At 31.1% G+C, this 138,245-nt stretch overlaps 19 protein-coding genes and 1 non-coding gene across 22 annotated transcripts in view; 9 read left to right on the top strand and 11 right to left on the bottom strand.

Moving 5' to 3' along the window:
• The window catches only part of LOC124914299 (T-complex protein 1 subunit gamma), a 5,349-nt gene extending 570 nt beyond the window's left edge, over positions 1 to 4,779 (bottom strand). Inside the window, exons 1-11 of the mRNA XM_047454813.1 lie at positions 4,633 to 4,779; positions 4,236 to 4,297; positions 3,717 to 3,789; positions 3,210 to 3,277; positions 3,051 to 3,120; positions 2,644 to 2,712; positions 2,485 to 2,556; positions 1,572 to 1,645; positions 634 to 1,296; positions 273 to 398; positions 77 to 181 (exon numbers count right to left, since the gene is read on the bottom strand). Of these exons, the coding sequence (XP_047310769.1) occupies positions 77 to 181; positions 273 to 398; positions 634 to 1,296; positions 1,572 to 1,645; positions 2,485 to 2,556; positions 2,644 to 2,712; positions 3,051 to 3,120; positions 3,210 to 3,277; positions 3,717 to 3,789; positions 4,236 to 4,297; positions 4,633 to 4,657 (1,407 nt within the window). The 5' untranslated portion in view covers positions 4,658 to 4,779. The remainder of the gene's footprint in view (positions 1 to 76; positions 182 to 272; positions 399 to 633; positions 1,297 to 1,571; positions 1,646 to 2,484; positions 2,557 to 2,643; positions 2,713 to 3,050; positions 3,121 to 3,209; positions 3,278 to 3,716; positions 3,790 to 4,235; positions 4,298 to 4,632) is intronic.
• Positions 4,780 to 7,421: 2,642 nt separating this feature from the next.
• On the bottom strand, positions 7,422 to 20,887 carry LOC124914256. The gene is made up of 22 exons (XM_047454762.1): positions 20,574 to 20,887; positions 19,000 to 19,329; positions 18,848 to 18,910; positions 17,212 to 17,453; positions 16,993 to 17,086; positions 16,485 to 16,562; positions 16,345 to 16,404; positions 16,132 to 16,236; positions 14,944 to 15,054; positions 14,311 to 14,352; positions 14,062 to 14,169; positions 13,797 to 13,984; positions 12,412 to 12,698; positions 12,185 to 12,306; positions 12,007 to 12,049; positions 11,833 to 11,924; positions 10,646 to 10,694; positions 9,433 to 9,503; positions 9,190 to 9,309; positions 8,511 to 8,611; positions 7,807 to 7,852; positions 7,422 to 7,676 (listed from the first exon to the last, which is right to left on the bottom strand). The coding sequence occupies exons 2-22, from the start codon at positions 19,138 to 19,140 to the stop codon at positions 7,626 to 7,628; spliced, it is 2,214 nt and encodes a 737-aa protein (XP_047310718.1). The 5' UTR covers positions 19,141 to 19,329; positions 20,574 to 20,887; the 3' UTR covers positions 7,422 to 7,625.
• Positions 20,888 to 22,860: 1,973 nt separating this feature from the next.
• Positions 22,861 to 26,454, bottom strand: LOC124916761 (uncharacterized protein At5g08430). Of its 2 annotated transcripts, XM_047457524.1 has the most exons (9): positions 26,308 to 26,454; positions 25,395 to 26,064; positions 25,172 to 25,284; positions 24,951 to 25,010; positions 24,818 to 24,868; positions 24,678 to 24,748; positions 24,185 to 24,411; positions 23,763 to 23,941; positions 22,861 to 23,468 (listed from the first exon to the last, which is right to left on the bottom strand). In XM_047457524.1, exons 2-9 carry the CDS (start codon positions 26,041 to 26,043, stop codon positions 23,034 to 23,036), a joined length of 1,785 nt encoding a protein of 594 aa, XP_047313480.1. In that variant the 5' UTR covers positions 26,044 to 26,064; positions 26,308 to 26,454; the 3' UTR covers positions 22,861 to 23,033. The 2 variants fall into 2 exon arrangements, with proteins under 2 accessions (XP_047313480.1, XP_047313479.1); XM_047457523.1 differs by having other exon boundaries at positions 22,861 to 23,941.
• A 4,206-nt stretch (positions 26,455 to 30,660) lies between these two features.
• Positions 30,661 to 32,510, top strand: LOC124916632 (NAC domain-containing protein 87-like). The gene is made up of 3 exons (XM_047457375.1): positions 30,661 to 31,054; positions 31,147 to 31,436; positions 31,816 to 32,510. Exons 1-3 carry the CDS (start codon positions 30,706 to 30,708, stop codon positions 32,332 to 32,334), a joined length of 1,158 nt encoding a protein of 385 aa, XP_047313331.1. The 5' UTR covers positions 30,661 to 30,705; the 3' UTR covers positions 32,335 to 32,510.
• A 786-nt stretch (positions 32,511 to 33,296) lies between these two features.
• Positions 33,297 to 38,869, top strand: LOC124916631 (TBC1 domain family member 15). Its single transcript, XM_047457374.1, has 12 exons — positions 33,297 to 33,454; positions 33,799 to 33,899; positions 34,084 to 34,179; positions 35,430 to 35,533; positions 36,183 to 36,397; positions 36,864 to 36,986; positions 37,082 to 37,170; positions 37,831 to 37,936; positions 38,070 to 38,167; positions 38,245 to 38,487; positions 38,569 to 38,652; positions 38,730 to 38,869. The coding sequence occupies exons 1-12, from the start codon at positions 33,436 to 33,438 to the stop codon at positions 38,745 to 38,747; spliced, it is 1,296 nt and encodes a 431-aa protein (XP_047313330.1). The 5' UTR covers positions 33,297 to 33,435; the 3' UTR covers positions 38,748 to 38,869.
• A 95-nt stretch (positions 38,870 to 38,964) lies between these two features.
• On the bottom strand, positions 38,965 to 40,329 carry LOC124916308 (piriformospora indica-insensitive protein 2). The gene has a single exon (XM_047457033.1). The coding sequence runs from the start codon at positions 40,327 to 40,329 to the stop codon at positions 38,965 to 38,967; it is 1,365 nt and encodes a 454-aa protein (XP_047312989.1).
• Positions 40,330 to 41,877: 1,548 nt separating this feature from the next.
• On the bottom strand, positions 41,878 to 45,960 carry LOC124914492 (succinate--CoA ligase [ADP-forming] subunit beta, mitochondrial-like). Its single transcript, XM_047455051.1, has 12 exons — positions 45,758 to 45,960; positions 45,443 to 45,553; positions 45,077 to 45,188; positions 44,639 to 44,703; positions 44,078 to 44,155; positions 43,412 to 43,486; positions 43,148 to 43,300; positions 42,923 to 43,057; positions 42,645 to 42,809; positions 42,348 to 42,470; positions 42,184 to 42,255; positions 41,878 to 42,120 (listed from the first exon to the last, which is right to left on the bottom strand). The coding sequence occupies exons 1-12, from the start codon at positions 45,857 to 45,859 to the stop codon at positions 42,040 to 42,042; spliced, it is 1,272 nt and encodes a 423-aa protein (XP_047311007.1). The 5' UTR covers positions 45,860 to 45,960; the 3' UTR covers positions 41,878 to 42,039.
• A 937-nt stretch (positions 45,961 to 46,897) lies between these two features.
• LOC124916467 lies at positions 46,898 to 47,715 on the bottom strand. The gene has a single exon (XM_047457180.1). The coding sequence runs from the start codon at positions 47,501 to 47,503 to the stop codon at positions 47,108 to 47,110; it is 396 nt and encodes a 131-aa protein (XP_047313136.1). The 5' UTR covers positions 47,504 to 47,715; the 3' UTR covers positions 46,898 to 47,107.
• Positions 47,716 to 51,098: 3,383 nt separating this feature from the next.
• On the bottom strand, positions 51,099 to 53,171 carry LOC124914271 (O-fucosyltransferase 23). The gene has a single exon (XM_047454780.1). The coding sequence runs from the start codon at positions 52,556 to 52,558 to the stop codon at positions 51,272 to 51,274; it is 1,287 nt and encodes a 428-aa protein (XP_047310736.1). The 5' UTR covers positions 52,559 to 53,171; the 3' UTR covers positions 51,099 to 51,271.
• A 2,514-nt stretch (positions 53,172 to 55,685) lies between these two features.
• Positions 55,686 to 57,421, top strand: LOC124914626 (glutathionyl-hydroquinone reductase PcpF). Its single transcript, XM_047455217.1, has 3 exons — positions 55,686 to 56,551; positions 56,630 to 56,879; positions 56,970 to 57,421. Exons 1-3 carry the CDS (start codon positions 55,752 to 55,754, stop codon positions 57,171 to 57,173), a joined length of 1,254 nt encoding a protein of 417 aa, XP_047311173.1. The 5' UTR covers positions 55,686 to 55,751; the 3' UTR covers positions 57,174 to 57,421.
• LOC124916307 (xyloglucan galactosyltransferase MUR3-like) lies at positions 57,352 to 59,432 on the bottom strand. Its single transcript, XM_047457032.1, has 2 exons — positions 59,417 to 59,432; positions 57,352 to 59,255 (listed from the first exon to the last, which is right to left on the bottom strand). The coding sequence occupies exons 1-2, from the start codon at positions 59,430 to 59,432 to the stop codon at positions 57,415 to 57,417; spliced, it is 1,857 nt and encodes a 618-aa protein (XP_047312988.1). The 3' UTR covers positions 57,352 to 57,414.
• A 1,197-nt stretch (positions 59,433 to 60,629) lies between these two features.
• On the bottom strand, positions 60,630 to 65,110 carry LOC124914148 (NADH dehydrogenase [ubiquinone] 1 alpha subcomplex subunit 9, mitochondrial). The gene is made up of 12 exons (XM_047454638.1): positions 64,917 to 65,110; positions 64,662 to 64,758; positions 64,351 to 64,415; positions 63,485 to 63,570; positions 63,251 to 63,335; positions 63,097 to 63,167; positions 62,064 to 62,195; positions 61,760 to 61,875; positions 61,555 to 61,678; positions 61,409 to 61,477; positions 61,020 to 61,140; positions 60,630 to 60,937 (listed from the first exon to the last, which is right to left on the bottom strand). Exons 1-12 carry the CDS (start codon positions 65,011 to 65,013, stop codon positions 60,801 to 60,803), a joined length of 1,200 nt encoding a protein of 399 aa, XP_047310594.1. The 5' UTR covers positions 65,014 to 65,110; the 3' UTR covers positions 60,630 to 60,800.
• Positions 65,111 to 66,081: 971 nt separating this feature from the next.
• LOC124914010 (ABC transporter C family member 5) lies at positions 66,082 to 72,325 on the bottom strand. The gene is made up of 10 exons (XM_047454467.1): positions 69,936 to 72,325; positions 69,418 to 69,738; positions 69,265 to 69,351; positions 68,493 to 69,188; positions 68,236 to 68,400; positions 67,865 to 68,159; positions 67,263 to 67,783; positions 67,109 to 67,172; positions 66,788 to 67,027; positions 66,082 to 66,706 (listed from the first exon to the last, which is right to left on the bottom strand). The coding sequence occupies exons 1-10, from the start codon at positions 72,045 to 72,047 to the stop codon at positions 66,591 to 66,593; spliced, it is 4,617 nt and encodes a 1,538-aa protein (XP_047310423.1). The 5' UTR covers positions 72,048 to 72,325; the 3' UTR covers positions 66,082 to 66,590.
• Positions 72,326 to 86,855: 14,530 nt separating this feature from the next.
• On the top strand, positions 86,856 to 94,629 carry LOC124914491 (receptor-like serine/threonine-protein kinase ALE2). Its single transcript, XM_047455050.1, has 9 exons — positions 86,856 to 87,403; positions 88,066 to 88,155; positions 90,411 to 90,515; positions 90,646 to 90,747; positions 91,396 to 91,764; positions 91,842 to 92,105; positions 92,664 to 93,053; positions 93,183 to 93,423; positions 93,736 to 94,629. Exons 1-9 carry the CDS (start codon positions 87,340 to 87,342, stop codon positions 94,370 to 94,372), a joined length of 2,262 nt encoding a protein of 753 aa, XP_047311006.1. The 5' UTR covers positions 86,856 to 87,339; the 3' UTR covers positions 94,373 to 94,629.
• Positions 94,630 to 95,560: 931 nt separating this feature from the next.
• Positions 95,561 to 100,516, top strand: LOC124915398 (ribokinase-like). 2 transcript variants are annotated; one of them, XM_047456105.1, is made up of 13 exons: positions 95,561 to 95,766; positions 95,867 to 95,933; positions 96,026 to 96,115; positions 96,273 to 96,350; positions 96,815 to 96,889; positions 97,165 to 97,217; positions 97,801 to 97,951; positions 98,460 to 98,570; positions 99,410 to 99,536; positions 99,666 to 99,763; positions 99,974 to 100,112; positions 100,191 to 100,243; positions 100,333 to 100,516. In XM_047456105.1, exons 1-13 carry the CDS (start codon positions 95,648 to 95,650, stop codon positions 100,411 to 100,413), a joined length of 1,242 nt encoding a protein of 413 aa, XP_047312061.1. In that variant the 5' UTR covers positions 95,561 to 95,647; the 3' UTR covers positions 100,414 to 100,516. The 2 variants fall into 2 exon arrangements, with proteins under 2 accessions (XP_047312061.1, XP_047312062.1); XM_047456106.1 differs by lacking the exon at positions 100,191 to 100,243.
• An 11,278-nt stretch (positions 100,517 to 111,794) lies between these two features.
• LOC124915150 (probable indole-3-pyruvate monooxygenase YUCCA9) lies at positions 111,795 to 113,415 on the top strand. The gene has a single exon (XM_047455815.1). The coding sequence runs from the start codon at positions 111,884 to 111,886 to the stop codon at positions 113,138 to 113,140; it is 1,257 nt and encodes a 418-aa protein (XP_047311771.1). The 5' UTR covers positions 111,795 to 111,883; the 3' UTR covers positions 113,141 to 113,415.
• A 6,017-nt stretch (positions 113,416 to 119,432) lies between these two features.
• LOC124915241 (probable indole-3-pyruvate monooxygenase YUCCA9) lies at positions 119,433 to 120,841 on the top strand. The gene has a single exon (XM_047455923.1). It carries the CDS (start codon positions 119,490 to 119,492, stop codon positions 120,744 to 120,746), a length of 1,257 nt encoding a protein of 418 aa, XP_047311879.1. The 5' UTR covers positions 119,433 to 119,489; the 3' UTR covers positions 120,747 to 120,841.
• Positions 120,842 to 121,368: 527 nt separating this feature from the next.
• Positions 121,369 to 121,442, bottom strand: TRNAV-AAC. Its single transcript has one exon. It is a non-coding gene; the product is annotated as a tRNA-Val (tRNA).
• Positions 121,443 to 122,880: 1,438 nt separating this feature from the next.
• Positions 122,881 to 124,531, top strand: LOC124915048 (monothiol glutaredoxin-S10-like). Its single transcript, XM_047455697.1, has 5 exons — positions 122,881 to 123,299; positions 123,405 to 123,478; positions 123,995 to 124,069; positions 124,212 to 124,238; positions 124,325 to 124,531. The coding sequence occupies exons 1-5, from the start codon at positions 122,986 to 122,988 to the stop codon at positions 124,402 to 124,404; spliced, it is 570 nt and encodes a 189-aa protein (XP_047311653.1). The 5' UTR covers positions 122,881 to 122,985; the 3' UTR covers positions 124,405 to 124,531.
• A 3,940-nt stretch (positions 124,532 to 128,471) lies between these two features.
• Positions 128,472 to 129,737, top strand: LOC124915487 (probable indole-3-pyruvate monooxygenase YUCCA9). The gene has a single exon (XM_047456209.1). The coding sequence runs from the start codon at positions 128,472 to 128,474 to the stop codon at positions 129,735 to 129,737; it is 1,266 nt and encodes a 421-aa protein (XP_047312165.1).
• The last annotated feature ends 8,508 nt before the right edge of the window (positions 129,738 to 138,245 follow it).

The following is a 138,245-nucleotide window of genomic DNA, read 5'->3' as shown; positions in this document are numbered from 1 at the left end:
GAATCGCTATTTTATTAAACAACCATCTTATATACCTAGTTAAACAACACATCAACCGTCTTATTTGTTCTGTTACCTTCCCTTGAAGGGCAGTCATTGTTCGGATGACATTAACTCCACAGTTTTGAGTTAAGGTCCGTGGTATCGCCTCAAAAGCAATCGCTGCTGCTTCATATGGCCACTGTTTAAGACATAAAAAAAACATCATTACCAATTGAGAAAAGTGAAGGAAACTATATTGTACAACATAATAGAATAGATAAACACTTTACTTTTTCTATTCCTTCAACAGATGAGCTTTTTTGTTTCAAGGTAGCAGAAACGGTTAATTCTGTAGCACCACCACCCGGAACAAGTTTTGGGTTTTTTATGATGTTTCTAGCCACACACAAGGCATCCTGTCCAAATCATAGCATTATTAGAAAAGAATAATACCCAAAATAATAATTTGGAGTGAGAAAAAATAATACAAATAACACACACAAGGGGTTATGTCATTTCTAGGACCAAACTGGATGACAAAGACATATACAATTATCTCATTTCTAAAAAAAGTGAATTATGTGTAGGGTCACTAAGATATTTATATAAAACCAAAATCTCCATTTAATTTAAGGACAAGACATATCATACCTGCAAGTTTCTTTCCACCTCATTCAAGAGGTCCTTGCTTGCACCTCTCAATAACACAGTGCATGCTTTTGGATCTTTGCAATCAACAATATAAGCAAAAAATTCATCTGCAATCTTTTTAATCTCAAACAAACCCGCACCAGTACCAACATCAGATTCTTGCAACTCTTCAGGACGGTTAACAATAGTAGCCCCAGATGCCTTGGCAATTCTGTTATTGTCAGTTTTCCTTAGTCTTCGGATTGCGCTGACACCTGCCTTGCTTAGGTAATGGCATGCAAGATCACTAAGACCCTTTTCTGTGATGACTAAATCAGGCTTAAATTTCAGTATCTGCATGCACAGATTCTCAATGTATTCTTCTTCCAACTTTAATAGAACACCCCAATCTTCTTCTTTAAGCAACTCGGCATTTGTTTGATTCTCACCCTTCTTGTACTCTAACGGGCAGTCGAGAAGAATAATTCGTGGATTTACAATCTTTCTTCTCATCTTACCAGGGGCAACCACATCTTTATTAAACATTACTCCCTTTAGAACCCTTGAGTCTTCCAGTTGACCCCCAGGGATTTTCTCTACCTTAATATATTTCTTAATGTCCACTTCACGCAACCCCTGACCAAGGTCCACTCCAACAATTTCTGTGGCATCAATTGCTAAATCCTGTTTTTTAGTAAAAGACAGATTCATAAACCAATAGTGTTTAAGAATATGAATGAACAAGCGATTAAAAAAATGCTAATCTATTGCCAATCCTAAATGATAAAGATAGCAAAATGGATTGAAAATATGTGATGCACTAAATTATTTTTGATGGTCAGTGTATATCAGATCATTGATTATTAAACTTGGTAAAGTTGTACAAATAAATCACTCCTAAAAAAAGATATAGATTATTTCTTTACAGGATCTTAATCAGTGGAATAGTCAATGCTTACCGAAATAAGATCACCAAACTGACTAGTGAATTTTGTGCCAATAGAGCTTTTAACCAGTCCCAATAATGCCGTTCCTGAAGAATGAATTAAAACATTAACGCAAGAAAAATGCATTAAGCAGAAAAACAAATCAACTTTCCAACATAGACGATGAAATTCAGAAAAAAGAAATTAAAACGTTTTTCTACCTTAGAAGATGACTACAGTAGTCTTTGTGATCTATCACATCAACATGTTCCTTACAAAATTACTGCTAGCTTCATAACTCATATTCACTCACATTATAACTAAACACAAAGAACACTAAAGAGATGACAAAAAAATGTATGTCATTAGAATAAGAATCTCTGTGATGATAACCACAATACATGTTTTAACTATTATATCCTATAAAAGGACATGACAGAAGTTACAACCATGGATTAATCCATATGCTGTATGGAATAGTTCACTTCCCTTTTATGCATACAGAATGAGTAGTGCTCTAGAAAAATGATTGTCCGCAGGAGAAAAAATGAGACAATACTAATGAGTCATTCTCAGTCCAAAGAAATGTCCATAATTAATAACACATCAATTAGATTAACATCAAGATTCAGAAGTATGCCAATAAACAAATGTAAGCACGTAAAACTGGATTAATACAATGTTCAAATACAATATCTGGAGAGAGGTGATGATAATTAATCTAGCTATTTATTCATACACAATTTTGGAAGCAAATGTTATAGGTAATCCCTAGGAGACGTAGTGGTGCAAGATAGCAAAGATCTTTTATTGCTTGTTCTAAGATTTGGTGTGCTATTATTTGAGATGACCAAACATGGTTATGTTAAAATAAATACTTGTTACCATACACCTTCCACAGAATTTTCAAAAAAATAAAAGAATTAAGAGATCAAGAAGAACTCACTGTCTTTCACGTCAATAGGCATAGCAATTGTGTCAAGAACAGCTAAAGCGTCTTCAAGAGCTTTATTGTAAGCTATCCAAAGTAGAAAACAACATTAGCATAAAAGCATAACATAGTTTAACATTTAAAACCTTGAATTGACCACTAACAAATCATTACCTCGGCAAATGACTGTAGGATGATAATTTTTGTCAATGAAGGCCTCGGCAACATGGAGCATTTCACCAGCTTGAAAAATGTCAAAAATTAGAAAATACAGTAAAGAAAAGTAATAAAAAACTTTATAGAAACCATAGTGGATGAGTCTAGCTCATGGGATGAAGAAAGGTCATGGTTTAAAACAGGAATCCCTTGGAGGACTCCTCACTATTAGTATTAGATCAATCAGTCATGATAAGGTCTATGCACAAAATGTTTTATGGAAAAGCAACTCCAAGATGCTTCAATTAAGAACCTTTCTAGAAGAACCTAAGACATGATACCATGCCACTAATTGTGTTGCATTAACCATGATGAATTTGAGCAGATTTTCTACAAAAAAATTGATTATGACTAAGTTTTCCTACCAAGTACAATGACTGATGTGGTTCCATCTCCAACTTCTTCATCTTGTGTTCGGCTAAGTTCGATCATTGACTGCAAAATCAACAAAAATGTCAATAACTACAACAAAAAGATTTTAATAATAGATATGATCCATTGTATAAGAATTAAATATTCCGTACCTTAGCTGCTGGGTGCGCAAGATCTAGTTCACGCAAAATTGCATTCCCATCATTAGTAACCACAATGCCTGTGCAGAAATCAGAAGACATGCCTCAACACACATACATCATAAAGTTGGAACAATACTGATGATAATAAAACTGTTATAAATGCAATAAATACACATAGAAAAAAACCCATCATATTAAGTGAAGAAGCAATAGGCTTCTTCATTCCATCTCTCTTGCATTTATGTCCAAAAAAAGTCTAGGGACGAAGTAAGAATACCAATTAAACAAATGCACTCCATTTCATTCTCATATCCAGCAAGGATAACAAATCTAAAACTGCAGGTTAACCTTGGCGGATAAGAAGACAAAGGCAAGTTTCTCATTGAAATAGGGAAACAAAGCTATGACATATCCATAAGTGGACAAAATAATTGTTCTGGCTACTCTTAGAAAAAAATAGAGTTCGAGTTTCACTACTCTACATGTTCATATGCATGAATTTAAGCAGAAAATTACCACCGGAAGCATCAAGTAGCATCTTCAACATAGATCTTGGGCCCAATGTAGTGCGGATTATATCTGCAACAGCCTACCAAGCAGATTCATATAAAAAAAATGAATCTCACAGATAAAAGGCATATGAAACAAAGTAATAACAGAGAAAGCCTATATATAAATTGTATGGCCTACACTACATAGCTTATAACTCCAACCAAACAAGGGAATAATATACTTATAAAGTTGGTAAACTTTGTCTTTGATAACCTCACATATAATTCTGAATGCACAAAATCAATTTCTCAATACAAGATATTTGAATAATATTACTCCATTGAACTCAATCTTAACCATTCCCCTTAATAACTAAAAGACAACAACACAAATAGACATCAATATGAAGAAGACGATCATGACAATGAATAAATCAATAATATAAACTGCTAAAGGATTTTAAAACAAAATATAAATACTCCAAACATACTGTATACTAATAAACAATACAAGGATAAACGAATGCTAATGATTTGAGCTTACCTTGGATGCCTGAATATTTGCATGATGGACCTTCCGTCCAGACTCACGTTTCAACGAATCCTCTGCTCATTTAATAATATCAAAATGATTAATTCACTATACCAGTACTAAATAGTTAAGAGTATGGGATCTATAGTTATAGCATTAGGAACCTTTCCAACTTAAGCTCTAACCTAAAGGCTTGTTTAGAATCAACTAAATGACCATTTTCACTTGAAAAAATTGAATCGGATCCAGAAAATGCATCATTTTATGGTTCTTGCCTAACATTTCTAAGCAGGACGCATCAAAGTGGTGATCATTCAAAGACAGTTAATATGAAAAAATGGAAGATTCAAAATGGAAGCAATGAGATTTACGGAAAGCATTGTCTGAATGAGGAAAAAAAGGCACTTACTGAGGACGAGGACTGGAGCTTGCATTTTTAGTGTGTTTGAGTGATGAAATCAAAGGTCTAGAGAGAATTGTAGAGAAAGAAAGTGATGAAAGTGAAGATGGATCGTAAAGAGTAGCTCTGGTTCTTCGAACCTGAAGGAGTTAGGTCTTGTATTATGATTCCGCTTATTTAAGCCCGCTTTGGGCCTGGGGTTTGTATGTTCAAAAAAGCCCTTTTGTTTCCCTTCAATAAAACTACCCACTGTATAATATTTTTAATACTTTTCATTTTATAAGAATTGAAAATTAATTTTTGACTATCCTTAAAAAAAAAATATTTTATATTTTATATTTATTTTTAAAAAATAAGACAATACATACTTTAATAAATAATTGGACCAATTCATTAATTTAAATAAATAAAAATATAAGTAAAATATAAATTATCCTTTTATATAATTTGAAATATTTGAATTGTAATTTTAATCTAACAATGACTTTAAACAACAAATTGCTTATCAAAAATGAAAAGAATTTTAATTTTTTTTTGTTAAAACAATATTTACGAAAATTCTTAATCATTTTAAGTATTAGTCATGATTAAAATTAATTAAGTGATGTATTTTGAAACTATAAACTTATAATTAGTTATATACAAACAATAATAATAATACTTAAAAATTATTTAAATACAAAATCTCTCTAAATAATAATGTTTGACAAATAGTAAGTAACCCTAAAAAGTAATTCAAAATTTATAAGCTTTTTAAATTCAGAGTTTAATTTTAAATAATTTCTAAAACATTTTTTTTCATTATATGCTTTTGCTTCCTATCAAGCAAATCAACAGGTTGTTTTAGAGAAAAAAAAATATAAACCTCTTGTGTTAAGTTTGCATGTTCATTCATCCTATAGAATAATCAACTAGATGTTTCTGTGTGTTAGTGAATTTTAAAATAATATTAATGTTATAATATAAATATTAAAATAATCAAAAAATTAATATTAATAAAAAGTTTTAATTATAACAGTATGTGAATTTATTTCAAAATTAATAAAGAAGATTAATTTAAAAATATAAATTAACTTTATTTATAAAATTGTTATAAAATTAAAAAAAATTAAACTTATAAGATTGTAAATTTAAAATAGTAAAAATTTAAATATTTTAAGAGTTTATTTGTTTAAAATAGATTTATTAAAATTATATTAGTAAAATCATAATATTTTCAAAATAAACTCTTTATTGTAATAACATTAAAACTAATATATTTAGTTTGGTTATATATTAAGATTAAAACTTTATATTTGGGCAATCACGTTATGATCGAATAATTCGTGTCGTGTATATTATTTATGTTTACATTTTGTAGCACGGGTTATCTTGTGTATATTATTTATGTTTATATTTTATAGCACAGACTATCTTGGGTATATTATTTACGTTTATATTTTGTAACATGGTCTTTAAAGTTAATTTTAGTTTTTTTAAAAATATTATTTGTTTTATACATTTTATATAATTATTTAATAATTTTTAAATACCCTAAAATATATAAAGTTAAATATATTTTAACTTTATTATTTTAAATATTTTATCATTAGTATATTTTAAATTAAATAATTAATTTAAAAAATATATTAAGTCCGACCAAAGTATGTCTTAAGTGTACAGAGTCAAAATACAATCATAATCTTTATAATCTTCTCCTTAATCTACCCGCATTTGTTGTATACCTGAAATAGTAGAAAAATGCAAGCTACCATTCTTTAGTGTCTGAACATTTTCTCATTTTGGTTTACTAAAAAAATTTCATTTTAGTTTTTTTAATTTAATCAAATTTGGAAATTAATTTTTAAGTTTATGAAGATTTGAATCCCGACAATAGTTCCCCTAAACATCATTACTTTTTTCTTTTTTTTTTCAATTTTCTTTTGTATATTTATAAAAATTAAAAAAAAACAATTTTTTAACTATTTTTTTAATGTTTATTACTTAAATGTTAACAAGTTTCCTTGGTTAAATGGAATTTTAAGAAAATTTTATACACTTCCTGTTTGGAGATGTTAGAAAAAAAAACACAAAATGATATGTCACACAAATCGTGCTTGAAAGACACAAAAAAAACTCAAGTGCCACTTTATTTAAAAAAAAATATACTCTTAAGTTATTTTTGAATTCGAGTTATTTATTTAAATAACCTATAAATAACTCGATTATTTAAATAACTAGTAAAGATTTTGAGATGTATATATCTTTTTGTAAAGACTTATATTATTATAAAATGATAATAGTAAAAATAATAACTTAAAATATAAAATATTTTAGATAATAAATAGAATGATCGGAAGGAAAAGAAAGAGATAAACAAGACCTTATAATTGAAAATAAATTGTAACACCTTTTACAAGTTTAAAAGTTAAATTTAAGTGCAATTTGTAATAGTAATGAAATATTTAATATCTAAATACCATGTAAAGTTTATATACAATTGTGCAGCTTTACATTAATTATTTTCCCCACAATCCTTTTAATCATAACAAAAAAAAGCAGTTAAATTTTTTTGAAAAACCTAAAATCAAATTTTAAATATTAAATGTTTTGAATTAGAATAAAAATATCGATTTCAATACTAGTAAAGTGAATAAAATATTGTCATAGCAAAATAATGAAATTTCATGTTCAATTTCTACTTCAAAATGTCTTTAAGACTTTGAGAATCAAGCTATCACAAAAAAATATTTATAAGAAGAAGAAAATGTTACTATTTTTATATGAATTGGTATAATTATATATTTGTTCAGGAGATTCCCAACAATCAAATAATTTGGATACTATACAATAAAACAACATTTTCTCCCTCATTCAATATGTTTATCAAACAAATAAATACACAAGATAGAGAGAAAACAAAAAATTGTGATGAACAAGAAGAAGACAACAATTTCTTTAACTCATTCAACCAGAAGTAACATCATTCATCAAATAGTTGCTCAAAACACGACCAAGAAACCTCATCTTTTGAAAAACAAACTCTTCTTTTTTCCTTTCTTTTTCTCATTTGCCTGCACAAGTGAGAACCAAAATATCATCAAATTAAAGTTTTTCTCCGAATTCTACTTGTTGACTATGGTCATCAATTAGTTTCTTCATGAAGAAGATCAACAAAGTCTTATACAAATTTTAAATCCTTACCCTCATGATGAATAATCTCAATGTGATAACAATTGTATCTCTGGAACTGCAGAATACGGAGGAAAAAAATATTCAAAACAAGTGAGACTTCAACAGTTTATGCAATTTGCAATTAGCCGGCCATTCTCAAGCTACTAATTAATAATCGAGCAAGATAAGACCCTACAACATATAAGATCTATTTCATTACAGAAGGATACATTTATTTATTTTCCAAAAGATGCTATACAACTGTTTGGTGATAAAAGAAAAAACACTTTACAACAGACAAATATTAATTTTAAAATGCTTAACAGTTACGTTCCATGTCTAATTAAAATGTGTCCAATTTTACGCATCCCATAATTTTGAAATGATAAGAAGAGTAAATTAGGCATTGCCGCTCTTTTACAAAATTCACAAAAGCAAGTTTCGTCACCCACAAAACTGAAATATGGAAACCATTTCAAGTGGTTACACAAAATGGAACAGTTTCAGAAAATTATTTGTTGTATGAAAGGAATTTTTCAAAATATTTGGCAATATTTTGCCATCATTACCATGGTGGTGGTCATAGAAAGAGCAAGGATGTTGCTAGCTACTGTAACAACAGGTTGAAGAACAATTTTCAGTTAAATAAACTAGCACACACGTGCATAGAAAATCAAAGGCAATACAAATGCTACAAATTGTAAGTTGACATTTTATCTCTAAAATTAACTCACCAGCTGATATCGGATGAGTTATTGTCTGCCCGTAAAACATGCTCTACCCCGCTAGAACATACAATAGAAAATTCTATAGGATGCCCACATGGAATAATAATCTGTGATGCAACAAGAGAAAATGATGGAAACCCACAAGACAGCTAAATAAAACGCAACTGCTTGTGTAAAATTAACAAACACATCAGAGCATTGGTGATGAACATAAAAGAAAAAAAATCTACAAAAAAAATCTACAAAAAAAAAACATGTGTTGGAATATTAGAATAATTATGTCATATATTCCAAGATTTATGATATTAAATTCATATTTCCATTATGATTGGGAATATTACCTTATATCCTACAAATATATAAGAGGTTCTTAATTCTGCTTACTCAACACAATGGAAACATTAGTTCATCAATTCAAGTTTTCTGTTTTCTCTCTTTAATGTTGTACTTGAAAATCATGAATACATTGGTTTTGACAAAACACTTGGGTTTACTTGTTATGTGCAGAGGCCCAAATGTGATGCTCCCAACTCACACACATTGCCTCAAAAAGTGTTATACTTTATCAAATGTAGTGTTCAATATTTGTTCAACCACAACCACTTTTGAGTCTAATTAAAAAATGCAGACATGTAAACAGTTCCAAAACTAGGAAAATAAATGACCAGGGATCAAGAAATCATACATCGGTGATTGATGAAAACTTCTCAGAAACAGAAATACTCCCAGAGCCACTACTCTTAATACTATAACCATCCTTCTTGATGGTCAGAATAACTTGCTCCCAAATATCAAGATAAACAGTCTGCCAACATAATGACGAGGGAAAAACCAAAACCATTCATCCAAGGATTGTGAAGGAAGTAATACGGATCAGATGCAATTAGGAACAAGGAAAAAAATAAGTCCATAAAGTAAATTCCCGTACCGACAAAGACACCCTATATGAAGCACCCCCTGTATAAAGTGTCTTCTCAATGTGTCGTAGCATCTCACGATCTGCGGCAGCAAGGGAACTCATATATAAGCCGGGTTCTAATAAAGGACTATAAAATAAGATAAGATTACTAACATATTGATGATGTGGTGATTAAGACATATAGCATCTGGATTTCAGGAGCAATTACAGTATATCTTGATTCAAACTAGGGTAGAATGGTATAGTAGTAAATAGTAACAAGGGTATATTTTGTAATTATTTGCATGAACCACCAGATAGAATGAGCGATGAATCCAATTTATTTTTATCTATATACGACACAACTCAAAAGCTCTTATCACTCTCTTTGAAAAATAAAGGTAAACTTTGTTAGACAGTGAAAGCGGATCCAGATAGACTCCTTTAGTCTAATTTTGGTTTATTTGATTTGGGAGAAATCGAACTACTTTTAACAATCCTAAACTATCTTAATTAAATGTCCACAGATCTCTTATGGTTCCACTTCTTAAGTCAGACGTAGTTGGGAACATTTCCATCTATAAATTAGTTCATCCTTGATCCCTTTTATCTGACCTTTAGATTCAAAACATTCAAGAACTTTTACACTGAATTTTTACAAAGGTTTGTGTACCTTGACCGCAAATATAGGAAAATGGAAGACTCTAGCTTCTAAACATGTTAACCTTTTATTTGTCTCCCAGAAAGAATAAATCAAACAATTTTACAAGGTCGTTTCACAGGGGAAGAGAACAAATTCCAGGGCACAAAAGAAATCGATATTGGCATACACATTCTTAGATGCCAAAATCAACACTTGCGCCGCATATTACAAACACCAGCCTTGGTTTTGTTCCGAAATGCAACAATTTGTTTCATAAAAAAATACTTGCACAGCTCATCCATAGCAAAAAGGGAATCATGTAGACAAACACCAACAATCCCTATTTGTAATTTAGATTTTATAAGTAAATATAAACCCAGCAATTGCAAGGTTTAACGTTTAAATGATGAGATACACCAACCTAAATCTAGAACAGTCAACAGCCTAAATTGCTATGATGTCATTTGCTTGATATGTTTAAAAGATTGAGAGAGAATATATGAGTTGCGATATATCAATAGCAGTTCATGTGGAAAGCAATACATATAAACAAGTGTCGGTTTCTCCTAGTATCTACAAGAAATGAGAAGAAAAACATACCACATGTGATTTTTCTATGCTCATTGGCAAAGACCCTTACAAGTTCCCCCTGCAATAGTCATTGAATAATCTTTATTAACCATGCATTCCAGGGCATTGAATTCATTTACACCCAAATTAACAAGAAACCACTTGATCTGTGTATGAACTGATATGGGAAAAAACAGAAATATTTTTCAGTGACGACTACATCTAGAAATCAATATGTTTGGCATATACTACATTTATAATTCAGAAATCCCTTGCAAGCTAGTAGTTAAATGCTCAAATAGTTTGAAAAAAAAAAACACACTAACAAATATGCCAATAATCATGTCATTGAGTATTCTCACTGCGTTTGGGAAACTTTTGTACTTGTGATGACTTTCATTCAAGAGTCCTGGATTAGGAAAATTAGAGGCTAAGACAATGCACATGGGAAACAATACAATTACATAAAACAACAGAAACTTTCCATTGTACATCTACTGGAGTGATCCATTGATAAGCCAGGTCATCAATTTCCAAATATGTTTCTTCATTTCCTATTATCTATCATGAAGGTTCTCTTCAAAATTTTAATGACAGTTATAACTAAGAAACAATATTGTGCAAATTCTCAACTAACTCAACAGAGCTTATAATAGGAAAGAAGGGAATGACAAAAGGAGGCAAGCTCCACCAATGTATTTATAATATAAACATCAAAACAACATATCTAAAGGGAAAGGACAAATTAATAAATGAACTTTTCAATTGACCAAAAACACTCATGTCCTAATAGAGCAAAATTACACTTGAATGGTGCAAAATTGACTATCCATTAAATTAAGTGAGATTTTTTCACATAGACAAGCATCCGTTTCCCAAAATATTGTTACCTCAACTCAAATGTCCCTCTTCTTCATAGAGTTTGGTATATGGAACCATCAACTTTTTTTGAAGGGTAAACTTTTCATTATAAACGATAATTTTTGTGAACCATTAATAACGTTAATAAATCACATTTAATTTAAAAGATAGTTGACTTTGCGCCTTATTAATAAAGTTTGTGTATAATTTTGTTCCTTTATTACTACATGGATATTTGTGTGCAGATTAAAAATGTGTGTGCATATACATGCCCTTCTTCTAAAAAGACAAGCTTTGTATTAGACATATAAATTGAACTCGTAGCTTAATGTGTCTGTCACAGGAAAAAAAAGTACCTTTCTTTTCCTATCATCTAGAGGTTGCACTTCAATTGCAAGGTATGTACCAACATCATCCGCATTAACAAGATAGTTAGGTTGTTTTGCCCCTGACAGTGAAACCATCTTAGTATCCAGTTGAAACAGGAAAGAGATTCATTCAAATCGATTCATTCTACAGATAACCAGTACCATCAATGTAGTTCACAGATCCATCTTCCAAATGCCGCACCCACTGTCAGTAATTATAGTATTAATCAGAGATCAGACAGGTTGCCCTAAACTATGCATTACAATATCACCCCAAAAGACAAGCAAGTAGTAGTCTGAGTAATTACAAGGTATTCAAGGTCTGAATTGTAAGAATCACCTCAAAGTTACAAGTAGTAGTTCCATTGATCGAGTATCCACTTGCTTGAAGTTCTTGTCCTGGAAATGCTTCACCTGAAATTTGGAGGTCTTGTATAGCAGGTAATGGATCATCATCCCCAGCTGCATAGTAGGATGAGTTTAAGCATGTCATTGACTACTATCATAACAGTGAAATAAATTTTCCTTTGTTAAACAGTCTCTACAACAACTTAAAGATGTTTTTACCCTCTGATAAAGATGTCGAGTGCTCTTCAAGTACTGGTGGTAAATAAGGAGAATAAGAGGAGTTGGGTTCCTCAAGTGAAGTTGTGTAAGGAGAGTTATGTGAACTCCATTTGGCAGAATCTTTCACATTTTGTGGCACGTTCGCATCAACATCGTCCAACTCATTGATGCCAGCAGGATCGTTAAATGTAACCTGATTGGTTGTAGTTTGGTCAAAGTTATGAACAGGTCGTGGGTTTCTGTGGTTGACAGTGAACTGCACCGGTAAATCTTTTGGCCTGATGTTCCTAAGCATGGCATAAATGCATAACCAGTATTACATTTAGCACACCAATGCACAATTTTTTGCAAATAGCACTAAAAATTCATAAACAAGTTAACTTGCATAATAGAGATCATCTATTTAGAGGACACCACAAAGTAATAGTATCCTATTCAGATCCATATCACATATGATTATTCCCAATGATATTATAATATTATGAGATATTATTGTAATCTCTTAGTAACAGGAAATTTCACATCTAATATTTCAAAATTTTCACTCAAACGAGTTGATAAAGTTTATGATTGACTTGAATTTGTAGCATAATTAAGCATTAACAATAGTATTAGTTTCATTTTCAGGTCTTAGGCCTCATCTCCTACTCTCTAGGCTTAGCCTCAACCATCTTGAGCCAAAGTCACATGAAAAACCTACATGATCTCATACTCTTACTATTTTTAATAAAAACAAATAGTGTACAACAAACTTAAGATAGTACGAGGTATCTCATCTTTCTTTCACATACAACGGGATATGTCTTATCGTTCCAAAGCGCAACCTACAAAATATTTCTCTAATATGTGTGACTAATGTTGCTTCAATGAACTCATCTTTTTTACTGAACATGTCTTTAACATCATACAACCCTTATCCACATCTTCTTGCTACAGCTGTTAAGAGAACCCATTACAATTAGAAACACAATTTAATAGATTCTCCAATATATTATGGGTCTAATAACCCAAGTTTTCCCACTTCAGATCCCAGCACAATGGAAAATGAACTAGCATTTTTACCATAGTAGTTCCACACTTTGGCAAATGAAAAAAAGTAACAATACTAAGACGGAAACAAAAACATCTTAACATAAGAACCAATGAACCGGAGGCCTGTTATTCTTTCAAAACTTAAGGGAAAGCAATAAATATGAAGCAACAGCGTAATACATAGTCCTATTCAATTAACTAAAGAATATCAAAGAGCATGCATGTTCAAAAAGTATTTTGGACATTTATGACCACTGAGCAGGAGAAACTATAACAAACAGTGCACATAAACCACCTATGAGTTGTAACTCAAGATTCATACCACACTACCAGCCTCCCTTAACCATGCTCACCTGCTTGCATGTGGAGAATATTTCACTAGGTCATCATCAGGCTCAAGATGTCTCAATAAATCACTATCACTTCTGCCAATTTGATGTTCTCTTGCCTCCCAGTCTCCCATTGTCTGAGTTTCACTAGTATTTAGCATGTTTCCTGAAGAATATGCTGGCTGAGGAACCAGTTCAAGTCTGTTTCTACCCTGCATGAAACGATAAGGATTTATTGAACATCATTATACAAAGTGGAAAAACATGTCACTAAGATAAGTGAACATACAGGGGTCAGCACCAACCCTACATGGTTGGATGGTGATTGTGAAGCAGAGTTTGATATCATATCAAAACCCCAAGGTGCAAGCTGATATTGTGATTCCTTAAGCTTTTCCTGTGATCACCAGAAAGATTGGGCATGTTATGATGTTGAACATCGTATTTCATTATTTGCTGCACTCTTAATGTTCCAATGTTTTCAGAAGTTTCTGGTAGATCAAAAAATGCAGAAACTCGAAAGAGTACAAAAACTTACATCTGTAATAATGAGCTTCTCGTGCAAATGTTTGAAGAGAACCTGTAATGAGTGAGTTTATATGAATTAAGTATAAAGTAAATGATGAATAGAAGAAGCAGTTTCAAATAAAGAGATCCTTTAGATAATGTTAAGCAAACATATTCAGACTCCATCAAGTGTAATTTGCATCTAAAGCATAGAACCTAAGACTTGGTAAAGTGAAAGGAGACCTGATTTCCAAATAAATGTTAAAAGGTTCTAGACTTAAAAAAATAATCATTTGTTAATAAATAGTGTCCTCATTCTAGGGCATAGAACTGGTTGAAGGCATTTTTTATTTTTATTTTGAACTAAGGAGAACTAGCATGACACCCCACAGTCATGGCCCTCCGCTTCCATTCAAAGCTTTTCTGGTGGGAATCAGAACTGGTTGAAGGCATATTATTCAAGTTATGTGTATAGAGTTAATAAGCATTTATATCAATTATGTTTTAGATCTTATATTAAGGCATTGTAAATGTCATTTGTATATAGAGTTGATAAAATCTTCTCTTGAGTTTTAAAAGATGATTTGATGAGAATTATCAAGATATTCTATATTTTTCACTTAATGCGCAAACAGAGTTGAAGTGATCAAGCAGATCTACAAACCTTGACGTTGCTGACTATGGATTGTGCATCGAGAACTTGTGGATGCAAGGAATATTCTGCAAGTAGGGGTACGAAAGAGGAAACAAATGTTGATCTTTCTTGCTGTGCCCTCTGAAAAACAAATTTTATATTTGTTACTCATATTCTTTCTACATCACATTTATAGGAGATTTTTTAGGAAACTATTTGTTCCTAAGAAAGTGTTTATCTAATAATACTCTTTCCATCCCATAGGGAGAGACTTTTATACAGACCAGAGAAAAAAAAAATATCATTCCAAACTGTGCAGCTTGAGAAAGAAAAACATTCAATGATGTTTTTATATAAACTAACCATGTCACACAATAAAAATAGGCTCATTTGCTCAAAATCAGGTTTAGATTTGACAAAAAAAACTCATATATCAATGTGGTTTTAAGCAAGAGAGAAGTTGATATAATTTAACTGAATGACTGTCATTTTACATCAAGAACGTGGGGATATATAAATTACATTGAGATAAATAATAGAAACTATGGTGAGTAAATAGGATGAGTCTCAATGGGATTTGAAGACAAAAAAGACAGAATTTTGGCTGGGATGTGAGCGCAGCAGGCTGGAGGAGAGAAAAACAACAAGCGGAAAAGATAATAATTCTACAATCAACATCAACAAGTTAAATGATGCAGAGGACAAGAAAAAAAGACATTTGAAACAGTTGTTTTTGTAGAACTTGATACAAACATTATCATATAATTGCATCATTTTTGTTTGTGAAATTTCAAGGCCGAATAACATACAAGATTAGCACACTAAATCATATTACTCTTATACTAATTTACCTCCAAAATGAACACTAACAATCAACCTTAAAATTTTAAATGGCTCTGTATATCCATGCACAAGAAATGTTAGTACTATCATGTCAATGGGGAATAACGCATTAATGATTGAGTACTATAACTAAAAGAAGCTTGAATTTCACCGAACAGTAAACTCCTTTCCATATCTGCACTCTAAACAAAAGTATCCTATAAGAGCTCACATTTGTTGAAAACTAATACCTGTTCTAGTACAAAAAAATTAACCAACAGGTTCATAGGCAACAGAAAATGAAAACAGAAAAGCACAAATCTTAATACATTATGGCTAAAGTGAATGCATGTTTTGATTCAGTGATTCGGGCAGCATGTGGTATGACCATTTTACCTGTAATGCATAAGTAAGGCGTATGTTCTCCTCAATTATATCTTGCCTATACGATATGGCCTTAGATGCCGCATCAACTAAGTCCTGTTGCTGCTGATCAAAGGCCTGGAAAAAAATCATGTTGGAACAATTTCATTTTATTTTCCAAGAAGAGAAGAGTGAAAGGGAAGATAGTAGCAGGAGATGGAAAGTTGTGAGATGAAACCTACTTACCGCTCGCATGTATGCAATCCGCTTTTCTAAAACATTTTTTTCATTATGTACTTGTGCTTCCTATCAAGTAAATCAACCGATTTTTTCAGCAATAAAAAGAAAACAAACCTCTCATGTTAAGTTTGCATGTTCATTCTTACCTTAATAGAATAATCAGCAAGATGTTTCTGCAACTGTAAAATTTCTTCTTCATGTTCGTGAATCTTAATATAGAGATCCTGTACAATTTTTTAACAAACACATTGCCAAGACAAATGGGTCAAATTAAGCATCATAAGCACTAAATGAAAACATAGGTTTCATACAAAATGCATTTTTGTTTAACTAATAGATCCATCTTAGCTGGACATAAAAGTTATGGAGTAAACAATCATTTTATTTGCAGTATTTGATATCCCTCTTTCAATCAGAATCATCACTAATTTCATTATATACTTGTCAAATAGATGATCAGATAAAATCACTGATTGATTTGAATAAACAATTTATGAACTACAGATGAAGCTACATATTTCCAGTTTTCCAAATGCATATTTGTATCATCCCAGCAAAAAGAACAGTCAACATTTAAGATAGCATTTATGAATTGATTATTTTAACCCATATTCAGGAGAGAGACATAGAAGTGGGTTTAAAGACACAATTTACCTGTTTCAATATGCTAGAACTACTTTCAGTCACGGGCATGAGCACATTCAGGGTTGAACTCAGATGTTGATTATAGCCTCCATCAATTTGATACCTAATAAAAGAACCATCATGTCATCTGCAATTTTGCATATCAATCACTATGGTAACCAAGCAATCAATACAGAAAAGAAAAATACACTCCTCATTTAGGTCTGATTAACATCATATCAAAAGTACCTGTTGAGAGGAAAAGATGTTGATGGTGTCTGATTTGCAGAAGGTTGTTTCAAGATCCCGTTAAGCTTGTTGCTCTCATAGTGGATTCCAGGATGGCTTGGGGTGGCAACATCTCCAATATCAGGCCTTACATTTGAGGGAATTACAACAACAGATGGTTCACTTATAATTGCGTTTCTTTTAACCACATCACCTTCATTCCCAACAACGGAGGAGTCTATGTGACGATCTCCAACCTGTTCCTGAGCAAGATGGTCACAGTGATTAGCTGAATATATATATTTTGGGCACTTAAGTCAGCTGATTTCAGAAAAAGAGTGTGAGTTAGGCATGAACAATATTTCCCACCATTTCATGGAAAACAATTATAAAGAATGTGGAATAATGACATTAACATCCCATAGTGGAAACTTTATACACATGTAACAAAGTAACACAGGTAAAGCCCTCACCAAAGCACATATATTTACATACATAAAACAACCACCGTAATCAGAGAACTGACAGATGAATCATAGCATGTAGTAGGAAGATGATAAGTAACTCCTAAAACATGAAAAATATCCTCTAACAAGTTACAACAAATGGATGAAGTCACTTATGTTCATACTTTAAATCTAATAATGTATGGTCAACCTCGAGAAATATTATTATGTACAGAGGAAAGTAACAACAAATACTAGACAAAAGCAAGAAAACACTTTTAAGGGGAATTATAACAAGTTATTCAAACTCTAGCCAAAGGAATATGTACATGGAACCAAAACAAGACAGTCAAGTAATTGAGTGACAGTTAAGAGGAGTGATAGGATGCTAACAGAGATAAAATTTTCCTAGCATTATTCAAAAGAAACTTAATAAGATTATCCCATAAAATATTTCGTATGCAGTGGGTTCTTGATGATGACCCATATGAATTACATGTGCAATTTAGCTCACTCACAAACACGGAATGAATTGTGTGAGTCAAGATTCACCACTCACCATGTAGAATACAGGTGACATATGGTCTTTATCTAGCTCCAGCATTGAAGCTTGCAATCAATTTATATCATGCAAAAAGTAGTAATATTCCAAAGGTAGGTAAATGAAAATATATATATATATATATATATATATATATATATGCTACAAGACTCAAAGGTGATAATTGCTTTTGAATCATGTTTCATGAATAACATAATCATTATGAAAGAAAATATTGACCTTATTTTTCAATACTTTAAAAACATTACCACGATTCTCTTGAAAATTTTGAAATACTACAAAAACCAGCCTTTGAAATTTGAATTATATTCATTGGCTCACAATGATTACAAGTAATAAGAAAAATCGTTATAAAGAATACTAAACTCACTGAAGAAGGTGTAGACATGTCTGCAACTACTTTATGCCAACCTATTACATGTCCCGTAAATGAAAAGTTCAACCTGGGTGAGGCTAAAATATTGATGTCCAACTAAAGACTAGTTAATTTCTAGCAGTACACAATAACACACTGGTGAAGCTAAGTAGATAATTCAATGTTGTGGTTTTAGTTTTCTTCCGAAGAAACAGTAATACTAGTGTATGCCTACATTTTAACCTTTAAAATGTTGAACAGAGAAAAATTGATGACTCATTATGCCAGACTTACATATTTATGGAGCTCCTGTATCTTTTTATGCAGCTCATTCCTGAGACGGGTGTTCTCATCGGCCTGAAATCATTGACATAAAAAAACAGCTCACAATCATCTCAAACATCTGCAGCTAGGACATCAATATTCCAATACAAAAGATGGAAAACCTGTTGTTTAATAGTGATCTCCGCAGCTTCAACCGCCTTCATGACCTGAAACAAACCGTCGTCGTTGTGATTTGCATCACTTACAGTTAAACTAGCGAACATGCTCGCCAAATTATCGTCAGCACAACCATTATCCTTCATCTCATAGAGGGTTTCACGATGACTTGGGGTAATAACACCAGATGATTTACTTAAGAAGATGTTGTTTTTCACCACATCACCTTGATTCCCAATAAAGGAATTTATGCGACGAGCTCCATCATGTTCCTGCGCAAGATGGTCCCAGTTATTAGCTGAATATATATATTGAGCACTTGGGTCATCTGATTTCTGCAAAAGCGTACGAGTTAGGCATAAACAACATGTCCCACCATTCCATGGGAAACAATGATAAAAGATGAGGAGGAATGATATGCATATCCTATAGTGGAAACAACTTCATACACATGTAACAAAACTTATAAATGCAAATAACTCACCACAAGAACATATATTTGCATAAATAACAAACACCGAAATTACAGAACTAGCATACAGTGGTAAGATGATAAGTAACTCCTAAAATATGAAAAATATTCCCTAAACAAGTTACAATAATTGGATGAAGTCACTAATGTTCATACTTTATATCTAATATAGGTTGAAACTCGAGGAATATTACTATTGTCGAGAGGAAGTCGCAACTAAGAATAGACAAAATCATGAAAATACTTGGAAGGAGAATTGTAATGATCCGTTCAAACTCTAGATAAATGAATATGTACTTATAACCAAAACAGGACCACCAAACTTGAGTGACAGTAAAAAGGAGTAATAAGATGTTGACTGAGACATCATTTTGCTTCATGAACATTGGCACTATTCAAAATAAACTTTAAAGATTATCCGATAATATAAATAATTTTTTATTTTGTAGGTTCCTCAAGATGACCCATATGAATTTCATGTGAAATCTAGTTGACTCGCAAGCACACAATGAGTCATGTGAGTTCATTATGTACCACTTGAACATGTTGAATATAGCTTAACATATGATGTACTTTATGTACATACTCATGTTTAACTAATCTTCTGTTCATTCTATAATACTAAAATGATCAATCATTCATTATGTAACTTCAGAATAATCCACAGGGCCACTACTAAAAAGTTAGACGGAGGGATCTATAGTTATAGTATTAGGAACCTTGCTTTTAAGAAAAAAAATACATATAAGCTCTATCCTAAAGCTCACTCAGGACAAACAAAATAGTCATTTTAACTGAATCAGATTCAAAAATTCTATCAATCTATGATTCTTGTGTGACATACACACAGGAAATCAGCAGAATTTTGTAAATCACATGTACCACGTAGTGGTTACCATTCAAACATAAAAAAAGATATGTAATTTGCTAGATTTGCATGCACATAAAAAATATATATGTAAAATTTGGAAGCAATGAGTACTACAAGAAGCATTGTTAGAATGAAGATAGTTAAAGACATCAAAACAACTTCAAAATCGAATCAAACGAATAATTACTAAAGTAAAAAATGTCAGTGATCAAAAATGAGAAAAGATCGGCGCTTACTGAAGATCAGAACGGGAGCTTGCATTCTTCTACTGTTTCAGTGATCGAACCAAATTTGTATCGAACGGAGAATGATCGCAAGCAGTAACTCTGGTTGTTCAAAACGTCCCTAAAGTGCTAGGTTTTGTATTATGAATCCTCCACTTGAACCCACTTTTCACCTGTGATTTTACACCGTTTGGAAAATCCCTCCGAGGATTTCTTCATTGCTATAGAAATAACAAAGCAGGTCAACAACTAAAATCTGTGAGCACTAACAAAAGTCTTGTGAAATATGTTGTCCAAACCCCCCCAAACCCTCAAACCCTAGAATGAGAAAATTCTGGGAAGAAATGGGGAAGAAGCTGGGGATGCTTGTTAACATAATAAAATATACTAGTGATCATCATATTTTTGAAGTTTAAGTGGAGTCAAGAATTATAAAAAATATATATATATATTTATCATGTGAAATAAATTTTAAAATGTGATTAATGAACTAATAGTATAAAATATGTTAGAAAAATAGTCTAACTTTAAAAAAATAATAAAAATAATAGTTGTTCGTGTATATTTATATTCGTTTTGGAAAAATGGAAGTGAATAAAAAAATAATAATAATTTTACTTGAATGAATTTTATAATTTGTTATTATATTTAAATGATTTTTTTATTATTTTTAATATAAATATCTTCTTCAAAAATAAAAATAAGTTTAGGAATCAGAATGAATTGTTTTATTGTTACTTTACAATTGTCAATTAATATTTTTTTTAATGACTTTTTCTTTTACTGTGTTTTCTTGCCGTACAAGTGAAGTGAGGGCAATATAATCTATTTGTTTCCAATAATAAATATTATAAAATAAAATTTGACATCATAGAGTAAAGACCGACCGAGTCATATGATGAGATCATACATCTCTCATATTTATCTAAAATAATAATATAATAAAATTAATCATCCATTTCTATTATGTTAAAGTTAAAGAATAAATATTATTAAATTTATTAATGGATAAAAAAAATAATTTAAAACATTATTTTATTTAAATTTAACACTTTAATAAAATATTATATAAAAATATATTTTTTAAATAAATCAAAACAAACTATATTTCTTAAATAAATAAAAAGAGAACAACAAATAATCTTGAGAATATAAACGAAGATCTTTAATATTTTAGCCCCACAAAAATCACTAGACTAGTCATGTTAATAATTTTGATTAAAAAAAATCAAGATTTTAATAAAAAAAATATTTTAAGCTAAAATTAGGGTGAGATTGAGTATCATAATATCTTACTATATTAAAAAAAAAATTAAATGTTATCATAGTTTTAATATACTACTTTTATTGATATTGTTAAATTTTAAAATTATTTTAATTGAATATAAAATAAATAATTTAAATAACTACTATGTTAGAGTAATTATAATTTGCTTTTAACTTATAGCGTTTTAAAAAAATATATAAAATATAATTTGTAAGATGCTAGCATGATTCAGTCATGAAAGTGTAAATCAAAATTAAAGTTATCAAATAAAAGAAAAAAAAAAGTATTTTAGTACAACAATTCTCAGATTTAATTATATTTGGAAAAAAATCTTTAGTGTTTAAATATGTTTGTTTTAGTTATCAGAAAGGACTTCATAAATGTTTGATACATGGATGAATAAGGATTTGTATTGTTGACAATATAAATGATCATTAAAAAATCATCTTGTTTATGGATGCTAATTGACTTATTTAGTATTTATTCATTAAAAAAATGTAATATATATAATTTTCAAATTAAAATGTTAATGAGTTTTAAATTAAAATGTTAATAATTTTGAACTATCAATAATTTGAAATACAAATTATCAATATTTGTCATGGTAATCATTTTCTTTTAAAAGAGATAAAAATCACAATTTTCTTATTCACCAAAGAGTTTATAATAAATGTTCTGGTTATTCTATTTACATAAAAGATAAATGTTTATTAATGTTATAGCTATCATGTTTACATAGAAGGGTTAATGTTCATTTAAAACTAATAAAATTGTACTTTTTTTCTAACGGGGCTTTACTAGTAATAATGAAAAATGATTGAGAGCACTACTTTGGGGGAGCGACTCGTACAGCGAAAGTGATCTCGCTGTTATACAAAAGAGACCTCGTTGTTATACAAAAGGGACGAGATCTTTTTTGTATAACATCGAGGTCACTTTCGTATAACAACGAGGTCACTTTCGCTGTACGAGTCGTTCCCCCAAAGTAGTGCTCCCTATCATTCCTCTAAAAAAAAACTAATGGAGTCTTCATCACTTATATTTTCATCTAAATCATTCCAATAAACATAAGCCTACCAACAATTAAAAGATAGCAATGAAGAAATCTTCTGCTTACAAAATCTTTGCAAATAAAAAACCAAAATTAACCATCTAAAAATGGTATGACATTGTTAAAATCTTGTGTGCAAATAGTAGGGGGAAAGCTATTTCGAGGTAAATATCATTCGAATCATGTCGCCCAATAAGACAGCTTGACCTAGGTTTTCGCCTGTTTTCCAGATCTTGAAATTCGAAGGGAAGTAGTTGTAATCATACCAACGCTTTAGGGACACCAGTGGGAAAGGCCCCTGTACAACTCCTTGAGGGTCAAGGTAATGCCACATCACAAGTTCAGGGGTCTCAACCAATTTCACAACCCTTCTATAAGATTCTTCAGGCCTTCTGTTCACTTCAATATCACGAGCATAATCATCATCATCATCATCATCACTCAGCTCAACCAGTTCTCTTGTCATGGTGTCTACAGAATTATGGCGTTCTGTTTTCAATTCTCCATTTCCTTCATTCCTAGAAGTAGTTTGATTATCATTACTGTCAGGGAGAATCGGGGGAACTCCTTCAGTAGTTTGATTCTCAACCTTATTCTTGTCCTTGCTAGTTTCAGCATTCACTTCTCCATTTCCTTCATTCCCAGAAGTAATTAGATTATCATTTATGTCAGGGAGAATCGGGGGAACTCTTTCAGTAGTTTGATTCTCAACTGTATTCTTGTCCTTGCTAGTTTCAGCATTCACTTCTCCATTTCCTTCATTCCTAGAAGTAGTTTGATTATCATTACTGTCAGGGAGAATCGGGGGAACTCCTTCAGTAGTTTGATTATCATTACTGTCAGGGAGAATCGGGGTAACTCCTTCAGTAGTTTGATTCTCAACCGTATTCTTGTCCTCACTAGTTTCAGCATTCGGATGAGAATCTTCGTAATATAGGAAATCCGCCATATCTTCATCAGAATATGCATCCTCCTCCCATGTATTAGCATGCCTGTCTAGAACTTGATTGTCTTGCCTATGAGAAGACTCTCCGTTAGCATGTTGTTCCTTGTTATTTTGTACTGTACCAAAAATAATAATTCTACAATGTTAATGCAGAAAATCTACCATAAAAGTAATTCATATACAACATTTAAAAGGCTTGGCATATTTTCAAAGATTTGAATCCCACAAATCACATAAATATCGTTATTAACTATTTTTGCATTTTTGTTTTTAGCAAAAGGGGTTGTTCATTTTGTACACAAAGGTATCAACAATATGCATAAATAAAATATTAAAATTCTGATGTATAAATGACGCACCTGCACCATCGTCGTGATTAGAAACTGCCTGATTTACATCCAGATATTGAACCAATTTGTTTGACGGTTCAGGAAGACTTGGTCTTGGTGAAATTCCGTCACTTCCCTCCTGTGGAGGCGTTTCTAGCTCTAGTTCTTCAGCAATTACTTTAGGAATTTCAGTTAGTAATCTTTCCTGTTCAGACTTTTTATCAAGAAGATCCCTTCTATCCAGGTATTCAAAGAGCGTAATGGATGAATCATCGAGTTAAGGATAAAAAAATGATGCTTATATTTTATTCAATCAAATATGCCATTAAACTAATGGGGTATATAAATATTCAAAAAAGAACAACATGAAGACAGTTTGCGCAGAAAGGTTAGCCAAGGAAGTTTTCAAGAAAGTTTAGGGTTTAACTCTTTCGAAATATTGGCTACAAGATCAATCATTATTTTCAGCTAACTGTACCATTTTAAATATTTTGAACTGAAATCATACACTTCTAGAGGATATTCTTTGCGCCAACCCTTCTCATTGGCTTGATCTATGAGGTTTTGCAATACTTCGAGTTCTCTTTTGATCCACTGTACCAACACAATCAAGATGCATAAATCAAAATTAGATTTCTTACAGAAACCAGATAGAGTTCTTACATGTTTTGTTATATCCTCGTGCAACTGTTGAACTTTTTCCTGAAGTTCCACCTACCATGAAAATCATTGAAGAATAAATAAATATAAAAATTGAAAAAATAAAGCACTTCAGAAAGCATGTTTAGATACTTACAACAGTAGGTTTCTTGATGGATCCTTTTTTCACTCTTTCTCGCAAATCATTGCATTCTTCCTGAGAAAAAGTACAATGAAACTAAATAACCCAAAATACCTACATTTTAATTGATAACATTTAACTGCAAGTTCAATTTAGTACTCTTTTTTGTAAAGAAAAAAGGTATCCACATTTCCCATAACGACAAATTTATTTATTACAAATTTTGTTATCAATACCTCAGTAAAGTTGTCTGTTGATAGCATAGAAAGGTTAATTTCTTTCCTATCAGTAGGGACTTCAAGGAGAGTCTCTGTAACTGCGTCACCTAATCCAGATCCCATCTTCACACCTGGAAAAAAGCAAATTAGGTAACATTGTAAAGATCAGAATAGAAAATCAAAACTTCCAGATTTATTAAAGAACCAAATCAGCGCGAATGTAAAGCAAAGGGATTTATACCAATAACTGGTTGAAGCTGGTAAGAGTACTTGGCGAATGTATCCATTGGATCCGCTTTGACTTTGACGAAACTTCCTACTACTTTAGCTTCAAAAGTTTCCGGATTCTCCAGAAGTTGCACAATTAAATTCTTTTTCAAGTATACGAGTTTAATGTTTGAAGGAACTATGGAGGCAAAACAGCTCTTTGGAGTTTCATCACATTTCCACTTTGAGCTTGAGGATTTATATCTTTTCACAGCATCAGCATCTTCCTCTCCTTTCTCATCCGAGTCCGAGAAAAAATTGTCCCAATCCTCTTCATTTTCAGCATAGTGTGGCTCAAGCAAGTCATAAACCTTAATGCGTGCCACAGTCTTCTTTCCAAATAGAGAATGAAGCTTCTCATCACACAGGATTTTCTTCTTCTTCTGTGGATGGTAAAGGCTGTTGTTGTTTACATACTCGTTAATGACTGAAGTTGCTTCATACTGAGACATCTGTTGGCTTGTGTCTTTACCCAATGAAATCAGAAATTCAATCAGCTGCCGCGATCCCCACCCAATGAATTCCGTTTTCTTGGCCCTGTACTTTCTTTTTTCTCCCACTGGTGAATAGCTTACATCATTGGGATCATCCACAACCCATTCATTATCTTCTCTTGAATCCATCACTCTAAGATTTATGATAACCTATTCATAAACAAAATACAGAAACTAAATAAATCTAGTTTCCCCATCTCTATAAATCTGAATTTGATAAGAAACATAATCTGTGATTAGGGAAACCCTATCAAGTTCGCAATCATAAATTGATGATAAGTTAACATTGTTTGTGGGAATTGAATGTATTGTAGAACTAGACTATCGTTTAGTTTGAAGGATTTCATCTGAAACAAAAGAACCAGATAAAAAAACATGGGTAAGGGACATAACCTTATAGAATGAATACTCCGTTAAACTTCCAGCCGCCGGCCGGCAAAGAAGCGACTGACGAATTCCCTCCCTCAAGGCCAAGCAACCAGGTAAGAGAGATTGTCTTTGTCGATTTATGCCGAATCAATTTATGAACAAGTGAATAATGACTGAAGAGTGTTTGTAAACGATTTTAAGAGTTTACAATAACAAAAATATTAATTAAATAATTTATCTTTTTTTGGTAAAACTTACAAAGTTATACTCCCTCTTTATTCTAATATGATGAGATTTGATTTCAGAATAAAATCATTAATTTTAAAAAAATTATTATAATATGTCCAATTAGATTTTTTTTTAATAATAAGTTAAATAAAAATATGTTAATAAATTTGTATATATACATTTTTTCTTTGATAGGTAACACATTTGATTCTCCAAATCTGATAATGGATTGAGATTATATTACACTTGAAAAGTAAATTTGTCTTTATGTTCATATGCATATAATAATTTTGAATGAGATTAATAAATTACAATTATTTTGAACTTAAATAATTAAGTTTTGTGATTATGGCTAGTTTGATGAAAGTTTTTACTTTTTATTTCAAAACCCAAACATCTTATCAACCATCAAATTAAATAATTTTATCATTTAAATACCAAAATTATCCTATAATTTTATCATCTCTCTCTAAACCATCATTCTCTCATCTATACCATATTCTCTAAAGTCAAAAGGGCAAATTAGTCTTCAAATTTTAAAAACCAATTTTTTCCTATTTTTTATCAAACAAGGGTTTTTTAAATAAAAATCCGAACAAAACTCAAAAAATCCTTTCCTCAAACAAGGCCATAATTTATGTAGACACTCATTCTTCAAGCTATTTTTATTTTTTTTGGTAAAGTTCTTATGGCCGAAATATCTCATCGCTTTACGTCTATTTCTGTTTTCAGGAAAAAAAACTTCTTTTTCGGGGTTCGGTCTGTCACAGTATATTCGGACCTTTAGTTAGTGGAGCCCTCCCTCCCTGTGATTAAATATAATGATTTAAACCCAAGCCCATTCTAACCACAAACAAGCCTTTTTTTTAAAAAAAAATTATCCTACAACTTTAAAAGATAGACTACTAATTTCTAATTATTTAATTACATATAATGATTTAGGCAAGCTGATTAAAATAATAATAATTGGATTAAGGCAGCTTAGTAATAATGCAAGGGTGAAGATATAAATAAAATAATTTCATCAAAAAATAATATTAAATGTGTATAAATTACAAATAAATATGAGTAAAATTGACCAAAAACTTATATATATATATATTCACTTAAATTTATAATATTGAATGATGAGCTAGATCATATATTTAATTCTTTTATAATAAAATTGTCTAGTAATAATTATTTATTATATAAAAATAAATTTTATAAATAATTATATACTTGATATATTATTATTATACACAATTATTTAAATAATAAAATATTAAGCACTTGTTTTATGTTAGTCCACCATTCTTCTAGTTCAATTCACCACCTTCATTTTTTTTTTTAACTTTATTTGCTCTAGATAAATTCCATTTTTTTCTCTTTATGTATTTATAGTCTTTTTTTTTCCTTCAAGTTTTACCAAAGTGATGATATAAGAATATATATTTCTGATTACTTACTTATATTTGGGGTCATATCATATTCTAATAAATTGGATCATGTGGAGCTTGTTGATAAATAATCTAATTCAAATTTGAATTTGAATACATAAGAAATTAAATGATGACACTTTTATGTGCATAAATGAGTAATGAATTTATGAATAGATATTATATCTCATAAATTTATATGATATAAGTTCATATCCACTTCACTTTATATTTTATATGTCATCTAATCAAGACTGACACATGGATAAGAAATTAATCTAGATAAAATGTATATTTTAAATAAAATTTATAATTAATATTTTATACTAGTTAATTGACTGTAACCTATATTTGAAAATACTCCCTTTAAATGAAAACTGTCTCAATAAAACTTGTTTATGAGAATACATAACTATGACATTTGTTGATAGTAGAATTTGAGAATTCATTCTTGGATTAAACCCTAATTTGAACAATAGTTAAAAAAATATATATGGTAAAAGCATACAGTTAATAATGTAAACAAATAATAAACCATTTTTTTTTTGCTTGGTGGGATCAAACAATCTTTGAGTTGTGAAGACTAGATAAAAAATAAAGATAGATTTAGTTTTTTTTTTTTTAAAGGGATTTATACGAAACTTAATAAGTTGTTGAACTCTTTCATTAACTAAAAAAATAAATAATAAATAGGTATGTATACATGTATATGGTCAAGAATTGGCACCGGTAAGGCGTGCGACTATTTATAACCCGAAAAAAAAAATTATTTTTTTTAAAGTAAAAATATGACATTACTTCCTAATTTATTATTGTTTTTATTTAATTCTTAAAAATAATCATAAAACTTATCTTTATTTTTTAGTTTTATTCATAATTTTATAGTTATTATTTTTTGAAGTCTATTTAATTTTTTTCTTTGAAACTCACCCTAACTCAAATCAATGAATCTGTTTGGGCATGTAACTGACACGATGTCTCCGTTTTCGGGTAACTGACCCGATGTCTCCTTTTTCATGCCTATACTCGAATTCGAACCCAAACCCGAATTGTCAGTCATTCCTAAGGAAGAATAAATAATTATTAATAAATTATACAACAACAATTATCTATTTATTTAAAAATATATATACATCCTCTCCCTTTGTGAGCTAGGGAGAAATTAGAAAAAAATTGGATTAATTGCGTGGACAGCTGGATGACGATAGCATGAGAGACTCTATTATGCCAACTCTCTCACCCAAAATTTGCGCCGAATAACCGTTTTTTTTCTCTCTCTAAAAAGTCTCTTATTAAGTTTCGTGGTTACCAAGAAAAAACAGTAAAGCCAAATCATACATTTGTTTGTGTATATTATTTCAAAGTCATATACAATAATACTTACAATGCTGATTTTGTAATTAAATTAAAAATTAAGTTACTAAATATTTAAAAGAATAGTGTTATAATTTTTATTAATTAAAATTATAATATTATTTATTTTATTGATTCGATTAACCTAAACAAAAACAAAATATTATCCAGGGTCAACTTTTTCCCAATATGCCTGCCCCTTGTCAATTGCATTAATTTCCGGGCTTATTCTCAACTTGTTTCTTCATGTTTATTCAACAATCTACACTATACCTGCCGGCCTACGTAATTGTTTGCTATCATGACGTCACATTGTATTTCTTTTTTATTTTTTAAATATAAAATTATTAAACGCTCAATTTTTTACTTTAAAACGAGTTAAAATAAATGTAGATACGACTTTAGAACTCTTGTAAGAGTTTGTTTGATTTTTTGGTATTGAGATAAAATTAAGTTTTTATTTAAAAATTCAATCTATTAATTATTTAATTAATTATTTTATAAATTTAAATATCAAAACTATTCTTTACTAAATATTTTATTTTATATTAATAAAATTTAATAATATATATATATATATATATTTAATACTTATTTTATTATATTAAAAAAATCAAATTAATATAAATTAAATTATAAAATTATTTCATTTAAAAAAAATTCTGCTAACAGGACTTTATATTTTAAATTCAACATTAAATTTGATAAACTCGAAAACTTTTAATAATATAAATTTAACTATTTAACTAACTAATATATATATATATATATATATATGTGAGAATAATATATATTTGGGTCGGAATGTGGGTTGACTCGCCCATAAAATTAAAATGATTAAAAATAAAATTAAAAATAATATATATGTTTCGAACTTAACATAATAAAATAAATACAATTTTTTAACAAACTAAACTAAGTTAATAAAATTTTATATTTTAAATTTAACATCAAATTAATTTGAAGAACGCGGGACATTCTTACAAGTTTAATTTTTTAACTAACTAATTTATATATATAATGATACTTAATTTTCAAAATATCCGGATTGTCAGGTTGAGAGTTGTGATTAATTTAGATATATATGTGAGAGTAGTTTATATTTGGGTCGAATTATGGGTTGACTTACCCATAAACTTAAAAATGATATACTTATGTTTTTAACTTACAACCTAACCAAAAAATCTTTGACTAAATGTGATAATTTAGGATTGATTATATTAATTTAAAATAACCAGCTTATGTAATTTTAACGTCATAATAATGAAATGACGTCTGACAGCGACGAAGCTATGGCAAAATAAAAAGAAAGAAAACAAAAGAAAAGGGTTTAAAATGAATGACTTCACACAAGGAGGAAGAAGAAGACCCGTTGCCGTCAAGGAATTTGCTGTATATTCCTTCCTCCGTGTATCGTGTATTTATGGTTTTCTTTTCTACTTATATATATTTATACACCAATAAGTCGCCACATTTCCTGGTTTCTCTCTTCCTTAACCGCGTACGTAATCTTCAAAACTCCTCCAAAACCCACCTCCTTCCTTCCTTCCTTCTTTCCCACATCACCGCCATGGAAGGATCATCTTCCAATATCATTGAAGAATTAGAAGAAGATGATTTCGTTAATCACCTTCCTCCAGGATACAGATTCCATCCAACCGACGATGAAATCATCAACTATTATCTCACTCACAAAATCACCAACCCTTCTTTCATCGCAAGAGCTATAGCTGAAGTTGATCTCAACAAGTGCGAGCCTTGGGATTTGCCCGGTATCTATTTTCATAATATAGATTATGGGTTTTTGTTTTTTTAAATTATTTTTCACTCTTGATCTTGATTTATTAATTATGAATATTTTCAGAAAAAGCCAAGATGGGTGAGAAGGAATGGTATTTCTTTTGCCAAAGGGATAGAAAATATCCGACTGGGATGAGGACTAATAGAGCGACCGAAGCTGGTTATTGGAAGGCCACCGGCAAAGATAAGGAGATTTATAATGAAAACAAAGAGGGCAATAGTAATATTGGAATGAAGAAAACCCTTGTTTTCTATCAAGGAAGAGCTCCCAAAGGAGCAAAGACCAATTGGGTCATGCATGAGTATAGACTTGAGACCAAATTATATCATCATGATCATCACAAGCCCCACAAGGTACCTATTTTATGTCATTTTTATCCTTTTTTATCAATAATTATATTACATTCATGTGATGATTTGCCATAATTGAAACAAATTTATTAACATGTGTGATCATATATATATATATATATATTTTTATTTTCTTCAAAACCAAATTAAATGTGCCATGTTTATTTAAAAACACATTGTCGTCATGTTATATTACGTTTAAAAAACAAATTTATTGAATGTGAAGAGGGTATAGATTAATCTATTTTTTGTATGTTTCTATAACCGTTTTCTATAAAACGTTAATATCGTTACTTGATGTAAAAGAAACAAATTACATAAGATATCATGTATATCAATATTAACCAACTTCTTATTTACAATTTTTTGTTTTGTGAATCAGGAGGAATGGGTGATTTGTAGGGTCTTCTACAAGAGAACATTAATAGGTAAAAGCCCTTACTTAACTTCTAGTCAAGACGAAGATGATCATAAAGTCAATTTTAACGATGTATTATTGGATTTTCCAACCCTACCTCCTCTTGTTAATCCTAACAAGGAGTCGACAAACAACGAAAACCTTAATATCTTCGGCAATACATCTAGCTTCGCAGGCATCGATCATTCTCCTCTTTCCATGGACCACTTAATGTTCAATCAACACCAATTGAACCAATATCAGCTACCAATTACACCCGATCCAGTACTGTTTCACGATGCCTATGAATCATCACGATTAACGATACGATCGGGTCATCTAGCAGCAGCTCGATCTAGCTTGACTTATGTAGGTGACATTAACGTCAAGAGAGAAAGTACATCATTGTATAATGGTATTAACTACAACAACGATTCATTGGCGGTCAGTGGTACGATTTCAGATTTAGAGTTGGACATGTTATGGAACTCATCCAATTATTAGCTAGTACCAAAAGATGAATTTCTAGCTAGTGGTTTGAGTGGGTTATGAAATATTAATGGTTGATAATTAGATTAATATAATTAGAATACCATATTGTAGATACATTGTAATAACTATCATTCATTTTTAGTTGTAATATTGATACAATTATTATGCAAACCTAATGTGTTTAAGATGTTTAGGGTGTACATAATATTTTTTAAAGTTTAAGAATTTATTTAATTGTAGCATATTTGAGCTATTTAGTTTATTAAGTTAGAAAGTTGATGATTAATGTTTACGAGGTTTAAAATAAAGTTTTTTTTAGTTTAACATTGTCTCACTATTTTATCATCACATCATTTAATTCAATAATTAAAATATTATATATTATTATTTTTATTTTTTTTAATATATATCAATATCTTTAAAATTTTTTTTTATTAAAAATAATTATCAATTTTTCAAAATTATTAATAATCATTATTTTTTTTTCTTCCTCTATATTATTAAAACCTATATCCGAACACAACACGCTCTAAATGTGAAAATATAGCAGTTTGGACAATTTTATTTTTAAACAATTTTAGTTATTTTTTTAAAACGTAAAAATATTCAAAATATGCTATTACCTATTGACGAGCTTGAGAAAATAAATATTAATAAAAAAAAATGAGTTATAAAATTTCAAACCGGTCAATATTTCATAAAATTTCAAACTGTAAACAAAAAAAATAAAAAGAAAGAGCTCTAAAATAATCCTAAAACTTATTTTTACATTTAAATGGATCTTGTCTCTATACAAATTATTTTAGTCTAATTTTTATCGATTTGACTGGCACAGTATTTCAAACAAAAAGCATCCTCGTTAATTACTATGTTTTTTTTAATGAATTTTTAAATATTAAATATGTTACTAATGACTAAAATGTGAAATAAATACATTTTAATTTATAAAGTTTTGGAGGGAATGGTTAAACAAATTTATTTATATATAGAGAAGAGATGAATACAAACCCATGAAGAAGAGTCAAAGAATCAAATATTGATATCTTCTTGTTCGTCAATCAGAGCACCAAACCCTAAATTCGATCTGATTCCTTCAGGCACACACACACCTTCATGTTCTATAAGTGCACAAGTACGTATATAATCACTTTTATTTTCTCTCTCTTTTTCATTCTCTTTTATTTGTATCTGTAATTGTTTGAATTGCTTGATTCCATCTCCATTTCATAGACCCGCTTTACATGAATAGAGTTAATTCATTCTGAATCTATCACGGCGAGCAGATTTAAATTATTTGTTATTGAATATTGTGTTAATCTGATTAAGGATAATTTTCTTTTTGCATAATGATTAATTGATGATTCTGTGAATAAAACTGTGACTATTTTCTTTGCAATACCAAAGCTTCTTGATGGAGTAATGATGATAGGGATCCCTTGAGATGAATAACTAGCCAATTGTGTTCATGTTGTACAGGGATATTTATGCCAAGATCGGAGGTAGGAGAGGTGAAATCTCACTATCCAATTAGACCAGAATGCCAAGCGGATGCTCCGAAAACCAGATTCAAACCTAGAGTGAGCATGCATTTTTTCTTTCTTCAATCATTTTCTGGTCCTTTTGGTTAATTTCTCGTTTTATCTTTCAGAATGGGTAGAGAGTGCATATGATGTCATTTATGTGTGTGCCATAGTGATTTGCTGTTTATCACCAATGGTGCTAGGTTACTTTACGTGCTTAAATTTACATCTTTGGTCACAGGCAAGGAAAACTCTTAGCCCAAGAAGATGGCAGGCAGCATTCACTGAAGATGGTCACCTAGACATTGCAGGTGTGCTGAAGAGGATTCAAAGAGGGGTAACGATCAAATCTTTTTCTGTTATGTGTGTAGTTTTTATACAGTATTCACATAAAAGTTCGATTTATGTGAATATAATTTTACTCTCTTCCTTCTTAAGTTTCTATTTGTAAGATTCATTAAGTAAATATTTTGATACTAATCCTAATACAGAAGATGACTATAAAAGATAATGGGAATGCATAGTGAGCCATTAGCCATATTATAGAACAAAAGCAATAAGTGAATGACTGACATTCCATAATATGCTAATTAGTTAGCATGTTATGTGCTCCTTGTTTACTGAGCATGTCCTTCCTCTGAACTGCTACAGGAGGAACAAACCCCAAGAATCTCCTTTCTTTATAACTGAAGTTTCTTCAAAATAATCTCAAGATATAAAGTATGCATTGGTATAGTCAACGTATACACCATTACACAGAAGAGATTGCTTCAAGCATTCAAGAGGCCTTCAAGAGACTGCTTCAAGCATTTAGTTATATTCTCAAATAATTATTGAAGCATCAAATGCTTCAATGAATTGAGTGCCATCAATCATATACCATTAATTATTTAACGTTCCAGTCTTGATGGGGTTGGATTTCTGAACCTGAGTATTTTTTTAATAAATTCTGACATGTGGAGACAAACTTTATACATAGCCCGGTCCTTCCCACCCTACACACAAAAAACTACCGCATTGGAAATATTTGTTATGTAAGGGTATTTGGTTCTTACATTTATTTGCTTATCTTCAAGCTGGAATTTTACATCAGCATAATCTTCCACTCTTTATACTGATGAAAGTGTAAGGATAAACTAGTTATTTTCCCTTTCTTAGTAGCAACAGTGCCACCTTGATGGATTTATTTTATTCCCAGGATAATTGGTGTATGATCCAAGTAAATTGATGTTCCCATATGTTTGCATTGATAGAGATAATAATGACTGCTAAAAGATGCATATTTTGTTTGCTCTTTATTTAGGAAACTCTATGTCCAGAAGTCCCATCTGAGGCTATTGTCCTTAGTTGATAGAATATAGCTAATTATGGCTAACAATATTTTGTTTTCTTGGCTTCTATTCGACTCGTCAATTAATTGTTAGAGCCCGGTTTCCGCAATCTGAAAGTACAAACATGATATCAATGACTAATGGTGATTGTTTTTAGTGTGCCTATAACCTATTTGTACCACCCGTGAAACTTATTTAGTTGGAACTATTGAAACCTTAAAATTCATATCCTTGTTGGTGCTAATTGTTTTTACAGGGTATCCATCCATCAATCAGAGGAGAGGTCTGGGAGTTCCTGCTAGGTTGCTATGATCCTAACAGCACTTCCAATGAGCGAAAGGAACTTAGGCAACATAGGAGGTAATATTTATCTCTTTAATAAATTTGAGGGGTTGAGTGTTGCTCAGGTGTGTCAGCAGAAGATCAATGAGTGGGAATGCATTAACCGTGAGAAATGTTGTAGGTTATTGGAGTATAAAGCCTATATGTTCCAATAGCAGATATGTTACGCATTTTTGTATGTTTTTGGTATTGGGCTTTAACTTGGTCTTGATTATTCTAGGTATAGTGTTTGTTGTACCTTGAGGCTGGAAAGTGTGGGTTATCAGGTCAAACTGTGGAATAAGGAAGTCAGGAACTTGGCATAGGAATGATCATTAGTAGGTTCTAGTTGATTTGGTCAGTTCCCTCTTCCACATTCTTGTGAATGAGGCTGTTTTATTAACGTCATCCTTGGGAAAACAGAAATACATAAGAGTACTAGGGACCTTAAAGTATAATTCATGATTGAGAGCTTTTAGGCATGTTTTACAACAAGATATCTTATTTATTCGATGCATCACTTTGATGCCTTTGGAGGTATGCGAAATGAAGTGCGAATAGATATCTCCTATTGTTGAGGTGTAACATTGTTTTATCTACAATTTCTGCATCGTTAAAAATAGACAAGATGCAATGTCTCTGGTGCAAAGCGACCTTACTAACTTCTTACACATCTTTCACTAATTAGGGAGCAGTATGCTGCTTGGAAATCTGAGTGTCAAAAGATGGTTCCTGTTATTGGAAGCGGGAAGATTATTATGGTACCTATAGTTACTGAAGATGGGCAACCTATCAAAGATCCTTCAATAAACGGTGGTTTAGCAATCAATGGTGGAGTCATCCCAAGTAGTGCAGCCTTAGACAAGAAAATGACTCGGTGGAAGCTGAGCTTGCCTCAAATTGGTTTGTCATTGGTGCATAATCATTCTCTAACGAAATAGCTCAGTTTCTTCTGGAACTTTCTTATTACAATGATTAATCCGCATTTTGTGTGTTATTATTTTGCTTCTCCTCTTGCTTCTTTAGTTCCATTATTTAACAATTCAAGTTAATGATGGGTCTAAAGGCAAATTGCATATAATCATGTATTTGAAACTATCTATCCAAAGTATCCACTGCAATGCATAATTTATTTAACCTGTTAAACTGGCGTTAAACTGTAAACAATGAATCTTCAACATAAATACATCCACCTAATCATTTCATCTGCTTCAATGACTACATATATCTGGTTTAAACTGTGGAGAACTAATACTCAAATCTTTGCAGCATATCTCAAATGGAGAATAAAATGGCTTCGGTTTCTCTTTCTTTTGTATGGATATGATTTCTGTGCATCTAAAGTATTTCCTTAACTTCTAATATGTAGGACTGGATGTTGTACGCACTGATGGTGTTCTTGTGTTCTACGAATCTGAAGCTAACCAAGCAAAACTCTGGGATGTTCTTGCTATTTATGCTTGGACTGATAATGATATAGGCTATGTCCAAGGTGGTAAATCTGTTGGACTTTTAACTGCAACTAAAAATCATTTTTTTATGATTGATTGATTGACTCTTTGATATTATCTCTTCTTCTGGAAACAGGAATGAATGATATTTGTTCTGCAATGATCATTCTTTTAGAAAATGAAGCAGATGCTTTTTGGTGCTTTCAACGAGCTATGCGGAAATTGGTAATTTTCCCATTTCTTGCTCTTTGTTTGTATAAGACTTATCTAGAAAAAGTGTCTACTCACCAGGCCTGCTGAAATTTTTTACATGTTTGTACTTGTGTAAGTCAGTTTGATAAGCAACATTTTAATTTCTTTTTTCATCTTTTCATTGCCTGTACTGTGAATTCACAAGCTACAACTTCAGTTGCTGAGAGTGTCCTATTCTTTTCTGATTCCACCCTGTTTACTTTCATCTTTTTGGTCTCGAATTATGTGCTAGTGCACTACCTTGTTGGCTGTTTGTTGTTTAAAATCTCAATCTATTTTTTAAAATTGGTCTGACTTGAACCCATGATCTTACGGATACGAGTTTTTGCAGTCTAGCACTAAGCTAAATGAATCTTCATAACTCAATCTACTTCTTAAAAGAAATGTTTCTAGAATGTATTCGATGCTCTTGATTGGCATGGATCAGGTACTCTTGCTTGTTACATGGGACAATTCATTTTGCTTCAAATGGTTTTACAGTAAAAAGAAATAATGAGCATAACTGTCCACTTTAACTTTTTGAAATAAGGGGAATCTATACTTCAACTATTTAAAGAATCAGTTTCAAAATTTCTTAAATTGGGATATATCTTTTAGATTTGAGACTCATTAACTTTCTTGTCTTTGAGAAAGAGAGAGAATTTCAGGTCTGATGCGAACTCTATGGGAGTGCAAACTCAGTTGCGTGCCCTTTCAGGAATTGTTAGAGTAATTGATCCAAAGCTTCATCAACACCTTGGTATGACACAATTATGTTTTAAATACAGCCTATCCATATATATTGTTTGTGATGATGGCAACATTAGTATATAGAGTTTTTTAGATCATTGTGAGTTTTGACAAACGTAACAACTCTATCACCAATTTGGCAGAGGCACTGGATGCCGGGGAATATCTTTTTGCACTCCGTATGCTGATGGTACTCTTCCGAAGAGAATTCTCATTTGCAGATTCCTTGTACCTTTGGGAAGTAAGAATAACTACTTGTATTCTATTAAATAGGAGGCCTTGAGAGATGCAAGCATTCATGGTTAGGCATTATTATAGGTAATGTGGGCTATGGAGTATAATCCGCAGCTTTTCGCAACATATGAAGGATCAAATGCCGTGGATATTAACACTGCAGACAAGAAGCTGATGAAGCAGTTTGGAAAATTCGAGAGGAACAACCTGAAAACTGGCAAATCGGATCAAAAGAATGCACTCGCTGTTTTTCTTGCTGCAAGTTATCTTGAAAAAAAGCACAAGCAATTACTGAAAAAAGCAAAGGGCCTTGATGACATTGTCACGGTTATCTGCTGAACCCTTTCTTTTGTCTCTATAAGTTATGTTTTGAATCATCATCATCATCATCGTCGATATCCTTACCAGATACTGGCGAATTCAACTTCCAATTCCGACGCGAGAAAGGAACTGAAAAAAGCCCTCAACATCCAGCAGAAATACTTGAAAAAGGTTAGCAATCCGAGTTTATGTTACTGTCTGTTATGCCATATTCAACTATTTAAAATGCTTCAATTCCTTCTGTGCAGACGAAGGCTACTGCCTAGCTCCCCAGTTTGATTGATTCATTTCAAACAGTTTGATTCATTTGTTTTCAATTTGTATCACTTTATGTGTTATTTTTCCAATTATGATCACCTGTTGTATAATATCAGAAACATGAAATTTGTTGAAACCCATTAACAAACTTGAAAAGATATTTCAAAAAATTACAAAATATTCCTGTTAATTTTCTATCCAATTCAAAATAGACAATCACACACACTATAATAAGAACATAAGAAAAACAGACCAAATGAAAAACATTAAGAAGCAAGGCCATTCTTGAATTGCAGCAGATGAAGATGTTCTTAACAAAGTGGAGACAAGAGGAGATTCAAACGTTGTAGGCTTCTTTCTGCATAACCTTAAGTTCATCAAGCTTCCATTAATGGCTCTCTTTTCAACACAGAGCTCTGGGTTTCCCGCCAATTTCAGCTTCTTCCCCATTTTGTTAACAAATTGGGCTCCAAATGGTAAACTCCCACTAAGCCTGTTATTCTCCAGATTGATCTCGTACACATTTTCCAAGGCCCCAAATTCTTCAGGTATTGGGCCTTCCAAATTATTATTATCCAGCCCAATATAACTCACCTTCTTTAAAGCCAAGCCCATCGAAGGAGGAATATTCCCAATAAGCCCATTACCGGAAAGTCCTATTCCGATTATACCCTTCAGATTTTCCCAAATTTCCGGAATATGTCCTCCGAGTAAGTTTCCATTCAGATAAACCTCTCTCAGGCTGGTCATGCCGGAAAAGAACGCCGGAATACCGGAGTTGGTGAATACGTTATAACTCAAATCTAGAAACTCCAAATCCTTCATTGCTTTTAGGGTTTCTGGTATTTCACCGGAAAAACGATTGTAACTCAGGTCAAGTTTTAGAAGACCCGTCAATCCTCCCGTTGATTTTGGAAGATTTCCCTCCAACCCGTTTTGACTGAGATCAAGAATCTTCAACTTGTTCATATTTCCAAATATCTCCGGCGGCAGTTCACCGGTGAATTGGTTTCTCGATAAGGTGATCTCTTCAGCGTTATCCAAATCGCCAAACGCAGATTTGATCTCGCCGGAGACATTACTCCCGGTCAATATGAACCTTATTAAGTTCATGTTACTGATTTTTCCGGTAATGGAACCGACTAGAGACGGGTTATCGATGAAGACAAGATGTTGGATGGAGATATTGAGTGGAGAGAAATTAGGAAAAGTGACCGGAGTTCCGGTGAAGCATTTGTAGAAGAAGAGTTTTCGGAGATGGGTTAGAGGAGTTAGATGATGTGGGTTAATGGTGGAGTTTGGTGTGCAGAAAGGGTTGGAGGAGTAATCGGAGACGAAGCCGAAACTGAGTTCCGTAATGTGAACGGAATAATCTCCGGTGGGTTCTTCGAAGAGTTCGCAGACGATTCCGTGAGGAGATGAGGAACAGAGGTCGTCGGGAAAAAGAAGACGCCATTGGAAGGCGGCGTTGATGGATTCTAGAAGTTTGTAGACGGCTTGTTGCTCGTTAGAGGAGAGAGTGGGTTGAGCGGTGGATGTGGGGAGAAGGAAAACAGAGAGAAAGAAAGCTATGGAAATTGATAAAGCCATTGAAGAAGAAAGACAAATGGGAAGAGGAATGGAAGGAATCCTTGACTTTTATAGAAACAATATTGGAACGAAATGAGAGAGAGAGAGACAAAATAAAAATAAAAAAGTGTTTTTAATTTGTACAAACATTTATGTGTTTAGAAAAATGAAAGTAAGAAATATAAGATAATTTAGTTTAAAAAAAATTAGGGTGAGAAGTGAAAATAAATTGTGATTGAGTATAAGCTTAAATAATCTTGAACAAATAAAAAAAAATGATCAACAAATAAAAATAAATAAATAAATTTGTGGCCACATGGTTAAGTAAATAAGATGTAACGCACAACTTCTCACATGATAAGCTCTAACCTATAAACTCTCACAGAGTTAGAGATATTCATCTCTTATTGTCGATAGGTTAAAATAAAGATTTGAGTTCAACAATATATTGCATTTGATTGAGATGATAAAATAAGTGTTCAGCCGTTTTAACCGATCCGTATTAATATTAATTGGACAACTATATAGAACACTAAAAATGACTAGATATTTCATAGTGAATTGAAAATAAAAATATTAAGTTAAACTAAAAAATAAAATACAAACTCTATATTTTATTTTTCAAAATCCTTGCTAAAGCTCATATTCCTACAAACAAACCAACAAGCTATTGGTTTAGTTCGGTTTTCGATTATTTTGAATAGTTCTAGTTGGACGTTTAGTAACTACGTAAAATTTATAATTAAACACATTTTTGCATTTAATCATAATTTTTTTTTTCTCCTCTAACCGGATAAACTAGAACGAATAATTTGAGTATAAATTGAATCCTACAAAATGTATACTTAATGGGAATAAAGTCACTGAATCAAACATACCCATACAATACCTTGGATTAATAATTGAAGACAGTTTGAATAGAATGAATGATTAAACAAAATGAGAGTAGCCAATAATAATAATAATAATAATGTGTTATTGAGTAGTAAATGCAAAAGGTGGATATGAATAAAAGCGGAAAAAGGAAGAAAGAAAGCTGCAAATAGTAAAGATTACGGCGATGCCGACAGAGTCCCGGCGGCAGCAGCCGACTTGTCTCGGCGAAAGCGACTGGATAATTGAGGCTGCGACAAAATAAGCATCTGATAACCGCCACGTGTTGACGTAGGAGTGGAGGAAAACGATACGTACGGAAGATCGTTTTCTTGAAAAGACAGAGCATGCGAATTCCGTTTTCTTGTCGTGCTTCCCTCCCTTCTTTTTCTTTTTCTCTTTCCTTTTTTAGTCCTCTTATTTTCTCTTAATTATTTCATTCTTTTTTACTATTTATCATTGTCTTCTTGTGATGTGTTTCTTCGTAGCAGACAAGCAAAATTCCCACTGACAACTTAACCATTGGAATGTAACCAAAAATATTACTACACTTTTGAAATGATAAATAATATGTTCTGATTTTTTTTAAATGATTTTTTTTAATTGACTATGGTTCAAACATCACTATTTTCATGGAGCAAACAGGGAATAATAAATACCTCAAGCATATATATATTAATTCAAGATTTTAAAAAAAAAATTATACCCCCTTTGAGAGAATCAGTTATTTCAGCATTTGCACCAATGCAATGCCAAAGACAAGAATAGGAACAAATGTAATGTCTTTCTTTCTTTCATTCATTTATAAAAATATATGTAAAATGAAGAATTCTCAAACGCGAAAAATGATCAATTTCTTTAACTGGAGGCCGACGCTTTAACTGCTTTCTCCGCTGCATCGTCAAGGTCTTCTGCTGTAATTAGTGTCATCCCACTTTCCTGTAATTTTCATAAATTTACTATTCTCTTCAAAGCAGAAATTGAGAGGGGTTTAGGGTTTACCTTGAGAATTCTCTTTCCTTGATCGACATTAGTGCCTTCAAGACGGACAATTACAGGTACCTTAAGTTGCACCTTAATATTAAACCGCAACAAAAAAAAATATTTGTTGTCAATAATCAATTCACTTCTGAATTCTGATGCAAAATCTGCTTCTTCGCTTTTACCTGCTTAGCAGCATTCACAATACCACTTGCTATCACATCGCATTTCATAATTCCTCCAAATATATTCACCAAAATTGCTTTCACCTTCTCATCCGATGTCAATATTTTAAATGCCTCCACCACCTGTAATACAACAAGAGAATCTACATTTCTTATGTTTTTCAAAACAATCACAATCATGTATAAACAAACTAATCCTTATACCAATTTTGGATCACGAACTTTCAATGGAATCTTGATTTTGACAAAATATCTGTAGTTTTCAAATAGTAAGGAGATCGATCAATCAATCATTACCTGGCCTTCAGAAGCATTCCCTCCAACATCAAGGAAATTGGCAGGAGTTCCCCCATGTAATTTTATTATATCCATTGTAGCCATTGCCAATCCAGCACCGTTAACCATACAACCAATCTCCCCATCCAATCCAATATAATTTAAATCTGCTTCTGCAGCTGTAACCTGTCATAAGTTTAAACCAAAATTAGCTCACATCATAAATACTTACCGCTTTATCCATTTCACTGACAAGTTTATATATCATTAATAAAAGAGAGAAAAGTAGAAGGATGAACCTCACGAGGATCTTCTTGTGTGGGATCGCGTAGAGCAAAGATCTCCTTTTGACGGAAAGCAGCATTATCGTCAAAGTTCATTTTAGCATCAGCAGCTACCAGCTTGTTATCTGAAGTTTCTGCCAAAGGATTTATCTGCCCAAGCATGATACAAGTTATATAATTATTTTTTTTTCCTTTTTAAAAAGAGAGAGATCTAATTATTGAAGTTGAAAAAATACATACTTCCAGCAAAGTGCAGTCGCAAGAACAGAATAGTTTGTATAACTTCTTCACTTGTTCGATTGAATCAGCTCTATCAGCCACCTTGGGAGCCAAACCATCTACAACCTTGGCAGCATCTTCATCTGTAATGCCTTTGAAAACATCAATAGGAACCTGGAAGGGCACACGGTTATTCAAGGTAATAATTAGGGAACTGTTGAAGTCTAATATTGTTGTTGAGAAACCACACACACACAAAAAAAAAAAACAGGGACATGTAATAACCTTAACAATCATATCAGGATATTTCTCAGCAAGGTCCTCAATACTCGTTCCTCCCTTACGACAAGCTATTATAATCTGGAAAGCCAAAAAAAAATACAGAATATGCTATTAACTTTAATGACAAAAAAATCATTAATATATCATATATGATAAAATAAAGCAATGATATGGAAAAATGAACATTCATAAATATGTGCTTTGAGACTTGGTATGCATAATCTGTGAACTGGAGATCATATTCATATAGGACAATTCTTGTAGGTATAGCAAAGTGGTTTCAAGACACACATCTACAGTTTCCAGAGAACATGGTAATCAATCTAATGCATGCAACAAACTTAATACCATAAGTTCCAAGAACATTTATGTCCTCCCTCCTTGTTGCACATCCAAAAGACTCAAATGAATGATTAACCAAAAAGATATAAAGGACTGAAGCAGATAAGCAGGACACTGCAAAAAACATGAAATGCTAAAAACATCAACTTAAGAACAAAGATATAATTAGGTCAACTAAAGCTTCAGTAATGTTAAGTACCATTCACATTCAGCTAACCACAGTTCAGTGACAACTTGTTTAGGAGCTTTTTTCTCAAAAAAAAAAAAGGTTTAAGACTTATATGACCAAAGTGACAAGAAGATATGGCGAATAGTGGAAGAACATACAGGGCCAGCACTTGTCCGATCTAGAGTGATAGCAAAGTACATCTCATTGACCAGCGACAACTTCTCACACAAGTAAACCTGTTTGTATAAAACAAAATCATCAATACTTAGGCAGTAGGAAATTCAATTATATATTCAAAACTATAACAAAATTAAGCTCTGTAACGGATTATTCTAAAGGACAAAAAATAAAACAATAAAATTAAGAGATTCTAACAATCAGCATTAGATGCACAAGCTTCTTCTATGTACTCTTCATGGAATCATTTTACATGAAGGTTTGGGAAAATATTTTACATGAAGGTTTGGCAGAAGGGAAAAGGGGCATTTTACAATAGGAGCTTGGGCTCGATATCAAAGGTTCTCATGTGTTGATTTTATTCTATCAACATCTATTGCTAATATAAGAAACTAGAATTGAAGACAAAGTTAAAAATGAACATTAATGATGCATGGGGAAATGCATATTCACATAATGACAAAGTATGGTCTCCAAAATTATATCTAATCAATAGAAAACAACTTTTTTGAAGCAACAGAGAAAATGAAAAGATAATGCACCTTGCTCACAACTTTCCCCTGAGGTCCAGTTTGTTTAGTTACTAGTATTTTCCCGAGCATCTTTCCTGCATGTAGCATAAATTAGTTTCTAAAATTAAACAAGCAAGTAGACTAAACATTGCAGTCAGTTATATAACTGCTGATGTAGCAAATTATCACTAAGCCAGTTGGTTATTTCCATGTCTACGAAACAAGGTCACTAAGGCTTAACTTCACGAGATGATGAAGCTAATGATATGAAGAAACATATTCACAGACCAAGGTTTTTATGGAGAACAGAGAAAGATCATGCATAATACACAGATGATTCATAGTCTGGCTGGTATATAAATGTATTATCGCCCCCATCAGATAACAGATCAAACTGCAGTATAAAAGAGAGTAGGAAAGCAACCCTCACTTAAGGGATTAAAAATACATATAGTCAGTCATCCATACCAGCAATATCTTCAGCCTGGTCAGCCTTAACTATGTGAACTCCACCCTTAAGACCATTTTGAAAAGTTCCCAAGCCTCTACCGCCAGCAAGAATTTGACTTTTAACAACCAACTACACAAGAATGAGAATCAAGTTAATCATTTTACTTCTTTATGATGCAACTAAAATAAATTTAAATAGAAACTTCACAGTGGTAGGAATAGCTTGCATTAGGTCAAACAATACTCACTACTCAAGGCATTCTTTCTAACTTAAGCTCTCAAAAACTTCAATTTAACAATAGAGACTATGAAAAAACTCTCTAAATTAACTAAACAAATGACGTTTTATCACAATTTTGATTATCAGACACACGAATAAATTACCTCACTCTCATTGGGAAATGAATCCCGAATAGCCTTTTTCAATTCTTCAGCTGACCCAACAGCAAGACCTTTCGGAACATTGATCCCATGTTTACCCATTAATTCGGCTCCCTGTCCACGCAAACATAAAAACAATGTCAATAAATATAGATCAAATCTAGAAATCCCAACTTTGCTAGCTTAGGGTCTCCTCCAAAATGTAGAGCAAAATGCTTAATGTAAACAGAAATCCACAACTGAGATCACTTTTACGAATATGTTATCATCCGTACACTACAATTCATAGAAAGAGATGAAAAAACAGAAAATGAAAACCTGGTACTCGTGGATGTTTAGACGGCGAAGTTGCTGCTGCTGCCATTTTCCGGCGACGGACAGAGACCGAGAAACAAGTTTATTGATCAAACCTCGTACCATATTTCAGATCTTTCAATATATATATATATAAAGATCTTCAGATACAGATGAAATATAAAACGCCGGTAACAAAGACGACAGACCCCCGGAAAAAGAGAATGCCCTAGCCATCTCCAATTTGTTGATTCTTCTAATGAGAATTCTCAACTTGGAAGAAGTTATACTTATCCCTCTATTTCACAAAACTTTTCAAATCAACCCTTTTACTTTTATCATTAAAATAACTGTAATATTTTGTATTCATATTTGAAAAAAAAAATGAAGTTATTCAAACTCAGTTACAATAGCAAAAATATATATATTTATATATTTCTAAACATGCTAAATATTTATAAACTCTACCTCCATTTGTGTACTTTAGCAAGTAAATAAAGAATATCTTAAAAAAAAAAATTAAGAAAGTTTGTATTTTAACACATTATTAAAAAATTATTACTTTAAATAACTCATTCTTTGACCTTGTGTTAAATTGATACATTTCAGAACAATTATTGTTTAATGTGTTTTTTTTTATAAATTATTAGGAAAAAAATCTTATTTGTTGAAGCATAAGGTAAATATAATTGGTATTTTTTTATTAATAATTTAATTAATAAAGTTACTAAATTTTAGAATAAAAATTAATCTAGATTAAATTTAAATAACCCAGCACACCAAATAAGCTAAGAATAAAACTAAATATCTTTCCAAAAACATATATCAATATATAACTTAATGTGAAAACTTGGAAAATTGAAAAAGCTCAATATTATTTAGAGGTATTTAACTAATTTTATTTTTTTTTGTCTCTTAAAGGAAATGACTCAATTTATTCATTGTTTAGTTGATTGAATTGTATTTTTAGCTTATTTTTAACTAATATTTTATTTTATTTTTCAATTGTTTTCTTATTGTTAATATTATCAATTCAAAAAAAAAATTATATTTTTCTTATGTAAATAAAACGACTAATTTGAATAGTAGGAGATAAATGAATTTGTAAGCAAATAATAATTTATATTTGACAATAAAAAAAGGTCATATTACTTTAAAGTCAACTAGAGAATACTAGTCATTAAGATGATATATAAATCACACGTCAAAGGTTGTTGAGGACAACACGAATGAGATTTCGTGCATTACTATGAATAATAAATACACAAAAGATCATTCAACTTTTGTTTCCTCCTATGAATTAACATGCATATTTTTTTTCAAAAAAAAAACTAATATTAATAATAATATTAACCAAGCCCAGCACAGCCCAGATTAGAGCTGTAAAAACCGGGCCAGTTGGGCTGGATTTACTATTCCCGGTAAATGGGCCTCTCCCGATTTAAGCAAATTCGCTATTTCTACATATCTATTATTACATTGAGCTCCTTCATCCTCCGGCGGTCGTGCCGTTGCCGGCGCCGTCACCGCCGCCGACCGAGGCGGCTTCCCGAATAAGGTTCCTTTACTTAAGAACTCATGCGCTAGGTAACCGGCCAGGAGAAGGTTCTTTTGCTCGGGGGCTTTTGCATGAACCGGAGAAAATGAACCGGGTCTACGGAATAACGGTTTAGCTAAATTTGCATTAAATCTTTCACCTTCTCTCTCCTTGCGTTTCTTGGCGGGGCCCACAATGCTTGGAATCTGGTATCTACGGTTTTGGTTGATCATGGCTGGACTACTGATGCATGCCACGTCAGATATATGACGTTTAAGGGTTAATCGGTAATAATGGAAAGTATTTAAGTGCTAAAATATAGATTTAATTCAAAAAAGAAAATAAATAAATTAATAAATCGGAAAAAGAGGCGGCTTTGGGCCTTCGGATCTCAGCCGGTTTGACAGTTGACGGCGGCGGAGATATTTAGAGAGAGAGAAAGAAAACGAGAGAGAAGATGTATTGTGAATGGAGGGGTGTGAGTTGTTTATAAAAGAATATAGATAAATTAATACCCATGAATTTGGAAGAAATTACGGGATGAACCAAGCGCCACGTGTTCCCATCTCTAAAATCTAAAAATAAATTAAAAAAAAGTGTAGTGGGACCATTTTATTATTATTTTCTTCCTTGCATTTATTATTGGTTTGTTGAGATTAATTTTTTTGTTTTAAAATTAATTTAGAGGAAATTTATAGCAATGGACACTAATTTGTAACGTAAAAAACAATTTTATATATTTATATAGTGAAAGAGATTAATTTTATATATTTATATAGTGAAAGAGATTAATTTTATATATTTTATGGACAAAATTAATTAATGAATTAATATTTTTTTTAGTTAATATTCTTAAAATACTACCCTATATAAAATACTTATAAATATTTTACCTAAAGAATTCAAAAAACACCTTTTTATTATATAGTAAAAAAATATATCACCCATCAAAATTATTAATTTATTTGAATTTAAATATAAGAAAATATTCAATAATTTAATTTAAATAATCCACTTTTCAAGCACAAAGTTTTAAATTTAAACTTTCTCAAATAATGAAAATCAAACACTACTTTACTACTTAATATATTATTGATTATTATATGTTTCAAAATATTAATAATTTTTATATTTTGATAATTTATCTACAATCACTTTATATTAACTTTTTCCTTTTTAAATATTTGAAGATCAAATAAGACCTAACTTTTGAAAAAAAAAAATTCAATAAAAATATTAAATCAAACACACTATAAAACTTTCCATATGTGATCTACTTTATTTGGATTTAATATATCACATTATGTATAAAATAATTCTAATAATCAATTAAAATATTAAACTATTTTAGTATTTATAAAAAATTAAATATTAAAATAATTTAATAAAAATAACCAAATAAACTGTTTTATTTTAACTCAAGTAAAAATGATTTTTTAAGCCACAAACCATCAATTTATTTTTTCAAATAACCCTATATCACACGAGCCCTAACTTTATGATTATCTCTTGTTATATAAATTCAAATCTAACTATATTTTTCTACCACCCGAAATTGATCATAAACAAAATTTTTGTATCATAAATATATTTGTCAATTGAATTTATTTAATTCTAACACATTTTTTTACCAAATAAAAATAATCTATATTTGAATTATAACTTTATTGATTTTCCATTTAATATATATATATGATCATCGTCAATTTGGGAAAAAAATAATTAGATATTTTTCTAAATTTGTCGATATGGACTTTTTTTAAAAGTCATTTAAATTTTGAAAAACAAAACTAAATATATTACTACCAAAACTCACAGTTATAAAAATCATTAAATTAGATTACGTTAGAGAATGAAACTCTCATATATATATATATTTTTTTTGTTATACCGGGATTAGATTGAACCTATAACCAAATATACACTAAATCTTTTGTATCAAATTCTTTGAAGTCTTGTTTGGAATTCAAATTTGGTTAGAATTATATTTATTCTGATATTCATAAATTGTGGGAGAAATGTGTTCTTTTGTCTGAAAACCAAACAATAGCAAGTGGGATTGTGGTGTTTTATTTGGCAGCCAAACTTATTTATATTATATTTTTGTTTTAAAACAATGATAATAATAATAATAATAAATGGGTGAAAATGATCAAATACAAGATAAAAAAAAATTTAGTACAAAGTTTTAAATAATTCAAGACGTTTATAATAAAAAAAACTTTAGACCATTAGAGTTAAATTTGGTCAATTTATTTTATTTGAACCGTTACTACTTTATGCAAGAATAACAGTCGAGTCTTTATAAATTATTAAATTAGCTAAAATAATTAAATTAGCTAAAATATTAAACTTTTAGAATTTTACATAAATATAGTTTAAAAAAAATATGTGGCATGAAAATAAAAATAAATAAGCTTTCCCTTGAATAAGAAATGGCAGCCAATTCAACATTATATACACATTTTTTTTTATAATTCATTGCAGTTATTGATTATTTTTTTAATGGATTTAATCTTCACCATTTTTATAATCCTCACTTTAAATACTTGTTTGTTCTCAATAGTATCAAATTTACACACTCTGATATTAAAAAAAAACAAATTGATAAAAAGTTTTAATTTTATGTTTACCTTATAATATATTCATTATTAAAAGAAAGAACTGGAAAAATAAGGGGTGGATATGAGAAACAATATGCAAAACATATATATATATATATATATGTTAAACAATACAAACAAAATAAGAAAAAGTTATATAGATTCAATAGTCATTGCATTCTTCCCATCACTCTAAAGAAGACGTATCATTTCATTTAAAAAAAAAAGAAAAAGAAGCCAATGCAAATCATTATCGTCCCCCCGGATGATAAAGACTAATGTTATGCTAAAATGATGAAAATATAAAGCTTGAGATTATACATATAAAAAGGTCTATAAAAAGGCCTATACCGAGAACATCAACTCTCGAAAAATAATATATTGAGATTATACATGTAAAAAGACCTGCACTGAAAACATCAACTCTCGAAAGATAATATATTCAGATTATACATCTAAAAAGGCCTACACTGAGAATATCAACTCTCGAAAGATAATATATTCAGATTATACATCTAAAAAGGCCTACACTGAAAACATAAACTCTCCAAACATAATATATTATTGAATGAAACAACTTTTACTTTTGTTGTTGATCACCACCATCACATTATACCATTTAAGAAGCACTTTTTTGGTTATGCTTGTCCTAAAAAATGTACAAGTTATGTTCTAAAACATTGTAGAATGTAAATCAATATTTGATGAGATACTCTAACAAAACAAAAAAGTGTTTACAAGGAAATTTAAATCTTCGAGACACATCTTAAACTTAAAAAAGTGTTTTAAAATGGGCTCATCAAATAGTCTTATTCTCAAGAACAAAACTGTGATGACAAATACAAAAGACAAGAAAATCATGACTCTAGGACTTCTTAAGATGATTTGCTCTTAAAAAGAGAATGGTGAGCTAATGTAATAATTGAGAAAATTCCAATCCAGACTCCAATTGCAAACTTTTACTATTTGTGTATTAAACTTTTCGGGTTATGTGGTTAACCCCTTGTGGCCACATCTTTTCTTTTAGATTTGCAGTTCAACAGACTTAAATAGTACTAGATTGAACACTAAGGGTCATTAAGATCCATTGGGTGTACCAAATCCATCCTAAACATTACAAATCAAAACCATTGTCTCTACTACAACAACTAATTCCAGTTTCAATCAGCCTAAAAGGGAAAACGAATCCAGATGAGTGAAAGATGGTTTCATAACACATCAAAGAACAATGAATACAACCTTAGAATTAAATATGAGTGTGAATTTCAGAATTACAAAAAATATACCTATCATGTGACTAACTGTTCTTTCAATAAAGAATCATGGAAATACAAAAACAAATTTCTATGGATGATCCGTATACATGTTTGAGAAGCAAGAGACAAAGATTTACCATATTCACAACGGTATGGATCTGCAAGAAATGTGATTTGAACCGTAACTAATAGCCTGTAAGCTGGAGGCTGACATATTTGTCATCCATACATGAGGGCCATTAGATTCTCCGCGAATGTTATAAGCATAAGAAGGCCATCTTACATTCGATTCACACGAACTTGTCACACCCATCTTCATCATTTTCAAGGTTCTCTCGAGGACTATAAGACTTGAAAATGTAGAAAAACTATTCCCCACAAATACATCAGCCCTCGAGCAAACTTCATAGTCAATTGCTGACTGGATGAGATATGGCTTGTTCTTGTAAATCTCCAGAACTCCCAATTTCTTCTTTTCAAAAGGAATCAGACCTTTTTTCCAACCATTCAAAATTGATTTATCTTCGAGAAGGCTATCAGCAATTGCGAGGTAAATTACTACTGGAGCTTTCAGGCCTGCAATGTTGCTAACTCTCTCCATAATCTCCTCTTTGCTGCTGCAAATTTCAGTTATATTAGATCTCTGTTCTAGTTTCTTACAGTGAATCATCCAGTCTTTCTCTATTCTCATATGAACAGCCACATAAGGAACTAGACCAGTCTCAAGTGACCCTCTTCCCATCTCTCTGATTTTCGACACAACACTATCAGCTTCTTTCGATATCTCCTCCACAAAGAATAAGCACTGAAAGACCTTCGCATAGTCTTTAACCGCCCAATGGTCATGCCAAAGAAATGGATTCTTCCCAACAATCCTAACCACATCATGGCTGTCGTAAGGTTCTTTACTAAACTGCCTCAATTGATCCAAATCTTTCTCAACAGTCCATTTTCTCCCACTCCCTTTGTGAAGCTCGGTTACATTCATTGTTCGGTTAGGGAAGCGAGACAATTGAACAAAACCCTCACAGAGTGAATTAAACCTATCGAAATCAAACACTTTGTCGAATGGAATAGGCTGTAAAAGATCCACTTCCTTGTAAAACAGAGAAGCACTTAAACTAGGCATAAGAAGAGTTCGATTCAACATTCTTGCAGTAAGGCAAGCTCTTACAAAAGCAATCTTCTGATTGTTTAATCCCCATGCTATTTGAGGAACCTCCAAGAACTTGATTCTATCGATTCCACCAGACGATTCATTCAATAAGCTCTTACTAATAACATTCCAATCAAGGCCAGTGAAAGAGGACATAAAAAGAGCTCTCACTAATAACCCAAATACTATCAGACCAACACATTTGCAAGTAATTGAATTCAACTTGGTTCTGCGTATAAGCCGCGATACATGCTGCCATTTTGATGAGTCCATTCGAGGTTCAGATCTGGACTATAAACAATCAAACAGCAACAACTATATATAGATGGATGGTCAATCAAAATATATATCGAAATCCATTCTAGTAGTTCCTAAACGCAGATCAAACGTTATATCTGAAATGATCAAACGGCTACATAGCTTTTAAGAAACACATGCAAATCCTTGAATCTAGTTTCGGAATAAAACTCCGGAGACTAAAGAAATGCAAAACCTCACCTTTAATATATCATTTTACCGTCCATTAAGAGCCAGGATTAACATGAGATGAAGAATCGCTTGATCTAACTAATCAGAAAGAAAAAAAGAATGGGTAAGACAGATCGATCGATGATAACTACGACGGACTGAATCCCATGAAGTGGGCGATTCTGGAGAAGAAAGAGAAGTGGAAGGCGGCGAATTGACGGGAATTCAATGGTGGATATAGTTGAAGTCGAAATAAGAAGTGGAGTTGAAATCGGGGGTCTGAATTTGAAGGAAGAAAGAAAAAGAGGGTGAGAAAGATGATCTTGCTGCAAGGAAATACAAGAAGGGCTAAAAGGATGAAGAAAGAACAACAAACCCTACAGACAGAGAAGAATCGAGGTGGGGGAGAGAAAGGGCTTGTCAAGTTGTCAGAGAAGACCAAAAAAAAGAGTACATTTTTTCATATAATTGCTAAAAGAGGATTTCCGCAGTCTTTCTGGATCTTCCTCATGTTATTTATTTGAAAATAATTATTCTAAATTTTTGTAAATAATTTGGTGTTTATATGAATTAGGAAGATTCATTGCGTGCTATTCATATGCATAAAATTATATTTTTACAATGTTCCGTTTTTATAAATTTGATGTTGAATTTAAAATATAAAATGTTATTAGCTTAGTCGGTTAAAGAGTTATACTTATGTGGGTTAGATTGTGAGTTTGAAATATAATATTTTTAATTTTATTTTTAACCGTTTTAAGTTTATGGACGAGTCAACCCATAATTCGACTCAAGTATTCATTTACTCTCACATATATATATTCAAATTAATTAAAGTTCTCGACACAAATATCCATTTACTCTCGTATATATATATATATATCCAAATTAATCACAACTCTCGACAACTCTCGACAATTCAGACACTTTTTAAATTAAGCATATATATATATATATATATATATATATATATATATATATATATATATATATTTATTGGGGTTTCTAAAAAAATAAAACTTGGTTATTTAAAAAATAATAATTTATAATTATTTTAAGAATTTAAATATTTTAATAAAAATATTTAAATTATATTAATATATAATAATAATAATAATAATAATAATAATAATAATAATAATAATAATAACTCACTAAGATAATTTAAGTTACCATAATAATTTTTTAGAGAAAGTAGATAATATTTTTTAGATTAAATTATTTAAATAACTTATCAAATAACCTGATATCTTGTAATAAATTTCTATACTAACTTTTTAAATAATTAAAAAATTATGCATATTTAAGCAAAAGGCTGTACAAACACTATGCAAACACCAATTAAACAAGCAAAAGCAATTAAAGAAATAGAAACCTCATACATATTTACATTGTTTTCTTCATCTTCCAACCCAATTTGGTGTTGTCATTTCCTTAATTAGAACCTGAAAAAAACACAAAGTAAAGGCATTCACCTTAAAAATCAAAACACCCAACTCTAAATCAAACAAAACTACGATATCCATTTATACACATTAGTTATTTAGGTAAAAAAAAATATTAGACTTATAAATGTATGAAAAATAAATATATGATAATTCATCAAGATAACTCAAGTCTAATAGAGTGTGTAAATATGTTAATATTTGATTTATTTATAATAAATAAATAAAATAAGGTTTAAATTTCAATAAAAAAAATATTAAACTTAAAACTTTCAAATTTAAAAACAATTTTAATTCCCAAATAATTTCAAAAAATGTCATTATAGAAAATATGATCATTGCTACAATCACAGTTACCATAATGGTGTAGGTATTTTTCATTAATAAAGCCTACTTTAAAGTTTTAAAAATAGTGTAAATGCTTTAATTGACAATAGAAAGAAATTCAAACAAGCCCCTAATTAAGATGTTGGACAAGAGACCATAGTACTCTTCATCCTTAGTAGATGTCGAACTCAAATGTGTCAGATTGGGATGTTGCTCCCTATTGCAAAAATAAAAATATAAAAAGCCCATACTTATTCGTAAAACATACGCCAAATTTATTACACACGCTTTCTCTTTCTATTTTATTTGTTCAAGTTGTATTTTATTTAAACAAAATTAATTTTGGCATCATTATTATATATATAAGTAGCTTAATTCTAAAGAGATAGAAATCAACCCATTTGATTTACACAAAAAAAAAAAAAAAAAAAATAAAATAAAATAAAATGTCTTATTACAACTGAAGAGTATGAGTGTGAGAGTGTTAATTTTTAAAATAAAAAGTATAGAAAATTTCAATTTTTTGTAGTTGTACTTATATTTTAGTTTTTTTTTTTTTAAATATATAATTTTTTTTAGAAAGTATAATGTTCCATTAGCCTTCCTCCGGTAATAAAAAAAAACAATTAATTTATTTTAAAAATATATATTTTTTATTATCTTATTTAATTATTAATTTAGATAAAATAATATGTAAAAATATATTTAATAATATTTATTATTTTAAACTCAACAACTTTGAGTGTTTCAAAACACTATTATATCATCTAATATACTGTATTAAAAAAAATAAAAATTATGTAATTTTCATTTAATAAATCTCGTTTATAAAATAATAAATATTTTAATTAATAAAATAATTATTCAAAATAACAATTCACACCAGGTAAAGAACCAATAGACATGGTGACATAATCTCGGTTTAAATTTTTAATTTGAAGTTAAGGTAAATACCAAAAGGATAGTTTTAATTTCACATGAGAAAATGAGAAATTTATGATATTTTTTTATGAGCTTAAAGTAATTGTATAGTTATATGATTAAAGGCTCTTGTATTTTGTAATGAATAATGATAATAAGGAGAGTTATAGCAAATAGAAACAAATTTTAGATTCACATATTTTGTTTATCAATTTAAAAAAAATAATAATAATACAAAGTTACACAAATACCCAACAAAATCCAGAAAGCACAAGACCTCAATATTTCCGGTCGCCGGAGATAAGATGTACTGTAGCTTATTCACTCAGACTTCACTTCCGACCGTTGCCTTATCCTTTCCATCCCATAAAACCAGACCAATATGTCTCCGCCGCCGCTATCGTGGAAACCCAAGAATGTCCATGGACCAAAAAAAATCTCCAAACCCTAACTTTATTACCACCGTTTCGAAGCTTCTATGGGGAAAAGCCCTTCCTCCCTCTCTCCTCATCTCCACCGTCCGTACCGCCTGGTCGACCACATGGCATCTCATGATGTCCCAGCTCGCACCTTCCGATCCATCCGGAAGCTACACCCGACCCACCAGTCAATTCCGGGTCCAACCCCTAAACTCCACCCTAAAACCCGGATCCCTTCACCTCTACGTAGGCATCCCATGCCCGTGGGCACACCGTACCCTAATAGTCCGAGCCCTCAAAGGCCTCGAGGACGCCGTTTCAGTCTCCGTCGCGTCTCCGGGGATAGACGGTTCATGGGTCTTCGAACCGGATTCTGATGATGTCCGAGTAACAACGGATAGAATTGTCCCGACATTGGATAAAGTGAATGGATGTCGGACAATGAGAGAGGTTTACAATCTCCGGCGAGGTGGCTATAACGGCCGTTCAACAGTTCCGATGCTTTGGGATGTAGAGAAGAGAGATGTGTTGTGTAATGAAAGCTATGATGTAATTGAATTGTTAAATTCCGGGTTAAACGAATTAGCTGGTAATCCGGATACTGATCTTTCCCCACCTGCATTGAAGAAAGAAATTCATGAATGGAATCAACTGATATACCCAAACATCAACAATGGAGTGTACAGGTAATAATAAGAATGATTATCAATTAACAGACAGACAGACAGAAAACAAAGATGATTGATTTTGAAATATTGTTTTAGGTGTGGTTTTGCCCAGAGTCAAGAGGCATATGATTCAGCTGTGAATGGGTTGTTTAAAACATTGGATATGGTGGATGATCATTTGGGTAAATCAAGGTATTTATGTGGAGATGCATTGACATTAGCAGATGTATGTTTGTTTACAACGTTGATTAGATTTGATCTGGTGTACAATGTTATGTTCAAGTGTACTAAGAAGAAGATTATTGAATATCCAAATCTTCATCCCTATATGCGCGATATCTATCAGGTATCTATCTATATATATCTCTATACATTCTTTTGTTATGTTTTGTTTTTGTAGATAGATTATAATTGAATTTGGCATTGTTCTTCATAGATTCCCAATGTAGCTGCAACATGCAATTTTGAGGCAACAATGGACGGATATTATAAATTTCTGTTTCCCCTGAATCCCGGGGGCATTCGTCCTATCATGCCCTCTGGTTCGGAGCATGAAGTTCTGTCGAAGCCTCACAACAGAGGAGGAGGAGGATCTGTGTCAACTTTCGAGGAAAGAGTGAATGTAATTGTTAGAAGTTAGAATCAATCTCATAAACAATTCTTCCATTGAAGGTAAGTTATTCATATCTATACCATACATAGGTTCGAGTTATTCATATCCTTAATTTAAATCTCAAATACCAACATTTCAAAAAAACCTTCTAAGTCATATTGTAAAATAACCCAAAAGAAAGAAAGAAAGAAAGAGTGAACAATGCAAGTATAAATGAATCAAAACAAAAAGTTGATCATATCTATACTTTACTTACATGATGCTTATTTTATCTTTGCTTGCTTTTCCATGATGATGTATCAATATCAATTTTATGATTATCGAAAAATGTTTGCCACTCGTAATGGGGCTGCTGATCATCATCATCGCCGTCGCCTAATAAAGCATACTTCCAGTTTAACTCCTCCGGATATTCATCCTTACTTCTGTTACCACCTCCCTCCACCAAATCCATTCTCAATTTCGTTACTTTCTCAATGATCGCCTCTATAGACACATCAAACGCGTCTTTGTGTTTCACCAGCTTCGACCGAGGATCAGCGTATATTAGCCTCGGAATCAGATTTATCACTTCTTCTCTCATCATCTTCACTTCCTCCCTTGAAAATTCACTCAGCTTTTCCTCTATACTCACTGTCCCCTTCCTAATATCATCCTCTGGAATGAACACTGAATATTTCGTAAACTTCTTCGGAAGATGCCACGTGTACTGTGCATACGCCGATCCCGGATGGAAGAACACTGGTATACAACCAGCTAACATCGAATCGAAAGCCGATCTTCTCGTGTACGAATCACCTTGTGGCTGTAAGCAGAAAACAGATTTCTGAAACATCTGCATTATACTGCTTGGAGAATGACACTTGCTCTCCTCCGCGGAACGACACTCTAACAGCTTTCCAACATTGGAGCTCCGGCACTGTTCAATCAGCTGGTCACGTATCGATTCGAGTTTACCGGGGCGTGGGGCTCCCGCGAAAGAGAAAAGCCATTTCCTATCCAAATGTCTCATCCTCTCCTTCCAAGCAAATATTTCAGAGTCTTTTGATGGATGAAAGTAGGTGGGATAAGGAATGGCGAAATCGTTTGAGTTAAAAGGACTCGACTCAATCACCAGCGTTGACATGTTCTTGGCAGCCGGTAAGTATAAAAATTTACTACCCCAAGCCGATTCATCATCAGTCAGTCTCCTGAAATCCCATGTAATCCTCCCTGCAACGAGGAAATGATCTTTCCCGCCCATGATTTTCCACTCTGGCCTTTTCTCCAGCCAGTCAACCAAATCGCGCGAAGCGGCGTCCCTCGTTGATATATTGTAGTATCCCCAAAGATATCTGGCGATATCAAATCCTGCGTAAAAGGGTACGAAGAAGGCAGCCGCAAGAGAAGAATCGTTTGTGAGGCAATCGTACTGTTTCATCCTGTTGTTGAAGATTACGTCGACTGCAAATTGATTGGTAGCGTACCATCCCGTATCCGAGAACACGCCTTCATGGTTCTCAAGTGGAGGACCAAGACCAGCATTAGTTGTGAACTTGCACATATCAGTCCATAGACTAAGACTTTTGCAATCCTTAAGCATGTCGTCATTAAACCTAGGTGGAAGATCATACACATAGATGTACCTACCACCGCATGAATCACTCGTGTTCTCCATACTCCTCAAAGCACTCATGAACGCGTACTTGTCTGGTTTTTCAGGCAGCAATCTAGTAGTTGAACGATTAACAGGCGATGCTGAGACATTGACATTTGGATGAGTAACAGGAATTTGTTCATCATCTAAATATTGATTAGTAGCTAGGGTTTGCTGCTGCTGCTGAGAAACAGATTGGAATTCTACAGATGGACTTGTTGGAAGATCATCAGTGAATGCACTACTACTAGATTGATCAATAGATTGGGGATTATTATCATCAGAGATGGATTGAAGTTGAGTTTGATAATCTACAGTAGTGCCTCCAAGGACTACAAAATGAAAGTAAAACAATAACAGCACGATGAATGATGACAAAAATGCCAATAATATGACATTGGAACGCGAATTCTTTCCCGCTCCTCTCTCCATGGACGACGACGACGACAACTCAAACAAACGGAGAACGTCGCCTAATCAGACTAGGAAATGATGAACTGAATTCGATAAGTTACACAAAGTAGAGCGAATCAAGTGGAAATCAAACAATGAGACTTGAATTAACTGGAAGTCAGTTTAGGTATCAAAGAAGGATTACATAACTTACAGGCATCGATAGATAGCTAGGATGTACAACGATCCATCTCCATTGTCAAACACATGGATAGATAGATAGAGAGATTTGGTATTCCGTCGGTCGGTGAATGATCGGAGAAGACGACGCGTCTTAAAGGCGTGCTCACTAACTAGGTTTACGGTTGCTTCCACATTTCGCGCCACTAAATCAGTTGGTCAACTTTTAGCTTCAAATAAAATACTAAATTTCTCACATGGAAATATATTTTATTATTATTATTATTATTATATAGCTGGAAATCATTCAAATTCCATTATAATAGGTATGCGATTATACATGAAGTCTTAATTAATAATTACTTTTTATTATCATTAATAATAAAATGATTAATATTAATATATGTTACTTTCAAAAACAATTATTATTAAATATTTTTACTAAAATGATATTTTATTTTTAAAGTCAAATTATGTGAATACAAAAATATTTTCAAATAGACGTGAAAGCCATGTTGAGATTTAAATTAGTTGTCAAATCCATATTCCATGTGCCTCTTTCATAGTCAATTAAATAATATTATATCTATTCGGGAAATATACGTTTCTATTTTATTTTTCAACTTTTTTTTATTGTTAGAGAAAACAATTAATCCTTTTATTAAATTATTTTCTTCATTATTTGGGTTTATTATTAAATCTTATTTAACACAAATTTTGTCAAGTGAAAATAAAGTTAGCTAAATATATAGCTATATAATTTGATTCTGAAAAAAATTGAAAATATTCTCAATCACACTTAAAAGAATTACAGCTTTTTAACCACAAAAAATAATAAAAACACAACTACAAATTTGACAGGAAATTCCAATACACAAAAAAAAAACATAAACTATAATTTTTCTTAATAAAAGATGATTCAATAGATTAAACAATAAAAGAAATTTAAATAGACATGACCAAGCATAAATTTTAAAATAGAGAAGATCTTTTAAGCTATGTTTCTTTTATTTTAAATTATAATTAAAAAATTAGTATACTATTAAACAAAAGAAATGTAACTTAAACTTTTCTTTTGGAGATAAAACATTAAAAAAAGCAGAGAAGCCATGAAAGAGTTGAACTTGGAGAATCCTTATTTTCTTTATCATTTCATTGCATGCAAAACATAATGAAATAATAACAGTTGTCTAAGATTCAAAATAATAATGTGGAAAGGAGGTGCAACAACAATTTCCTCCATTCAAAATGGGCAGAGAAAGATGCATTAATTATTAAACCAAACAAAACAAAACAAAACATTTCATTCAACAATACTACTCCCTCTATTTGTTTGTTTGTTAATACAGGATGAAAAAGATGATATGGAGTGAGGATTTTACCACCTGCTCCCAAAGAAAGCTTTTTCTTCTTCTTGTTTCAAATTTTCATTAGAAATTTATAACTTACTGCCAATCGGGTTTTATTTTGTCACTGACAGTGGAACCATAGTTCGGCCCACCCTTTCGGTATGATATAAGAAATTCAATTGGATATCCTCTCAGCTTATGTGGCATAACACCAAGATCCTCCATCTTTAAGGCTGCACCACCAACATTATAGTATTAATAATTAACAACCAACACTTAATAATAATAATAATTGCGGAAAATTAATTCACTAACCATCAGGTGATACAACTGTGTCCTCAGTGAGGGCATTGATCCCATCTAAATTGAATATTGATGGAGATGGTAACGGGAAAGGAACTTTATTCAGGAATATCTCCCTCGGTGTTGCAATTGCCTTCAATGTCAATGTTCGATACAATTAGTTGCCATAGAATATAAGAGAATGTATAAATTAGATCAGAGATTATCAGACAATTTAGGCCTTGTTTGATTGTAAAGGTTTATTTGGATTTAACTCTAGATCCCATCATCAATCAAATCATCGACCAAAATATCAAAATCCCATCTCAAGTCCAATTTTCACAAAACAGTAACTTTACATCAAACAAGCTCTTAACTGATATCTTCTATAGGACTGGATATTACAACAGCTCATTTGTTACCTTGGCAATTGGGAATGGGACTTTTACATATCGAGGATATTCACGTATCATGTCATACATGATTTCTGCCTGCAAATTTCAGAGATGCAACATCAACATCATGAATAGAAGAAGGAAGATAAATAACAAGTGTAAATATAACTCACCATTTCATGCAAAGTGAACACCTCTGGACCACCCAGCTCATATATTTTGCCCATGCTGGAGCCATCATCTTTCAGTGCAGACATAATGGCAGATGCAACATCAACAACATATACAGGTTGGAATCTGCAAACACAATCAAGCCTCATCAGAAAATAAAAAACATATACACATTTTCTCAAGTTTCAATTGATCCTAGTAGCATACTTTGTATTTCCACCTCCTATGAGTGGAAGGAACCCATAGTTTTTCGTAAACTGTGCCCATCGATTCAGGATCCTATCTTCTGTGCCAACCATGGTAGCTGGCCTCAATACGGTAGCCTGAGATACAAGAATTGCAAGAACATTTTGAAATGTGAAAACAACAAGATATAAACTTCACACACAAATCAAGTTATTTACATGTGAGGTAATAAACACAGAAAAAGAGAAGAAAACTGAGCCTATAAGGGTAGAGACAAATGATATAATTTCTCCATTGTAATGCAAAAGCTTCATGAATATCTCACCTCTGGCAATTCTCGCAGAACGGCTTCTTCACCAGCAGCTTTAGCTCTTAGCAATCTAGATGGAGAAGAGGAAGATGCCCCTAAGGAAGAAACTTGTATAAATCGCATAATGCCACCGTGCTCTTTAGCAATCTGCAACAAAAGCATTGGCTCCAGATATCAGTCTGATGTTTTGAAACTACTCTTTGTATTTATTTCATAATGTACAATGCTAAGAAGTATTCGAATATTGTCAATTAACAGTATATGAAACATGCATAGTAATCAATGAAGCAAAGAGTTCTACATTCAGGTGCACTTTGAGGGCATCAAACTTTTGGAATTCCTGCAGAAAGGTACAGACATGCTATGCTGCATGATAATATTATTGCTTAATTTTCCGTGGATTGACTATTTCTTGGATAATGTGAGGAAGATTGCTGAAGTTATTTAGTGTAACATAATGATAAAAAAGATGCTCAACACCCTAATTAATCTCTTCAGTAGAGGAGCAACTTTAGCCGCATGATTCATGTATATGGCTTACTTTTTTATAGGAACAGATAAATATATAATAAGTATAGAATACCACATCCTCCCACCATATTAAACAAAGCAACACAAGTTTTAGCAACCAATGCACAAAGAAACTGGTACCTACTTTTCAACAAATTCAAGAATTTCTGTTTTGTGAACCTACCATTCCTTTTTTAAACAAAGTTCATTTCATTGAAAGACCTCGTTTAAGCCTAGCGACAAAGCAAGTAAAAAAAGGAAAGAAAAGACATGGCATCAATTAAGGCCTGGTGAGGTAGTTTCGATGAGCGACAACGACTCCCCCACACAAGTCCCACCAATGCTAACATAAAATTTAGCAAATAAAAAATGCATGATGACCTCGTTTTACAATGGAATACCTTTAGTTCAAAAGAAATTGAATTATTCACTATACTATGGAACCTTTCATACAATTCAAGAGTTCTAGCCTAAAATTGGGAAATACAAGAAAGGTGTATTGCAAATACTAAAATTGCAAGCATCTCTAGGGACTTACCACTGCAAGTTGTTCAGCCATTGATTTGTTAACTTCCTCAAAGCTGTAATTTCGAGTCTCATATTCCCTTCCTGCCAAGGAAGTGACTGTTTAAGTACAAGACTTTCAAGGCAACAAATAGAACTGACACCAAAAGAGGGCTGAAAAAGAATACCAATCAGATTAATAACCACGTTGGCCTTTGCCATGACAGCTTTAATTGTATCCTCATCTCTAGGGTTGTATTTCATGGGAACTATCTACAAACAGAAACAAGCATAAGAGAAAAACTGAGGTCTTGTGCATACAAAAACCACCAGGCTGCAACAGCAAATACCTCTAACGGGCTAAAAACCTAAAACATTAGTTATTTATATTGAGGAGGGGAGGATGCTCTCAGCAATTTTACCTGTCCCAAATCACCCATCACTTTCAAATGACGTTGAGAATCTTCAGAACCCCGGAAAGGAACCAACACCTGAGACCCCATTTTTGCTGAGAAGCATCATAACAAGTTAGGCTTCTACTTTAATGGTAAACTAACATGCAGATATTAACATCCAATAGATGAAAACGGAAAGCTCAAAGAAAAAACTAGAGTTATTTCTAGCTTCAGTTCAACCAGTACACAATGGAAAATCTCCATTGAAGTGATTTGAGTATATGTTTAGCATGGCTTTAATGAAAAGTGATAGCATTACATCTAATTGCCAAAAGGGTAGAATCCTTGTAAGTAGTATGCACAAGAAAGATCACTGATCTGCATTTTTTTGAAGAAAGAAATTCCTTAAAGACTTCCAACAACCAAAACCCACTGTTTTCCCTACTTCAATTTCATCTAATCATAAAACATAGTGGAAGAAACCACTAATAAATTTGTGTCAAACTAAATTCAATTTCCAAATATGATTAGATCCACATCCTCCAAAAATCAACCCTCCAATTATTTATCTAACTTCTGCCTCAATTTCCTCCATTACATAAGAACCAACATGTCTGTCCTGCCTTTTGATAATATTCTCATCCATCAAAGATCGATTTGTAATATGCTAAGGGATAAGTTTTGCTCATTTACCCTTATGAATTGGTTATCTCAATTTTCCAGATACAAAATGTCAATGAATATTTATAGAAGGATAAGTTTTTCCCTCAACTACTTAACTTTTGTCCATAGGCTTCAATACTCTGAAAAGTACACCAAACAGTGAAATACAGCCTGCTGTTTACACAAGTATAAGACATAATGCACCTAATCCAGTGTACAAGCCAACTCACCAAGCTGTTGAACAACATATCGCCCAAGAAACCCAGTAGCTCCAAAAACTGTAGCAACGATACCACTGACATGCACAAAAATGTAAACACGGATTCAATTACACCATGAAAACAGCTGCAAGTTCAATCTTGCTCGAATTTCAATTAAAAATGATAAGGAAACAGAAATTCAACAAATCTATTAACACTGAAATACGCACTGTAATATGGAAACCATCAGGAACTCCTAAACTACTACTACTACTACTCAAAGGACGCCTGGGAAGCGGCTATCAGTCTTAATCAAACGGAGAACAAGTAAAAATCTTTACCTGACAGATGATCTTCCACCTGTACCTTTACGGACTAGATGCCCCACGCCTTTAGGGGTAAGAGAAGACACATAACGCGGTCTGTCAACGCCATAATCTACAAAAACAAAAAGATCAGTTGATTATACGATTGAGAACAGCAAGCAAAAGACTGCAGGTTCTAAAGAAAAGTAATTTGAAAACCCATCAATCTATTATAACCTGAAATGGCGAACGAATGACGGAGGAAATGAAGAGGAAGAAATGTGAACTTACTGTGACTGGAAAGATGATCGATTGATTTCAGATATGAAGCTGCTGGTAATGCCCTTACAGATTGGTGTCCTAATCGCCTCGAAATAGTCTGCATCATCGTCCCAATCGGATCACCAACGCAATCGTGTCTTAGAGAGAGAAAGAAAGAAAGGGTGAGAGTATACAAAGCACCCTAACAATCCTAAGTTCGTACCCTTCCTCTTTGTTCTACTTTTTAACATTTGAAGACAACAAATATCACATTAATAAATTTTTAGCCCATATTCATTTTTTTCATTTTAATTGGACATACAAATATTTTTTAATAAATTATTTTTTATTATAAAACTCAATCACAATATAACAAAATTCAATTATATATATATAAACCAATAGTTTATTTTTTTTTAACTAGTGTAGACATCTATTATATCCTAAAATTAGCATAAATATTTATGATTCTTCACAGGAAGGAGGATTTAAACGTGAAAATGTGAATGTGAGACCACATACAATTTTAAAATAAATCAACCAAGATTGATACATATTGTGGCTCATTTTAGGATATAGCATATCTTTACAAATAATGGCTCATTTTAGGATATTTCAGATCTATGTTATAATGACTCATTTTAGGATATTTCAGATCTCTGTTACCTGTAACATAACACCCCAAACAAACATGATACGCATCGATCTCATCTCATAATTTTTTATCTATTAGGTTGACTATTTTCACATAAACGAAGTCAAAACCATTAAAATGAACATTAAACTCGTAAATTGCACAAATCTATTGGAAGGAAATGAATCAAAACTAGTGCACAACTAATTATAAATTAATTTGAAGAGTAATTAAAGAGGTGAGATTGAAAGTTAGGGTTTTAAGAGCATATGTCTCTAACAATACATAAATTTAAGTAACTTTAATCAGATTTGTTTTCAAATGAGAAAAGGAGATTCCATTTTAGTAATGTATGATTCTTTCCAATAAACTAACTATTCAAGTGGGCAAACTATTAAGGAGGTAAAAGAATGTTAATATTAAGAACATGAATTGGAAGTTAGGGTTTTAGGAACTTATGTCTCTAACAATATAAGTTTTTTTTTTTCAGAAATTGTAGGCTTCAATGAGAATCAAACTTGAAATATCAAGGTCTAAGTTCAAGAGCCTTATTATTATCACTGATACAAAATCTTAATAATATTGACATTAAGAGACTGAGAAAAAGATGTTTTGAGCTGATAAATAAGAAGTTCTACAAAATCAGAATTGCAAAAGGAAAGAAGAGAGTCTGGAAAATCTAAATTTAGAGAGAGCTAGCAAATCCTATGATGAAACAAAATAAAAATAGACTAAAAACCTCAAAAAGTCTTATTTGCATTTCTCTCCCTCGGAAAGAGCAGCGCGATAAATCATATCATCATATTCCGCTCTCATCTCAATTTTTTTTCCTCTTCTTCTCTCCATACAAAGACCGCCTCAACTGAAAGTCCCCACCCTTGAGAGGGTAGGTTCAGTGAATTGGGCCGCACTTGCGTTTGAATTGAAAGATTCTGATTCCGATTGATTGTCCTCGAGCATTTACAATAACACCATTTATAGCTAGCTAGCCAGCCAGCCAGCTGATGAACCAACCAGCATCTCCGCTCCTTCCTCTAGTGTTTTGATTTACATGTTGTTCTTCTTTCTGATCAGAAGAAGTCTGGTATGCCACTTGATCTAGAAGAGTACTCCATTACCAACTTGAAGAACATTGAGTTCTTGTCCTCTAATAGCCTTAGTGGTGCATCAAACTCTGCCACTTCACCTGAAATTCAATCAATCAATCAATAAACCAATACAAACGAGATTCAATCATTTCATTCTGTTTTCGTTCGTATTTACTTACCATCACTGAGAACCAGAACAATATCACTGTCTATAACAGTTGGGATCCTATGAGCTATGGTGCAGACAGTACAATCCTTAAACTCTGTTCGGATAATCTTCTGAATCAGATTGTCTGTGGCTGAATCAACTGAAGCCGTCGCCTCGTCCAAAACCAGCACTCTCGCTTGCTTAAGTAAAGCCCTCCCCAATGAAACAAGTTGTCGTTGTCCCACGCTCCAATTATCTCCATTTTCAGTAACTGGATTTTTTGTCCATTTAAAAAATCAAATAAAAACAACAATCGCCAAATTATTTACAATAATCCTATTCCAATTTCTACCTGGTGTTTCCAGCCCAAGCTCTTTCTCGCGAACTATATCGCCAAGCTGAGACTTGTCCAATGCCTATAATCATATACATACATGTTCTTATTGTTAATATTAGCAACAAGAATTCTTTGTAGTAGAATCAAGAGAGAATGGATAGAGATTTACCTTCCAGATGTCCTGATCAGAGTGTTCGTCAAGTGGGTCGAGATTATTCCTGATGGTACCTTCAAACAAGGTTGGTTCTTGAGGGATGATACCCAAACGGCTTCTAAGATCATGAAGTCCAATAGTTGAAATATCAATATTGTCTATAATAATCTTGCCACTGACCGGTTCAATCAATCTAAAAAGGGCCTGGATCAAAGTAGATTTGCCACTCCCAGTACGACCAACAATTCCAATCTTCTTCCCACCAGGAAATACACAGCTTATCCCATGAAGTACCATAGGAAGATTCTCCTTATACCGAGCCTTTACATCAATAAGCTCGATAGTTCCATTTTCCGGCCAAGATGAAGGTGGACTAGAATCCTCAATAATAGCAGGAGCTTCGCTTGGAATCTGGCAGTATTGATGAATCCTTTCTATGGAAATAATCTTGTTTTCTAGCTTGCAGAAACTAAGTATCCAACGGGATAAACGTGCATTCAAATTCAGACCATACGTTACTGCCAACCCAGCCATGCCTGAGCATAAACAAATGGAAATAAATATATATTTTCGAGAGAGCAACTAAGAAAATCAGTGAAAAATAAAAAGAATCTTACTGGGTTCTATACTTCCATGAGGGAAGCTGACAAGAAGTATCATGCAAAAGGCAAAGACGAAAGTGGAGAGTAACTCCATGCGTAGACATAGCCACTCAATAGCTGCAAGGCTGCAAAAGAACGGTCGAGCAAAACAATCAAGAAGGTAGAGATTTCGTTTCATAAACCGCTTTTCTTGTCCAAATCCTCTAATTGTGGCTGCTCCAGCTATTGACTCTCCAAACAGATTGATAATTGGAGATTTTTGTATGCTAACAATCCGAACAAGTTCCCTTGATGAAGCCATATAGTATTTCTATACATTTTCAAATCAAATTTCAAATCAAATTCGAACAATTCCACGAAGAAGACTATTTTTATTTATTACAAACCTGCATCCACAAGCAAGCAATGGCCATTGGGACAACAAGAAGCAAGACTTGCCATGTAACATCAGTCATTACACCTACAATACCAAGAAGTTGGATCGTAGTTGACGCAAACCCACCAAGTCGAAAAGGAATATCCAGATCAACAACACTTTGATCCACAGAAACCTATCAATCAATATTCAGTAGTAAGTCAAAATCATCTTCTAAGTTATGCCAAGATTCGAGATGTTAAAAGCATAAAAAACCAACATTCATACCCGGTTCAAGATCCTTCCAGCAGGAGTGGAGTCAAAGAAGGACATGGGTGCTCGGAAAACTGTTGTAAGCATTTTGAAGAACAACTTCTGTGCAGCTGCAAGACCAAACGTTGCTACCAAAACAGCCCTAATGAATATAAAGCAAGCACTTCCAAAAGCAAATGCCATGTAAACTACGAGAAGAACCATATTGCTCGTTCTTGGTTCGGCCCCAGGTGTTTGTGGATTTGCCCAAGCCATCCACCAATTACTAGCTATCTGAAGCACTTGAAATAATGTCTGGGCAATGATTATCAAGGGAATTAATAAACCTCTGTAAGCTGCAGCCATATATGACAAGTAGATTTTCATGCTCACTCTCCCCCTCTCTCTCTCCTCTTCTTGAACAAGCTGCTTCTTCCTAGACCGTTTTCCTTTCTTTTTCTCTTTAATTGCTTTCTGGTCTGGAGCAGATGTACCCTCCTCCACTTCCCTTACTAAACTGTCCAGATTGCTTTCCACTGATTCACCCGCTGTACTCAATGGAATGGACGCGCTACAAGGGTCGTTTTCGTCTGACATTCCTCCAGAGCGTAGCGGGATATCCATAGATTCAATTGCCTCATTATGAGCAGATACCAAAGCTCTGAAATCAGTTCCAGCCTGCAAGAGTTCATCATATTTCCCTGCTTGAATAATTTGTCCTTCCTTAAGAACCTGCAATTTTGGGGAAAAGGAAATCGTTTTATTTAGAGGGTACGGATCATAAAAATTAAAATTTTAAAATTCTCACCAGTATCAAATCAACAGCGGGAAGAAATTCAACTTGGTGTGTAACAAAGATCACAGTCTTTGTCGCAAGTGCAGTCACTATATATTCCTGCAAAGTCAATTTTTCAGTCATAACCAGCTTCAATTATTGATAAAATGGAGAAAAACGTTGTACCTTGAACAACTCCGATCCAGTGTGAGCATCGAGAGCACTAAATGGGTCGTCGAGTAAATAAATGTCTGCATCCTGATAAAGTGCTCTAGCAAGCTGCACACGTTGTTTCTGTCCCCCGCTGAGATTTATGCCTCTGTCACCTATAATCGTCTGGTCACCATGGGAGAAAAGCTCCAAATCCCTTTTCAGTGAACAAGCATGAATAACATGCTTATACTTTGCCTTATCCATTGGATTTCCAAATAGAATGTTTTCCTCTATGTTACCAGATTGTATCCAAGCCGATTGAGAAACATAAGCAGATGAACCACATAATCTAACCTAAATTGACAAAACATTTAAAGAACTTGAATTTTGTATATTTGAGAAAAATTACAGATTGCTAGTAACTGGCCCCCATTTGGAAGCACTTTCTGGGTCCAGGATCCAAGTTCTGTTTCCAACCATGATCTCATTTCTGAATATGTGAAACCTAGAAAATGTTTCCAAATGGGCTCAATGTGTAGAAGAAGACTTACTTCGCCCGATAACTTAGGAATCTCCCCAAGAATGCAAGAAAGAAAGCTCGATTTTCCTGAGCCAACCATGCCACAAACAGCCACACGCATTCCTTTCTCCACCTTCAGTTGAATGCCCGATAACGTAAGCCTAGATGAACAAGGATCCCAACTGAAATCCCCGCCCTTGATTTCAACCGTGGTGCTCGACAACCCACGCGGTAGAACTATGGTTGCATCGTCTTGTAACTCTTCCTCGAGCAAGAACCCTGAAATTCGATCGAGCGAGACTTTCGTCTGAGCCATCATGGAAACCAAGTCAGGGAAATTCCTAAGCGGTTCCTGTAAAATCCTAAACGTAGCCAAAGCCGAGAGCACTCCACCCGCAGTCAGCTGACCCCCGAGCAATATGCAAGTAGCAAACGTAACAGCCGCGACAAATATAGGCGAACTCCAAAATATGAAAGTAATAAACGCCTGAGAATAAAGAGCCCTCCTCAACCACTTATACTCCACGTTCCTCATCTCCTCTAGCTTCAAACGATACCGATCCTCCCAAGCTTGCAGCTTGAGAATCCTCATATTTCTAAGACATTCCGACGTTTTCCTCATCCTATCATCCTTCGCTCCCATCAACTTGTCTTGATACTCCTCCTGAACCCTCGCCAAAGGAACCGTGGCCACGATGGAAATGATGGTGGCTATTAACGTGGCGATGAATGCAATCCCAACGCTCTTGTAAAGGATAGCGAGCGCTAGAATGATTTGTAAAGGAAGCATCCATAAGTCATGAAGATACCATGAGTAATCGCCAACTCTCTGAACATCAACCGCCATGTAATTCACAATCTCGCCACTAGTATGACTCTGTTTAGCAGAGCTAGACAGCTTGAGACCTTTCCGATACACCATTGCTGTCAGACCCGACCGAACGTGCATTCCCAGTATGTCGACTCCGAGATACCATTGACGGGTCGTCAAAGTCTCAACTAACTTAGCAGAGAAGAATATTCCAGCCAGAAAGTAGCCTTGGCGAGGAGTGCTATCGGCTCCAGCTAAGTAATCGACGAAGTAGCTGATCATATAAGGACCGACATAAGAAACCAGGGTGTTCAGCCCTGCAAATATAGCATTACAGGAAGCTTCCTTCCAGAAAGACTTGAAAATAGCCTTGGCCAGTGAAGGTTGGGAACTAGGGTTTTCTGCCTTTAACTTCTCCCAGTTCGAGTTGAGAACTTTGTAATTAGTCTTGGATCGATCTTTCGGCGCTAGGAGAGGGATATCTCGAAGCTCTAGCGGCCTCTTTGCACCGAGCGAGAGGATTGGATTCAACCACGAAAGTGTGGCTAAGCTGAAGATTCCAGCTTCACTGTAAGGAGTAACATTTAAGCACCCTGCATCTTCTTCGAGCAACAATGGCTCTTGAAGATCAGAGCTCTGGCATAACTGGATGCCTGTTAAACCAGTAAATGCAATGTAACAGAGGAAGGCTAGGGCAGGGGTGGATGCCAAATTGGACAATACATGAGCATTCAAAAGAGATTTTGAACCTTGATCAAGAAATCCATTAACATCAGCATACAAAGTACATAAACAGATAACGAAAGAGACTATCCACCATACCCTCAACAGCAATGGGTATTTCTGTAAAGCTCTAAATTTGCAATGAAGGGTAGAGAAGCTAAGAACAAGCCAAGATAAAGCCTGAGCAGCAGGCAATAGAAGGACGGTCCAATTCGTTGCAGTTTTAATAAAATAAACGCCATCAAACCCTAAAACTAGGATTTGCAGAAGAAGGAGATATAAGCAACAGAAGAGAGAGACCTTAAAGGAAGCACCAATCTCCACCGATCGAATTTCGGCGTCGATACGGCTGCGGCGAGTTGGTGCGGAATTTGCATGTGAATCTTCCTTGAAGGCTCGAACACGACCAACGCATAGAGATATCTGTCTGGCAGATACAATGAAGATGAATACGAGGAACAAGGTTAAATTAATGCAAATCGATGATAACTCTAATATGGGTAAGGTGTGGAAAACCCCCAAATGATTGTTTGTCGATGAAAACGATGTCGTCGGCGAACTCTCTGACCATAAACGATCGATTTCACTAAACAAAAAGTCTATACCCATAATAACCAGTGTTCAAGAGGGTGGGGGGAGATAATAATATTTAAGCAGACGAGATCATAAAATCGAGAATAGGGCATTTCACCATCTGATGATGATGATTGTTGTATTGAATGCTGGAGAATGTTGACAAGTCGCGATGAAGAATACAAATAGGTGTTCGCCTTTCAGAGAATCTGCAGACACATTGCACATCAAAACAAAGTCATTTTTATCATCATCTATCCATCCATCCCCACGCGGAATACGAAGAAGAGGAGGAGAGAGAAACCAAATAAAAACTAAATTCCTTTCCTTTCGTTTTCCTTTTCCTTTTCCTCTCTCCTTCTCTGTATATTTCTACTGCAAACGGACAACAAAACCTCGATCAAATTCAACATATGGAGAAACCCATTAAAGAAAAATCCAAATCAAACCTGGGTAATCGTCCTCAGCTGAGCTGGTGAGAGAATCTGCTGTTTTTCATAGAGAAAAAACAAAAAATCATCAGAATTCAAAAACACCCATTTACATACACTCTCTTCTACTAACATTTGACATGAGATTGGGCCATGTGAGAAGAAGGTGGTGATGAGTAGACTAGCAATAGCATAAAGTACAAGGCGCTAGAAACATCGAGAAAGAAAAAGGGGATCTGCTAATCCATGGCGATTCGTAATAATGTATTTTAAATTAAGATGAAATTGAAAAAGGGAGTTAAGAAGAAGAAGAATTGAACCTAGAAAACGCCGTGTGAGAATTGGACTCCCAAAATGGTTGATTTTTTTGGCTGAATTGAAGGAGACTGCAAACCCTGCAACTTCATCACATTTTACCATTATATAGATAGAGACAGCCACAGTTTGTTTTTTTTTTTTTTTAGTTTTTTTTTACTACAAAGGAGAGAGAGAAAAAGAAAGAACTAACTGCCAACAATACTTTTTTTTTTTTTACTATTAAGGATTATAAGAGAGGAATGATAATTAATATATTTTGTTCTTTTCTTACATCTATATTCATTTTTTATCTTGCTTAAAATTTTATAAATTAATTTTATTATGATCAAATATATAAAATATTATTTTAGTTATTTTGTCACTAACAAAATGTCAAAAAAAAAATATATTATTAATAGTCAAAATCATTTTTTTATTTAATATTTTTTACCTAACAAAATTTATAAAATATAAATATCATTACTTTTACTTTTTATTTTTTACTTTTTACTTTTTATTTTTTACTTTTTCAATTTTAAAAAGTTTATATATATATATTTATATATTTTGTGTAGTTGAGTAGTGGACTATTACTACTTTCTTAAATTAAAAGAACTCATTTAAAATATATTATATATATATATATATATTTGCTTAATATTAAGGTTTGTACCATAATTTTACAATTTAAATAAATTATTTATCATATTTGCTTGCTTGTTACATTATTATTATTATTATTATTATTATTATTTTTTATAAATGTAAAAGCCTAACAACTCCCATGACATAACACTTATTTCAACTTTGAAGTAATCGATTTTATGAGTTTTTTCTATATCTTAAAATTTTAAGTTATAAGATTTTAAGTTTATGTTTTTTACTTGTCGTTCTATTGTAATTTTTTTAGAATATTGGGTTTCGTTTCTTCTATACAATGCGATTAATTCTCGCAGGTTAACATATATTCTGCAAACACACTTTAACAATTTAACCAGACACAAAATTTGTCGGTCTGACGGACTCGAACACAGAACTTCATGGTGGCCAAGATATTCATGTCTTATCGCTTATAGTTTGGATTTTTCGATCATTATCTTGTGTGTTATTTTTTCCTCTCCATTATTTTAGTCATATTTGTACTATTTGTTTCTATTTTGTTTATATTGTAATATTAACTTGTAAAGACTTAGATTTTTGAGGGACCCATTGCATAATTCCTCGTTTTCCATGCATATTGAATTGTCAATGAAGTACAAGTAAAATAAACTATTATTTGAGAAAACAAGTCTAGGTTTACTATATTAAAAGAAAAAACTTACCCATTTACAACCCTTAAAATGGTAAACTAAGTTTTAAAATTATTCTATGTATAAGCAATGAGAAAGAGTGATGATCAAAATGCCCTCACTAAAATTATAGGATATAATTTAAGTTTTGTACGGACAAAATGTAAATAAATAATAAAAGATTAAATAACTCTAATCTGATTATCTATTAAAATGTTTAAGTTGGGGGTGGATTTCGTTACTTAAAATTAGTAGTTGTTTTCTGTGGAAAATATATTATGATTTAAGAAAAATAAATATAAGCCTTCAAATTTTGACTCAATTAGGAAAGTATAGAATAAATAAATAAAAAATATAAAAAGATGTCCAAATCATTTTATATTAAATATCCATTAAAATTGTAAAATACTCTTCAGTCTTCACTCCTTTCCCAATCTCATCTTTATATTAATTTTCATTCTTCTCTCCCTCGTTATACACATGTATGAATTACAACAAAAATAATAAAAAGTTTGGTCAACTGTATTTAATTGGATATATATTGAGCTTAATTATTAGAATGATCTAAATCATAATTCATAAAAATAAATACAATAATTTGTAAGACTTAATTATAATTTATGTTTAAAAAAACATAAATAAGAAAATAAAATACTTATATTAAATGATGTGAGATTACAATTATAAATTAAATCATATTACAATATAAATCATAATTCCAAAAATAATTTAAATCACAATCTAAAAATAGCCTTGTACTACTCAATTTAAAGTCAATAAAATCTTAATTATAACATGTGAGTTTCAAATAAAGTTTTCATTAAAATTGTTGGGCCAACCAATACCCAACAAACTCCACCTTTGGCCCAAAACAGTGCAAAACATAATCACGGAATCGCAAGACACATCATCGCCAATTTATTACCACCGAGGCAACAAAGAGAATACCCAAGGTAAACTCGTATCACAAAGACCAGGGGCAAAGGCACAAAGCATGCGGAAATCACAAAGATCACGCAAGAGCACAAAGCATTGGAAAATCACAAAGATCTAATACAAGAGCACAAAGCATGCGAAAATCACAAAGATCAAACGCAAGAGCACAAAACATGCAAAATTTACAAAGATCAAACGCAAGAGCACAAAGATCTAACGCAAGAGCACAAAGCATGCGAAAATCACAAAGATCAAATGCAAGAGCACAAAGCATGCGGAAATCACAAAGATCAAACGCAAGAGCACAAAGATCTAACGCAAGAGCACAAAGAATGCGAAAATCACAAAGATTAAACGAAGAGCACAAAGCATGAGAAAATCACAAAGATCTAACGCAAGAGCACAAAGAATGCGAAAATCACAAAGATTAAATGCAAGAGCACAAAGCATGAGAAAATCACAAAGATTGAAGGCAAGATCACAAAGCATGCCATTCCCATAAAAGACGAACCTCAACGAGTTTTCCCTAAGTCAAAATTTAAAATCCGTTGACACGAAATAAATTTTTCAGCAGGTAGACACTTAGTACCCATATCAGCAGGATTAAATTTTGAAGGAATTTTCTCTAACTTAACAATGCCCTTTTCAACAATATCCCGAATGTAATGAAACCTAACATCAATATGTTTAGTTCTATCATGAAAAACAGGATTTTTACATAGTTGAATAGCAGATTGACTATCAGAAAACACAACCACATTTTTGTCAAGAAAACCAATTTCATACAAAACAGCCCTAAGCCAAATTGCTTCCTTAAAGGCTTCAGTGGCAGCTACATACTCAGATTCCGTAGTAGATAAAGCAACAATGGGTTGAAGTTGAGACTTCCAACTTATGCAAGAGCCACACAAAATAAACACATAGGAAGTAGTAGATTTTCTATTATCCCTATCATTGGCATAATTGGAATCTACATAACCAACCAACTTTGTACCTACAGAACACTTAGAGAAAGTCAAACCAACATCAACATTGGTTTTTAGATATCTCAAAAGCCATTTCAAAGCATTCCAATGAGGAATACCAGGGTTAGACATAAATCTACTCAAGCAACTAACTGTATATGCAATATCAGGCCTAGTACTAACCATGAGATACATAACAGACCCTATTACATTGGAATAAGGCACATTCTTTATTTCAGTTTCAGTCTTAGGAGACTGATCCTTACTTAACACAAAGTGGGAAGCAAGAGGCACATTCACAGATTTAGCATCAGACATAGAAAATTTACTCAAAATTTTAGCAACATATGCACTTTGATTCAACACAAGAGAAAATTTTGTTCTATCTCTAATGATATTCATGCCCAAAATCTTCTTAGCATCACTTAAGTCTTTCATGTCAAAATTTTCACAAAGCGATTTTTGCACATGCATAACAGACTTCAGACATGGGCTAACAATCAACATGTCATCCACATACAATAAAAGAAATACAGGCACAGAGTCTATATTCTTGAAGTAAAGGCAATGATCAGAAGAACTTCTTTTAAACATCAAAGATTGCATGCACTTATCAAACTTGATATTCCATTGCCTAGGAGATTGTTTTAAACCATACAAGGCTTTTTTTAACAAACAAACATGATCAGGCAACTGGGGGTCAACAAATCCCTCGGGTTGATGCATATAAATATTCTTATCAAGTTCACCATGTAAGAAAGCAGTAGTAACATCCATTTGCTTCAATTCCCAATCAAAGTGAGCAACTAAAGCAAGCATAATTCTAACAGTAGTGAATTTGACAACAGGAGCGAAAATTTCTGCATAATCTATTCCCTCCTTTTGAGTAAATCCCTTGGCTACTAACCTAGCCTTGAATCTAACTTTTTCAGACTCTTGTTTCACCTTATACAACCACTTGCAATCCACTAAGGAGCAATTATGAGGTTTAGGAACAAGTTTCCAAGTATCATTGATTCTTAGGGAATTCATCTCATTATTCATAGCAACAATCCATTCAGTAGAAAACTTAGACCTCAAAGCTTCTTTGTAAGAGTTAGGCTCATTACAGTCTAGGGATTCAAAAATGTTAAAAGCAAATTCAGACATATTGCAATCATTCAAATTATCATCCCTAAATCTAGAAGACATTATAACAGTTCTTCTACTTCTATCCCTAGCAAGTTGATAGTCATGCAAATCATCAGACAAATCATTTGAATCAGACAAAACATTTGAATCATGCAAATCATCAATATCATGCACATTATCATGCTCCACCTCATTTGGAGCATTCACATTATGTTCAACAGGTTGATCAAAAACTACAGGCACATGCTCCACCTTATTAGGAGCATCATTAACAGGAGTGGGGGACATAGACAAGCAAGGAAAATCATTCTCATTAAAAACAACATCTCTACTTATCACAATCCTAAGCCAGGTTCACTCCTATCCCAAAGCCTATAACATTTTACCCCTTCAGGGTAGCCTAAGAACACACATTTCTTGGACCTAGGCTCCAACTTGTCAACCTTCTGATGCACATAGCCAACAAAAATAATCATACATTGTATATTTTTTCCATTCTAACATGATTTTTCATATATATCATAAACAATACAATTTAATCACACTAATAATAATCACAGTGACATGGAAATGTCAAAATAAACAATATTTTTAGGTTGGTTTGATACTCTAATTTTTTTTTTTAAATTGTAAAAATTTAAGGAGTTTATTCGGAAATAAAGTCAAGTTTTAGGGACTATTTATTAAATTTAATTATTGTTTTGAATTTGTTATGTTCGGTAAAATTTTATTTCATTTGAATTTTGAGTTAATGTTTGTTCGGAATAAAATTATATAAATAAATTTTGAATTATTTAAAAAAATTAAGTGTTATTAATTTTGAGAAAGTAAATATATAATGATATATTTTATCCTATTTTGATATTTTATTAATTAATTATGTGATGGAATTGACAAAAGTTGAATAAAAGAATTTTTATAAAAAATAACAAGACCTTAAGTTTATGAGGTCATTTTAAACATTTTATCCTCTACTGGTTTCAGGATCTACATTAAATCTACCCAATACTAACACGAAATTTTTGTGACACTTGAATTTCAATATTGCATATTATTTTTATATAATAATATTTAATGTGTATAGTCTGACTCATTTACGAATAAATCCAATTGACAGATAATTCTGATCATTTATGACAGGAAATGTGGAGTTTTGGGGACCAGATTTTTGAAATGCATTGCAAGAGAAGAGATAGACAATCATCAATATGTTGATTTTTTTTATATAATTATTTTTATCATATTTGATTGCTTTGAATTAATTGAGCTACTTTATTATTCATTAAATTAGGGTTTAACTAAAATGTATGGATGTCTAATTTCTTCTTTTTAAACTAGATCGAAATCATTCTAATCGAACATAGTAGTTTGACACTTTGACTAAACCAACCGACGTACCATTATTTTAAGATTTAAAATAATTGTTTTTTTATTATAACATATGCACATTTCAATTATAATACATATTATTAATTTTAAACTAAATATACATAATTGCTATTTTACAATAAATGTATTACTTAATTACTTGCGGTGAATGAAAAAACAATCAAATTGAACGAACAAATATCATAATTGATCAATAACCGAAACTGATAATTTGAAAATTTCTCGAACTAACTTCATTGATTTAATTCATGTGTATTTAATATACAAACCATCGAACGAACCGCATACCCAATATTAAAAGTTGATGTACTTTTCTATAGTATTTAACTTATTTGAATGGTTAATTTGTGGATATGATAAATTTAAGCTTGAATTATATTTTCTTATTTACTTCAATCAAATATATTTTGATTTTTTTTTATAATTGATGACTTATTTCATAAAAATACTCTAACAACTTATTAAGTCGTCTCATTTGGTTTGCACTTAGAAACTAAATCAACTTAGCATATATGGTACAAATTTCTGGTTTCGGTTATTTAAATAATTCAGATTAATTTACTCAATTCGTTAACCAAAATATTAAAATATCATTTATTTTAAATTTTATTTTATTATTATACATTAATATATTTAAATATTTTTACCAAAAGAATATACACCTTCTCAAAATCATCACCAATTATTATCTTTTTTTCACTCTCTAAATTTAAAAAAAAAAATCTCAAATCGAACTAGACCTAACAGTTAGAACATAACTTTCATTTATTTATTTATTTGCTAAGAAACATAGTTTTCATAATGTGTGTATTTGAAATCTCTTTTGAAACGTGATTAGATTCGGTTGTTTATATATATGGAGTCTCTTAATAGTTGTTAAAATGTTTGACTTGATGAAACAAATGTGACATCGATAAATCGTTTGATCAATATATTTTTATACTTTGGTGAACTTTCAAATTAAAACGGAATCGGCTTATTTTTATCCTACATATCAATGTATTAAGATGATTTTCCACGTTGTGTTGGTTAGAATAAAAATAATGATAATATTGAATATTATATAGAATTACATAATATGTCTAATTTCTACCACATGTTCTTTTTTGAATCGTCGCATGAATCTCATTCAAATGATGACCTATGTACCCTAGTGATCGATGATTCATGTATTCATGCTAACTTCGAGAACGTGTAAGAAGGTCTTTGTCAATTCTTATTAATATGGTGCACCTTTTAGTAAAGGGCGTAAAAAATGGAGACTTTAACCAGATTAGTTGATAGACGTTTTGATATCAGTGTTAAAAAGTTTGTAGAATTTAATTAAGAGCTCCGTCATTATTTTAAGAACATTTGTACTAGTTAATCACCTTGTAATAAAAACAACAAATACAATATTTATCAACAAAATGCAGAAAGACCAATAATTAAAAAAAAACTACAAAATATAGTTTCACCTATTAAATCAATAGTTCTTCGTCACAAACACCTTTATTTTAACTTAAATATATAATCTCAATATATATTTTTTATTATAATTAAACAGTATTTTATATTCATAACTAATAATTTTCAAATAATTAACCCATATCAATCAAGCTCTAGGCATCCATTACAATTCGTTATTCTTGTTAATTAGTTATATAACGTTACAAATTATCAAAATGATTAATTAACCAATTATGAATCCTAAAACAACACGCCCATCCATGATCTAGTAAAGTTGGTCATTAATTAGTTATTTTACAGGAAGCATTGTGCATATATATAAACTATATATCCAACAAGGCAATGAGACAACTTTATATGTAACGAGTCTTTTTAATAATACAATACAATTATTGGATTAATTACCACCTTTTTATTTAATTTGTTGGTGTTAAACAATAAATATTTACAAATTAGTAGTCAATTAATGTAGTTGTATAATATAGTAATAAATTTTGGCTACTCATTGAAAAACCTTGAAGAAGCCATTTTAAGACTTCTCACTCAAGCCATTTTAACTTTTTAATAAGAAAAAAGCATGATGATTTATAAAGAAATGATTATTTTTGCTGTCATTTTTATTATATAATAATAATATACTTATGTATTTTAAATTTATTTTCTATTAAATATTATTACATTATTAAACAAATTGTCAAATTAGTTGGAATAAATTGAAATTTTGTTTTTTCTTTCAAACCTTACCATTTATAGTTTCTTATTGTTTACATCATACAAAAACGAGATTTTGTCTTAACAGTTTCAATATCGTTAATTTATTATCTATGTGATATTTATAAATAAATAAAAATTCAATGTTTTAACCGTTAAATTTTAAAAAATCGGTAGTTAAAATTCTTAATTCGTTGAGATACGACAGTTAAATTAATGACATTGATATTTTATTTATTTAAAATGCGACGTTTGAAACCGTTAAAATAAAATCTTGTTTTTGTATAACTTTAATAATAAAGAGCCTCAAATTATAATGTTTAATTTTTATTTTTATTTTTGACAATTTGATCTTACATTATTAGTGTTACAAGTTGAAATGCAATTATCTATTTATAAAAATAAAAGCCAAAATGGAAACATTGAGATTTAAATGAAATAAAAATGGTCTTAAATAAATATATTATAAGAATTTACAATTTATTGAAATAATCATAAGATATTATAAAATATAATTAATTAAGGTTAAATATTATTGAATGATCACATGTTTAATGTATAGCTTCAAACATTTACGATAATAAATTATATGATAGTAGTGAAGGAGTAATTTCTTAAAGATCAAATATTATTTCACCTAAAAATATTTAAATGAAAGTGTTATGTTTTTTTTAGAATGATAAAAAAAAAATCATAAACTTGAGTATAAATTATTGATTATTTTTTTTGGATAAATTATTTGCATTTTTTTAATATAAAACCTCTATTGGCTTATTTTTAAAAGTTGGAATTATGAATTTGAAAATTTTGTGATAAGAATGTAGATGATTTAGATAAATAAAATATATTTTTATATTTAATAATTAATTTTATAAAAAGAATAAAGTATGGATATATATTATAGTTAAAAAATTTAATTATTTATATTATATATATGCGAGTTAATAAAGAACTAATAGATAAAGAGAAAATAAGAGAAAATGGTAAAAATAATAATTAATAATATCTGTTTTAAGGTTTGCTTTTATTAAAATAAATAAACAAATAGTTAAAGGAATATTTATGGTTGATACCAATATTTTAACCTAACCAGAACTTGACCACATCCTAATAAATATGTTTAAATATAAATTTGTCTTCATACAATATCTTTATAAAAATAATATTTCTATAGTGTGAGGGTCTTATTTTTTATTTATGTATAGACCATTTTAAAGAAAAATAAAAAACCCTTTAAAATCTTACAATTTTAACAAACAAAAAAAAATGGGTTTAAATTATCAGCCACGTATGATCACATTTTCTAACTTTATCATTATATTCTTGGCAACTTAAGCCAAATTAACTTAAAAAATAACATTTGCCTAAATAAGTGATGACTACCAAACATTAATATATTTTTAATTTAGATGACTCAAAAGTAAGATAGATTGGTGAAAAGCTGATTAAGCTATCTCTATGTGATGTCACATGTATATGCCAACTTTTGATACCTAAGGACTTGTTTGAGCTTGGTTTATATATAGAATATTTTAAAATTTTGTGAAAAAAAATGTTGGATAAAAAAATAAGTTCTTCAAATATTTAATTGGTTTAATTTTTAAAATATTATTTTGGATTTAAGATTAAAATTTGATAAAAATAAAATATATTTTTTTAATATGTTAATTGATATGATAAGTGATTTAATTATTAAAATAATATTAAAAAATATTTTTAAAAATTGAATAAAACACAACAAAAAAAAACTAAAATCAAACCACATTATTAACTAGAAAAATGATAAAAATGAAGTGGGGGAGGAGAGCAAAATGTAATTCTTTTTAAAATTCTATCCCAATTTCTCTCTTAGTCATTTCTCTTAAAATAAATTAAAAAAAAAAATATGAATAGAACAAATCAAACTAGTTATTTATCTGTTTCTTTTTTTAGCAAAACTAAAAAATAAATTAAATTAACAACACTGTTTAGATTTGTCATCATTAACCATTAAAATGTATGAATTGAGTTAAATATTTAAATTAACTATAATATTTATGATCTTGCAAATTTGACACCTGAAGTTTTGATTACGAGTCCAGTTCATTAATAAATTATAAACTTTGGAAAATAATAGATCACCAATCCCAGTTTTATTAAAAAATAACTTCTTAGTTCCAATTTGATCTATAAACAAGTAATACAGTGCTTAAAAATTGAATATATTAAGTATGTTTAAGGGAGTTAATGAATTTGTGAAACTTATTTAAATTATATGAATATATGTTTTTTTTAAATTGAGAAAATTAAAATATTTAAAATCGAGATTGTTATTAGTTATTATAAATAATATTAATTAAGTGGTCATTTTAACTTTATCGCATTTTAAAAATATATTATTTAAATTTTTATTTGCATATAATTTTTATATTTTTGATGTATCATGATGGCTTATAGTTAAAAAATTGAAATTTATTGAAATTTTTTGAAATTATTAAGAATAAAAGATACATAAAGTTAAAGAACCCACACAATATATAGTCAATAATTCCAATTAAAGCACACATCAACTTTTCGGAATTTGGAGGAAAAAACTTAAAAGTTTATGCCAAAATTTGTTTTTGATAGCTACGGTGAATGAAAAGTTGAAAGCCACTTTATAAAAAGGTAGATTGATGGAATATTTTGTTTTGTGTAATATTGTTTTTGTTTTTTAGTTAGGATAATTTATAATTTATTGGGTTTTATGTTACAAAGGACTAAAGATTATATTTTGAATATATATATATATAATTTAAGATGAGTTATATCTATTAAAATTTGAATTAAAATATTTGATTGGTTGGATATAGAGTTTTAGGGAAATACTGTCTATTTAATTCATAATAATTTCACTAAAGTATTTTTATCCTATGAATAAAATAAAATTTCTTTAGTGCAATTTTAATACAATTTATTAGGCAATTCAATTGCATATGATATAGACATTCCACTCGTTTTGCATTTTGAATTTTTTTTTTTTTTTTTGGTAATGCAATTCAATTGCATTTGGACAAGTTTTTGTTTGAAATAAAAATAGAATAGGGGACCAACATTATGATGTGCGGTGACCGATACCTTATCCGTACAATATTTATTTTTACGTGTGCGCACTGCCGTGTGTGGGACCGTGGACCACATATTAAAGTGTAGTTAATTTTTCTTTTTACTATTTTCTTTATAAAATAATATATTTTTTTCTGTTGGAAGTCTTTATTTTTTATTTTAATGCTCAAACCCCACCGACATTTCTCCAAACTTGCCGTTTTTAGTTTTTATAAAACTAATGTTGTATAATAATATTAATTTAATAATAATAATGACTAGTTCAATTAATTTTACCTTATAAGTTGTAAGTTGTAACCTTATGAGAGTGGGCCAAAAGAAACTGTGTGAGATATTTTGATGGAATAATCACAAATGGGCCTAATCTAATTTTTAAGGAAGCCCATATTATATATATATATAAAGCCTTTTCAAACTATTTGAAAAGGGTAACAATCTTAACTTTTTACTTTTCATGTACCGGACCAATATTTTAAGGTTGGATGGACTTAAAAAAAATTGGAATAAACTTAAAAAATTATTAACAAAAATTTGAATAATGCAAATGTATAAAGAAATTTTATTAATTCTTTAATAATTAAATAAATTATATTGTATAATTCTAAGAAATAGGTAAGAAATTATGAGTTAATGTCACCTTCTTTTTTCGAAATGAATTTCGTCCTTGTTAGTACCGACTCAACTTCAATCTCATTTATAGATTTTGGAATTATGTAAATCGTTTTATTTATGGGATGATTATATGAGATGGATTTATGAAATTTTTGTTCATTTATATTCATTGATAATATAGAATTCTTCATTTTAGGATTCATGAGATATGAATTTCTAACCTTCTTATATTTATTATAATTTAATGGGTTATTTTATAATAAAGGACTAGTTAAAATGTAAATTTCAAATTCTCTTCTCATAAACTAATTTTGTAGGTAATTTATGAAATTTTTAGATTTATTATTAACAGTTAAATCAATATATATATATATATATACAAGGTATCTATTTTTTTATTTGTAATAAAACTATTTAGTGATTTTTTTTTAAAATTTGGTTATAAACAACAAATTTATTTATTTTCCAATTTTAATAAATTATTAAATATTAAAAAAAAGTTAAAATAACTACTTAAAATTTATCTCTAAACTACAATAAATTATGTTAGGAATAAATTATATATATATTTTTTATTTTTAGTTTTATATAAATAAAGATATAGATATTTCCAACTTTCTTGAAGGTTGTAGTTCAATCCCGTAAAATGGCAAGTTCCGGCTATTCCAGGATTCTAAGACAAAATGTAATAATAATAATATTTTTTTTAAGTAGAAACTGTATTTACTATCATTATCTCAAATTTTATTTATAAGTTAACACCAACATATTTTTCAGTATTATATTTTAATATATAAGTTAAAAGGTTTAAAATCTCTAAATTAAATTCAATAATAAGAAAATAAATAAAAATACAAAAATATGTAATATTCTGCACAAAATATCTATTGTTATAATAATGTGTAATGTATAAACTTATGGGTGCTTGGTAGTTGTTTTTGTACTTAGGAATTAGAAAGAGATATTAACTTCTTGTCATCTTAGTATTGAAGTATTTTAACTTTGTAACATATCTAACATTTAATGTAACACATTTAACATTTATAATTTGAGATTACAATACACTCAATTTAGCCAAATTTTTTTACTTTTGTTTTAAAATATTTTAAATAATTTTGACGAACACCCATATATTATATTGATGTGTTATTTAAACAAAACTAATATTCACTTTTTTTAATATAATAAATGAAACTATTATTAGTTAAGAATATATCATATTATTTGAAAAAATAAAATTTATGGAATAATTTTTTTTATAATTATTTGAGTTAAATTATTAAAATATTTATTTATATTAAATACTTAAATTTTATAAAAATAAAGAAATAATAATTTTTTATTTTTATTGATGATTTTTTATAAAAAAAAAAAACTAAATAATTCAAGAGGAATCAATCAAGATAGTGATTGCTGTATGTTTTTGCTTTGTTTTTTTATTGGTTTGCATTGTCTTCTTTTATTAATTATCTGTCCATTTTCTTCTGCTTATTTTATTTTTGTCATTATATTTTATTATCATTTTCAGGATTATAATGAGGAATATTTTAAGATTTATATAAATTTTTTTGGATGTTATTTATGGTTTCAGGATTGTTGGTTATATTTGTCCTATCTGTTTTAAAAGATTTGTTTATTTGTGATATTTTAATATTTTTTTTCATAAAATACAAAATAGAGGTCATTTTATCTGTATTAATAGTTTAACGGTCAAATGTTGAATTTAGGCAAATGGGACCAAATTGAGATATTGAACATTTTATTTTAAACTTTACTAAATTTATAAAAAATCAATTATATAAATTAAAATACATTTTTTTAAATTATTAATTTTTATTTTATTATTATATATTAATATTCTCAAAGTCTTTTCATATAAAAATATTTCAACCTCTTCAAAAGAAAAATTTGATGAAATGATACTAATAAGAGGTAAAACTTGAAAAATAATTGAGGTGAGATTAAATGTTTGCAAAAATGATATTTTGAGTATGTGAAATGTTATATTTTCATGTGCGTCAAGCAAATATGTATACAATTCGCGTTGCATGACAATATTGACATTTTAAATACTTAAAATATATTTTTTTTAAACATTAATAACTTTATATTATTTTTAAAATTTTACTTCTTATTGATATCACTTCGTTAAATTTCCCTTTCAAAATCACTCATAATTATTTTTTTCAAATAATTCAAATTTTTTGAAAACCTTTATTTGAACTAGGTTTGAGAGCTATTATAGAATTTTTATCCGAGAATTAATAATGAATAACCTTAATTTGCTTAAATTACAAGTAGATAATAAATTAAAGATTTTTGTGAAAATAAAATATCTAAAATCTCAATTTGTAGATAATTTATCTATAAAATAAATATAGATCAAAATGGTAATTATGAATTAAAGAAAATTTATTTGATGAGATGTAACTGTACATGGCACGCGCGCGCGGTAGAGAGCGTGGATCCTGAAATCTGAAAACACGAGGAGTGCTGTTGGTAACCCGGCAAGCAATAAAATCAAAACCACACATTCTCTCTCACACACACACACACAAACACACATACTACTGTTTTCAATTGCCGCGTCAATCTTGTCTCGACTCATTACATGACTACTGTACTCTCTCACGGCCAAGATCTTCGTCTTTGTTTTCATCTGCAATTCTCTATCTTAAGAACCTTCTCAAGATCCATCTGATTCCTTCTCCCAACATTCTTGTCTCATTGCCTTCTAACTAGCTCCTCGGCCAAATCTTCCATCCTTTTCAGATCTAACATTCTTCCTCCCAACATCTGCATTGTTGTTCTTTAGCGAGGGTTTATGTTGAAGCTTCTTATTTTCCCATTATTAAGGTGTCGAAGTCATGCAATCTTCTCTTTCGTTCTTCCAACTTATTGATGAACTCCACCAACGAGGAAATAAACTTCACCGAAACCCTAGTCCCATTAGGCGCCTCTCTTGCCAGGCATTGGGGCTCGGGTGTCTTACTTTCTAACGATGGTGTTACGAATTCTGGTTTGAGAAGAAAAAATGCGAACTTTGCTTCTATTGCTGCTTCCACAGATACTTTGTTTAGCTTCTTCCCAAACGTTTGGTAATTCATCTTCTCTACTTTTTTTTATTTTTTCAATTTTGGTTGCTAGCTAGAAACAGTTGTTGTAACTAGTTAAAGATCTGATATACCCGAAAAGGGAAATTTTGATATAGTGGTAAAAGGCTGATGAGGTCACAAAACCAGGTTTAAGAAATATTCATAGTGGAAAGATCACTTGGAGGGTCGTGTGGAAGTAGGACTTGTTAATGTTGGAATTACTATAACTATTGTTTTGTATTATTGACTACTGGGTTATACTTCTAACTTCTTTAAACTTGATTGAATATTGGCAAAACATCAACAAATAAAGAGATAGCATGATAGATTTGATGGAGAAAAATGGATAACATGATAGTTGAAGATATATATTTGAGCTCAAGTGTTGGGCTATTTCTTGTTTTGTTGCTTTTGGTTTCAACACCTTTTTAAGTAAAAAAAAAGTTTTTGGAAACCTGTCTTTTTGAGTTCTACATTGTAGGAGCAGCTTCTCATAAAGAATGTAATCCCTACTTAGATTCTATCTATCTATGAGCTCCTTAGTAATTGGGATATTGTTTTTGAGAAAGTTGACTAGTTCTAAACTTGAATATTTTAAAATCATGTCTATACAACGTTTTTCAGGCTTGACTATTGTTTTAATGTTTGCACTTCTAATAATTCAGGCCTTCCATTTTTGCACAACAAAATTCATTCAGTAGCACCACTGTCAAGTCAGTCCCTATTCAGAACTATTAACCTGGACCGTGGCAAAGGTGAGAATATATTACTCCATATAACAGAAGTGTCTTGTTTTAACGTCTTTCCCCTTTGTTTTATTCACACAAACTCATTGATGTCCATAACATCCAATAACTTGCAATCTGGGAAGGAAGAAAACATAATGTACTGCTAATGATTATCTAATTGAATTGATACAAAGTGCATGTCATTATCAATCTAGACGTGTTGATCATTTCTATTGATCTGTAAAAGAACTGATTCATATAGTATTTTCAGAAAATCTTGAATTTTGCATATATAGAAACACACAAAAATATTTTACTAATGGGTAACTTTAAATATTTACCCTTGCTTGTTTTGGAGCGATTTTTGATAAGTGAATTTGACATTGGAAAATATTAAATAAAAAGTTAAAAGTGTATATTTAGTATTATTGTGCTGCTAGTTTCATGATAAATCAAAATTGTATCATTTTATTAAAGTGATTTTTGGAGAGAATCCACCTCTCCCAAACAAGGTGATAGTATATTTACAGGATAGGAAAAGGCAATGGAAATATAACTAGATGTAGATATTAGTAACAATAACCCGAAGCGGGTGAGAAGAAGAAGACAATTATGGGATAACAACATAGCAAATTGGGAATAGATCAAGAAAGCGATGAGAATACAAAGTTTCATCAAAATAGTATGACCCTCTAATCTACCCACCAAACATTAAACATAAAAGCAAACCCTAGCCAGACGGTTGTCGGGTAAAAGCCCAAAAGCAACAAAGTCTTCTTCAATACAAAAGTGCCATACGGCCTTGAGGAATAAAATAAAAAGGACCACCCCGAGTTTAACATCTTGTTCACCATATTCCTATCTCGGTTTTCTGGACAGCCGGGTTTTAGTCAGGGCATGTACAAGTAGGCGAAATACCCTCCTTAAGAATTATTTGATGTTCGTGTCCCCTTAGTGGCGACAATTCCTTTGGCTCTTCAAACAGCACGCTAAATTTTGTGACGAGAGCAACCAATTATGGAACGTCTTTAAGACAATCCGTCAATCCATCCAATGCGAAACAGAGTATTTGCGCCTCGCCTTGGACCCAAACCAGCGAAGATGCAACTCCATTTTGCAAAGACCCTTCAAGCTTAAGGCCACTCATGACCCCCTGATTAATTTAATCTGCACAATGTCTTACATTTGCTGCACCACTCAAAAGACATAGATAAGTTTGCAAAATTCAAATAAGTGGAGACCAACATGGTATGCCATTCAATACCCAAAATCATATCATATCCTTGCCAAGACTTTCTCTTGTAACAATATAAGAGGTAAATATTAGTAACAATAACCGGAAGGGGGATGAGAAGAAGACAAGGATGGGATAACAACAGAACAAGGTTTCATCAAACATTAAATACTAAAGCAAACCCTAACCAGACGTCTGTCGGGTAAAAGCCCAAAAGCAACAAAGTCGTCTCCAATACAAAAGTGTCATGGTTTTGGAGGAATAAAATTAAAAAAGGACAGCTAAAAGAAAGAATTCCATGTGGTCCCGGGTCATGCTAATAACTTGTTACATTTGATCACATAATTTTATATTTTATGCACTATTTTTACATTCTTACATTCCCATCAATTCGAAGTGGGTGAAGTCCGAAACAATGTGGATTTGCAACAATAGTTTTAACATTCATCACTAATTGGCACCATGAAATACATAAATTATTGAAAATAAATTATAGAAAAGGGCCTCAGTTTTGAAGCAAGGCCATCCACTGGCTGCATTTAGTGGAGATGATGCTGACAAGAAAAAGGAAGAGATCTTAGGTTTGTCATCTTAAGGATCTGATATCCTATAGTATGTAAAATGAATATTTTAATGACTGGAACTTTATTACCTTGAGAAATCGATTCTTATATTTACAACCTATATAAGCATTAGGATAAGGTAACTAAATCATATCAAATTCTCATGATATAATAAAATATAATATTATAGGAATGAATATGCTAGCAACAACATTGAGGTTCTATACTAACTTTTTAATCCCAAGTTAGATAATTAAGAGTTCGTTTTCTTGTGCTAGAGTATTCCATGTGTTACCAGGGAATTGTTCTAGTCTTGTTTATGCAGTAGAAACATATATATTCAACTTTTGGTTGGATTTTGCTGGCTCATCCATTTCAATTGATTCTTGGTGGCACGCTTGTCTATATCTAGCTTGGTATAGTGCATTATTACTATTATCTATATATGAAATATGACATTACAGTGTTTTACTTGTTGATTGTAGGAAATACATTATCATCAAGACCATCATTGTCACCCCATAGGCCACACTTCCAGCCTTCTCCTGAGTTGCATGCTCCGGCGCCTGCCCCTATTCCATCACGTCAAGGTTCTTCGAAAGCTCATTTGGATTATTTCTAAGTTTTCATTAATTTGGTTCTATGTCTTGTTGAACCCAAATTCTGATTTATTGTCAAGCTTATTAGGTTTACGGCTAACATTTTTAGAATCTCTCTTAGGTCCTTCAGCTGGCCCGAGCTCTACAATTCCACGAAGGCTCCGCCATCATCATCGTCACAGGAGGCCTGTTTTTGTCATTCCAGTTCCTTCTGCACCAGGAGGTAATATTGAGATCTATGTTACTAGACAATGCATTCACAAATAATCTCAATTACCTTATGAACCCAACTTGATGTTTCCTTGGTGACATCTAAAGAGAAATAGGTAAAATGATTAAGCAATCATCAACTAGAAAACTTGTAATTGAAGTGTATGCTTTTGGTTGCACTATTATCTATGATGGGTTCTGTATTCTGGAATTGTTCCAATTGGATGGGTTTGAAGATTGTTTGGTACCTTGTTGCTATTAACTGTAACAGACTTGTTTTTGTTTCTTCCAAGTTTACATTATTTAATTTATGTAGTTCTTTGGATGAGACGTTTCTGTTTGAGAGTCTTGGAGCTTGTTTGATGCGGGATTATTTAGATTTAATTCCAATGAACCTTTACATCATCAATCTTTTCATATATCAAATCATCAACTAAAATTCAAATGCCTTAATTTTTTCTTTATAACATTTAAAATAATAAATACAAAGGATATTTTAGTCATTTAATTCAAATAATCCACTTTTTCATCAAACAAGTTTTTCTACAAAAATAACTGTTAATTTTTTCCGAAATAACCCTACATCAAAAAAGTCTTGTTATATCTTCCTACATCTAACACGTCTTGATATATTAATCTTCATTTTTTCCCACTTTTTCAGGTTGTAGCCAAACATGTGTAGATCCACTTACTTCGACTCCTTTTGGTTCTCCATGTGGCTGTGTGTTCCCTATGAAAATTAGACTTCTCCTAGATGTGTCTCTCTATGCTGTCTTTCCTGTAATAAATGAACTGGAGATTGAGGTAGCTGCTGGAACATATTTACTACAAAGTCAAGTAATTATAATTGGTGCAAGTGCTGATAGTCAAAGCCAGGAGAAAACAACAGTGGACCTCAAATTGGTCCCGTTGGGGGAGAAATTTGACAATACTACTGCCATGTTGACATATGAGAGGTTTAGGCAGAAAAAAGTGCCTTTAAACAAGACCCTGTTTGGAAATTATGAAGTAATATATATCAATTATCCAGGTTCAAATCTCAATGTTTTCAGCATCCTTCTATTGAATGAACTTTACTATTGTAAATTCTGAATAAGTTGTTAACAGGGTTTCCCTCTTCGCAATCTACTGGAGGTTTTGCGGGTAGTGGTCCAAGTGGGAGTGCTGGAATCACAGAATTCCCAGTTACTGCAAATTTTGTCAAAAAGGGCGAAAAGATAAACCCTGGAACCATTTTTATCATTGCATTATCTGGTGTGGTACTTTTGGTGGTCTGTATAGGAGCAGTTGCTGTCCTCCTAAAATGGAGGGCTGGAATGTCATCTAATGTTATTGGACCTGTCTTTACTCCATCTTTTAATAAGAGACATGGTAAGTCTTTGATTACAGATTTTAGTGTTTTAGAAGTGGAACTACATATAAGGAAGTAAATAACTTTTATAATTGTTCTCATTAAGACAATGCTTGTTTCTAGCGGAATTAGAATTGTGAGTCCTATTCCAAATCCTTTGTTTGTTGGTGACTTAAATAAGAATTTTGAATAAGAATTATAATTCCAATGGAATTGACTGTATATGACTTTTCAAGTTTCTATTTCATCATTTCCACTATGAAATTGCAATTCTATCATTTATCCAAACATAAAAACTGAATTTTATAATTCCAATTCCCAATTATAGCATCCAAAAATAGCCTAACGGCTCCACCATTTCATGAACTGTGGCGGTGTCTATTTTTTTTTTTTCTTTTCTAAATTACAGATGTATATGAAAAATATCTGTCCTACTAAATGGTTATTATGACCCTTCTCTTTTCTTAATCTGCAATCTTGATTTTCTCGAACTACTCCCGTTGTGTAGGCATGTTTACTTGCTCTTGAAATTTGATTTATAAGTTGTTGATTTGGATGTCAATATATGTGTGATTCAGGAATAGGGTCTACCTTATCGAGTAGTATGGAAAGCTCCACATCGATGTCCCTCATTTCCACCATGCCTACTTCCGTTCTCTCTGTCAAAACGTTTACCCTCTCAGAGCTTGAGAAAGCAACAGATAAGTTCAATTTGCAAAGGGTTTTGGGTGAAGGAGGCTTTGGACGCGTTTATCATGGGATTCTAGAAGATGGAACCGATGTTGCTGTTAAAGTACTTACAAGGGATAATCACGACGGCGACCGCGAATTTATTGCAGAAATAGAGATGCTAAGCCGATTACATCATCGTAACCTCGTTAAACTCATAGGCATGTGTTTTGAAGAACACATCCGATGCTTGGTTTATGAGTTGATACCTAATGGAAGCATTGAGTCCCATCTACATGGTAATTTTTGCATTACAATTTTCATTCTTTGTATGAGTGCGTTTGGTAGAATATCACCTTATAACAACTGGTTTTCGCTTCTAAAGAATCACTGGCTCAATCTTATTAAGATTATCTTTCCCATTTCAGGCACGGACAAGAGAAAGGGGCATCTCGACTGGGATGCAAGATTGAAGATTGCTCTTGGTGCAGCCAGAGGATTGGCATATCTTCATGAAGATTCTAATCCTCGTGTGATACACAGAGATTTCAAGGGCAGCAATGTTTTATTAGAAAATGATTTCACTCCTAAGGTGTCAGATTTCGGGTTGGCAAGGGAAGCCACGGAAGGGAGTCATTACATCTCCACTCGGGTCATGGGGACTTTCGGGTATGTCCTAACTATTCTTAAGACATGTTTTTCTTTTCCTGGAACTTTTGGAAAAAAGTTTTTTTGATGGAAAAGTGAATTATGTGGAGGTGATTTGTGCTAAATGACTAAATATCCTTTGTATTTAATATTTTATAGAAATAAAGTATGGGTAATTTCACTAATTTGATTAATGATGGGATAAGGGGTTATTTGGATTAAATTCATGGCCTTGTTCTAGGTTATTGAAAATTGAGTTATTTTTGCATTTCTTTTAAGCTCAGTAAAGTAAATTGTTCAAAATGTAAATTGTTATTTTTTTGGAAATGTTAGGTACGTTGCTCCTGAATATGCAATGACCGGGCATCTACTGGTGAAGAGTGATGTGTACAGTTATGGTGTTGTGCTTTTAGAGCTTCTCTCGGGTAGAAAACCTGTGGACATGTCTCAACCTCCAGGTGAAGAGAATCTGGTCACTTGGGCTCGACCACTATTAGGAAGCAGGGAAGGATTAGAGCAGTTGGTGGATCCCTCCTTAAATCCTGGAAGCTACGACTTTGATGACATGGCCAAGGTAGCTTCGATCGCATCCATGTGTGTCCACACAGAAGTGACCCACAGGCCATTCATGGGAGAAGTTGTTCAGGCCCTGAAACTCTTATACAACGATGCTGCTGACGATACATGCAAAGAATCGTCAGCCCGCGACTCTGATTTCAAAGGCGATCTAATGCAATCAGATAGCAGCTGGGGAAATGCTGGTGGCATAACTATGGAATACTACAGTTCTGGATCGCTAGAGGAGATGGAAAACAGGTCTTTGCCTGCAGCTTCTGGCTTGGTATTATATGGTAACAGATCTGGTCCCTTAAGAACTATTAAGAGCAAACGGGCCTTCTACAGATTGAAAGGAAGTATGAGCGATCACGGAGGGTTAAGAGATGTTTCCGCCCTAGAAGCTTCCTTTTAGAGAATGTTGTTCTCTGAAGTTGTACAGAACTGTGTACTAAATGATGGTTCTTCTTCTTGTTTATTGTTTTAAGTGTTGGGGGTAGTATTAGGATTTAGGAGTTTCAAATTTTTGAGAATCTCAATTTATTGTGACAGAAGCTGGACACTATTATTGTTTGTTTGCTAATTACTGATTGGCCATTATTGCTTAAGACAGACAATTGTACTAAAAGAAAATTGGCTACTATTATGGCATGCTTATTGCTATTTGGTGGACCTATTTGTTTGCAAGCTACAAAATGCATACTATGATATTTAAAATGTTAATTGATGTTTTTTTTTTTTTTTTATCAATTTAGATTTCATTTGGTTGGATTTTACTCTAGGGTCATGATGGTTACTAAAAAATAACCATGTTTGTGTGGCATATTTTGATAATATGTTATTTGGGTTGTTTGATGATAGAATTGTCCTGGTTCCATGTTAAAATTTATATTGCATAAAAAGAGGGAGGCTGTTTTGGTTGATTGTTTGGTTTCAATTGTTTAGGTTTAATCTTAAATAATCTATTATATATCTTTTTTATCAATAAAATTATTTAAATAATCCTTGTTCTGATTTTTTTGGGTAAAAAAATCTTCATATATATATATTATTATTATTATAAGGTTACATATTTATAGTATTTCAAAAGTTATATATTTATAAATTTGAATTGCATTTTGTGACTTTTTTTTTTATTTGATCGGTAATTGACTATTGACCTAGAAATGATGGTATTTTTATTTCCAGACTCTAATATTATCTTAAACACAATTAAATATATAATATTATTAATATATTTATTAATTTTTTTGATAAAAATAAAATATATGGTATAAAGTATATAGTATGTTATGGGACTCTTCAAAACCAAACGGGACAAAGATGGTATTAAAAAAATATCCGAAATAGAATAGAACAGAAATGATAAATATATTATATACCCAAAGTAAAAACGGTGGTGCTTGAATGGTAGTAAAAAAACTAAATTTTTTTTCTCGAAATAGAATAAGACGAAAACTATAAACACATTTCTTTTGCTGAATCGTGTGGTTGGCATCCTAATTGCTATTTTGTAAGTGTGGAATTCTTTTATTTATTTTGTTTGTTGATATACTAAAATAAAAATAACAAAATTGATGGAGAAAATAGAGAGAAAAAAAATTCAGTGTTGAGTCAAACCTAATTGACTTCCATAGCATAGCAGAGATAAGGTCCCTCCGTTCGTTGATAACTGCTCCATAGAGAAGAGATGACATGGTTGATGATGATGACAACAACACTAATTGGCTCGCTGCCTAGCTGCATTGCTTTGAAATCATCGACATCTCTTCACACTTCTTCTCGCCTCTCTTCCTCCGTCACCGTCAGGTCTGGTCCGCTTCGGTCTTTGCATTCACTTCTATTTATCTATCGTATCGCCTTCTCAATATTTATTTGGTTTTATATTTCCGTGTTATGAATACGTCAGAGCTGAAATGGCTTCTCCTTCAACTTCATTCTCTGGAATCTCAACGCTTCCCAAAGATCGGATCATTGTTTGTCTCTTTCGTTCTTCGCCTTTGTGCTATATATTTGTTACTTCATTCGTTGCTAGCTGAATTGTAGACAAACTGTTATGTGTTTACAGCTTGGAGTTGGTGGTCTGACTCTTGACTACTTAGCCACCGTTGCTAACTATCCGGAGCCGGATGATAAGATCAGAAGCATTGACATGAAGGTGATAATAGTAATCTAGTTTTCTAATTGACTTTGGAAGAATTGGATTTGAGTTGCATTGCCAGCATAGTTATAATTGGAACTGGATTGGATTTTCTTTTGGATAAATAAGCGGTTTTCAAGCAGTATTTGCTGAATTTGGTTGTATGCCTTGACAGGTTCAAGGGGGTGGAAATGCAGGAAATGCTCTTACTTGTGCCTCACGTCTAGGCTTAGTTCCAAGGCTGATTTCCAAGGTCTCGCTAGTTGCTGATCTTTATGTGCTTACTGTGATTTTTAGATTGTTAATAGTTCTGCTTCTGCATTATTTTATTGTTAACAGCTTGTCACAATGCCTGATGTATATGCAGGGCTCATTTGACAAAATTGTGTTGGATTACTTCACTTAAATTAAGCCTTATTAGTTTAATTGGTTAAAGAGTTGTTTTCGAAGGGAAAAGACTTATGTGTAGCTACCTGATTTTAACCCCAAATAACTGTCAAACATGTAGAAATTTTTGTACTTTATTTACATATGTAGTGCCTGGAGTTTATCAATAGATATGTAGCTTGTTCGATGGGTTTCTTCCATTTTCTAGGTTTCTATTTTAGTAGGTAGTGTATGAAAGTGTAGCTGATGCACTGCATCTTAGCTGCATATCAGGTCCTATGAGCCATGTTTAGATGTTTGTATCACATATCCTACAATTTTCATGGTTAGGTTGCTAATGATGGTCAAGGGAGAGGGATGCTGGAAGAACTAGAAGCCGATGGAGTAGACACTTCTTTCCTTGTAGTAAGTTGAATACCCAAATCGATTATTATCTATCTTCCTTGATGACCAAAAAAAAAACAAGAAAACAAAAGCTGTTCCATAATGAGTAGAAACTAAGTGAATGTTTTCCCTACAAATATGTTACATCACAAAAACTGGTTGTTTAGGAAACAAACAAGTTAGTGATTTTATATCGTCCTATCAGTGTGGTCTTGGTACATTTGTAATTAAAATTTTGCTTTCGCCTATGAATGATTGACTCACATTTTATTTTACATGGTTAATCTTGATTTCAGGTTTCCAAGGAGGGAAACTCACCATTTACCTACATTATTGTTGACAACCAGACGTATGTTTGCATCTACATGGTTAAACTTTTCATGCCTGAATATGGCATATTTTAATGATATTATTAAAAAAATTCTGGACATCCATTGCAGTGTTTTTCTTTTCCGTCAAGACTTTGCTTTCAGGTTCTGTTGATACCCATGCACACATTTTTTCTTAATCTGAAATGTCTGTTTCAGTGCCTTGAATTCTTTATTTTAACCCCTCTTCAATGTTGAGTTCTAGCTAAACGTTTTCCGTTGCCCAAAAAAAAATCTACCACCATCCAATTGAAAGCATATAAGTTTTTTTTTAATAAATTGTCTTTTGCGCATCTATTTTTGGTCCAGATATATGTATCTTTCCACTCCCTCTCTCTCTCTCCTGTCTTCCACATTGTATGAAGATTCATGTCTGATACTGTTTATTTCAGCTCCAGGATTTGTTGCATTTCTGTTTTAGTGCTTATAGACCACTTTGAAGATGCATTTGGGATATGTTTTTCATTGTTTTTGGTTTCTTACTTCTCTACTAATCCTTTGAACCATCTGTGTATACAAAGTTTAGATTCTGTACATGATGTAATACATCATTACTGCCCGCAGGAAAACTCGTACATGTATTCACACTCCAGGATTTCCACCTATGATTCCAGAAGATCTTCCTCAGTCAAGCTTGTCTTCTTCATTGGATGGGGTATCTCTACTCTATCTTGATGGAAGATTGCACGAATCAGCTCTAGTTGTTGCTCATGAGGTAATCATGATCTTTTGACTAACGAATTAGATAAATGTGATTTCATGCTAATGTTTAAGAGGATACAAGAACCTTATTGTGGTGCTATTATGTTCAAAGAAGGTTTGAAATTGATTATTTTTGGCCTATGAAGCCACACTGAAGAACTTTTTGTTCGTGAAGGTGGTCAAATCTTATGGTTGTCCAAAGAGGAGAAACTATGTGAACTTGAAAATGAAGTAGCAAATAATATACTACTATCTGATAGTGTCCGAGTATTCAAGGTGGTGGTTTAAAATTGGACACTTTCTTCCAAGCACCTAGTATCTAGTGATGTTGAAGTTGACAAGCTTTCTTATATTGTCTTTCTCTACTTCATGGGCATCGTTGTGTGGAGAGTTTGCTTTAATTGCTGTATATAATAAAGTTAATTGCTTGTTTAATTGGATTTTTTTTTTTGGTTATTGGTTTCTGTAAAATATGTGACTAAGTGGAAGCGGACAACATCTTTCTTATTCTTCCAGTGCAGGCAAAGCAGCGCAACATACCCATATTGATTGATGCAGAAAAGAAAAGAGAGGGGCTTGATGATCTTCTAAATCTTTCTGATTATGTTGTATGCTCTGCTAAATTTCCTCAGGCAAGGAGGCTGATCTAGATAAGCTATTATTTTCTTCCGAATTACTAAAACTACCTAGTAGTTGCAATTCTGCTTGCTGAAGGATGAGTACTACCATGAGATACAATATAATCCCTTGCATATATACGTTATAGCTCTATATTATACTTAGGTTACTGAAATTTTAGCTTCATGATTCTACCAGCATCAAATGTTATATGGCAATATAGATCCTAAGCATCTTATCTTGCATTAATTTTGTGGATTCACTGTTGGTTGCTTTTGGATTATTGCAAAATCTAATTTGTGTCTTCATTTGGACTTATTATGCTGAGTTTTCCCAGATTTTAGGGTTAAGCTGGTTGTGGACAAAGCATTCAGTCTTCTGAAAAGGATAATTTGAAGCTTCTTCTTTAGAAATTATTGTTTTTCCCTTCTCTTTTCTGTATATTCCGATAAATAGGGATATCTGTCTAGTTCTTAATAATGCAGTAGTGACTGTAAACGGAATTTCTCCAGGCCATTCATCTTGGATATCTCGGGTGGCATTAGACAAAGACGTTGCATTTCTACAGTTACATGCTGAATTAATTATGTCGCACTAATAACACTATTTTTGTTTTAAATGATTATCTATAATATATTTCTCATTGTTTGAGTTGGTAATAGTTAGAAAATAATGGCACTTCATTTGACATGCTTATACTTTCTAAATTCTCACAGGCATGGACTGAGGCACCAGTAACACTGTTTTTGTTTTAAATGATTATCTATAATATATATCCCATTGTTTTAGTTGGTAATAGTTAGAAAATAATGTCACTTCATTTGACATGCTTATACTTTCTAAATTCTCACAGGCATGGACTGAGGCATCATCTATTCCCAGTGCCCTTCTTTCTATGCTTGTCAGGCTTCCAAGGCTCAAATTTGTCATTGTAACCTTAGGTGAAGTTGGTTGCATAATGCTGGAGAGAAGTGAAACTGGTGAGTCGTCAATTGCCACTTTTTCGACAGTTGTAGAGGAAGCACCTAAGGATTTGAAAAATTCATGCTCCGGGATGAAACTAATTTCAAGCCTCCGTTATCCTAATAATTGCATCCTTCCTTTTTCAGAAAGCATTGAGTCTGAAGAAATGTGTGTAGATGATTTGTTAGAGTTATTGATGCTAAGGAAAGATATGACCACAAACACACCTACATGCATATCATCGGTAATCCTCTTCCTGCCTGGAAAATTACTCCTATTACAAACAAACTTTCAGTAATATGTCTTTCTACTCATCTTATTATGAACTTGGTGAACATCTTGTCTTAGCATTTTTTTCTTCTTCTGGATTTTACTTATTTTTGAACTGGAAGCAATAATGAATCTTAGTCAATTTAAATATAATGTTAAGTTTCCCATCAATTCAATGGTCCAGGTAGTGACGAAGATGCAAGCGAATGGTATAGGAATGATAACTGGGACATTATATGTTTGTACAACTGAAAAGATACCTTTTTCAGAACTCATTGATACAACTGGTGCTGGTGATGCATTTATTGGAGCTGTGCTCTATGGTAAATGAAACAAACTAATGTGATATGTAGTTAATATTCATTAATTTTCTCACCCACCAGGGTCTTTTTTACATTTAGCAATTTGCGCTAAAATGCCTCCAACAAAAATGTTGCCGTTTGCCTCTACTGTAGTAAGTCAACAGGCACAATCTGTTTCAACTAATAAAGGCCTTCTTTTCCCTTCAGCTATTACATTTTGAAATTTTCTGTTTGGTTGCAGGCAGCTGCTAATTGTAGAGCCTTAGGAGCAAGAGGTGCACTTCCACATCGTTCTGATCCGCGCTTGGCATGCTTTCTATGACACATTGTTTAAGGTAATGATTTTGGTTCTAACTGAAGTTGAGTATTTTCTTCCTAGCTTAATCACGAACTTTGAGAAAAATGATAAAAAAGAAATTGTAGTTCCCCTTTTGTTTATCACCATAATGTCATCACAAACTGGATCTTAGATTGGATATGATACCAAAAGGGCAGGGCCCATCAAACTGGAGTTTAGGTTGGATATGATTCCAAAATGGCAGGGCCCATTATTTGATGTGGAAATAATAATAAGTAGAAGGAGCAGTAAATTTAGCAATCATGGGATATAAAGATGAGAATAGCAATATAAAATGTAGGGCTTTTTTTAAGAGAAATGATGAAAAAGTAGATTATTTGAATTTATTCTAAGTTAAATGACTAAATATTCTTTATTTTTATTATTTTAATTGTTAAAAAGAATAAAGGAGGGATATTTTGGTATTTGAGTTGATAACTTAATTATTTGATAGGAGTGGTTGATGATGTGAAGGGGAGGATTTATTTGGAAAAAATCCAAATAATCTTGACATCATACAAGCTGGTATTGTGAGTGTGTAAAAGAATAGAATCTGTTGTTTCAGAAACTATATATGAAAACCAAGCTTGGGGTCCATGAACCATGCCATCATGGGGGTGCCCTTATCCTCTCGTAGGGTATGCATGATAAGGCTCAAGCATTATTATTCTCAATTCATAATTCATTCAAAGTTACTTGAGAAATAGACAGATCTAAGCCTTGTGTGCTCTAAGAATTAGGATAGTGTCCTTAAGAATTTGAAAACTACTTAGAATGATGTTGATCCAAATATGAAAGAATAGTAAACCGAATTAAGGTCACCATCCTATGAGGTGAGGTGATAAGTATTATTATTATTAACTGAGAGGCAGTAGTCCTTACCTTTACTAGAGGAGAGGCACATAAATATGATTGGACCAATTCATATGGGAATTCACATGTATCATTCATCCCTTCTGATTTATGGGACCATAATAATAGTAATAATAATAATAATAAAAGGTCTTAATCATCCTCCTACTTATTAAGAAGTGGACCAACTAGGGGCTACCCTCATTTATCACTAACTACCATGAATATTATTATTGCCTTGCTCTGATTGACCAGCAAATTAAAGTGAAGGACTCTTTTATCTTTTATTATATTTGGTGGGTTTGTCCATATCATTGAGTGGATCATATGCCCAAACTTACAAAGGATTCTTAATCACAACCAAACCAACCTTAACCTAATACTTGAGATTGAAAAATCATATCATTGAGTGATATCCAAATAAGACTTATAAAGGAAAGTCAATATTAGTTGAAATTGAGATGAAAATGAACCAGTTTGAAAATTTCCTTTATAGATAATTTAGTTCTATCTTAGTTTCAATGAAAAATCTCTAATTTTTTTATTCTACTGATTTAATTTTAATTTTTTCTTAATTATAAAAATATAGTTGAATCGAATCAAAGTATCACCTAGAGCTTGTTTGATGTGGGGTTCCAAATATTATTAAAATATAAAATTATTCTTCCTTTATTTTTTATATAAAATTTAAATATTAAATATAAAAAGATATTTTAATCACATCCCAAATAATTCACTTTTTCATTAAACAATATTTTTGTTTTATTATTGTCAAACAATCCCAGATGAGAATCATATTGAGTTTGGGTTATTCGAAAACAAATTGAATTATGATTTGAAAAGTTTGACAGATAAAAAGTAATTTTTTTAAAGTTAAAGTATTAAAAATTTATAAAAGTAAAGATAATTTGTTATTTTGATTATTGATTCTATATGTAACTGAGTTTTAAGATATTAATTTAATTTTTGTCTTTTTATACAATTTGGATAAAGCTGAATAAAATATTGTAATAGCCAAATCACATTTAAAATAAAACTCCTTTCCCTTTCTTAGATTAAAAAAAAAAAACTCCTCCACTATTATTATTATTATTATTAATTTTCAGTTAAAATTGGCGCCCTCAAAATCATCTGTCTGGCAAGTAGATGATGTGGACCGGTCCAGCTGGGCTTTTCATGCCAGGTTGGCACATGCTTCAAAGTTCCCCCACTCTAGCTAGCTTGGCTAGTAGAGAGTTTATTCATCAAATCCAAATGGGGACATTCATTCACAAAACTCTCACACGATATAAAATTATCTATCAAAATAGCCTCCTCGTGCAATTCCAATAATTATTTGTGGTCATTACTATTTTGGGCTCCATTTTTAATACTTTGGTCCTTACATCATTTATGTATATCTCCGGGACCTTTAATTTCAAATCTTCCCTGCATAATATATTCCCCTATAATTAATTTATTATGGGTTTTCATTTTATTTCACTATCATTAAATTTTGTTTTTCATTTCTATCTTTGTAGACTATCATGATGGGTCGGCCGGCCACTTTGAATTCAACGCTAATCTTCATTACATTTATTTATCTCTTGCATTCGGATTTGCTTGTGTATTTATCTCAAAGAAAGCATAAAAATTGTCAAATTCTATATAAATTCAACATCAAATGAAATTTACTTACATTTATTCTTAAATATTGTACTACTATCTCAATGCTCCAATTGCAGCCACTTAATTTTAAACAAAAACGCATTTCTTACACAATTATGAAACTATATCGTCAGACAAAAATATAGTAGAATTTAACTGATGTTTTTTTTTTCCCTTATAAGTGCCAACTGTTTGAAATGCAATTTGGTATTGTGGATGAATATTAAGTCAATCATGTTTCTATAGAAAAAAAAAATATAATTATCCTAAAAATAACACTATTCCTATGGGAAAAAAAAGTATGAATATTAATAATTTTAATAAACTATATATATATATTAGGACCATGGGCCACATGGGTATGATGCCTTAACATTGATTTGGGTCTTCCAATCATTGAATGACTAATAACGACATTTGAATGGGAGTTTCCAATTTTAGTGATATGGTCAAACTAACACACTTAATTCACAATTGGGATTTTTTTTTGGGTTAATTTTATGCAAATGGATATGTACATATATATATGAGTCTATTTAATTAGTTTCAAGAAGAAAAAAAAGGACTATTTAACTAGGAACTGTTATTTATTAAATTTCATTTGAACTTGTAAAAATTAAATTTCAATTTCTTAATTGTATTATTTTTTCGTAAATACAAAATTATATTGATTTTATGTTTATAAAAACAACTATATATATAATAAATATTCTGACAATACAATGCACACAGAAATACACAATTAATGGAGTTTATCATGATCATCTCATGCACATGTTAGTTCGGTATATATATATATATAATTAAACCCTCAATTTTTTTCATTAATTAGATTTAATTATTATTAAATTAATAAATATAACAAATAGCCTTAAAATGTCCCAAATCACACCTTAAACGGCTCTTCCATGTGGTCTCATGTGTTTCAATAACCTACTCTCCATTTCTCTTTTGGTCAACTTGTATTCACCAAACCATATTATCTTATCATGACAATTATTTATAAATATAATAATTCAAATGAAAAAAAGTTTTAGATTTGAATTTCAATAAATACCCTTAAATTGAAGTGATATAATACTCTATAACAATGACTAATTAAAATCAAATAATATTTCAAAACAACGAGAAATAAGATAGGAAAAGACGAATGAATGACATGAATAATTGTGTGAAGGGTTGGTAATCAACCACGATGATCTTAGTTTTTGTATCATATATAGTAGTTGCCTATTTTGTATTAGTGAGTTATTAATATAATTCATTAAATTATAAACTAAAGAATCTTGAACAATTATTAAAATAGTAAATTGTATGTATTTATATAATTAGTAATGACGAGCACCTCATAATGAGAGAGAGATGAGACAAACAATCTATAAAATGATTCTTTGAACATATTACAAACGACAAATTAATCATATAGATTAATTAGAGAAGAAAACAGTTTATATAGTTGGGAAGTTAGTTGGAACATTTTCTTCTAGGGGAATCTTATGATAGATATTAATAAATTGATTAAGAAATTAGGATAGGTACTAAATCAATAATGCAATTAATTAATTAATTAATTTATTTATAAGGGCAGGCAAGTTGGGTGATTAGGGGATAGCTAGTCCACATGTTGATGAAGCTACAATTAATGATTTTGTTAATTTTATTAGTTAATTAATTAAAGTACTAAATCAGTTATATATTAATCAATTAAATATTAAGTCTCAAATCTTGAAGTCAAAGTGACTCAAATATGGGATTAGTGAGCCAACTGCCGACCATAACCATTCTGTTATAAGATAACCTTACTCTTAATTAATGAACAACAACAAATTTATTTTTGGGGTTTTGTTTAATGGTCAATTTTAATATATACCTTACCATGTTAGAAGATCAAACTAAAAATCTATATAAGAAATTAGAATAATCAAATTTATTTTATTTAAAATGGAAAACTATTTAGCAAATTGATGTAAGTCATATTCTACAGATGTATATCATCCACAGCATTATTGTTTCCACGTTTTTTTAAATTTGTTCTTGAAAACTCATGCAATTGGTTAGATTGTATTTTTTTTTTAACTTTCGTGCTCGTTAATCTTTTAATTTTTATTTTTTTACGATTTTACATCGTTGCTAATTTATATTATTATTATTTTAGTCCGGATCAATTTTGTAAAAAAATATTAACCTGAGTAAATTTCAAATTCTAGATCACCCTTCCATATACAATTCACATTATCCTAATAAATTAATAACTAATGAAAAATACAAATTAATGTAAGAAATCGCTCATTCATCTTTTGAAAATGTAACTAATTAAAAAAAATGTAAATTGTATATTATATTTATATTTATATGATTTGAAAGATAGGTTTGTTCGATTTTAAATGACCTAAAAAAATCAAATATTATTTCAATCTCTTTTAATCTATCAAATCAATTAATTCATCAACCAAAAATACTATGTTTATAAATAGAATTCTTATTATATAATTACTATGTTTATAAATCAATTAATTCATCGAATTCATTAACCAAAAATACTATGTTTATAATTAATCCATCGAATCTTGATATATACTTACTATGTTTATAAATAGAATAACTAACTTAATTTTTATTTTGTTAATTTTATATTAAATTATTATACATTTTTATATTATTAATTTTATATGAAATTTTTATACATTTCTATATAATTTTTAAAAGGTGTTAAAAAAATAAAAGTTACATAAAACTCGAAAATATCCAACCTTTAGGAGTGAATCAATAAAAAAAAAATACTCACCTTACAAAATAAAAAGTGTAATGGATGATCATTGAACATTAGGACTTAATTAATTAGTAATGAAATATGGCATGCCAAATGCCACGCCTCACATCTAGTATAAAAATTATCATAATGATTGATCTAATTAATTAAATTATAATATTAATGATTGTCATTTTTAATAAATACATTTTTTAAATTAAGTGAAGATAAAAAATTATGATACCAAATAATTAATAAGTTCATTATTGCCTTTTTTTTCTAATGTATTTTTAGAAAAAAGTCTATGTATATTAAATCTAATGTATAATTGATATATAATTATAAAATAGAAAATCCTAAAATATATGAAAAGAAAAAAAAGAAAGATAGATACATTGTAAGGTTAGACTTGCATTGACCATTGATCACATGGATATATAAAGAGATCACGCGTCATGTAACCCGCCAATTAGCCGCATATATAAACTCTTTACAATTAATTAATTAGTAATTAATTAATTAATTAAGAGATCGATGGTAAATATAATAATAATAATAATTAAATTTAAAAGAAAGAGGAACATGCCAATTCTGTAACCGGCCAGTCCATAGTCCATGGCTCCATGCCATGTGCCTGCCTCTCTTATTAATTAATTACCATCTTCATTTTTACGTTAATTAAACTCTAATTAATTAACTCTAAGCTAGTAATACGTAGCAATAATTATTCATTACTTAATTAGCTAATTAAATCCAAACACGTCTTTATTACTTACTTATTATTTGTTTTATACTTGGGGAAAAATATATAATTGACAACCCAAATTAATTAATTAATTAAAGACATTTCTTGCTAATTAAATTTTAATGTGTAAAAATTATAATATATAGTTTAATATTGCATTGATTAGACATAGTTAGAAATGCATGCACCTTAATTTGTCCTATAATTTATTTTTGCATGGGGAAATTAATTAATTAAAATTGAAAAGAGGACGTTGGTCTCTTGAGATTCTTAAAATGGTTGTTAATTAATTACATTGTATTTAGTTATTCTGTACATTCAGTAAGTTTGTCTAGTTATCTAGATTTAATGATTTATCTAGGGAAGTAAATAAGTGGCCGGGCATGTGGAGACTGACCCGGGGGCTGCCTGCTGCTTAGATCCTATGCTATGGGTTCACTTGTCCTGGTCACTTCTCTTTCTCTCAATCCATACAGTTTTTGTTTTCTTAACCATACTTTAATAGTGTAATTAATACCCTGAACTTGGGTAAATTTACACTGTGATGAAAGACTAAGCAAATGGTCACAGATAAAAAAAAAAAAAAAAAACCTATAAAAATTGTTTATACTATATTAGTCTCATTCCTATAACTAGAATATATTTACTGTGATTTTTCGGTTAGAACATCATAAATTGACTCGTTAAATCTCAGTTTGATTATTGTATTTTTATTTTGAATATATCGAATGAATTAAGTGGAATGTTGGAAAAAAAAATATGGATAAGTTCCTTCTATTTTGTAATACTAGCTAGCTAGATGACACCTGTTGAATATTAGGAAATCAATTATTCAATATTATTTTTTGATATTCAATTAGAGTCTAAAATCTAATACAAAGATATAAAAAGAGAATGGTTTGTGAATATTGTGGGAAAAAAAGTCATTCATGTAGATTGATCAAGTTTAGTTTTTTTTTTTTTTTTAAATCTTGTTGTGTTAATTTATTTTAATTCTATAGTCATTTTTAAGTTGGGATTTGAGTTTAAAAAAAAATATATATATATATATATATATATTTTCAAATATCATTTTCAATATTAATTTAAATGAGTTATTATATATATATATATATATATTTTTTTTTCCATTAAAACTTTTTATATATGGGATGTGAAACAAATCTATTAACAGTTAAGAAAAAAAAGTAAGAATTTGAAAATGTTAGTGCAATATTTATAAAGTGAGTATCGTTGACTGCAAAGGAGTGTATTATTTAAGTTTGGGAATTAAGAGAATAATGAATAAAATACACAGATATTTATGCAAAATATATAATTAAAATTGAAGGGGCGGCACCTAGATTAAAGTAAAAGATAAATAATAAAATGTAATATGTGCCACATGCAAGTCTCCAGTTATTACAGGTGCAATGCTTCTACTATTGGCATGTGTCGTTCTAATCTATAGAAACACTCCCCTCCAACTGTTTTAAACCGACCAATTTTACCCGTTGAATGTGTTTCTTCAAAGGTAATTTAATTATTACCACTTGTAATTATATATCAATTTCTACTATTCTTCTATTTCTCTTTTATTTATTAGGATCAAAATTTAATAAAGAAAGGGTCTAAAGGGTCTGTATTATTATTATTATTAAAAGATTATTAGTTATTGTTTATTTTCCCATTTTATTTTATTAATTTGAATTATTAATTTCACTTCAATTTCACGTATTTTTTTTTTTGTAATTAAAGCCTAACATTTAGTTTGGTCTATTAAAAATTAGGCTATCAATCGAGTTAACTTATATAGTTTTGTTTAAAGAAAAATAAAATATAATTTTTTACAAAATTAATTCTAATATATATAATTTATTTTTTGAGGTGGCAAATATAATTTTACTTTAAATTACCACGTTTTTAAGAGATTTTATATTATTTTCAAATCTTGATTTGATATAATTATATAATCAAATTGTTTTATTTTAAGAAAAATATATATTTAATTTTCAAGATTATAATTAAAAGATAAAAATTTATCTACAAGTTATAGATCACATAATTTATCATAAATTATTTATAAAATAATAAAAATAAAAAAATTCAAAAAACACATTATTGAATAAATGTAACTAGGGCGGCAAACGAGTACGGGAGCTCGACTCGAACTCGAGCTCGAATAAGTTTATAAATTTGAGACCGAATTCGACTCGATCATTTACCTACAAGCTCGGTTTGACTCGAAACACTTGAACTAAAAATAAATTTTCAAATATTTGTGAAGAAAAAATATTTATTTTAAATTTTAGTTTTAATATTAAAATAAATAAAAACATATTTTATTTATTATTAGGCTCGAAAAAACTCGACAAGGCATCGAACAAGTATGATATGAGCTCGAGCTCGACTCGAATATTAAACGAGTCGGCTTGAACTTCACTCGAACTTGGACAAAGTCAAACACAAGTCGAGTTTTTACCGAACAGATGTAACTACTAAAAATGAAATAAGAGCTCACAACATAAATATCATTTTCAAGCTAAACCAACTTCATATTAAGCTAAGAACATTAAAAACCATGCAAAATGGAGATGTTTTGAAAATATTACATTGGATTACATTTTAATTATACTTAGGAACTCTGTTTCACCAATTCATCAACTATATCTAACAATTTTTTTTAATTTTAATTTTTGTGTTTCTTGACACCTAGCTAAAGAATATAGCTACCAAATATATCTAATTAAATCAATATCTTCATAGACAAAATCACATTTACAGCACACAAAAATCATTTTGGTCACTAAAAATCATTGACCATTGTTTTAAAAAAACATAACAAATTAACAATATGAAAATCTTGATTTGTGCAACTCATTCCTACGCTATAGCCACACTTATATTCTCATTTGTATTATGTAAAGACATATTACTAATCAATAATATTCTATATGTTGTCCATATATCAATGTAATTCCAAGAATTGCTGGCTGTCTTGGAATCAATATATTTTTCTTAAAAGTCATATATCCATTCTTATATTTTATATTTTATATGCTATTGTATATATGATATCCTAACTAAAAATTCTTGTATAGATTCCCAAGCAAAAAAAAAAACAAAAAACATATGATTAGATAACAAAGATCTTGGTAATCTTTATATTTTTTTTTAAGATTCTATATATTATGCTCAATAAATATATATTGAATTAGATTTTTCATCTATCATACTCTTATGAATGTGACGCTGCCAAATAATATATTAATTTAAGAGGTTTTCATGATGCCATGTGATCATCCATGTTTCTTTATCCTAATCAATAATCATGTTAATTTAATTAACTTGAATTCAGCCAGTTAATATCTCTCTCTCTTGATCTTGATCTAGATTTTGATTTTGATCATCATGGAAATTAATTGAACACAAAGAATAAGAATTTATGCTTAAAATGTTTATCCACATGGGCTTACATGCATCGGACGGTGATATAGATCATGTATTAATTTCAAACGAAGAATAAGATCAAAGTGTCATTGAATTATGAATATTCTTGCCAACAACTATATGATCATATTAAAAAAAACAACAAATAGAGCATATTTTAGTTAAGCCAATTAATTAGAAGTCCATATAAAGAGGATAATTAACAAAAAAATAAAAATAAATAAATAAATAAAGGAAATTAAATAGTAAATGAAATTAAAGAATAGAGCTAGTACAAATTATGACACTTTGGAATCTTCAATGGACCCCCTCATATGATCATAATGATATATACTATGTTTCAAAATCCAATAAATTGTAATTGCTTCTTCTTCTTTAAAGAAAGGATGAACCTTATTTCATTTATCTAAATTTTGTTGAAATGCATTTGGTGAAACCAATTAATAACAAATTAGTATCGGAAAATGATAAGTCAATCCTCTAAGAAAACATAATTTAGAATGAACATCAAAATTTATAAATTACAACTACTAACCAAAAAGGTCAAGATTTGAATAACATAAATGTTGTACCATTAACATCTTTTTTGGAAAAAATAATGGAACAACGGATGATGTACTTAACAATCAAGTGGACACATAATTTGAAATTACTGTACTACGGACTCGAACCCATTATTGTCGTTAAACTAAAAGAGGGATTACCACTAACATTAAATTGTGGCTTTATTACAATTGTAATTTATTCCATAACAGAGTTTATAGATTTCTTTTTCCATCCTAAATTTGTTTTTTTCTCCATCTTTCTTTTAAACACCCATTAATAATGTCATTACCCTTATATTAATGGGGTGTTTAAGGGAAAATTGAACATTAAACATTTAATTTAGAGGTTACACTTAGGGCTTGTTTGATCTTTGGTTATTGAGATAAAAATAGGTTTTTATTTCAAAACTCAACCATCATATCCACTATCTAATTAATCATTTTATGTAAAAAAAAACATTTTTTTTCTTAATTTTAATAAAAAAAAAAAACATTTTTTTCTTAATTTTAATCAAGAAGGGTTTTTGAAAAACAAAACTCCATTAACCACCTCCTCAAACAAGACTTTAGAAATGACAATTATAATATAATGAGGTTTTCTATCTAAATTGTCCCGTTATGTGCAGTTTTTCTCCGGTGCAAATTTTCCCCGGTTAATCGGGACGGGGCGGGATCCGTTATGTGTGGTTTTTCTTCAGTTGACTGAGATGGGGCGGGATTAGTTAAATGCGGTTTTTCCCGGTTGACTCAACCGGGATGGAGAGGGATCCGTTATGTGCGGTTCTTCTACGATTGACCGAATGGGGCGGGATCCGTTAGACGCGGTTTTTCCTTGGTTGATCAAGATGGGGCAGGATGATATTTATGTTTCCGTCCCGATCTCATCCGAACACTATAAACACAATTAAATATAAAATTAACCGTATATATATTTATTTATTTTTTATATTTTATAAAAGTTTTAATATATTTTTTTATAAAGATATGAATTTTCAATATACTAAATATATATCATCTTAAAAATGTCATAATTTTTTTTTTTAAAGAATATGATTTAAACTATGTCAACTAGAAATGTAGCCCTATTTGCCCTATTTACATTCAATTAACACTCATTCCCCTTGCATGACATGCATAGCTAATTGTTATCCTAATGAAAAATGTAAGAACATGTAAAATAAGTCATAACCACTTACTATATTGTTCTCTTTCCAAGAAAATGAATAGTTTCTATGTGAAAGATTATTTTAATGATAATAAATTAATTAATAATAAGCAATGGCAGTTAGCTTAATTGGCCCTATAATTATTTGGGGGCGCCAATAATTAATCAGTCAATCCTCTCACATGCATCTTTACTTGGGGGTTCTATTTAAACACATCCATCCCCACATCTCCCTTCAACACAAATTACTCTCTCTTCCAAATCTCTCAAACAACACAGATTACATCTAATTGTAATAGCAACTAATTTTAAAAAGAGCCAAAATGTTTAGTTTTCCCGGAAACGATGATCAATTCTTCTCCCGCCGCTGCGTTTGGGTTAACGGTCCAGTCATCGTCGGCGCCGGCCCTTCCGGTCTTGCCGTCGGTGCCTGCCTTAGGGAACAGGGCGTCCCTTTTGTGGTTGTTGAAAGAGCTGATTGTATAGCTTCTTTATGGCAAAAGAGGACTTATGATCGCCTTAAGCTTCATCTCCCTAAACAATTCTGCCAACTCCCCAAACACCCATTTCCCGATCATTTCCCGGAATACCCCACCAAGAAACAGTTCATCGATTACCTCGAATCCTACGCAAACAAGTTCGATATCAAACCCCAATTCAACGAGTCCGTTCAGTCCGCCAAGTACGACGAGGCCTGCCGTCTATGGCGCGTCAAGAGCGTCTCCAATTTCGACGGCTCCGAGGTGGAGTACATCTGTCAGTGGTTGGTGGTGGCCACCGGCGAGAATGCGGAGTGCGTCGTGCCGGAGATTGACGGTTTGAAGGGATTTAACGGTGAAGTCCTCCACGCATCTCAGTATAAATCCGGGGAGAGATTTTCAGGGAAGAAAGTTCTCGTTGTGGGTTGCGGCAATTCAGGAATGGAAGTCTCTCTCGATCTCTGTAACCACAATGCAGAGCCGTCGATGGTGGTTCGCAGCTCTGTTCACGTAATGCCAAGAGAAATATTCGGAAGATCCATCTTCGAGTTAGCCACCCTGATGCTGGCCTGGTTACCCCTGTGGCTGGTGGACAAGTTCATGCTTCTATTTTCATGGATGATGTTAGGAAACATGGAGAAATACGGGCTCAAGAGGCCAAAAATGGGGCCTTTGGAGTTGAAGAACGTTATGGGGAAAACCCCTGTTCTAGACATCGGCGCATTGGAGAAGATTAGATCCGGAGAGATTAAGGTTGTTCCCGGAATCACAAGGTTTTCATCGGGAGCCGTGGATCTGGTCGACGGTCAGACATTAGACATCGACGCGGTCGTTCTTGCAACTGGGTACCGTAGCAACGTGCCATACTGGCTTCACGAAACAGAGTTTTTCACAAAAGAGGGATTCCCAAACACCCCGTTCCCAAATGGGTGGAAAGGAAAGGCGGGTCTCTATGCAGTTGGGTTCACAAGAAAGGGTCTGGCTGGTGTATCCATAGATGCATTGAAGATCTCTCAAGACATTGGCAAAGTTTGGAAAGAAGATTTACAGCAGAAGAAACAGAAAGCTCCTCGCCATAGAAGATGCATCTCACAGTTCTAATTATAAATCATGCAAAATTAGATGAGCCATTTTTAAATTCTTTTTTCTATACATACAACAACAGAGAAGTAGGAAAAAGAAGTAGTGAGTAAAATGCTGTAAAAGAGTAGAGCCCTCTCCCTGAAGAACCCTAATTTTGAGATATATTTAGGGTTTTTCTTTTTCTAGTTTTTTTTTACCAACACCGTATATAGGCATGCATAGGATGAAGAGGCTTTCTTTTTCCCTTGTTCCTTTTGTTCATTTTCACCCATGATATATAAATATACTTTCATTTTCTCTAACAAATGCTGTTTTAGCTTTACTATTAACTAGTCTCCACATACAATCGAACAAAGAATAACCCCTCTTCTTCTTGTCATTAACTTCTCTAACATTGCAAATTAGGATGATCATTTCACAAATTACTTGAATCATGTATTTATCGTTTCTAATCTTATAAACTTGAGACTGATATTGTTCTTAATGGGTCCACAATAGCTCACTCCTTTTTAATTTGTTTTTTTTCTTTCTAAATTTATTTTTCACAGATTGTTTGTTCCAAATCAAATCTAAACACATGTTAATTTCCAATGGCATTGACCAACAATAGAATGTTTATGAGTTTGGTCTTTGCTTAAGGTGTAATTACTATTTGACTTGTTGGCCTCCTTCAATCGATCTATCAATTATTTTTATGTTAACCCAAACTTTGATTCTGTCTTCCAAAATTCTATTAGACATTCAAATGACATTACAATTCAAAATGTATTGATCTAACTCAACACATTAGTAAAATCATTTACCTCAGTTACGAATCCAGAAAATAGCGTTTTTGGGATGAACATCAAGAAAATAAAGAAAAAATAGGAATAAGACGGGTGGATCAATGCACATTTTGTTTCTTTCAATTTATCAATTTTTTTTATGTTAACCCAAACAAATTAATTTCTTTGTTTCTCTTGTCAAATTCTATTAGACATTCAAATGACTTCATACATTACAATTCTTGAATTAACTCAACACATTAATAAAATCATCAAGCTCAGTTACGAATCCAGAGAATAGCATTGGGGTGTGGACAAATAAAAAATTTGGGATAGACATCAATAAAATAAAGAAAAATTATGAACAAAATGGATGGATCAATGTGCGATTTGCTTTTTTTTTGAAAATTAGATAATCAAGCAGTCAATTAAATTGAAAACATTTAGGAAATTAGAGATTATGTTACCTTTTCATCGTATAAAAAACTCTTTTTAGCCCACTTCAACCCTAACGTTGATCTAGCTAGTGGTTTATATCAAAATTATATATGTTTGATTCAATTATCTTATTTCTTTATGTTTTATCTACATTAGATATATAACATTTTTTAAAAAATATTTAAAAATATAATAACGGATTTTTAGCACGTTGATTAAAATGTAAAAAGAAAATTATAACCCACTATGATATCTTAAGTTGTAAGAATCGGTGTCTAAAATACTCAAACTCACGAATTCGATTATTATTTAGAACACTTTAAATTAAAATGGATAATAAATGTGAAATCTTCCCATGCTAACTTTTTTTTTAATTAAGAAAAAAGTATATATATGAGCACACAAGTGGTGAGTATAAATAAATTAAAAGGGTTTTGTTCACAATTAAAAATATACATGCCTAGTATGAAAGCATTGAAGAATATTATATGAAGAAGTTAAGGTATATATATATATATATATATATTTAAACGAATTAGTTATATATATTATTAAAAAAAACAAAATAAATATAGAGTAGTATCGTACTATAAAGTTGATTCATGAATTATTATAGTAAAAGGCATACACTTTGAAGTTGGCATATATATATATATACTTAATTAATTACAAATTAAAAGGCATTCATATATAATCTAGTTTTGACCCCACTTTTCTCCTCATGAACGCGTGATGAGTACCTAATCCTAACCCTAGTTCAATATATATTATTTGAAGAAGAAGAATCAAAGTTTTCTTCATTTATTTAAGCACCTCTTGGCTAATGCAATAAATACTATATTAATACTTTATTGTTTTTGCTAATTAATTAAATGCTTCAATTTGCTTGCCAACATATATAGCACAAGTATGCACCGATCGATCCAATGAAAGTGAGAGGAAGCTAACTAGCTACTATAAAAAGATATATACCCTACTCCAAATTTTCCAATTCGGTGGTGTGTATATATATACATGATGCATTTATAATTTAGATTTTCCACTACTTTTTTGATGATTTCTTGTGCTTATATATAATTAATTAGGAATTTTCACTAACAATATTTGTGTTGTTTAAGAAAGAATCCCAATATTTAAATGATGATCAAGATGTAATGAGTAATATTTCAAAATCTAATTCAAATTGAAAGTCAGCTCCCACTACTTTAATTTATTACTAATAATAAAACGAATTAATTAGCTGATCAGAAAAAGTAATTTCACTTTTTTTTACAAAGAACGTTTGGGTTCCACAGCTCGCGATTAATTATCACCGCTCGACGGAGCTCGAATTCAAAACATTTAGGAAGTTGAAGATATTTACATTTTTTTGTCGCTAGATAAAGGAGACGATGATTATGAATAGATTGATTGTTAATTAGCTTAATTGATTTGAGACGATATATTAATGATTTTAATATTTGTTTTCTTTTCTTTTATTTCCATCTTTGGATATTAATCTCATACTTTACATAACTAAGTCCTTAATTTTTAAGACAAACTAAACAATATTTTAAAAACAAATCTTTTTTCCATTAATCACGTTAAGGTAATTAACAAATTAATTGTATGTTTTTTTTTCAAAAATAAAATAATTTATATTTGATTTTTTTTAAAAGGTATTACATATATATAGAATAAAAAAGAAATAATAGTTGAAACTTTCATTTATATAAATTATTGAATATATGACACAGCTAGCATTATGATGGATATGAGCAATCTGATATACATATATATGAGAATTTTTAAATGTTTTATTTTCTTCTGTAGATTGCTACATTATTATATGCTTCAAATTCAATTTAAGATATTTTTTTTTAATGAAAATTAAACTCAAAACTAAAAATTCTTTAAACAAAACTCTTGTCACTTAAAACTATCTTAGTTACTAAATTATTTGTCACAATATATGGATTATCTACCATGAATTCAATTTTGTGTCAATAGTAAATTTAAATGTGCTTCTTTTCTGTGGTATATCCATCCTATATCTATCATATGAAGTTGATCATTATTCTCTTACATAAAAAGAAGAAGTAAATATACATGCTTATAGCTAGCTAGGATATAGTAATAAAAAAAAGTGCGATATTATTCGTTTCTTGTGCCTAAGAAGAAGAAAAAGAGTAGTTGTAGATATGATAATAATGCAGGAAGGAAGATGAAGAAGGTGGTGGGCATATAATTAATAAGAAGGCAAAAAGGTGGATTTTTGCATGATGATCGATGAGTGCAAGCTAGGCTGGCTGGTGGACGGATGATATATAACAAATTAATTAAAGTTTGCCCGCACATTTATCAATCAGTCACATCCATGCATGGGTTTTGTCAGTCTTTTCTACCTTACCACCATATTCGATTGCCTGTCCATTTTGTTATGTTGCCCTTGGAAGAGTTCGAAAAAAAAAAACCAAATTTAAAAATTTAACTCAGTATATATATACAATAATTACCCTTATTAGGGTTGGCCTTGAATAGTGTAGGGTAGACCATAGTTGGAAAAGGATCATTCTTTCAAAAAACCCTTTTCCCCATGTTTTGTTAATTATTTAAATTACTTGCCAGGCTGATGATCAGAAGAAGATCGATCAGGTCTAGGCAGCTTAGCTAGCTGGGAATTTAGTGCATGCTTGTCCCTTTATACTGCCATACTGTAAGTAGTGAATCATATGCATGATGCATGCCTAGCTAGCTAATTAAGCTAGGTGTTCATCTTAAAACCGATCATTCATCATCAAAAGATGTGACCATATTTATTTATTTATATTCTTACTCTCTTATGCACATGCTTTCCTCGAACTACTTCCCATCAAATTCTCACTCCCGATGATGACTACTCTCTCAACCACTAAAGTAAAACTTTGGTGGTGGGTATCTCATGTTCATCCCCTTCAAACTTAATTCATCATTTTGCGGTTTTCAAAGTTATCCCCCCATATCCTTCTATTTTTATTATTTAAATATAACTGTTCTAATAAGGATATATACATATATGTGCTACATTATTATTTATTAATCCATTCACACCACCACCACCACAAAATATATCTTATAACTCATACAAAATATTACATGGACCATCATCCTAGCTAAGTTAGCTAGGTTATAATAAGTCTATAGTCTATAAGCTAGCTAACCCCTATAGGAAAATGATAGATATTTATTATAAATTGGATAAAATGATGAGTAGGATGACACGTGGCAAATAGGTGTGGTGGGGGGAGTATGGGCATATATAGAAGAGAAGAGGAGGGGGTCCATTTAAGTATATAGTAGGGTTGATGCAGCTTCATGGGCAACTTGAGTCATCATACTCCACGTGAGCACAATGTGATTGTCCAAGTCATCAATCTCTCTCTCTCTCAAAATCATCCCATTTGGGTCCACCTAAGGATTACATGATTAATCATTTTCACCATATTCCTTCTTCTCTTCTCTTCTCTTTTCATTTTCTTTTTTTTTTTCTCCTCTTTTCAGTGATGCTGACCATAATAAAACGAAAATACTTCAACTTATATTATAATTATTCTACTTTACTTGTAATTAATTCAGATGTATTATTATTATCCCACAATTTTTATTTGTAATCAAGTCATAGACATACATTTATATATTAAGAACATGGGAAAGATAATGAAGAGAAACAATAGAATAAAATCAAATGTATTATTGAGTATAATTGATAGTTTTCTATAAATTTTATGATAATGATTAGATTGATTTAAAAAAAATATAATCTAATTAAATTTAAAATTTAAATAAATAATACCTAATCTATAGTTTTTTATAACTTTAATCTTCTTTAATAATTTTGTTTTTATATTAATATTTTAAGTTCAATTGTTTTTTACAAAATAATAATCTAACTACTCTCTCTTTATTTTTTATAACAATAACTAACATACATAAATAAATTACAAGATAAAAAATTATTATTGTAATTTTATTTTTATCAAATAATAATTTATTTTATAGAAAAAAAAATACATCATAATTTATGATTTTTTTTTCATTACATAGTTTTTAAGAAAAGATAAATAAATATAGAATAATATATATACATATATTCTATTTAAAATTTGTAATAATACATTTAAAAATATATATATAACCTTTTTTACAATCTAAGATTTATACAAATGATAGAATAATTGTATTATTTATTATTGCAATATATATATATATATATATATATATATTAAATAATAATTTGTTTTTATAAATAAATATATAATAATTTGGGATATTTTGTCTTATAATTTTAATTATTAGTTACCTAACTATTTATTTAAAATAATTATATAATAGTAATAATGTTTTTAATAATTATATTTTTAATTGATATATAATTTTAAGGTTAATTCATTTTAAAAAATAATTATAAGGTTAAGGTTAATATATTATTTGTTGTATAAAATATATTTAAAAAATAATATATAAATATATATATATTATTTAAAATAGTATATCTAAATAGAATAAATGAGATATCAGAATGCTTGTACACTATATTATAGAAATATCCGTAAGCATATACAATAATTAAATTTCAATAGGAGGATGAAGAATATCTCACAAATAAATAAATAAAACATAAAATAATGAATTAATCACTAATTATATAATTGTGGGTGTAATAATATTCTTTGGGACAGATGTCAATAGATTAGATACATGCCATATTTTAAGGTGTAACTTTACACAAATCTCAGTATTAAAATTTAAAACTAATAATCATATAAAATACTTTATTATTATTATATAATCAAAACCCTAATAAAAATACATAAAAATAAATAATATTAAAAAAACATAAGCACTATTATCTTCTCACTCCAAGAAAAAATAAATAATAGAAAGTCGCCCACATATTCATTTAATGATTAATTGTAACCCAACGCAGCCTTCGCCTTATGATTTGGGAATCACATTAATTTTCTTCCCTTTCCCTCCCATCCTCACATGCATCTTTCACAGCTCCTCGATCTCTCCTATTTAAACACCTCCTCCATCCCAACACTAACTCACTCATCTCTTCTTCCCTTTTCCAAATCCTCCAATTTCAAACTTCTTATCACTCAAAACAGATTAGAAACTACTTCTAATTGAAACCGAAAAAAAAAATGTTTACTTTTACCGGAAACAACGATGATTTATTCTCCCGCCGCTGCGTTTGGGTTAACGGTCCGGTCATAGTCGGCGCCGGTCCTTCGGGCCTTGCCGTCGGTGCCTGCCTTAGGGAACAGGGCGTCCCTTTTGTGGTTGTTGAAAGAGCTGATTGCATAGCTTCTCTATGGCAAAAAAGGACTTATGATCGTCTTAAGCTTCATCTCCCTAAACAATTCTGCCAACTCCCCAAACACCCATTTCCCGATCACTTCCCGGAATACCCCACCAAGAAACAGTTCATCGATTACCTCGAATCCTACGCAAACAAGTTCGATATCAAACCCCAATTCAACGAGTCAGTTCAGTCCGCTAAGTACGACGAGGCCTGCCGTTTATGGCGCGTCAAGAGCGTCTCCAATTTGGACGGCTCCGAAGTGGAGTACATTTGTCAGTGGTTGGTGGTGGCCACTGGAGAGAATGCAGAGTGCGTCGTGCCGGAGATTGACGGTTTGAAGGAATTTAACGGTGAAGTCCTCCACGCATCTCAGTATAAATCCGGCGAGAGATTTTCAGGGAAGAAAGTACTCGTTGTGGGTTGCGGAAACTCAGGAATGGAAGTCTCTCTCGATCTCTGTAACCACAATGCAGAGCCGTCAATGGTGGTTCGCAGCTCTGTTCACGTAATGCCAAGAGAAATATTCGGAAGATCCATCTTCGAGTTAGCCACTCTGATGCTGGCCTGGTTACCCCTGTGGCTGGTGGACAAGTTCATGCTTCTATTTTCATGGTTGATGTTAGGAAACATGGAGAAATACGGTCTCAAGAGGCCAAAGATGGGGCCTTTGGAGCTGAAGAACGTTATGGGGAAGACCCCTGTTCTAGACATCGGCGCATTGGAGAAGATTAGATCCGGAGAGATTAAGGTTGTACCCGGAATCACAAGGTTTTCATCTGGAGCCGTGGATCTGGTCGACGGTCAGACGTTAGACATCGATGCGGTTGTTCTTGCAACTGGGTACCGTAGCAACGTGCCATACTGGCTTCACGAAACAGAGTTTTTCACAAAAGACGGATTCCCAAACACCCCGTTCCCAAATGGGTGGAAAGGAAAGGCGGGTCTTTATGCAGTCGGGTTCACAAGAAAGGGTCTGGCCGGTGTATCCATAGATGCATTGAAGATCTCTCAAGACATTGGCAAAGTATGGACAGAAGATTTGCAGCAGAAGAAACAGAAAGCCCCTCGCCATAGAAGATGCATCTCACAGTTCTAATCACCCATTTTTATCTTTCTTTTTTTTTACTATTTCAAAAAAGAGTAGAGACAGATCCATCAGCTAGCCCTCTCCTGAAGAACCCAAATTTTGAGGAATGTTTTGGGTTTTTCTTTTTACTTATTGTAATATTATTTCTTGTAACCACACCATAGGAATAGGATGATGAGGCTTTCTTTTGTACAGTTCTTGAATCCCCCTTCTTAAATATATTCTCCATTGTTCATATATAAAAAGGTTCAAAATTGTCAATTTCTTAAATGAGTTCAAAGTAGTATGTATATATAGTTGTATATAGTCTATCAAAGTTACAATAAGTATTATGTAGGTAGAAGGGTTATCTGGGTAATTGTGAATATCTATTTCAAATGAGGTCCCATTATTGATTATCTGGAGTCAAATATGTATTATATTTCATGGACACTGTTTAAGCTCACATTACTATCTATAGAACAAGTTGCGGATCAACTCCATAGAAATGGAAAATGGGCCCATTTATTCAATATGCATGCAGGCTATACTTTAAATCATTACTATGTCTCTGTTGCATTCATACCACATCGATTTTTCACTAGGCCCACAGGGAGAATGCAAATATTCATGGAAAAAAAATATAAAAACATGGCTTCGCCCGGGTTCGAACCGGAGACCTTCAGTGTGTTAGACTGACGTGATAACCAACTACACCACGAAACCTTTTGATTTATGTTATGTTTTTATTTATTGAAGACATTATATTTACAGTTTTAATTTTGTTAAATAATGACATTTTATTTTTTTAATGTTGAATTTAACTTTAGAAATAGTCAGAAATTAATTTTAATACTACAAATGAATAAATTATAAATATGAAGAGGAAAGCTATATTAGACCCAATAACTTGAAGAAAAGTGGCTATTATGATTCATAACATCAGGTCCAAAAGATCTTTGCATATTTTGGATAATAATGGGCCTTTTTTCTCTATTTTTTTGTAAAGTGAAAAGTGATCAAACAATTTTTTTTATTACAATGATCGTCAAATTTTCAATCACATTTTTGAATCAAAATTTTAGTTTTACTTTTTATTTGAATGCTATAACTATATTTATAAAAAAAATATTACATTCAAGTCTTATATTATAGATAAAGTTATAGATATCTTGGTGAAGAATTATGCAATTACTTGCACTAAAAATGTTGTTTTGTTTACACTCAACATGTTGAGTATTGTCCGTCTTTATCTTTTGTCACATTTAATGTTTTTTAAATATTATGATTTTTCATGTAAATTATAACTTTACTATCTAAATAACATTTTCCCTCTCTTAAATTTTCTATAAGGTATCAGAGCAAAATTTTCCATTTTGAATAAATTTGTTTACAATTTTTCGCTGCCTTCTCTAATTGTGAAAATATCCATTGAAGAGAACTCAAGTGATTCTATAATCTCATATTTTTCTAAAATTATTTATCACAAATTTCAGTGCATTTTTTTTTTTGTGACAGTTTAGTCATTTCAAAATTGCACTTCAGTCGAATCTGCAGATTTATTCGGTAGAATACTTAATATGTTGTTTTGTTTACACTTAACATGTTGAGTGTTGTCCGTATTTATCTTTTATCATATTTAATGTCTTTTAAATATCTGAATTTCTAATGTAAATCATAACTTACTGTATAAATAAATTTTTACCTTAATAAATTTTCTACATTTCAATAAAATAATAAAACTTGAGTAAGTTGAGGAAGATCCATTATTTTGTCAAAATGACCAACTCTTTATACAAGTTTGTACTATAATACAAGACAAAGGCCGCAATGATTGAGATTTGGCCAAGAAAGTTGGATATTTAAGCAGTCTTTATGTAAATTTTATTTTTTAACTCCTTTTAAAATAATATAAAGATGTATAATAGTTTAATGTTAAAATTAATATTTGTGGTGATAATAAGTAAAATGTTATTTCATTGGAGAATTTTTTTATATTTATGCCTTGAATATATGAGCAAAGTTAGACAAAATAATTCCAACAATAATGAATTAATAAGGTTTTTTTTATCTAGGGTCACAAAAATAGTTTTATTATAAAAAATGTAGGAACTTATATATATGAATTTATTAATTCCCACATAAATAATTTTAATATGATGGATATGTGAAGTAAATTTAAGACCAACGAGAAGCTGTGAAGGAAGACGGAAGAAGAGAGTTGTTCTTCATTCACTGCTGCAGCTTGGCTGGCGGGGATCGATCGTCGATGGCAGGATCGTCGATTCTTCCGATGACCGTCGTCCTCATCTCACCTTCTTCCTCCTCCTCCTCCGCCGTCCGATCCCATCTCTCTCAGAGTACTGTTTCTCTCCTCCCGAGCCGTTGCGACAGCAGAGATCAATTCGTCCTGTCCTCCTCCTCCTGCAGAAACTCGAGGCTCAGACTTCAGGAGGGAGATAGAAAGTTACCATCCTTCAGGATCACATCCATGGCTGCTACTTTTGGTTCGCGATTGAAGGAAACCGTGAAGAAGACGGTTGACGATAATCCCGTCGTTGTCTACTCTAAATCATGGTGTTCGTAAGTGTTTTGATATTGCTCCTTGTCAATTTCGTGTCTTGACGTGATTTCCTTTTGAGATATATATATATTCATTGTTCTGTTGTCGAATTCGTTATAATCAAGGTACTCATCCGAGGTCAAGACATTATTCAGACGGCTTGGCATCGAGCCACTTGTCATAGAATTGGACGAACTTGGTAAGTTTTCTTCTTCTGCTTATATATTATTGAATCTGGTTTTCGATAGTATACATAATTTTAGTCTATGTACTTGTATTCCTGAAATAACAATGACTGATAGCTTATCAGAACTGTCAATTGCGTATGGAATTGAACCAAAAGCCCCTTCTCCTTTGACATTGATTTACTGATTGTGGGTTTTTCAATCTCCTTCCTATTCCTGGTGTTTGAAAAGCAATTTCCTTAGTTTATCATTGTGGGTGCTATTGTTATGTCTTTATGTTTCTTTCCTTTTCTCTTTGATGCCTTCTCATTTGAAGAACATAGAATTATGGGTGCTTGATCCTTTTTAAGTCACTTGAATACTGCAGAAGAATTCTGCTGATTTTTTTATGGAAGTTTCTTTTCTTTTCTTAATTTTCCATTTCTTATGTTGTTTGTCTCTTTCATTCTAGATTGTATTGTGTGAATTTGCAATTCGCCGCATCTTTACATAACAGAAAACCTTTTTCCAATGCTTTTGAATCTGTCTAGGAGCCCAAGGACCACAATTGCAGAAAATGCTACTAAGGATAACTGGACAACATACCGTCCCTAATGTATTTGTTGGTAAGAAGTTAGTTGTATATCAAATTAGGTTCTTGTCAAGTTTATTATGGGTTAGGTAATTAAATATCTACTTGTTTGCCCAATTTCATATGAAATGAAACCAATGTCTCCAAAACAGAACCTAAATTCTTCTTCTTTACAGGAGGCAAGCATATTGGCGGTTGTACAGGTACCCTGTTTTCACACTTCTTGCTTTTTTTTCTTTTTTCCTAGTAGAGTTGATTTGCATTGTTCATATCTTTGGTTTGAATGCAGACACGGTCAAGTTGTATCATAAAGGGGAACTTCAGGCATTACTGTTAGACGTTTGCGCCAAGAATTCGTCGCAGAGCTAACCTGCATGCATCTCGACCCCTAGTTTAAGGATAGAATATTTGTTATTCATGGCTTATCAATTGATTCTCAGTTTTCAGTAAAAATAAATAATTCATGGCTAACTAATAAATAATTCATTCACCTACTTACTTAATGTTCCAAATCCAATTATATATATGGAATTATCTAGCTAATTAATTAGAATATTTTAGTTTCCCTACTTGTTGAATATTATTAATTAACCTATTTTTCTTGTTCGTTTATGTAATTTTGGTAAACCTTCTTAATTATTGTACTATGTCCTTCAATAAAAGCTCTACTAACTTAGGGTGCGTTTATAAAATTAGAAAGTTATGTTGTCATTGAATTTTGAATTATATAAGCTCAAATAGTTAAATGTATATAAGTTAATTTAATAAATTGTGAAACTAATCCAAAGAAAATTACTTAGAATATTTTACCATTTGAAACTTATAATTGGTTAGTCTAATTCTGCCGGAGAGGTCTGTGAAAGACCTCCTCCCCTTCCATTTCCACTTCATCCTCCTGCGTTTCCAAATCATTCTGCAATTATGTCGGACCTGTCCTTATAAATCTCTACACCATAAACACAAGTTACAACGAAATCTACCTTGAAGTCGTAAATAGAGCACCAAAATCCACATTTATGTTCCATCTCTTTCGCCAGGCACGAAGGAATGCAACATATTCAGTGCCCCGCCATGAAGCATCAACAAGCACCTCTGACAGTTGAAATTATTTACAACATAGTATCCTAAATCTTATGGGCATTTCGACAATTTCAAGGACAAAAAGATCCAAAACCGATTTCTTCCACTGCCCTTTTTTGGGCGCAATTAAGTTTTGTAATAAGACGGTAAAGACCGCTTGGGAAGTCCTTGTGTGAAAGACTTGCTCGTCCTTCTCCCCTACATTTCCACTTCATCTTCCTGCGTTTCCAAATCATCCTTATAGAAAAATATGAACTGTTTTTCATCGGTCCTAACACCCAGCATTCTGAGGTTTAGAATAGGTTCTCTCCCATCGAAGTATCTTGGCTTCGAGAGCCTCTCCACGCTAAATTCAATTGTGATTCAATTGTGAAGAGATTTGGAATCTTATCATTCTGAAAATGAGAATCATGTTGCTCTTTGGAAAAGCAAATTTCTCTCTAAATGTGGTAAATTAATTAGTCCTCATTAAAAACTCCATTCTCATTGTCTCAACATTCATTATGTCACTCTTCCATAACCCTACATCGGTGACCAGCAAAATTGACATAATCATTAAGAATTTTCTTTAGGGAATTTCCAACTCTTCTAAAACCACTCATTTGGTGAGGTAGGACACAACAAAGTTTGACGTTGTTGACAGCAGACTCGTAATCAAGGACTTCTCCATTTTCAACACTTTGCTCATCTATAAATAGTGGTAGAGATTTCTCAACGACAACGCAAGTCTCTAGAAGAAAACAGTCATCGGCAAGTACGGACTTGAAGATAACAAATTGATGTATCTCTTTAAGAGAAAGTTTATGGGTAGAAGCCTATGTGGCCAAATCATTAAAACATAAGAGATGCTCCACCCTTCTCATTTTTACGGTGAGTAATGGTAAGAAAACCGATTTCTGGAATGATCTATGCCACCCAAGTGGAAAGTTGTCATACTCTTATTGGGACGTTTTTGAGATCTCTAATAAAAAACATGTTAAAGTGGTAGACTATTTTCGTCTCATATCTAATCAAATTGTTTGAAAATTTTCTTTAAATAGATGATTTTACATCGAAGAGGACGGTAGACATACCCTCCTCATAGATGCTATTACCCATGTTTCGATTGACCTAGAGACTAACAACAAATTTTCTCTAATCAGCTCTCCCAATTTTAAAATTAGCTACATTTATCATGCGTCTCTCCAAATGACTTCATCTTGGTTTCCTTGGAAAGAGGTGTAGAAATCAAAAATTCCATCAAATATCTCGTTTTTTGGTTGAGAATCTATCAATGGAAGAGTTTTGACATATAACAAACTGAAAAAGAAAGATTTCATCTTGTTAGCAGATGCAACATTTATTTGAAAAATGAAGAATTCATTAATTATATTCTTTTCAATTGTGACCTTGCTAAGAGCATGTGGACTCTTGTGCAGAATCTACTTCATTTTTAATGGATACACCAACAAAAATCGTCCACTTTTGGGTCAAATTGATTGAATAAAGTTCTAGTAACAACATCGTGATCGACTGGAAACCAATTCGCCTCATGTTGTTGACTATTTGGAAAAAAAATAGAAAAGTTTTCGAAAGAATAAGTTATGAGCATGAGTGTCTCAAATGATTAATGTTATACGCGTTCGTTTTAATCTAAAAAAATTATTTCATCATGGGCTTGTACGGGATGATAAAATTTTGACCTTATTGACATTTAAATTTCTTACGTTGTAATTTTTGGACGCATTTTACGCTTTTTTTTAATAAAAGTTATTTTAAAACTTTTTTTTTTTTAAAATACCTAACTAATCCTTCATTCATGACCTACTTACTATATATGGAATTATCTAGCTAATTCATTAGAATTTAGTTTACCTACTAGTTGAATATTATTAATTAATCTGTTTTTCATGTCCGTTTATGTAATTTTGGTAAGCCTTCTTAGTGTGCCATTATAAAACTATACCCTTCAATAAAACTAAAAGTTGATTTTTAATTGAAAGAGCTCAAGTAGTTAAATATATAAGTATTAATTTAATCAAATGTAAAACTAATTCAAAGAAAGTTACTTAGACTATTTTACAATTACAATTCAATATTATATTTGACTCATCTTATTATGAATGGAGTGATTTAATGATTTATTCAGAAGTATTTGTGTTAGGGTTACAAATGGCTTTTAAGGTTTTCGGAAGAAAAATAAAATTAGTTGTTCAAAACAAGCATATATTGACCGATGACTAGTGTAATCTTCCATGATCGAGGTTTCAGTCAAAAATTAATCTTATTTAAAGCTCTATACACAATGTGTGAATTGAATATTATATTCAATAAATAAAGGTATGCATAACAAAAATTAGTGTCATCCAAATAACTATTATATATATATATATATATATATATATATATATATATATATATATATATATATATATATATATATATATATATATTTGAGATGGGTTTAGAATGATGTTCCACAATCTATCATGTTTGAGTTTCAATAAAATTAATATTTTGTTCTCTTCATCAAACTTCATGAATTTTAATCAAATTTTCAAATTCTTATTTTGTTATTGTTAAGAAAAAATTGTTTCTATATTAATATATATATAATTAAAAACAAATTAAATCGAAGAGGTTAAATTAAAGCCTAGTTTTGACTCCACTTTTTCTCCCAACGCGTGAGTACCTAATCGGACTAACCTTTTTGGCATAATATTAATTATACATTTCAAGAAGATGAGACAAAGTTTTATTTATTATTATTATTATTATTATTTGCACAAGGTGCATAAAAAAAAACTTTAATTTATGCACCTCTCACTCTCTGCATTAAAAGAAAATCAAACAAAGTTTTATTCATTTATTTATGCACCTCCCTCTCTTTGCAATAAATACTAAATTAGTTAAGGTTATGTTTGATTATTGGATTTAGAATAAGAAATTTATTATTAATTATTTGTTTGATGAAATATTTAACCTAATAATAATTATAATAAAACTAAAGTGTATAATTTTATTAATTTTCAGTTTCACCCCCTTTAGATTGAAATTGTAATTGCATGACATTTGAAATATAAAAACAATCAACTGAATGATTTGATAGGTAAAAACTTAAAATGATAGTAACTTGAAAACAGATCAAACGAGGCCTTATTGTCCGTGCAAATTTGACTCCAAGTGAGAGCGCACTAAATAATATTATTATTTTATCAAAACATTTCGCATGCATGTTATTTCCGGTTCTCCATATTTAAAGGGCACTACCTTAAACTCTCTTTCTTATCAATCATTTCTAAATTCTATCACTCAAACAATTGAAATTGTTCTACCTCTAACTAATTAGTATCTAAATTTAAAAGCAGTGATCCAAAATGTTTAGTTTTTCTGGAAAAGAAAACGATCATCTCTTCTCCCGCCGCCGCTGCGTTTTGGTTAACGGTCCGGTTATTGTCGGTGCCGGCCCTTCAGGCCTTGCCGTCGGTGCCTGCCTTAGGGAACAGGGGGTCCCTTTTGTGGTTGTTGAAAGAGCTGATTGTATAGCTTCTTTATGGCAAAAGAGGACTTATGATCGCCTTAAGCTTCATCTCCCTAAACAATTCTGCCAACTCCCCAAACACCCATTTCCCGATCACTTCCCGGAATACCCCACCAAGAAACAGTTCATCGATTACCTCGAATCCTACGCAAACAAGTTCGATATCAAACCGCAATTCAACGAGTCCGTTCAGTCTGCTAAGTACGACGACGCCTGCCGTCTATGGCGCGTCAAGAGCGTCTCCAATTTCGACGGCTCCGAGGTGGAGTACATCTGTCAGTGGCTGGTGGTGGCCACCGGTGAGAATGCAGAGTGCGTTGTGCCGGAGATTGACGGTTTGAAGGAATTTAAGGGCGAAGTCCTACACGCATCTCAGTATAAATCCGGCGAGAGATTTTCAGGGAAGAAAGTACTCGTTGTGGGTTGCGGAAACTCAGGAATGGAAGTCTCTCTCGATCTCTGCAACCACAATGCAGAGCCGTCGATGGTGGTTCGCAGCTCTGTTCACGTATTGCCAAGGGAAATATTGGGAAGATCGACCATAGAGTTGGCCACCCTGATGCTGGCGTGGTTGCCTCTGTGGCTAGTGGACAAGATCGTGCTTCTGTTTTCGTGGATCATATTTGGAAACATGGAGAAATACGGGCTCAAGAGGCCAAAAATGGGTCCCTTAGAGCTGAAGCAGAACGCCAACGGGAAGACGCCCGTCCTAGACATTGGCGCCCTGGAGAAGATCAGATCCGGAGAAGTTAAGGTTGTTCCAGGAATCAAAAGGTTTTCATCGGGAGCCGTGGATCTGGTCGACGGTCAGACGTTAGACATCGATGCGGTTGTTCTTGCAACTGGGTACCGTAGCAACGTGCCATACTGGCTTCACGAAACAGAGTTTTTCAAAAAAGACGGATTCCCAAACACACCGTTCCCAAATGGGTGGAAAGGAAAGGCGGGTCTTTATGCAGTTGGGTTCACAAGAAAGGGTCTGGCTGGTGTATCCATAGATGCATTGAAGATCTCTCAAGACATTGGCAAAGTATGGACAGAAGATTTGCAGCAGATGAAACAGAAAGCTCCTCGACTTAGAAGATGCATTTCACAATTCTAATCAAAATTAAAACACACTCATTCTTTTATTTTTTATTTTTTCTTCTTCTTCACATACAAAATATACAATACAACTACAGTAGTGATTTTTTAAACACTAAAAAGAAAAAAGAAAAAAAATATTTATTTATTTATTCATTCATTTTCCTTTGTAAACATAGCTAGCTAGTAGTTTAGTACCAATACATTATAATTTTATTGTACAACTTTTTTCTAGAATAAGCTACCATCTTTTCACAACTATTATATTTTTTTCATGTTTATCTCTTTCTGTAACTTATAATTGAAATAACAAATTTATTTGATTTATGAACATTAATTTATGTGTTACAAAAATAATAAAATAAAAAATATATAATCTGATAGCACTAGTTGAGGTTGAGTTATAGTCTCCCAAAAAAATATAATATATATTCGCAGCCAAAATGTTATTTACTAAAAGACGGGAAAATCATGAATAAAAAAAAATAAAAATAAAAAGACACTAAAAACTTGTTTGAAAGCGTTTTTTTTGGTATGATAAAATTTTAAAAATTATTAGTTTATTGAGGTTAAAATACAAAAACACGTTATATTTTTTCCTCTCTTCTTCTTTAGGATAATAAATAATAATTTTTATATTTTAATAATAAAAATATGATTAAATAGATGAATTGATGGTTAAATTTTAAATAAAAATTCTTAAAATAACTTAAAAATTCAAAGATTCTTCTTCCACAAATTGCTTAAGATTCTCTGTAAAAAAACAAAAGGTTTGCTTATAGAGTTGTCTTATTCATCCACTGAATCAATTGTTGCCAAGGGTTTATATTTAGTAAATGAGCTGAAGAGATTTTTGTAAATTTAATTGTTTGGTGCAATTTTATTGTTTTGTTAGAATAAACCATATGGTAATTTGAAGATGAACTTAGTATAAGCAAATCTTCTCTTAAGATATGATTACAACCTTATTTTATATGACTATTTTGAAGATGAACAAGTGCGGGATATCTCCAGTTTCTTTGAGAGGTTTTAGGTTTGAGCTCGTCATGTGGTAATTTATTGCGGCTAGGTGTTTGCGAGGTATGTGGATAACCCCATGTTATCCACATTTTTGTCTCATTTTTTATATATATGACAAAACATACACTTTTAACTGAAACAACTCTTATACCCATATTAATTATACATTATCTTTAGAAAAAGAAAGAAACAAAATTATAATTAGATCTAATTGAGTCCAAGCAAGATACAAACCTTGTGACACTTTCACACATGCATACAAAGAATTATGCCGCTGCCTGTGATTAATTAATTGTTGATTCATCTCATTCTTATCGTAAAGGAAAAATTATAAAAAGAGAAATAATATTTTCAACGAATGGTCAGCGAAAACAAGGCCACGAATCCTACGTGGCCTTGCCAGCTAGGAGAGAAAAATAAAATAAAAAAATAAAAAAATAAAAAATAAAAAAAAAACGTTTCAGTTTCCCCCTTTTTCTTCTTCTCTCTCTTTCTTCTTTTCATTTCTCATCGTTATTGAAATATTTTGGCCACAGTTATTCCAGCTTCATCGTTTGTATCCAATTTACTTTTTACATTTCCGTCTATTATTACTTTGTAGAATCTAACATGACGTATCCTCTTAAGACTTAATGTATGGTTGTGCTCAAGAGAAATATTTGTTATCACATATTCCCCTTCATTTTGAATAACAACATTAATCTTTGTTTTATAATTTGTCTTCGTTATTGGTCTAGGCTGATGAAACTTATTTTTGGCCTTCGATTCTTTCATAAAACACTTGGCACAACCAATGCTGAAGTATTTCCTCTTACCACCTACATTTTTGCTCCCTAACTTGGTAATGTCAAATCCAGTTAAATGGGCATATGATGTGTAGAATTCAAGAAGTTGTTCTTCAGAGGAAAATGTCGTTCCAACACTAGGAATGTGACTGCAAAAATTAAGTGCAATCGTAAGAAATAAGTCCATAAACAACTCTTTCGGGTCCCGAAACGACCCTTTCTTGTCCCGAAACCACCCATTTCGGGACAAGGAATGACCCCTCCTTGTCCCTAAATCACTCATTTTGGGACAAAAAATGACCCTTTCTTGTCTCGAAACCACCCATTTTGGGACAAGGAAGGACCCTTTCTTGTCCTGAAACCACTCATTTCGGGACAAGGAAGAACCCTTTCTTGTCTCTAAACCACCCATTTTGGGACAATGAATGATCATTTCTTGTCCCGAACCACCAATTTCGGGACAAGGAAGAACCTTTTCTTGTCCCAAAACTATCCATTTCGGGACAATGAATGACCCTTTCTTGTTCCGAAACCACCCTTTCGGCCTTTCAGAGTGGTTTTAGGACCCGAAAACACCCTATCATTCCAGAAAGAGAGTGGTTTCAGGGCAATAAACATTCATAATGTGTCCCGAAACCACACATTTCGGGTCCCTAAAGCACCCATTTCGAGTCCCGAAACTAACTCCTCTTGTCCCGAAACCACCCTTTTAGGACAAGAAAAAACCCTTTCGGAGTGGTTTTAGGACAAGAAAGACATTTTTGGGACCCGAAAGTATGATTTTGGGACCCGAAATGACCCTTTAGGGTCTCTAAACCAAACTTTCTGGTCTCGAAACGACTCTCTTTGGTTATGAAACCAAATTTCAAGTCCAGAAATGGTAGGTTTTGGGACATTTTGACACATTGAAATGTACATTTTTTATATGAATCGGGCAATCGGGTACCTTTCGGGTTCAACATGGGTGAATTTGTTCAGGTTTAGTTCTTCATCTACTATGTTGTTCAAGTTCGGTGCTTCGGTTTTCTGAAAGGTCAAACAGTTCTGAAATAAATCCATAAACCTTTAGATCTGTAAATAAATAGATCTGTAAAATCTAAATCCTATATCATCTGTAAAATCTAAACCCTAGATCTATAAAAACAAATAATCTAGATTCTTAAAAAGGATACCATGGAGAAGTTTCAGGGGAGAAATAAATGCAGTCGGAGAAGAGAAATAAATGCAGTCGGAGAAGAGAAATAAATACAGTCGAAGAAGAAAAATAAATGACGCCGAAGACGTTTTAGAGATAGAAAGAAATGCATAAATATGAAACCTTATTGGTGAATTATAATTTATTTTTTTTGGTTTTTCTCTCTCCTAGCTGGCACCACGTATGATTCGTGGTGGGAAGAATGTCAATTTTATCATTGAACTATAATGAAATATTCACGTATATCACTGAACTAATTTTTGTTCGTTCATACCACTATAGTTGAGTTTAATGTTCATCTATGTCACTGCTGGACAAAAACATCCAATTCCGTTAAGTTTTCCGTTAGATGATGACACGTGTGATTAATATGTTATTTTTTAAAAAAATAATATATATTATATTTTTATTTTTATTCATAATTTTTAGAAATAAAACTTAATTTACATTTTCAAAGGTATTAATTAAATAAACAAGAATGGTGGGTTTAATTAATTATGCCAGAAGAAGGAAATTATTAATGACTTTGTAAATGTTTTATTATTTAAATTTTTAAATAAATAAAAATATATATAATATATATTAATTAAAAAATATGACATGTCAATATATTAATTAAAAAATATGACATGTTAATTTCATCTGTCGTCTAATTTAACAGAAATTTAACGGGGTTAGAGGTTTGGTGGAGTAGTGACATAAATGAATATTAATATCAATTTCAGTGGTATGAGCGAACAAAAATTAGTTCAGTGATATACGTAAATATTCCATTATAATTCAGTAATAAAATTGACATTCTTCCCAATTCAAAATATATATTATTTAATTTGGATCATAATTCAAATAATAAATAAATAAATAATAAATAAATAACTGTCTATGTTGATGAGCTGGCCGGCATTATCTATGTATGTATGTAGTTACAAATAAATAAAAACATTTAAGAAAACGGTGAGGTCATAGGGACATTTTACTGTTATTCCTAATTGTCTCTCACAAAGACATGTCCATAAAGACATGTCCATATCATCTTTCTTATCTTATTTTCTTTTCTTGGATTCCAATAATTATTACACAAATCATATCCAAATTATGTCCCTTTTCCCAAAAATAGAAGAATATTACAACTAATTTTATTTACAAGATAAATTTGGAGATGGATAGATTTTCTTAAACTCGTAATAACGTTTGCTTAATTAATTAATTAGATATAAATAAAAATAGAAACCAGATAGATGACATGAAAGAGACTTTTTCTTTTTCTTTTTCTTTTGATAAATATATAATATATGTGATCCTTGGAAGCGGATCTATTATTTATCTATCTATCTAGAAACAAAAAAACATCGCTTTCATTCCTCGTGTGGACAAATTATTCATGGCCAACCATTTTCGTGTCCTAAATATCTCCATTCAATTTCATCTACATGATTAATTATCCTACAAAACTTAAAAATGACTGGACTTTTGTTATATATTTATTTTAAAACAAAACATTATATTAGATGATATATATATATGCATGCCAAGGTCGACACGTTCTTATCAGGAAATCTGCTCTTCTTGGATGTTTTTACCCCTATGTCCCCTCTTGTATATATAACACGTTTATGTGTGGGTCTGTTTTTGTTTCTTTAATAAAAAATATTTTTTTTTAAATTTAATTTAATATTATATAATCTAAGACTATAATTAAAAGTTATATAAATATTATTGTGTATAAAAGTGTGTTTACTCTCACCACAGTTCAAATGTAAAAAAGACTTAATTTAAAATCCGAGGTTTTAACTTAGATTGTCATGCACTCTAAATATCACAACTGAAATGATGTTGTAGTAACTATATTTGTGTAAATAAATTATAGTTACAGAAAAGGTATATATAAAAGTGTGCATTATGGTAATTTAGTTGAGATAAACTTTATAACAAATTGTGTCTTTTATAATTTTAATTATTCTTTTGCAAATGAGACACCATTCATTAATTTGTCCTAAAAAAAAGTTAATAATTATGTACAGATTTTTTTTTTCTTTTCTAAAATAATGATGTAAAAAGGGTTGGGGTTGATATTTTGTTTGAAATGGTGAACGAGTCAGGTATGGATCGATGATAATTCTGCTATTCTATTACTTTTAAACTAAATATTTATAGATATAAGAATCATAAATATTCTTTAAGTTTTATTATATTAATCAAAATTCAAATAAAAAAATTGTTTTTTTATTATACATGTAAATTTGAAGTGTTTTTTTTATTGAATTAGCTTTTAAAAAGTTAATATAATATGATATAATAATAGTAGTGTAAGTTTAACGAAAAAAAAAAAACAAAAAAAATAAGCGTGTTCAAAGTGTCGTTATAAAACTCAACGGATTAAGTATTGGCATAAAAACCATATCCTCATATTTTCAATAATAAAATACTTAGTTTATGGATTAAAATATTCTTAATTTTTTTATATAAAAAAATAAATATAAAAATATTTTAATAATTTTGCTCCAATAACATAAAAAAAAACTCTTCCATAAAATATTATTATTTGTAAATACATTATAAAAATATCAAATAACACAAGCTCAAACATGTAGCTGTATATATATGTTTCTATACCTAACATTTTCTTTAAAAGTAAGGAAAACTCGTGGTAGGGTGAACAATTAGATAAAACTGATTTGTGATCTATATTAAAGAGTATATATAGTTTAGATAACCCAATTTAACACTTTTTTTATAAACCAATTGATTCAAGGAAAAAAAATATTGTTAAATTTTAAAAAATTTAATAATACCATTCATAATAGTTAAAAATATATATTTATTTATAATAATTATAAGATATTATAATCAATAACTCTATTATTTATTTGTCTAACAATAACTATTAATTTACTTTTTCATAAAATTTGATAGTTATTATGAAAGAAAATTTTGTTTGTTTACGTAGTTGCTCATGAAAAAATGTAGGAAAAACAAATATTGTAGTGGATTATGCGCTAGTGAAAAAATGAAAATATATTTTTGTTTAGATAATTTAGATCATTTTACTCCAATTCAAATTTAATTAAATCCGAACTCAATTTAATCTGGTTTTAATCAAACCGAAATATCTAATTCAAATTAGTATTTCAAATTAATTAGAATCGGTTTGGTTTACAAATATTCATTATAGGATCAGTTCTGCTGGTTGTGGGGTGATTTTTAAATATAATTTCTTTTTAACTAGATTGAAAAATATAATTATATTTTATCGGTTTAAAGATAAATATGTTATTATTTATATAATTCACTTTAAATATAAATTGGTTTCAAATATTTAGATTTTAGACTAATTGTGAATGAAATATAAAAAAACCAAGCAATTAAAAAGATATAAGTACGAATGAAATTGATGTTAAGACTGTATAATATGTGGTTGGTTTAAGTTGTCAATCAAATAGTATATGCTTGCCTTTTATGGATAATCAACCACCTTTTACTTTTTGTTTGGTCTCTCTTTCATATATATCAATTTGAAAGACAAAATAACTCACATGGGTTAGGTCTTCCTAACCCAATCCCTTACAATATATTATATTTGTTTTTTAGACAACCATATTTATTTATTAGTGCTAAATAGCTAGCTAGGGCATTGCATTCAATGTTTATCTGTCATTGCTCTTATTTCAAATCATTTTAGTCTCTATCTTTAAATATATATTAATGTTACTTTTTGTTCAATTATTATCATTTTTAGATAGAGTACTAAATCATTTAGCTTATTTGTTTTAACTGTGAATAATTTATTATTTTAAATAAGTTATAATATTTATTATTATTTTTTTCAACTTATTGAATATCTTAAATAAAAATGAAAGTCATTACTTTAATCATGTAATCTTTATATATTAAAATAACAATAATAATACTAAACAAATTTGTTTGTAACATTTATTTATAAATTTTGAAGGAACGAAAATATAAAAGAGTTTGATGTCAACCTTAAAAACGAGGAAATAATAAAAAACTCGTTAAGACAGTAAAAATAAATAAACAACATATTTTAATTTCGATTTTCCTAAAAACAGTTTAAATGTATCGAGGTCGTGTTAACTTAATAAAATAAAAATAAATCGAGATAATTTATATGAAAATTTGAAAATGTACAATTGATTGAAATTTTAAATGAATTGTTAACTATACTTAAAAAACTTGTTATCTGCATAAGTTTTTCTTAAAATATTGTTAATAACTTTGTTGCATGGTTAGTTTTTTTTATAACATTTTTTTTATTATTATATATATAAAATCTCAAATTGTACAACTATATAAATACAAGTGATAAATATAATATTATTTAAAAAATAATAATAATAGAATTTTTTATTTAAAATATAATCATTTCATTCTCACCCATTACAGTCATAGCAAAAATAAATTACTCAAATTTGATGATGTATACTCCCATTGAAATGGAAACAATTAAATTTGTCATTATCACCGTTAAAACTTCAATTTTTTCATATGGTCAATAAGTTATTAATGATATAAACCATAAGAATAATTTTACTGCAGCAAATTCAAATTGATGCGTCATGACATTTTACTATTTCTTCAACAAAATCAGGAAGATATGGTCAATAAGTTATTAATGAATTCCTATAAATAAAAATCTTACCACACATTGCATAATAAAAAGACACAAAGAAAATAATATTTTAAAAGAGTTGACCAAACAAGAAGATGTGTTTAAACTTTTATTATTTTAATATCTAATAACTGAGGAAAAAATTAGAACAAAGCGAACAATAAGATCTAAACTTGATCATATAAAGCAATCGACAAAATCGTAGAACAATGACAAATGAATTGAGATAATTAATCAGGCAGAAATCTTTAATGAATAACTCAAAGTCTACACTTAATTTATAATTTTTAAAAACTTTTAAATATGAATTAATTTAAGTTTATTAATTTCTCATTTATTAAATTATAAGTTTTTAGAGAATTAATGTTTATATTAATATAAGTTAGTAGAAAGATGTGTACATCTTTTTCTATATTAAGGTGGTTGCTTGTTGCGTGGGTCCCAACGTTCCACGAGAGGCCGATAATAAATAGTAATATTTGTCGTTTGACGTCAACATCTTTAATATATATGTCATCATTTCAACGGCTACGATTAATGTTAGAGAATGTGAGTACCATTTTTATTTTTATTTTTTATAATTAAACGCGAAACTTCTGGGCGATTGCGTTACTTCATCTTCCTTTTGTTCATCAATACCGCGTCCAGCCAGAAATTAATTTTTTTCTTATTAATTAATCTATTTATTAGATTTTTGTTTGAATTTTCCTGTAACATAGAAACTATTAAAATAAATACAACAATTTAAACCAACTATTGAACTCCAATATAAAAACCAAACAAGGCCTAATTACTTGATTAAGGAGGTCAACTGTCTTAACACAAAATATGGCGGGAAATCATATTCCTGATTTTTTTTTTTTACTTTCACGTTATGTGGATACCAATATCTAAATCTTT

This window comes from Impatiens glandulifera, chromosome 9, assembly GCF_907164915.1.
Source record: "Impatiens glandulifera chromosome 9, dImpGla2.1, whole genome shotgun sequence".
Taxonomy (NCBI): domain Eukaryota; kingdom Viridiplantae; phylum Streptophyta; class Magnoliopsida; order Ericales; family Balsaminaceae; genus Impatiens; species Impatiens glandulifera.
This window is presented reverse-complemented; position numbering and strand designations above follow the sequence as displayed.

Bases quoted from the DNA above. Each gene is read 5' to 3' on its own strand.
- LOC124914256 (XM_047454762.1), bottom strand. From the start codon at position 19,140: ATGAAGGATAATGGTTGTGCTGACGATAATTTGGCGAGCATGTTCGCT. The intron at 12,307-12,411 runs GTAAAAACATCT...CCTACTATGCAG, and splicing joins CTCGACATCTTTATCAGAGG to CTGGGGATGATGATCCATTA. The intron at 7,853-8,510 runs GTGAGTTAATTT...CGTATTCTGCAG, and splicing joins AACTCATCCGATATCAGCTG to TTCCAGAGATACAATTGTTA.
- LOC124916761 (XM_047457523.1), bottom strand. From the start codon at position 26,043: ATGGATTCAAGAGAAGATAATGAATGGGTTGTGGATGATCCCAATGAT. The intron at 25,285-25,394 runs GTATAAATCCCT...GCTTTTTTCCAG, and splicing joins CCAGCTTCAACCAGTTATTG to GTGTGAAGATGGGATCTGGA. The intron at 25,011-25,171 runs GTATTGATAACA...ACTTTTTCTCAG, and splicing joins CAACAGACAACTTTACTGAG to GAAGAATGCAATGATTTGCG.
- LOC124916632 (XM_047457375.1), top strand. From the start codon at position 30,706: ATGGTTTTCTTTTCTACTTATATATATTTATACACCAATAAGTCGCCA. The intron at 31,055-31,146 runs GTATCTATTTTC...GAATATTTTCAG, and splicing joins CGAGCCTTGGGATTTGCCCG to AAAAAGCCAAGATGGGTGAG. The intron at 31,437-31,815 runs GTACCTATTTTA...TTTGTGAATCAG, and splicing joins ATCATCACAAGCCCCACAAG to GAGGAATGGGTGATTTGTAG.
- LOC124916631 (XM_047457374.1), top strand. The intron at 36,398-36,863 runs GTTTGTCATTGG...TCTAATATGTAG, and splicing joins GCTGAGCTTGCCTCAAATTG to GACTGGATGTTGTACGCACT. The intron at 38,168-38,244 runs GTAAGAATAACT...GCATTATTATAG, and splicing joins ATTCCTTGTACCTTTGGGAA to GTAATGTGGGCTATGGAGTA.
- LOC124916308 (XM_047457033.1), bottom strand. From the start codon at position 40,329: ATGGCTTTATCAATTTCCATAGCTTTCTTTCTCTCTGTTTTCCTTCTC.
- LOC124914492 (XM_047455051.1), bottom strand. From the start codon at position 45,859: ATGGTACGAGGTTTGATCAATAAACTTGTTTCTCGGTCTCTGTCCGTC. The intron at 42,810-42,922 runs GTTCATCCTTCT...AACTTATGACAG, and splicing joins CACAAGAAGATCCTCGTGAG to GTTACAGCTGCAGAAGCAGA. The intron at 42,256-42,347 runs GTAAAAGCGAAG...TTTAATATTAAG, and splicing joins TTGTGAATGCTGCTAAGCAG to GTGCAACTTAAGGTACCTGT.
- LOC124916467 (XM_047457180.1), bottom strand. From the start codon at position 47,503: ATGATCAACCAAAACCGTAGATACCAGATTCCAAGCATTGTGGGCCCC.
- LOC124914271 (XM_047454780.1), bottom strand. From the start codon at position 52,558: ATGGACTCATCAAAATGGCAGCATGTATCGCGGCTTATACGCAGAACC.
- LOC124914626 (XM_047455217.1), top strand. From the start codon at position 55,752: ATGTACTGTAGCTTATTCACTCAGACTTCACTTCCGACCGTTGCCTTA. The intron at 56,552-56,629 runs GTAATAATAAGA...ATATTGTTTTAG, and splicing joins ATCAACAATGGAGTGTACAG to GTGTGGTTTTGCCCAGAGTC. The intron at 56,880-56,969 runs GTATCTATCTAT...TGTTCTTCATAG, and splicing joins ATATGCGCGATATCTATCAG to ATTCCCAATGTAGCTGCAAC.
- LOC124914148 (XM_047454638.1), bottom strand. From the start codon at position 65,013: ATGATGCAGACTATTTCGAGGCGATTAGGACACCAATCTGTAAGGGCA. The intron at 64,416-64,661 runs GTAAAGATTTTT...TGTGCATGTCAG, and splicing joins GGTGGAAGATCATCTGTCAG to TGGTATCGTTGCTACAGTTT. The intron at 63,336-63,484 runs GTAAAATTGCTG...TTCTGTTTGTAG, and splicing joins TGATGGGTGATTTGGGACAG to ATAGTTCCCATGAAATACAA.
- LOC124914010 (XM_047454467.1), bottom strand. From the start codon at position 72,047: ATGGGTATAGACTTTTTGTTTAGTGAAATCGATCGTTTATGGTCAGAG. The intron at 68,160-68,235 runs GTTTGTAATAAA...GAAAATGTATAG, and splicing joins TTGCTTGCTTGTGGATGCAG to AAATACTATATGGCTTCATC. The intron at 67,028-67,108 runs GTAGAAATTGGA...CAAAAAATCCAG, and splicing joins GCTTGGGCTGGAAACACCAG to TTACTGAAAATGGAGATAAT.
- LOC124914491 (XM_047455050.1), top strand. From the start codon at position 87,340: ATGCGAACTTTGCTTCTATTGCTGCTTCCACAGATACTTTGTTTAGCT. The intron at 91,765-91,841 runs GTTCAAATCTCA...AGTTGTTAACAG, and splicing joins AATATATATCAATTATCCAG to GGTTTCCCTCTTCGCAATCT. The intron at 93,054-93,182 runs GTAATTTTTGCA...TTCCCATTTCAG, and splicing joins CATTGAGTCCCATCTACATG to GCACGGACAAGAGAAAGGGG.
- LOC124915398 (XM_047456105.1), top strand. From the start codon at position 95,648: ATGACATGGTTGATGATGATGACAACAACACTAATTGGCTCGCTGCCT. The intron at 95,767-95,866 runs GTCTGGTCCGCT...TGAATACGTCAG, and splicing joins TCTTCCTCCGTCACCGTCAG to AGCTGAAATGGCTTCTCCTT. The intron at 95,934-96,025 runs GTTTGTCTCTTT...ATGTGTTTACAG, and splicing joins TTCCCAAAGATCGGATCATT to CTTGGAGTTGGTGGTCTGAC.
- LOC124915150 (XM_047455815.1), top strand. From the start codon at position 111,884: ATGTTTAGTTTTCCCGGAAACGATGATCAATTCTTCTCCCGCCGCTGC.
- LOC124915241 (XM_047455923.1), top strand. From the start codon at position 119,490: ATGTTTACTTTTACCGGAAACAACGATGATTTATTCTCCCGCCGCTGC.
- LOC124915048 (XM_047455697.1), top strand. From the start codon at position 122,986: ATGGCAGGATCGTCGATTCTTCCGATGACCGTCGTCCTCATCTCACCT. The intron at 123,300-123,404 runs GTAAGTGTTTTG...GTTATAATCAAG, and splicing joins TACTCTAAATCATGGTGTTC to GTACTCATCCGAGGTCAAGA. The intron at 124,239-124,324 runs GTACCCTGTTTT...GTTTGAATGCAG, and splicing joins GCATATTGGCGGTTGTACAG to ACACGGTCAAGTTGTATCAT.
- LOC124915487 (XM_047456209.1), top strand. From the start codon at position 128,472: ATGTTTAGTTTTTCTGGAAAAGAAAACGATCATCTCTTCTCCCGCCGC.